General features: G+C 39.8%; 1 protein-coding gene and 4 non-coding genes across 5 annotated transcripts; 4 read left to right on the top strand and 1 right to left on the bottom strand.

The window, feature by feature from the left end:
• Positions 1-35,751: 35,751 nt before the first annotated feature.
• Positions 35,752-35,858, top strand: LOC126004730 (U6 spliceosomal RNA). The gene has a single exon (XR_007493992.1). It is a non-coding gene; the product is annotated as a U6 spliceosomal RNA (small nuclear RNA).
• Positions 35,859-53,705: 17,847 nt separating this feature from the next.
• LOC126005551 (U6 spliceosomal RNA) lies at positions 53,706-53,812 on the bottom strand. The gene has a single exon (XR_007494601.1). It is a non-coding gene; the product is annotated as a U6 spliceosomal RNA (small nuclear RNA).
• Positions 53,813-73,320: 19,508 nt separating this feature from the next.
• On the top strand, positions 73,321-135,932 carry SEL1L (SEL1L adaptor subunit of ERAD E3 ubiquitin ligase). The gene is made up of 21 exons (XM_049770358.1): positions 73,321-73,519; positions 80,832-80,869; positions 82,261-82,495; positions 99,607-99,774; positions 106,737-106,842; positions 108,448-108,610; positions 111,342-111,395; positions 111,482-111,541; positions 113,337-113,418; positions 113,771-113,925; positions 115,387-115,443; positions 118,296-118,364; positions 120,317-120,394; positions 121,244-121,306; positions 123,127-123,214; positions 123,688-123,836; positions 124,908-125,073; positions 125,966-126,040; positions 128,356-128,528; positions 133,552-133,680; positions 135,033-135,932. Exons 1-21 carry the CDS (start codon positions 73,441-73,443, stop codon positions 135,240-135,242), a joined length of 2,397 nt encoding a protein of 798 aa, XP_049626315.1. The 5' UTR covers positions 73,321-73,440; the 3' UTR covers positions 135,243-135,932.
• On the top strand, positions 79,489-79,595 carry LOC126005748 (U6 spliceosomal RNA). The gene has a single exon (XR_007494784.1). It is a non-coding gene; the product is annotated as a U6 spliceosomal RNA (small nuclear RNA).
• Positions 135,933-140,822: 4,890 nt separating the features above from the next.
• LOC126005049 (small Cajal body-specific RNA 23) lies at positions 140,823-140,952 on the top strand. The gene has a single exon (XR_007494232.1). It is a non-coding gene; the product is annotated as a small Cajal body-specific RNA 23 (non-coding RNA).
• The last annotated feature ends 3,227 nt before the right edge of the window (positions 140,953-144,179 follow it).

Raw genomic sequence — 144,179 nt, 5'->3', positions numbered from 1 at the left:
CCAGGTAACATGGTGAGTTTTAGGGAGGTAGAAGAAGAAATACTAGCAGATTTCACTTTGTTGGCCAATATTAAGGGCCACTGCTGATTTCAAGGAAGGCATGATAATCAATGCTGTATTGTTTTAACCACCTCTATAATAGAGACAAAGGGAGAAAGTGGTTAAAATGCAGTTAGTCAATTAATATTATATCTTTCTTCTCTTACCTACAAAGAAAGTCCTAGGGCTATGCAAACAAAAAACTGGGGTGCATGCTTTGCATGTGGGAGGCCCAGGTTAGTGTCCCCAGACTTCATGGTTTCCCCCAAGCACTCTGGGAGCAATATCATGCCAGAAGTAGCCTCTAAACACTGATAGACATGACTCATACTACCCCAAAACAAACAACCAAAAGTCTTAAATTTTGAAGGTTTCTTAAATACTATTATTTATTTATTTATTTATTTTAATCTTTCTCCCCCTATTGTTATTGTAATAACCACAGGTCACACATATGTTTGACTGTGGTGCTTATACATTCTTAGCAGTGGACTCACCAGGGATCTCAAATCAGACTATAAAGCTATACCTAAACTGAAGAACTCACCAAAGACTGCACTTCTTTAGTTGTGGTCATTGCAAATTTGCTCACCAGGGTGTGCACCCTTAAATTAGGCACAAGATTTCATGATTGTGGTGTGCAGTGGGGAAAGGAGGCTCACTGAAGTGTTTTCACACTTGCTAGGGAACATATTTCCTGGGCATGGGTCCCCACATCATTTTAGTTTGCAGAGCATGAAGTTGGTGCATCCATTTGTGTGATATACCAGTGGTGCACTCATTTATTTATGGTTCTCAGCAGTCCAACTGCAATGTCCATGTTCAAGACAACAATTACAGCAATTTTTTTCAACAACTTCTGATTTGTGTTTATATATCTACATATTTCTATTCTCTAGCTCTTTCTGTGGTCTAATTGATTACAAAATGATCAATCAGATAAATAATGACCAGATTGTCTAGAAAAAGATCAATCAGATCACCTGGATAAAGTCCAAGTTGATTTTTTAAGAACTATTCAGATGTTGTAGCTAGAGGCATCTGTCTTCCTCATGATCATGATCATGAATCACAGATAACAGAACTTTCAGGATTGTACTCAATGCCTTCAGGACACTAAAAAACTTGAATTCAAGCCACTATACTATCTATTCTTCTGAGCTTCAAGGTTGGTTTTTTTTTAAAGAAGAAGAAGAGGAAGAAGAGGAAGAAGAAGAACAAGAAGAACAAGAAGAAGAACAAGAAGAAGAACAATAAGAAGAAGAATATGAATAAGAAGAAGAAGAAGAAGAAAAGAAGAAGAAGAAGAAGAAGAAGAAGTAGAAGAAGAAGAAGAAGAAGAAGAAGAAGAAGAAGAAGAAGAAGAAGAAGAAGAAGAAGAATTTCAAGAAATACAGCATATTTTAAATGTGCATAGCTATTTGACTATGTAACAAATGAGTCTCATTTTTTAATGCAGTGGGGAAAAAAAGGTAAAACTTCATTTGGTGATATTAACCTTTGAGAATTCAGGTCAAATAATGTTCCTATCTTTCCATTCTTCTCCTAGTCCTCCATGGTAAGCTCTAGTTCTGGGGCTCAAGTATTATTCTTATGGATGATGAGAGGAACTTGAGCCGCTATCTCTTCAATGTTCTCAACAAAAGTGGTCATCATAGTCTTAAATACACACACTCTCTCTCTCTCTCTCTCTCTCTCTCTCTCTCTCTCTCTCTCTCTCTCTCTCTCTCAAAGGAAAGAGTTTAAAAGCAAAGAAATGGAGTAAGTTACTGGAAACTGTGAAAATTATAAAGTCATCTCAGTTAATCACACTCACAAAACTAGGAAGTAAAACCCTAAATTATATAGGAAGAGTGTGCCTTAGTAATTTGAATAAATCTAAATATTGTGACTTTGTGCCACATCTAACAAACATCTTTTAATATTCATGTAGAGCTATAGAACCTGATATAGTAGCCATGAGTCACATGGTTCTTAAAAATAAGGTGTGCAGAGGCCAGAGCAGTGGCGCAAGTGGTAGGACGTTTGTCTTGCCCACGCTAACCTAGGATGAACAGCAGTTCGATCCCCCCACATCCCATATGGTCCCCCAAGCCAGGAGCGATTTCTGAGTGCATAGCCAGGAGTAACTCCTGAGAGTCACCAGGTATGCCCCCCCAAAAAAATGAGGTATTCAAGAAAGATAAAAAGAATACCACACTTAAAAATCTTGGTTAAAACAAATAGTGTCAAAACTGATTAATAATTTATTAGGGGCCAGAGATATAAGACAATACAGCAGATAAGGAACTTACCTTGCATGCAATCAACCAGAGTTCAATCCTAGTACAGCATATGGTTTACTGACCTAACTGTAAAATAAATCCCCACATTGTGAGATCACCCCATATGCCATATTTCTACCACTAGGCAGATACCTCTGAAGAAGCAGGGTAGCAGAGAAGAATTAATAAGCCAAGCCAGTCAGGAGAGTCATGAAGTCAGTTGCCTCCTAATCTCTCCAAGTGCACTATGCCAGACTGCTTTCTTTATTCTCAGTACAAATTTCAGCTAGGTGGGAGAGGGTATAGTAAGATCCAGGTAGACTTTTACAAAGAGGAAATTGGGGAAACACCTTTGTTTTGGGTTAGTAGTTGGGTGTCATCTTACACCCACCATGAGTGATCCTTAAACACAAAATTGAGAGTAAAACCCCTGCACCCCAGGTGTGATTCCAAACTAAACATTTTAATGTTTCAATAGTTGAACATTGAGTAGAAATAAAAAAATGATCAGATTTAATAAGGACAGGAACCAGATAGGAACAGAACAAATCCAAAGCCAACAACAACAGAATCAACAAGCTAGACACAAAGAAGACCACTTATACTAGCAGCACGGGGACAAAGGAGGGGGATATGGGATGCATGTTGAGAACAGGGGTAGAGGAAGGATAACATTGGTGGTGGGAATGCCCCTGATTCAATATCACTATGTACCTAAAATATTACTGTGAAAGATTTGTAATTCACTTTGATCACAATAAAAATATTTAAAAACAATGTTTCAAGGGCAGGAGCGGTGTCGCCAGAGGTTAGGCATCTGCAAGAGCTAGCCTAGGAGGGACCACAGTTCGATCCCCCAGAGTCCCATATGGTCCCCCAAAGCCAGGAGCAATTTCTGAGCGCATAGCCAGGAGTAACCCCTGAGCATCAATGCGTGTGGCCCAAAAAAACTAATAAAAAAATGTTTCAATAATTGTTTATGTTGAATGTATAATTTAAATTATATTGTAGGCAGAAAATTAAATAAGACATTTGTTACCGTTATTCTTATGTTTCTTTTCAAATTTTCAGTGTGGCTACTAGAAATTTTTAAATAACATCAGTGGCTATCTTTGTGAGTCACACTATGTTTCAGTTTTGCTGCACTGACAAATAACATTTCACAAAAGTCCATCTGTAACAAATGTTAAAACCCCATCCCAAATTCCTTTGATCTATTTCATAGTTCACCATTAGCTCCAAGCATAGCTGACAAGCCTGTCTATAGCTTCCAAATTCCATTCTCAAAAAGTAGTTTCTGCTTCCCTACCTGACGGTCTCTTCAGTATAAAGTACCCAGAATTCTGTATTCCAGGGAACATACTTCCATCAATAGTAGCTCTCCAGTAAATGGTTGTCTTCAGTTGGCCCTCAGTGGGTTCTATGAAAATATGTCCAGCGAGATTAAGCCTCAGTAGTTTTAACAGAAGTGTTATTGATTCTGCTCCCTTCCCTCATTCATGCTTCCTGAGCTAACCTTCCAAACTCCTGCCACTTATTGTGTCTCAGCTTTTCTTCAAGGATTCCAAAATTAGGAGAGCAATGTAGATGCAGAGGATGTAGCCAGCCCAAAGGGTAGGGATAGGTGCAAATACAGTGGTAAATATAGCCCAGTGCTTTGCAAGGACAAGACACCCCCACCGTTTCTGAACACCCCTAGCCCAAAACAAATAAACAACTAAGAAAACAACCAAAACTTTTACACAGTTCCTCATTATTTGGATCCACGGTAAGTAGCCTTTGTCTTTACAACTCATGCTGAGATTTTCTTCCTGGGTTATTATCAGAGTAGATGTCTTTAATTACTATTGTTTTCCATCAGTTCCTTTACAATCTCATTGTCCATAGCTTTAAAAGCAGGAAGAGGAAGAAAAGAGATAGAGAGAGAGACAAAGAGAGAGATTGTGCTCTAATTAAACAAAGAGCGCGTATCATTTCATTTGAAAGAGTTGCATATTTTTTTCCCTCTCCAAGTAATTTGCTTACATTTAAACTGTGCTTATGTAGTGTTGTTTTAATTAACAAGCCATTAAGGGCATTGATAGAGTTCTTTGAAACATTTTGTACTGCTTTGGGGCAGTGGCAATTTTTTACCTGACAAAATCAAAGTCCATAAAACTATTAAATACATTTCTCATCTGATTCGTACCAAAAAAAAGCACAAACAACAGGGTCTCAGAGTTGGTAGGAAACAGCCACCATTTTCCGGACTCTATAAATAAGGATTAAAATAGCAAGTTTATTCATAGAGGATTCTCCCTGACTTGGACATCTTGCCATCTAATGCTACACCTGCCTTGAGAAGATGGTCTGTGATAAGGTTTTAAAAAAGAGGTGAGGGGCCAAAGAGATAGTACAGGGTACTTGCCTTGGATGCAGCAAATGTGGATTCAATCCCCAGCATTCTATATGGTTCCCCAAGCCCACCAGCAATAATTCCTGGGCATAGAACCAGGAGTAACCCCTGAGCACAACATAGTATGTCTCCTCCCCAACAAAGAAGGAGAGCATGAGAAGTTATAGGGGTTGTTGTAAGGGTCCTATAGATTCAGGTTTAAATCTTATATCCAAAACTTACTACAATAACCATCAAATCAGTCCTCTTTAAATCTCGTTTTCCCGCTTGAATAAGAATATCAAAGGAAGTATCACAATACACTTGATATATCTTTGGCCAACATCTAAACATGTAATGTTTATATTTTATTTATAAATAAAATTGTTGTATGTAAATAATATTAAGGAATTTAAAAACACCTGCATTTTTTAATTTATTTTCTGGCATTTCTTGAGACTTTTGTATATGAGCAGTCTAAACCTCTGTAGGCCTATACATGCTAGTAATATCCAAGAGCTTCTTTCATCAATTCACAAGGCACAATAACATGAATAAAAGACAGTGCAAGGGCTGAAGGTCTATCAACTTAGAACTTTTATCTAGCAAGCAGAGGTCACTAGTTGAATCCCTGTTGCTGCCACATAAACCACACAATCCTAGCAGCTCTACTATTTACAATTCCTGCCACTGCAGGTGACTTCTGGCCATACAGCAATCAGTCTTGTTTCAAATCACTGTCCCTTCTTTATTCTTGGCCAGCTTTACATTCCCCTTCCCACCCCGGGTTTTTTTACAGTATGTCTAGTCCTTGGAGCCCCAATATCCTCTCTTTTATCTTGTGTCTGACTCTTAAATTCATATTGACTTCCATCAGAAAAGAAAACTTGGAGTGATTTCAAAATGTTCCCCTCTATGTATTGTCTCCAAGTGGGTTATTGCTGTTCCTATTCTTATATCTATTAGATAATGTATCAAGCAAAGTCACTGGCAAAAGAAGTCACACTCATTCCTCTTCTATCTAACACACTTCTTCTGGTCTGGCTTCTCTGGAAATTGGGACTTTATTCAGTGTTTCACTTAAGATATAATAGTTGGGTCAGGAAGATAGCATGGAGGTAAGGTGTTTGCCTTGCATGCAGAAATATGGTGGTTCAAATCCCAGCATCCTGTATGGTCCCCTGAGCCTGCCAAGAGCAATTTCTGAGCGTAGAGCCAGGAGTAACCCCTGAGCGCTGCCGGGTGTGACCCAAAAACCAAAAAAAAAAAAAAAAAAGATATAATATTTAAGTGCTCAGAGAACAGATTGTAATGCCAGATTCCTCAATAAGGAAAGTGGAAGGCTACAGAGGAAATGTTAATGTGTGGCCCTTTGACCTGCCAGGAAGCTATACTTGAATCTAGTACATTGAAACTCATTAGACACTCTGTAGAAGTTTGTAACATGAATAAAAGACAGTGCAAGGGCTGAAGGACTATCAACTTGGAACTTTTATCTTGCAAGCAGAGGTCACTAGTTGAATCCCTGTTGCTGCCACATAAACCACACAATCCTAGCAGCTCTACTATTTACAATTCCTGCCACTGCAGGTGACTTCTGGCCATACAGCAATGAGGCATGTGAGCACTACAACAAAGGGTTACAAATCCCTACAAACAATCAACTAACTGATATGTGAGTTCCCCAGCCAGGAAGCATGATCCCTCATGCACACCACAGCCCCACCAGAAAGCAATACAATAAGAATGTTCTTGAGTATACTTGACTGTGATCCTTGCTGAGTACTGTGGGAAGTGCACAATCCTAAATGTAAATACTACAGCATCAACAATCACAACAACAAAAGAAAGCACAGAAGGAATAAACAGAAATTTTTTAATTTCATTGCCTTTATAAGCTAAAAACTTACAGGTTTTTTCTTTTTTAACATTTTGAATTTTTTAATATAATTTTTATTTTGATTACAGTTTTTTAATAAAATTTCACTGACTTTCTAAGCTAAATACTTTCAATTTTGAGATTGAAGTAATGTCCTCAGAGGCTTCAAAAGGTATTATTGTTAGACAACTAGAGTTGACCCCTTCCTATTTCTCTTCCACACTGAGTTTCCTCACACAAGGGACAATGACATAGAGAAAAACGGTACTGATTTTATACTACCTGAGACTATGCATTAAATTTCTGTGTAGGGTTGGGTACTTGTGTTCTGTGTAATGGTAAAATAGACTCTGCACTCTTCGTAAATTCAAAACCAAACCTAAGGTCTCTACTGACAAAGGGTATGAACACACTGAGCCCCTCAAAAGAAGATTGAGAGGGTGTAAAGCTGTCAGGACTTGTCAGGGGTTGCCTGTTCAAACATGGTTCCATTACAGAGACCACATAGGGATATAGTCAGTACCTATGTCCGAGGTATTTTACACCACTAAAGAACCAGTCCAGTTCTGACACAGTCCAGTTCATTATCATAAATTTCACTTCTCATCCTCCACCTATGCTGGTTTAAAGCAAGCTCTCACTATATTATCTACCAAAATAAGAAAATGACAGACAGAAAATGAAAATGCTATAATACTCAAGGAGGAAAAATGAAATCACTTTGGGCCAGAATAATGAAAAGATCCTGGGCATTATGTGTTGTTGATGGGAGATTATTAAAGAAATGCTTATGCTTCAAACTTGAAGAATCTCTTCATATCAAGTAAGACCCTTATTTCCCCTGAATCTCCTAGGATGCCAACAAGGGAACCTATTTTGTATTGCTTCTCACCCCTTACAATCTCAACAAATGCTTGTTTGATGAACAACCCAATAGTGCAGTCAATTACCAGCAAGTTCACAAGCTGATCTCTTTTTAAAATATACAGAAGAGAAGGAGCTACTTGGTTGCTTAATGATATTCTTTTCACAACTTCTTTCAGGGTATTTTCCATAATTGAATTGTCTAAAAACAAAACAAGGATTGCTACTTCTAATAGCATATGGCATTTCGAAGACACCTTTGAATGAAATGTAACAGAGCACTTAAAGCAAATGTTCATTAGCTATGTCGTTCTGTTTGAGGGTAGTACATTCTATGTTTCTTAAATAAGAGCGTTCAAACAATCTGAACATATCTTAAAAGTACTGGGTAATGGGGCTGGAGAGATAGCATGGAGGTAAGGCATTTCCCTTGCATGCAGAAGGACGGTGGTTCAAATTCCGGCATCCCATATGGTCCCCCGTGCCTGCCAGGGGTGATTTCTGAGCATAAAGCCAGGAGTAACCCCTGAGCGCTGGCAGGTGTGACCCAAAACGAAAAATAAAAATGTCCTGAGTAGTTTCTTTTATGAATTATTATGGTAAATGCTATCTGTTGACCAAAGTTAAGTTTCTTAATATTTCTCTCAGGAGCAGAGCAATAACACAGCAGGTATGGTGATTGCCCAGTTCAATTTCCGACATTCCATTCTGTCCCCTAAGCTCCTCCAAGAATGATCCCTTAGCACAGAATTAGGAGTCAGCCTCAAGTACCACCAGGTGTGCTCCAAAAGCAAAAAATAAAAAATAGTTCATAATAAAATAAAATGGTTTTATTGTTTCTTTTTCCCTGTCTTTATGTGTGTTCTCCCTGTCATTTTTTTTGGACCATGCACTGTGATGCTCAGGAACTACTCCTGGATGGTACTTGTGGAGCATATGGTGCTGGAGATCAAACCTTAGATTCCTGAAAGAAAAAACATGCTCTCCAGTACTTTGAGCTTCCTCCCATCCGCAAATGTTCTCTCTTTTAGGTCACTGAAACAGTGTATGAAATAGAGGAATGTTATATTTTACAGTTCCAAAGGGAATGACTTAGAAATCAGGCTGATTCCCTTGATTTATCTATGCTATCTCATTCTCTTATCTCCATGTATTTCTACTCTTAGATCAGATATACACAGGTTTTTCCCCTTTATCTCTGCCTTCACATACATGGAAACAGTGATCAATATAATTCAAGTCACAAACCTATTCGGCTTTTTCTTCTCTGCTTCTCTTCATACTATTAATACTATTAATAGTTTTTGGTCTTAATAATTCACATAATATCAAAAACTAATTCATAACATTCAGGGTGAAAAGTCATCTGCACTTAGTATGTATTTAAGCATTTCCATTTTTAATACTGTGCCCTAACTGAGACAAAGAGTGAGGTGGGGATAAAAGAAAACAGTGGAGAAAGGGGAGAGACAGAGGGAGAAAGAAAACAGAGAGACAGGGAGGTGGTTCAAGAGCACATGCTTTGCTTGAGTGAGGTCTTGAGTTTGATCCCCAAAATCACATGTGTCTCCCCCAGCCCAGTTTTAACTGATGTTTTATAACAATGAAAAATAAATAATTTGGGGGAGACTGTTAGGACCATTCCCTATACTCAGGGTATACTCCTGGCTTTGCTCCAATTATGTGGAGCCAGATGTCACACCCAGGTCAGCCACATGCAAGCCATGTGTCCTACCCATTGTCTGATTCCCCACAAATAAAAATTTAAAAAGAAAACAAATGAATAAAATGGGCAATATGCTTTCGGAAAACCAGGATGATCCAGATGATTGCAGATTTCAGTCCTTTCCTGTGAAATTTGGAGAAGTATCTCAAATATATTTGTGTGCTGTATAGTCTTTATATGAAACAGAAATGTGAAGAATATGGTTATTTGAGTATTGGAAGAGCAAAGCATTAAACTTTGATATCCCAAAGCTTCCTTTCAATAGTAGGCAACATTTTGGCAAGAACATATTAAATGAGACTCTAGTCTAGACAAGCCAGAAAAGCAATCAACCAATAAGGGAGTGAATGAGAACTTCCAAATGTTTGCTCCAATATTTAGTTAATTGATGCATACAGTGTACCTCCCCCTGGAGGCACTGAGAGTGGGAAGCTTGAATAGTTTCCCATATTATTTAAGAAAAAAGTAAAACATAAAATAAAAAGATTAAGAGGAGAGGGAGGACACAAACTATTTCAACTCAATAATCCAGATAACCCAAAGTCAGCAATCCCATAGGATTTAACATTTATTTAACATCCCTATAAAGTTATTGTCATATATGTGAAATAACTGGAGATCAACAGCAGATATGATGCTAGAATCTAAGAGTAAAAGATAATGACTTAAAATCTGTACATGATCACAATCTGAAGGAGAACTCTATTTTAAGAAAAAGAGTGGAAAGCATGGAAGAAAGGGGATTGGCAGGGAGGAAGAAGGGGTGGAGTAAGAAAGAAATAAATTGGAGAGTTGGGGAAGGGAAAGAGATTCTACAAGGGAGTGAAAAGAGGGAAAGGGAATTAAGAAGAGATGAGGCAGGGATATACACCAATGTACAACACTTGCCTTGCATGTGAGAATCCCTGGCTTGATGCTTTGCTTCACAAAAATTAACTTAAATAATGAATTTTCAAAATTAAACAAAAGAGGAAAGAAGAAATGACATTTAGTCAGGTTCTAGAATACTGTTAGCATCGCCCAAAAATACGCCAAATAAAAGAATCCTTTATCGTGGGAATACTCGTGTCAGGTGTTTGTGTTTTCTGTTCTGTAAAAATAATTCACTGAATGAATCTACTCTGAGTTTTGTAATGAAGGGGGAAAGACTGCAAACTGAGTACAATCCTGAAACTAAGAACCACAAAATAAAATGGAAGGAACTTGAGGAGATTATGCTAAGTAAAACACATCAGAAAGAGAGACAAATCCTGGATGATTTCATTCCTAAGTGGAAAATAAAGAAGCAAACCAAAACATACTTAACACTCTGACAAGAAAATGAGAGGTGTCAGAGGGGAACAAGAAACAGAGAGTCAACAGTAAGTAACTAGACCTGGTGGAGGAGGAACCTAGGGGCATGTTTCATGCCTCCTTTTATCAAGGTATGAAACTATATTCCTGCATTATAAAGCAACCGTGCAGCAAACATATAAAACACATTTTCCAAATTACCTTTCCTTAAACATTTAAAACTATTGTTCTCAATAGGTGATCTCCAGCCATTAAGATCATCACCTTTTAGATCTTGTTGGAAATACAGATTTTTTTTTTTTCTCTTACCCATGGACTCCAAACTCAGACTGGAGCCGCAAAATATGCTGCAAGATGTTGTCTAGGGGCTCTGATGTTTCGGGAAATGTGAGAACAGCTGCCCCAGGGCAAGCCACTATCAAGCATCCTGTGATGTTTTCTCTGCAACTTGCTGGAGGAAATAACTAAAACTTCCATAAGCCCAATTTAAGAAAAAAAAAAAGAAATAACATTATCAGTTCCTAAGCCATGCATAACATCAGTGTCTAGCTTGACAAAATTTTCCACTGATCTCCAGGAAATGAGATAAAAGAAAGTAACCAAAAGAAAACTGGTGATTTTGCTTTTGTTTTTTCATTCACTGGGTAAATTGACTGGCCCTCTACCTTTTCCCCATTATTGGTCCATTTTTTTATGTAATCATGTCAGAGAAAGGATAATATATTCTTTTTAAATAAACTTAGAGAAATAGATTACAGTCCTATGTTGGTTCTCAATTTTTTGTTATTAGTACTAAAATGCATATATTTGTAAATTACTGAAATTGACAGATCTTTCTTAGCATTCCAGAAAATTATAAAAAAAAAACAACCACTGTGAATATATATTTCCCTCAGAGTCCATATGTTACAGTTTTTCCTGTATTTATATTCCAAAAAAACGTCCAATTTAAACTTGAGATTCATTGGTATGTAAATTTAGTAAATGCACATCATCACTCATAATATTTATTCCAAGATTATCATCTTTTTTTATAAACTGTCATTTGGAAGATTTCTTATTTGTCTTGAAATATATGAAACTATACCTCATATATATGTGGGATATTTTATATGTGGGATTGGGTGAATGTCTGTTGGGTTTTTGAGATCCCCAAGCACCTTGCTGGGAGAAAAGAAAGGGTGAGTAGAGACAGTATCATAAATAAACTATTATTATTTATAATGCACATTCTTCATTCTCATGCACTAATGCACAATGTTATTTATTAGTTTAATCACTGTTGTGAGAATTGTTATTATTATTTTATGACATAAAACCAAAAATGGAAATTGGGAAATAGGAAAGAGAAAAAATATATTCTATCTTGAGGACATGTAAGATTTACTACAGCTAATCTGTACCTAGACAAACTATATTTATTTCCATTACAATAACTTATTTTTCAAGGCATGGAATTACCTCCTACTCTAGTAATCACTAGAGCCTTAACAACCACTGTAATCAAACCTCATTTCTCCCATTTTCTTCCACATTCCTCTTCCCTCCTTCATTTCTAGTTTCACTATAGCCAGGTACCTCAGTTTACTCATTTTACTCCAGGTAGCCTTGGTTTATTACAAAACAGAGCAGCCACTTCCTTTAAGTCTGGTGGTTTCTGGGAATGAAGATTTTCTGTGACAGAAAATGCCTAAATTCTGTTTCCCTCCCATCAGGACCTTGACCTGAGGAGACCTATCTGATGAATTATGAGGTTAACCTTTTCTGGAGCTCAGCAGTTAAATACTCATCATTAAATACTGAGCCTGATCTTTAGCTTTCCCTGCCCTCTAAATGCAAGAGCAAAGAATATTTATACCTAACCAGGCAGAACTTAACCTTCCCAACTCAATTGGCCACTGACCATCCTCATTCCTGAACCAATTTATACTAGGCTCCCAGCAGCTACTCAACTGGTTGTCCTTGTATCACCACTTTTTCTGGGCTTGACCTATTGGATGTGCCAGTCTTTCCCTGGTCTCCATCCCGGTTCACCACTAGGATGATTGCACAAGTACAGAATGCCACGAGCTTGCTTTGTTCCAAGATGGGAGTTTTGCTGCCAGCAGCTGCCTAGAGTCTACTTTTTTTTTTATAACCACTTATGCTCCACCTGGCTCTGGTCAGGCACTCTAGGAAACAGGTGCCAAGACCATGGAAATGATGGCAAAATCCAATGCAGACTGAGCAGTGCTCCCTGCAAGGCTGCTGTGAGTCAGGGAAATGTTGGACTGCAACTGACATGTTAACCCCTTGCATGAGAGCTTTGAAGCTGGAGTGATTCATAAAAATCAGACCATGCTGGGGTTAGAAGATTAGTCCTTGTACCTTCCACCAACCACATCTTGAAGGCAAAGTTCTTCTCCAAGGGAGTGAACAGGCAACACAGCTAGGGACCCTGGGGCAGGGCATGCATCAGAGCATCCCTTCATGCCTGAAGTATCTCTGCATCCCAAGAACCAGAAAGAAGCAGGCAAGAGAGTACAGGAGTTAAGGTATAGGCTTTGCATGCAGTTGACATCAGTGTAATTCTCACCATCGCATGACACCACTCCCAATATAGCTGGGAGCGGTCCTGGAGACCCCTGAGCACTACTGGTTGTAGATGTGGAGACCCTAATCACCCTGCTATGCCCCAAGTAATACTCAGCACTGCTTACACATGCAGCACCACAGCCTTGGGCCATCTCATTGAATTGCTGGCCCACTGGGAGAGAACCCCAAACCCTTTGAATACTGCTTAAGAAGTCCTTTCCCTTCCTCTCCCTCAACAACAATCAAAGAACTAGGATGACACCAATGACACAAATCCCAGGGCTTCCTGGCCTGGCAGCTATTCACTGATCCAGCTACACCTACCATAAATCTTTTTCCTGCCCACCTCAACCAAACCACTCTCTCAAGAGTTCCCTCACAACTAGGGATTTACAACCCCTTGGCCTGGACTTGTCACAGACCTGGAATCCCTACTGTTTCCCCCTCTTCTTTCTCAATTCATCCTCCTTCAGCCCTCTCTCCACCTTGCCCCATCCTGGACTGAAAACAAGGAATTCCCTGCCTTAATCACTCTAGTCTCTAACCACGTGATACTGAGACTATCTGCAGCTGCTTCCACACTCTTTCCTCTCTCCTAACAATTTTAAGCTCTGAAACTTGCTACGATGCAAAATGGAACAGCAAGTGAGTGTGTCTCTAATTCCATTTCTGCATTAAACTAGATTTGTGTCACTGAGTGAACAGCTAAAGAGCTAGAGTGAGGTGCAAAGGATAAGCTGGTTTGGAGTCTTCAAATGAAAGAGGCACCAGTAGGCAGGCCACAGCCTTGACAGACGGGAGAGGGAAGAGAAGATTCTGGAACAGGAGATAAGCAAGAAGAGAAGATTCTGGAGCAAATGCACCAGAGATAAGCAAAATCCAAATCCCAACTTTCCAACCCATTCTTCCCACCATGTTGACTTTATTTGCTCGTCATCCATCAATCGCCCCTAATGCCTGCAATTACTCCAGTTATTCACTTTAATTCAATTCAATTTGGGGTCCCAAAAGCATTCTCCTCCCTCTTCATAAATATGTTTTTTAAAAAATCTAGGAATAAAACAACAATAACAGGCGAAATGGAACACTAAAGTTAATGGAGAAAAGAAAAGGAACTTGGTGAATTTGTTTTTCAATTGGTGCTAGTTCCTTAAGGGGTTAGGAACTGACCACTCTATATTCTTAATTTACTTTAAAACACCAAGACTCTCACAGGTGTCTGTCTCCCACATTCTAAAATTCTGCCCTTTCAATGAACTTTTCCTGGGCTGGGGTAAATAAACATCCCTCTTCTATGAGATCATGTCTCCTTCTCATAAAGTATCTTTGTTCCCTTCTGCTGGAATTTCTACATGTGAGCTTGCTCGATTTTGCAAATGGGAAGACCCAGGAGAGAGGAAGAGCAGAGAGAGAAGAGAAGGGGGAAGATGTGGAGGCTGAAGATAAAAATGTGACAAAAGCACAAATCACAGGCTGGTGTTGTCAGAGCCATGCTGAGGGCTTCATCTCCAAAGAAACACAAATTTCCCAGACACAGACTTAAAGCCCCAGCTGGAGGACTTGCTTCTGACCAGATATGTGAACTGAAGGCTCAAACCTGTGTCCCCACCCCACCCCACCCACCCCACCCCCACACACACACACACTTCCCTTGAACCCCTGAGGCCTCACCCCTTAGGCCCTGCTCAGTTTCATCTTGTTCAAAGTATAAGGAAACAAGTCCTCTGGGTCTGACCTCAATGCTCAGGTAGAGAAACTTCATTTCTGCTTTGCATCTTCTTTGTTTCTGCTGCAGCTCTTCCAACTCCCCCTGAACCACTGGCATCTTGCCTGGGTTCCCCCACTTCTGCATCCATACACTTCCCTAGGGACAATTCTATCTTTGTTTCTCAGTAGAGCATGTTAAGGGGCCTCAGAGTGTCTCGTTTTGATGTCTTCTCTGACCACATCACAAGGAGACAGTCCTTCTCTCCTGGTGAGTTCAAAATCAAAGTCAAAGTTAACAGGTTTATTCTTAAGAGGTGGGATGGATTTTATTACAGCATTGTCACTAACAGGCCCCCTGGAGCTCTGAGCCCAGCCAGGTGTGACCCAAAAACAATTCCAAAAGTACTCAGTCTCCCCCTGGAAATCTACTTTCTTTAAGCAAACAAACTGGAGCAGCTCCCACTTGCATCTGAGGATATGATGGGCCTCCCCATCATTCTAGTAGTCCCACTCTACAGGGTGGTATCGCCCATTTTGAAAAGAGCAAAGAGCTTCTCAGTTTCCATCTGAAAAAAGTTGACTTCCAGCTGAGTTCGAAGCCATTCCTGCCTCCAATCAACACTCTCTGGGCTTCGTAATTGGTTAGGGTGGAAATAAAAAAGAAAACACAGGATGAAATCAAACACTTTGCAAGGTACAGCTCAAAGTCATAGCATTCCCAAAAAGAGGAAGACATTGGCATGTTCGCTAAGATTGGCCCTTCTTATTCCTTCTACCATTTCATTCAAAGCTCTTCAACAAAATCAAGTCCACCAAAGTCAGCCTTGGAATTGCCAAAGGAAGGGAAGCATAGGTAAAAGAAAGAATTTGACTCAAAACTTCACGGTACTTCAACTTCACCAAACTCACCTATCTTGGAGAATCAAAGTCTGACCGCTGTGAATAGGCAGCTAGCTATGTCTAGCCTTACTACTTTTTAAGTCTGACCTATTGTTTGTCAATCCTGTCCTCTTCCTATTAATACAGCAAAATATGCTCTAAGTTTTGGAATAAATCTTTTATGGGTTCACTAGTTTTCATTGACATATTTCTCTCTGTGTGAATGCTTCATAAGTAGAATAAAATTCCATTACAGGGTCAATGAAAAAATTAACACCTATGACTGTTCCTAGACTTTACTAGGTGTGACGCTTCAAGGGGAAAATTGAGTCATGGCATAGTTAAGGATATGCAATGATGAATAGGTCTGACTGTTCTCTTTAAATTTCTATGATTCTCCCAGAGCCTTGACTCCTAGTCCCCAGACACTGTCACTTTTCTACAAGCCCACCCACGAGTGGCGGTGTGGCATGCCAGTCTGCCAGTCTACAGCTTATGATGACAGATCCTACAATCCATTCTGGCCAGCCAGTCCATCTATGAACCTGTCCCTGAATTTCTTAGGCAGCCCATAAATGAGACCAGTGTGATTGCTATTCCATTGGTTAAAAAGAAATTTTCAACTATCTTTTTTATTCCCTCCAAAATTTTTTTGAAGTTAGAAAATAATACATAAAACTACAAAGAAAAAATAGTAATTATCAAGTTTTCATTTCACCAAATAATTAACCCTTGTTATTATTGATTTCCAATTTGGGGACTTTTAAAATAAAACTACCGTCTTAAACATAAAAATGATACAAACCCACTATTATCAAAAAATAAAAAATGTAAGCAATCAGAAACCAAAGTAAAAACAAAAATTCCTCAGTCTGGAGCCAGGGCTATGCTCAGTGGTTAGAACACTTGATTTCATTTATGATGGGAATGTTACATTGGTAAAGGAGTATTCTTTTTATGACTGGAATCTCACTACAATTATGTTTGTAATCATGGTGCTTAAATAAAGATATTATTTTAAAAAATGAAATAAGATTAAAATTAAAAAATTGTCCAAAGGGAATACTTGTTTTGCATAATAAATCCCCACAACCTGAAATAACTGTTTTTATAAAGTTAACATGCCAGTATCTTTCTGTGCACAGAAAAAAATATAAAGTGATATATAAACCTATGAACAGAGAAAGTGAAATGCAATTACTCCAATTTAATTTTATGTTTTCCTTCAAAAATTGATCATTTCAGGTTTGCTTTGATTTTATAAAAATAAAAGCAACAACAAGAAAGTCAAAGGAACTATTTAACATCAAGTGTTTCCTCAATTGTTTAAAAGCTGTGTTTTTAAGCTATCACCTAGATTAAGCAATGAGTTTATGAAAGACATCAGAGGATTCAGTCTTTCAAAGCTGCTCATTTAGTATAGACAGTTTTCTTCATTCTCTGCTATTTTCTGTGAAAGCTGAAGGCTTTCAAATTCCCACATTCTTTCTTATTCTCTCCCCCGCCTTCCAGATGTTAGTTACATTTCCATTTTTATATTGCTCATGTCTATAACATTCACAGTGTTCTTTCCCAATAATTCTCCAGTTGTTCAATATTTAATCTTCATTTACATGAGTTAGTAGTATTCAACACCAGGATCTATTTACCAAGACTTCTGTCTACATACGGTCATCTGAATTTTGAATCATTTGTCTTTAATTTGCACATTCTTTTTTCCTGAGAAGTTCTTAAAGTGCTGCATTGCTGAAGTTCTCTTGTGTTTCAAAATCCTTTTCTGCCTGAATGTGATCTGATACCAAAAGAGTCCAAGATTAGGGACAGGAGTGATAGTCCAATGAGAAGAGTATTTTATCTTGCACACAGCCAACTTGGGTTCAATCCCTAGAATCCCATAGTGGTCCCTTGTGCACCCACCAGGAGTCAATTTGAGCATAAAGCCAGGAGTAACACCTGAGTACCACCAGATGTGCCCGCAAAAAAGATTCAAAGATCAAGACTACTTAATAGGATTGCTCAAAAGCCCCAACTTTAGTCTCTGGCACCACCTGGCACTCCTTCACAGACTACTACTGCCTTAGCGGTATCTCTACCTGTCAGCCTCAGTTGCACCACATCACCAGTCCAAACATTGAACTGAATCATCAGTTGAGTTGAAGACTCAGTTGAGTATTGCAGGCAGTGATTCCCTGTGCTGGTGCTGTTGAGTTGTCTGCTCCCCAAATGATCCCCAGGTCAAATGTTTCCCCTTGTGGAGTTTAGAAGTCTGGTTTCATTTGTTACCAGTCAGTAAGTGCTTGTTGTTGCTTGGGGTTTTTTTTTTTCCTTCTTCTAGAAGATTTTCATAACCTCTTTAGATGCCTACAGAATTTTTCCTTGGATAGAGGAGAAAGTATAGGAAACAGGACATATGACATGTTTGTGCCCTACCCAGTTGGTCCCTAGCACTAGACATTATCCTAAGCATCACTGGGTATGGCTCTGAGACTGCCCAGAAATGCAGACTGGCCTTGGTGATCCCCAATATGGTAAAGTCTGAGTAACATCACATTCTTGGGCCTGAGTACTGAACCAGCAGATCAGTGATTTGTATGTGTGTTACATATTTTATTTTACACTACATGATAGACACAAAACAATCCTCCTTAATAAAGGTGACAATTAGCTTCACTCAGAACATTTTTATTAATGCACATAAAAAAGTCTTCCATCTTACAAATTATTCTGCAATCCAAATGCACAATAGCTTAGAAAAAGACATTTAGAAAACAAAAGCCAATGTATAAAAGACAAATTATACAACTAGAACAAGACAGGCATTATATGGCTCTGATTTTACAGTTTTCTTACTGCACCATCAATGTCAGAAATTTGTTTTCTTCAGCTGGCTCCATTGGTTAGGATTTTTAAAATATACTTTTTCTTCCTGGCTTCATTTTACCTTTTATAACAAGCAAATTTCTTTGTTATTTATTTCCTGAGTACTTCTTCTAAGATATCCAACACTTTTGTAGAATTATTATCTTTTTTTAAAAAATTACATCTTTGGACATTTCTTTAATTTTTGTCCTTTTATCTACATTTATCATGATAGTCTTGATAATCTAGATAGTTTTGAGATAGTCTCTAGAAGCCTATATTAATAATCCAAGTTACAGAAAAATTTGTATTCTGTTTCCAATTATCACTTCCAAAGCAACACCACTTTCTTCTTGAATTTAATTCTAGAAGGTATTCAGAATTCTGGTTTTACTCTTTTATAATACTGTCTTTGAATTCTTGACTTCTGTATTGTATTATTTTTGTTGAATCAAGTTCTACTAGCACATAAAGCAATAGCAAAGAATATTTCCCTCAAGCTGCTTTTCTTTCTAAAGTACTGCCTGTGCAACATACTTCTGGCTGACTTTGGTTTGTGGTCCCTTTGTTCTTTCTTGTGCTACAATAGATTTATCTATGTAAATACATGGATAAATACAATCAGATTTATTCATGTAAATTTTAGTTTTGTTAACAGCTAACTGGATTATGTAAATTTAATAATTTTTTTTACTGTTGCCATGTTATTTACATTTTGCTCAGGCAGAGGTGTCTGGGCTGTCTCAGTAGCTAAAAAGCATTTGCTTTACAGGTGTGAGACCATGACTTCGATCCTTGGAGCTACGCACATGCACAGGAGCACTGCCATCTGGAATCCCCTGCAATCTCCAGTACACAGCTAGCTGTGTGGAAGCATCCCAACAAAAATATGCAACCACTAGCAAGCCTTACAACTAAGGATACCCAAGCTCAGAAGTCAGGCATGAGAGGCCTTCTGAACATGCATGTGAGCACTGCAGTGACCCACCCGCAGAGAGCACAGTCACCCTAATGTGTAGGAGCAACACAACTTAAAAAAGTATGAGTTCCAGTAAGCACATGTGCAAACACCACAGCTGACTTCTGCAACATCCTGTGGGCACCATGGACAAGTAAGTGTATGGGTACCACAAACAGGTGTGCTCAACTTCTACTCACCACAACAATAACAGCCACAAGAGTTAGGTAATGAGGACAATCCTAATAACAGGAATTTTTTAGAAATGAGTCTTTTAACATGAGTCTAAAGAGGAAAAGTTGTTCGTGCTCATCAGCTCTGGATTAACTTTCTATCTGATTTAATACAACAGGCTGACTTCCTTCCTAAGTCTCTTCCCTCAGTATTTCCACTGTTGTTGGTGGGTTTTTTTTTAATAATTTCTTTAAGCACCATGGTTACCAGCATGATCATAATTGGGTTTCAGCCATAAAATGCACATCCTTCTTCACCAGTGCAACTTTCATGCCACCATTGTCACCACCAGTTTCAATTCTGGCCAAGACACAGACCGGAGAACTCTTCTGGATGTTGGGTATATTTAGTTGGGAAATTCAAAACCTGCTTTCTGTTCCCTATCTTTTTTTTTTTATTAAGACCATTGTGAATTACAAGTCTTTCACAGTTATATTTCAGTGACAGTGAATTAGGGCCATTCCCACCACCAATGTTGACCTCCCTCCACCAAAATTCCCAGCATGCATTCCATCCCTTAGCCCCTTGGACTACTAGTGTAACAGGTCCATTTTGTGTTTAGCTTGTTATAGTTTGTTTGGGTCTCTTAATTCTATTGTCATTGACTATGGCTTGGGCTATTCCTTATCTTGACATCTGTGCTGTTCAAGTCCCCCTACCAAATGCACATGGTGACTTAGATAGCTTCCCCAGTGCACAGGTGATCAGTGACCATTGTTAGGTTTCCCTAGCTCCATGCCCAATCGTGGAACTCTGCAGACTCACCTCTTTCTTAAAGTCCCATCCCCACTATTACCTCAACTTGTTTATCTGCAAATTTGGAACTATGAGTTAAAATTCTAAGTAAAAAGCCTTTCTCTAATACAGGCAGGGGTTTGGGGGAAGAAGGGGTATAAGAGGCATTGTTGGTGAGAATGTTGCACTGGTGAAGGGTGGTGTTCTTTTTATAATTGAAACCCAACTATAAACATGTTTGTTATCATAGTGCTTAAATAAAGATATTATTATATTTTTAAAAAAAAAAGAATTCTCCTGTCTCTGCATTCTAGCTTCTGCAAATTTCAGACAAAGCTAGAATCCTACCATGTTCCTGCATCTTCTAGATCTTTCCAAAGCAGAGAGTTTGGATGCTTTTATTTGTGGTCTTAAGACTTGAATCCGGGTTCTGTACCACTTAGCCATGGTGAAGGATTTTTTGTTCTATTTTGTTTTCACACTAATGTACTGCATTTATGTTTCTTTCCTCCTTTGATTATGACTTGGGAAAAACTTTTATTTTTTTCCTTATTTCCTTGCATTTGGGGAGATAGGGAAATATGAATAGATCCTATTAATGCCAAGTCCTCAAATTGTCTAGGGGGTGTTAAATTGTACAGCGTACCTCCACGTCCACCCAAAGGAGGGGACATGGTTCCTTTCTCCTCCTTTATAAAGTACACAAGGAAAGCAAGTGAGAGCCACCCACTGGTTCAGCAAAGCCTGGCTAAGCAACTGTTCTGTGGTCTAAACACTCTGTGCCAAGCACTATAACAAGAAGCACAGGCTCAGTCTGAGTCCTCATGGCACTTGGAGCCCAAAGGAGCAGTCTGACATTAATCCAAGAATCACACAAATCACATAAAGTTAATATGATCTCAGTCTCATAGAATGAGAAGAATTGCATGGCTGGGTGGCAGTGGTGGAAACTCCAAGCAGCAAAAGTACTTCGTGCCTCTGTATTCCAGACTGAAAATGTTTCAACTATGGTATGCTTTTTGTTTTTTGTTTTTCTATTTTTGTTTTTTGGTTTTTTGGTTTTTGGGCCACACCCGGCGGTGCTCAGGGGTTACTCCTGGCTGTCTGCTCAGAAATAGCTCCTGGCAGGCACGGGGGACCATATGGGACACCGGGATTCGAACCAACCACCTTTGGTCCTGGATCGGCTGCTTGCAAGGCAAACGCCGCTGTGCTATCTCTCCGGGCCCCTGAAAATGTTTCAACTATGGTATGTTTTAAGGTTGTCTCAATTTTCTCTGATTTTTTAAATGAGAATAAGTGCCGTGAGAGAGAGATAAATAGTGCTACAAAAGCATAGATAAGTGTAGGTCAAGAAACCCTTCCCTAAGGAAGAAATGATTGAGCTGAAATCCAAAGAAACAATAGGATGAAAGTTATTACAGGGCTAACCTTGAAACCACTTCAATTTATAAAAAAGATAAATCATTCACAAATGTTGGTGCTTTATTACCAGGATGGCAGGATAATATATTTGAAATATTAACCAAGATTTCCCCTTCTGTATTTCCTTTCACCTTTTTCCCCTTCTCCTCCTGTTCAGTCCCAAGAAGACAGGTGAGTTTGCACCTGCTCTGGAGAGTGCACACAGTGAGGAGAGTGCAGGGCATTCTGAATTACACTTTTCCCAAAAGATGAGAAATTTAGGGAACACAAAATATTTGGGGGGCTTAGTTTCATAGAGAACAATCACAAATTAAAGAACAAGGGTCCCTCCCATTCCCAGATTTAAATGGATTCAAAATAATTTATCACTCTTTAGCTAGAAAGTCGAAAGAAAAAAAGAAGAAAGAAAGAAAGAAAGAAAGAAAGAAAGAAAGAAAGAAAGAAAGAAAGAAAGAAAGAAAGAAAGAAAGAAAGAAAGAAAGAAAGGAAGGAAGGAAGGAAGGAAGGAAGGAAGGAAGGAAGGAAGGAAGGAAGGAAGGAAGGAAGGAAGGAAGGAACGAAGGAAGGAACGAAGGAAGGAAGGAAGAGGAAGGAAGAGGAAGGAATAGAGAGAGAGTGGAGAGATGGAACAATGATAGGGAGGGAAGGAGGGAAGGAAAGACAAACAATGGTATCATATAGAAGCTGAGGAGCTGTGGATGGTGGGGAGGAAGTGCTTTGGGGCTTTCCCCAGGAAGATCTTAAAGCCCTGGTGAAGTGTGAGATGAGGCATCTGAGAAAGGGGCTCCTGTTTTTCCAGGAAGTTGTCTGGGAGAAAGTAACAGATGTGGAGAGCAAACTGAAATTCTGGACAGTGAGCTGGGCCACAGCAGCCTACCCAAGAGTGATGTAGGAATCCCAGCAGCCTTCAAGTACAGGAGGCAGTAGACTGAGCTGATAAACCTGAAATGTGTTTTCCTTCCCTTTACTGTCCTGGTGGTTGCAGGTTGCACTTCCAGTTAGTTGTGGCATTTACAAACCTTCACTGCAGTGAGACACAGATCTGAGGTTGCATGTACTCTCAGATCACGAAACAGTACAAGTTGCCCATCCCATGCTGGGTGCATGTGAGCTGGGCAGAGGATCAAACTCTCGGCCTCACACTTGCTAGAGAGACTCTTTGAACACTCAGCCACCCCTGGGCTGATGAGCCTGAAACATGTATGAGGGATGGATGATGTATCTTTGTCAACCTGCATGAACTGATTCCAAGGAAGGATGAGAAATGACCTTCACAGACCCTGTGGCCCCCCAACAGCATCCAGTGTCCCCTCACCACCTTCCTGCTGCATTCCACTGCACTCCAAAATTTGACACAGAAACTGGTGAAAATGGAGTTGGAGCCATCCTGCCAGAAGAGAAAACAAAATAAAACTAGGACAGCTCCTAGGAAAATCAAGAGTGTCTGTTCTCTGGTTTCCAGACTCACATGCTTAGTAACTGCGAGTTTTCCCTTATGATTGCACCTCGTGGCTCTGAGTAATAAATACACTTGCATCATCGCAGGGAAATTGAGAATCATGATACAGTAGCACCAGCTGGGACCTCATGCCGACCATGTCCAGCCCATCGAGTCTGGGCACAGGCCTAATTGAGGCTACTTAAACCCTGCTCTAAGGTTTAGAGCACTGAGCTGTTCTCTTTTTGGTTACTTGCCACTTCTGAATTGGATAAATCTGCAGCGTAGCTTTAGAACCGTGATGATGTACCAAATTTATCTCTTCTTTTTAACCTCCTGCTGCCCACTTAGTTCTTGGTACACTGCAGGCCTTGTATAAGCATTTGCTGAATGAAAGATGGTACCTTTGTCGCCACTTCCTACTGGCATGTCGTACACAGTGTCAAGAATGTATATGGACTCCAACGGCTGCCCAGAAGCATGAGTTTAACAGCTTGGCCAACCATCCGAGAAATTCTGAATAGACCCAAAGACAGCTTGATGCCTCTCCAGAACGTGGCCTAATTTTTAAGACTCGAGAAATCAGATCCAACGGAGTCCTAATTGCAAATGTACTTTCAACATCTGGAATGCAGAATACTTACTGGATCGCTCCTATCGATGCCCCAGTTGAGTTAAAAAACCTGGAGGTTAGAACCTGCCACTTTTAAAATATTATACGAAGCTGGGGAGGCCTTTAAATGTTGTGTTAACACTGTGCTTGGTGCTGGGAGCCATCTGTGAGGCGCGAAAGGCATGTTCCAATGTGTGGCAATGCTGCTCTCTGGTGGTAAAATATGTCTGAAACATTTCACCAGAAGAATTTCCTACAGTGCAAGCAAAGCGAATGCAGGTGTGTTTGCAGCATTCTGTGAGTCTGTAAAATGTACAGGTGTTGTTTACTAAGTATTCATCGCCTCCCTATTTTCTAAAACTGATACACTCTCTCATCATACTAACAGGGACAGTAAGACTCAAACAAGTTAGCGTGCCCACACTCATTCTAGAGACCATTGAAGAGCAGGCATGTCTGATTCCAAAGCCCATATGCTTTCCACTCTATCATCTACATTGTTATTAGCACCAACTTGCTCCTAACCATATCTCCAGGTCTTACATGTTATGGACACTCACTAAATAGTTGTTGAATGGATAAGTGATAATAGATTTCTTGACAAAGCTAGAGCTTAGCAAATATGTGTGCATATGGCTATAGACACATGCATAATACATGACATTTTGTATATGCATGTGTATGTATCTGCATATATACACAGTTATGTGTTGCTTTATGATGAACGCATATGCTTGGTTGTAAAATCTATCAGGTGAATATCAAGTGCAACACACAATCCAGACAATAGAGTCCATGGTATGGTACACCTAGGCTACATGGTATAACATAGTAGAACCACCATAGCATATGTGATCATCACTGACCAAAACTCATCCAGTGATACATAACTGAATATGTAATGAGTACATAATCAATTGATTATGTTCACTCTAAATTCATGTAAGATTTTTCTGATCTATTTTAGCTCATTTAAAATCATTTAAGAACCCTCTTTTTTAATAATTTTTATTGTGACCAAAGTGAATAACAAATTTTTCACAGTAATAGTTAATTACATAATGACAATGAATCAGGGCAATTCTCACCACCAGGGTTGTCTTCCCTCCACCCTGTTCCCAGCATGCGTCCCATACCTCCCTCCTTTGCCCCCCAGAGTGCTAGTGTAACTGTTCCCCTCTGTAAGCATCCTCTTTTTGTAGATCTCATTCAACAAGCATTTATTTAGAAACCTACTATCTGCTGAATATTGCTTCTGCAAAGTTTCAATGGTTTGAGTGATGTACCTAAAGTCTCACAAGCAGTCTACTGATTTTTTTTCTTCACTTCTCTAAGGCCTGGAAATAGAACACAATACAACATCTGTTTGTAGTGTAGTGTTTTAGAGAATAATGCTTGATTATTATTGTTATCCTGGATTATTTAAATCACTAGTTAGTAGCATTGGTTAGAGGGGGGAGGCTTGAGTTGTGTTTTCTAATTGCACACATTAAAACAGTCCTGACAACGAGAAAAGAAACAAAGATAAACAAAATGGGACTACATCAAACGAAGAAGCTTTTGCACTACAATAAAATAATAACAAGATTAGAAGACACCCCATAGACTAGGAGAAAATGCTGCCACTCATCTCACTAAAGAGTAGTATGCATTATACATTTGTAAAACTTAACAACAAGAAAGCAATCCTATCCAACACTGAGGAGAAAAGATGAATAGACATCTTCTAAAAGAGGATGTACAGATGGTCAATGAGTATATAAAAAAAAATCTCACCACTGATCATCAGGGAAATGCAAATCAAAACAACAATAAGATACCTCCTCTTATCAGAGAGACATGCACATGTTACAAAGAACAAAAACAACAGCAATGGCAGGAATGTGACTGTTGAGGTCAATGTGGGGGAAGGAGTCCTCATCAACTACTAGTGAGAATACCAACTGGTCACCCTCTTTGAAAATATGGACTCTTCTCAAATACCTCAAAAAAAATGAGCTTCCAGGGCCAGTGTGGTGGCACAAGCAGTAGGACATCTCTTGCACGTGCTAACCTAGGACGGTCCGTGGTTTGACCCCCCGGCATCCTATATGGTCCCCCAAGCCAGAAGCAACTTCTGAGTGTATAGCCAGGAGTAAGCCCTGAGTGTCACTGGGTGTGACAACTCTCCCAAAAAATGAAATTCCATTTCCAAGCACCTACCCCAATGGTCCAAAAACACTATTTCTAAAAGATATGTATGCCCCTGTGTTCATTGCAGTACTATTCAGAATAGCCAAGGTCTGGGTACAAATATCAAAGACTGGGTGAAAAATAGTAGTATATAATACACAATTTTTCCTTACTCGGCTATAATAAAAAGATGAAATCATGCAATTGTCTGCCACTTGGATAGAACTAGAGGGTAACAGTAAAAAGGAGGAGGACATTATACAGAATGGTCACATATATCATATATGTGTCATATATGTCATAAAATATATGAAACATAATATGAAAACAACAAATGACCAAAGTCAACAGCTCGATGGGAAACTTGTTCAACAGAATTGAGTTTATGGGTGTGGAGGAGGCAGAAGTCCTGAGACATTAATGGAGGGAAGCAGGTGCTCTGGTGGTGGGTATGGCATTAGATTTACATATGCATGAAACTATTATTGATGGGTTGTAAAGCACAACTCACCAATAAATTTGGGACGAGAGGAGACAGTCCTTGTAAAATTTACAGTAGATATGAATTTAAACTTGAGGCATTTTGTGTAAACTCTCAAGAAACCCACCTTCAGAAGTCATAAACCCCTGCTAAGACCCAGAATGAAAGAATAAAGACCCCCAAACCACTGCTCATTCTGCTTACTGAGCTATCCCACTGCCAACACAATGGAAACATGAGCGAGGAAAGGAAATTTGAGGGAGGAGACATTTGCATATCTATTCAGGAGCTATTTCATCAGTTCAAAAATGAAAATATTTGAGTACATGTTATTAACTACAGATGCAGGCGATGGGAAGTACAAGTCATTAAATTCCTATTTGTAGAACAATCAAGATACCAAATAATCACTGAGACCTCTTTCATCTTCAAAATACACTGATTGAAATTAGAGAAAAATTGCTTTTCTGCTTTTTTTTCTTTGTGATCAGAGAAGCAATGTTAAATATGCCCAAAGTGTTCTGAAATCCCAATCTGCTTTTGTTACTGCAAATGTATTAATTCAGAGAATAAGTATCTGTTGACTAATGCAAGTTGCACAGGCTTTGCCTTGTGTTGAGGTTGACTTTGAAATGACAGGCAAACTGACATGGTAACTCTAGATTCCTCCCTTCACACCTGCCCTTTGCTGACACCTCTGGGGGGTTCCTTCTCTGAAAAGAGACACTGAGTTATCAAGTCCTCAAAACATGGCAAACAGAGCATAAGGAGGTAGCTTTGGGAGTGAGTTAAACTCTAGAGAAAATGTTCCTGCCTGAAAAATGACCACAGAAAAAGGAAACCAGCGCAGAAACTAGGATAAATCACAGTCTCAGTTGATCAAGGAGCAGCCTGCACTGATTTTCTCCTTCTCCAAGCTCATGGCCTAATGTGAATCCTTCTTTTCCCTTCCTGTCTCTGCAGACAGCTGGGGGGCCCAGGAGAGGCACATTCATACACGACTGGTCTATCATCCATCACTCATCACCCAAGGGGTTCTCTGAAGGCATCTCCATATGTAGCAAAGGGAACAGGAGATTCACACAAGACTTAGAGAAAAAGTGGGATGTGGAAGTTGAGGAAACACTCAGGAGTGCTGCTGATGAGCATATCACATATATAGGCCTTTCCTCACTTCCAAGGGAATAACAATGTCTGAGAAGCACATCAGAAGTTGAACATTTTCATGGGGCCGGGAAGGTGGCACTAGAGGTAAGGTGTCTGCCTTACAAGCGCTAGCCAAGGAACGGACCACGGTTCGATTCCCCGGCGTCCCATATGGTCCCCCCAAGCCAGGGGCGATTTCTGAGCACATAGCCAGGAGTAACCCCTGAGCGTCAAACGGGTGTGGCCCAAAAACCAAAAAAAAAAAAAAAAAAGAAGTTGAACATTTTCTAACTCAAGGTACTTATACAATATGTAAGTTCTAAAAATCAAAACTTACCCTCAATCACCTTAAACATGCTCAAAACACATTAGTCTGAAATAAAGAAAAATCATATAACACGGTCTATTTTATAATAATAATAATAATATAAACATTTATAAGAAACTCATACATTATCTTCACAATAATTATTGAATGATATACTAAACATGGAATACAAAATAGTTGTTTTCTCTAGACTAGCCCCCACAATGTTATGTGACAAGCTGACTCATTCCTTCTTCCCAACATCAATAAAGAATATTACATTACATGTCCTTCACTGAGAAAAAGAGAAAAGAAATCCAAAGTTTGAAGTGCATTTACAGATAATCCCCTAAGTCATGAATTTTCCATATTCCTAAATTGCTCTGGCCAGAGCACACTTTGGGGTCACTGGAATCCAGATTGAGTTTCATCCCAAAGAATCCCATATGGTCCCCTGAGCTCCACCAGGAGTGATTCCTAAGTGCAGAGCCAGAAGCATCCCCTAAGTATCAGTAGATGTTGCCTCAAGTCAAACAAAAAAAGAAAAGAAAAAAAGAAAACTTGGCAGTCAGAAAAAGGACAGATACAGAATGATCTCACTCATGTGTGGGATATATGTAAGAAAACATAGTAAGGGAATAACAAACGACCAAAGGCAATAGATTCCACAAACTGATGCAGAGAATTAAACTTACCAAGGAGAGACAGGAGTTGGGGATGAAGGTATTGAGGAGGTAACAGTGAGCTAATGATGGAGAGAATTGGACACTTTGTGAGAGGGTGTGCTGTTGGTATGCAAGATGCATGCTACCCAACAATGAAAATAAATATTGTCAATTGTGTTGCCTAAAATTAAAAATTAAAAAATGAACATGATCAGAAATTATGTCAAGGATTCCCTTTTGTCTTCAAAAACCCACACTGCCAAATTTCCAAAAGCATTGCCAAATTCCTACCTACCTGCCCACAAAGTTGTATGAGACACACACATTTTGTGTAATTATCTCCATCTTTTAAGTCCGTAGAGTGTGTTTTTACTGCCTCACCTACTAGAGGCCAGGTGAAAATGGAGATTAAAGCCAAGCTTGGAAAATAAGTCAAAAAGGGTTGGTTGCCCTGTGGTAGCAACACAGACTTCAGCCACTGCCTGGGCCTCTCTTCAGCTCACATGGAGCCTTGTTTTGTGTTCAAATATGTCTTCTACAAACAAATCTGAGAGGCTACTCAAAATACAAAAAAAAAAAAAAACTGGAATTCAGATTTCTTAGGGCTCAAACACATAAAATGCAGTTCTACAGACGGTCTAATCTTCAGGCCTAGCCCCTGAAGTCTGGTTGCATTTTTTTTCTCAAATCAGCTTTTCACTCCACTCCCACTGGAGTACAGCAAGCAGCTAGTTTTCCATTAGCAAAACCTTCAGGTGTGTTACAGGATCCAAAGTTTCTCTATTAGAAGTAAAAGGGCAGATTTATATTTCTTCCTGTCTCACTAAATGCCTCCTGGGCCCAGTGAGGCTCAATTCTTCGTGCCCACAAATTCTCTAAACCTTGTTCAAACTTTGTGTATTTCCTTTCAATGGATATATAATTCCCCACCCCATATGAAGAAGATACACCTATTTACCTTAAACTCACTCTCTTCTTTTTTCCCTAATCCAGTTCAAAGCAACTGACAAAGTTCTCCAAATTTACCAATTCTCCAATTCATCCTTTTAAAAGGAAAAACTGAGATCTCTCCTATAACCCAGGTAAGAATGCCAGCAGGCTCAATATTGCTAGAATCCTGAATGATTGCTCCCAATCTGTTGAGAACCTGTTTGCTGCCTCCACTAATGTTATGTTATGCCCATGTTATGCAGGGTACCTGCTATATCTGATTTTCTGCTCAGAATTGTCTATACAGCACTGCTTTCCTTTTGCTTACAAATCTACTCCAAGCCTGCCACATAGCTTTCTTTTTCCTATTAAAAGACATTGCTATGCGCTCAGAAATCACTCCTGGTTTGGGGACCATAAGGGACTCCAGGATATCGAACCACGGTCCTTCCTAGGTTAGCGCAGGCAAGGCAGACACCTTACCACTTGTGCCACTGCTCTGGCCCCAATGTCTAGAAATGTTTCTAGTATCTCCTGAAGGAAATGGGACATGAGGGATTAGTTTCTTCAAGGTGTGTGTGTGTGTGTGTGTGTGTGTGTGTGTGTGTGTGTGTGTGTGTGTGTGTGTGGTTTTTGGTCTAACCTGGAGATGCTCAGGGCTTGCTCCTGACTTTGTGCTCCAACTTTACTCTTGGTAAGCTCAGAGGATTGAATCCGGGTCAGCTTTGTACAAGGCAAGTTGTCCATCTGCTATACTATCTCAGTCATGAGAAACTGCTGGGACATAATTGAATTTGCAAATAACAAAGGTGTCTCTCTTTCAAATGAGTCATAAACATCAACAGAATTGTTAGAGCAGCCATGTGAGTACTAATGTTGATGTTTTTATCTCTGGCTCCTGTGTCTTACTTCTTAATTGATTCTGGTACATAGAAGATAGAAGATGGGACTTATCTCCCTCAAACCCCAACAAGCAAAGCAAATGCTAAGCAGACAATACATAAAATAAAAATTAACTACAAACTTGGGTAAGTGACATGCAGTATATCAGTGAGAAAAACTACCTATTGATTTTATTCACAAGCTCTTTTCAATTTGCAGATAAATTTTAGAAAGATGTTACATGTGCATTTTGAGTTACAAAATATAGTGAGTATCCTGGAAAAAAATATGTATATATATACATATATAACTATCTCTCCTTTTAAAAAAAATTCACATAATGTTTTAGTGTTTTGTTTTGTTTTTGGGTCACAGCCAGCAGTGCTCAGTGGTTACTCCTGGTTCTGCACTCAGAAATCGCTCCTGGCAGACTCAGAGGACCATATGAGATGCTGAGAATGGAACCCAGATCTATCCCAGGTTGGCCACATGCAAGGCAAATGCCCTACTGCTGTACTATCACTCAGGCTCCTATTTATTTATTTTGATTTGGGGGCCAAACCTGGTGGCACTCAGGGGTTACTCCTGGCTCTGCACTCAGAAATGACTCCTGGCAGGCTCGGGGGACCATATGGGATACCAGGTATCAAACCGAAGTCCCTTCTGTGTTTGTCACTTGCAAGGCAAACACCCTTCTGCTATGCTATTGCTTCAACCCCTAAACTCAGTTTTATATTAAACTTATAATGCTTTATAAAAGGCAAAATGGAGTCTTAATTTTGAATCCTTTTATTAGCCCTAGGCCCTCTGTCTTGGAATGTACATGCACGTACTGAGATCATGATAGCAATAAAACATAATAAAAGTAGAGCTAAAAGAGAAAATAAATAAGAATCAATGAGGTAGCTCAAAGGATAAAGTATATGACTTGCATTTAGAGGCCCCAAATTGGATCCCTATTTACTGAGGAAAATAAATTATATTTACAAAAGAATCAAAGAGTGGAACTAGGGTGGCCCCCCAAATATCCAAATAACACTGAAATACTGACAGAGCATTGAACTTCCAAACCTGCACAGCTCCTAAGTCCTGCTTAGAAGCTCCCCAAATTCAAAGAGAAAATAAACTGTTTTTTAAACAGGTATCTTGGGGCTGGCATGCTAATACAGCAAGTAGGACACTTGCCTTGCATTTAGGGGACCCCAGTTTGATCTCCCACATCGCATATGATCCCCCATGCACTTCCAGGAGTTATTCCTGAGTACAGTGCCGTGAGTAGTAATTGGACACCGTTGGATATGGCCCTAAAACAAACTTCTAAAAGGTTTTTTAAAAAGGCATCTTGCTGGGGCCGGAGAGATAGCATGGAGATAGGGTGTTTGCCTTGCATGCAGAAGGACGGTGGTTCGAATCCCAGCATCCCATATGGTCCCCCAAGCCTGCCAGGAGCGATTTCTGAGCATAGAGCCAGGAGTAATCCCTGAGCGCTGCCGGGTGTGAGCCCTCCACCCCAAAAAAGGCATGTTGCTTAAATGTGATAAAATAGAAAACAAAGAAAATAGGCACATTCTGATCAAACATGACACACATTCCTGACCAAGAATTTGTTTTTATATGCCTCCATATATAATTCTATGTTTTCTATATGTTTTCTATTTCATGATTTAAAAGCTATTTAAAACTTAAAAAGTCTTCTCATCAATTCACCTTCTGGATGAGCTAGATAGATGAGAGCCTACAACCTCATCTTCTATAACAATTGAAGATATAACTTCACATTACCAAACCTAATGAGTACGCAGAAAAAAACAAATGCAATTACCAGAACAGAAAAACAAGATTAACAAAAGCAATCAATAACAGTCGATGGAGAAAGATAAGTAAATGCAAATTGAAAATGTAACTGTGCCTTACTTCATTTTGGAAATGGAAACACATACCCTGCTCATGGATTGGCAGGATTAACATCATCAAAATGTCAATACTCCCCAAGGCATTATACAGATTTAATGCCATCCCTCTAAAGATACCCATGACATTCTTCAAAGAAGTGGATCAGACACTTTTGAAATTCATTTGGAACAATAAACACCCTCGAATAGCTAAAGCAATCATTGGGAAAAAGAATATGGGAGGAATTACTTTTCCCAACTTTAAACTGTACTACAAAGCAACAGTTATCAAAACAGCATGGTATTGGAATAAGGATAGGTCCTCAGATCAGTGGAATAGGCTTGAATACTCAGAAAATGTTCCCCAGACGTACAACCATCTAATTTTTGATAAAGGAGCAGGAAATCCTAAATGGAGCAGGGAAAGCCTCTTCAACAAGTGGTGTTGGCACAATTGGATAGCCACTTGCAAAAAATTAAACTTAGACCCCCAGCTAACATCATGTACAAAGGTAAAATCCAAATGGATTAAAGACCTCGATATCAGCCCCAAAACCATAAGATATATAGAACAGCACATAGGCAAAACACTACAGGACATTACAGGCATCTTCAAGGAGGAAACTGCACTCTCCAAGCAAGTGAAAGCAGAGATTAACAGATGGGAATATATTAAGCTGAGAAGCTTCTGCACCTCAAAGGAAATAGTGCCCAGGATACAAGAGCCACCCACTGAGTGGGAGAAACTATTCACCCAATACCCATCAGATAAGGGGCTAATCTCCAAAATATACAAGGCACTGACAGAACTTTACAAGAAAAAAACATCTAACCCCATCAAAAAATGGGGAGAAGAAATGAACAGACACTTTGACAAAGAAGAAATACGCATGGCCAAAAGACACATGAAAAAATGTTCCACATCACTAATCATCAGGGAGATGCAAATCAAAACAACGATGAGATACCACCTCACACCCCAGAGAATGGCACACATCACAAAGAATGAGAATAAACAGTGTTGGCGGGGATGTGGAGAGAAAGGAACTCTTATCCACTGCTGGTGGGAATGCTGTCTAGTTCAACCTTTATGGAAAGCGATATGGAGATTCCTCCAAAAACTGGAAATCGAGCTCCCATACGATCCAGCTATACCACTCCTAGGAATATACCCTAGGAACACAAAAATACAATACAAAAACCCCTTCCTTACACCTATATTCATTGCAGCTCTATTTACCATAGCAAGACTCTGGAAACAACCAAGATGCCCTTCAACAGATGAATGGCTAAAGAAACTGTGGTACATATACACAATGGAATATTATGCAGCTGTCAGGAGAGATGAAGTCATGAAATTTTCCTATACATGGATGTACATGGAATCTATTATGCTGAGTGAAATAAGTCAGAGAGAGAGAGAAAAACGCAGAATGGTCTCACTCATCTATGGGTTTTAAGAAAAATGAAAGACACCCTTGTAATAATAATTTTCAGACACAAAAGAGAAAAGAGCTGGAAGTTCCAGCTCACCTCAGGAAGCTCACCACAAAGAGTGATGAGTTTAGTTAGAGAAATAACTACATTTTGAACTGTCCTAATATTGAGAATGTATGAGGGAAATGTAGAGCCTGTTTAGGGTACAGGCGGGGGTTGGGTGGGGAGGAGGGTGATTTGGGACTTGGGTGATGGGAATGTTGCACTGGTGATGGGTGGTGTTCCTTTTATGACTGAAACCCAAACACAATCATGTATGTAATCAAGGTGTTTAAATAAAAAAAAATTAAAAAAAAAAAAAAAAAAAAAAAAAAAAAAAAAAGAAAATGTAACTGTGCCTTACTTCATTTTGGAGGGGAGCATCCCAAGCAGAGCCTAGGGGACCGGGGCCCAGCAGTATTGGGAGCCACCAATAGCACCATGGGTACTCAGGACTTTTAGGACTAAACCCAATAGTTCTCAGAAGACCAGGAAGTTCCATGAAAAGAAGAACTTGGATTCTCACACATTTCAGTCATGTGACCCAATCTTTAGAGTCATCTCCTTAGTCCTCATTGTGACTTTCTTAAAGGGTAACATTTGAGTGTTCAAAATATAGGATTATGAGATGACTCAAAGGTCTGGAATACACTCTTTACAATGAGATTTCTAAGATCTTTACACCAGGATCCCCAAGCACTACCAAGAGTGACCTCAGATCACCCCCTGGTATGGCCCAAATGTTAGACAAAAGGATTGCAATGTTGCTTACTTTTGTACCACAAAATGTATTTCCAGATAGTGATAAAAAAAAACATCTAGGAATAGCATACATATATAGTTTTAAACTTTGATATGGAGAAGAACAAAGATATAATAAAGTAAAACAATAAACAAATGATCATTCTGAATATTAGAAAATACTAAGTGAACCCACTAATTTAAGGAGTAGTAAGATGAAGAAAGAATACACACAGAAAATTATATTATTACTCTATTCAACCAGATTTACATATTACATCACATTTAAAATTTATATTGAAAAATTTTGTTGGCCACACACAGGAAGTTCTTTCTCCTTTACCCTCTACTTTCCAGTAAATTTTTTCTATCTACTGGGAAAAAAATCTCCTTCAGCTCAAGCCTTTACATTTTATCTCTGTTTCCAACCTTTGGTGGCCAGAGACAAGGGCCTGCATTATAATAACAGTAGCCACAACCAAGGCAGAAAAAATAACATGGAGGTAGGACATTTGCCTTGCATGCAGAAGGATGGTAGTTTAAATTTTAGTATCCCATATGGTCCCCCGAGCCTGCCAGGAGCAATTTCTGAGCATAGAGCCAGAAGAAACCCCTGAGATCTCCTGGGTTTGATCCAAAAAAATGAAAAAAAAAAAAAAAACCAAATCAAAAGAAAAAAACAGTAACCACAATCAAGAGGGCTATCATTTTCCAACAGGGTCCACTAGGCTGTTGCTGGAAAAGTGAGTGCTTCCTATGGTCAGGGCAGGGACAGCTACACCACCTGGAATGAGGGAACTACCAGCCTCACCAAAGCAGCTCTCAAGTTGCACCTGAGATCCATGTGATCTGCATGGTGTGGGAGCTGGTTCCTATTATTTGCATTTTCAGGGACTGGTTCTGAGATAAAGGGTAGGCCATGATCTTCACAGGAAAAGTCAGTCCCATTCTCCACCTAGATTTTTTGAGCTTCATCTGTCCTTTAGAAAGGAATTTCAGGGGCTGGGAAGGTGGAGCTAGAGGTAAAGTGACTGCCTTGCAAGCGCTAGGGTAGGACAGACGGCGGTTCGATCCCCCGGCGTCCCATATGGTCCCCCCAAGCCAGGGGAGATTTCTGAGAGCATAGCCAGGAGTAACCCCTGAGCGTCAAACGGGTGTGGCCAAAATACAAAAAAAAAAAAAAAGAAAGGAATTTCAGATGCTCACTTCGGCAGCCCATATACTAAAATTGGAACGATACAGAGAAGATTAGCATGGCCCCTGCCCAAGGATGACACACAAATTCGTGAAGCCGTTTCATATTAAAAAAAAAAAAAAAAGGAATTTCATGAAAAGACCAAAAAATAAATAAATAAAGTAGAAATGTTGGTCTAACAACAAGGGAAGAAAAACGTATAGAAAAGAGAAAGTGGGATTCCCAGAGAGAGAGAAAACCTTCATAGAAGATAATAATTTCTCCCCCACCCAGAGTAGGGAATATGGAATGGAGTGGCCTGAGTTACCTGGTTTGCCACAATTTTCTCAGAGACCACCTTCTATGGTATTCAGGGTGCCATGGGTGCTTCATGTGATGCCAGGGAGGGAACCTGGGTCTCCTTCAGGAGTACTAACCCATTGAGCTAGGGAGAAACAAAATGTGTTCTGAAAAAAAGATTCATCTTGTTGCCAGCACAGGACAAAAGCCAGATGCTATCCAGAGCTACTTCACAGGTAAGAACAATACCCTAAGAGTCAAAGAAATAAAGAAACATCCAAAATTTAGCTTTTCTCCTTGATAACTCTAGAAATGTCCCTTAGCCCAAGTTAATGCAGCTTGGAAAATCCCTATCTAATCAACTTTTCAAAGTAGCTCAGGGAACTCCAAAATGGGGTCACCTACACCTTCAGTTTGGGTATGTTATTTCTTTTTAATAACATCTCAATATGGGGTCATCTATGCCTTTTTTAAAAGAGCAGAAACAATCTTACACTTGTGGGGATCTACTCTCTCTCTCCTTTCCACTCTTCCTTCCTTTCTCTCCCTCTGTCTATCTTACTCTATCTTTCTATCTCTCTCCTTTTTTCTCAATTTTCCTGAGAAATGATTTCTTCTTTTTTTATTTTATTTTATTTTATTGAAACAGAGTCCTTCCTATTATGCTGAGTGAAATAAGTCAGAGAGAGAGAAAAACGCAGAATGGTCTCACTCATCTATGGGTTTTAAGAAAAATGAAAGACATTCTTGCAATAATAATTTTCAGACACAAAAGAGAAAAGAGCTGGAAGTTCCAGCTCACCTCAGGAAGCTCACCACAAAGAGTGATGAGTTTAGTAAAAGAAATAACTACATTTTGAACTGCCCTAAAAATGAGAATGTATGAGGGAAATGGAGAGCCTGTTTAGAGTACAGGCGGGGGTCGGGTGGGGAGGAGGGAGACTTGGGACATTGGTGATGGGAATGTTGCACTGGTGATGGGTGGTGTTCTTTACATGACTGAAACCCAAACACAATCATGTATGTAATCAAGGTGTTTAAATAAAAAGAAAAAAGAAAAAAAAGAAAAGAAACAGAGTCCTTCATAGTTTAATAAGATTTTATTATATTATTTATTTTATTATTTTTATTTATTTTATTAATTTATATTATTTTATTTTATTCTTTGGTTTTTGGGCCACACTTGGCGGTGCTCAGAGGTTACTCCTGGCTAACAGCTCAGAAATAGCTCCTGGAAGGCACAGGGGATCATATGGAACGCCGGGATTTGAACCAGCCACCTTAGGTCCTGGATCGGCTGCTTGCAAGACAAACATCGCTGTGCTACTCCGGCCCCTTATTATTTTATTTTATTTACTTTCTGGTTTTGGGGCCAGACCCGGCTGTCAGGGAGCAGTCTGCACTCAGAAATCATTCCTGACAGGCTCGGGAAACCACAAGGGGATGATGAGGCTCAAACCTGGGTGGGCCGCATGCAAGGCTCACGCCCTACCCACTGTGCTATCACTCCCAGCCCTGGTTTCTTCTTTTAATAAAACTATTTTGCTTGATTGCCGTCTCTGGAAGTTATTTTCTGTGATGAAAAACAAGGAACTTGGATCTATATATTTCCACTTGGAAGTTGGAATTGACTTTTTTGTTTCCTGTAAGGAGCATAACATCGCCTTAGCCTGAGAGCCACAGCTCCCTATAGATCTGAATGGCAGGAATGAGCTCCCCACCATGTAGACCAAGAGACTATCAAATGCAGCCAGACAACTACCTTAGTGAGGCTTCTGGGAGTTGAGTCTCATGCTCATGCAAACTTTATCTGTCCTGACCTCCCTGGGCACTCAGTCCACCACCACCAATTTATGTTGCTTGTGGCACACAGTTGGAATTTATTACTGGGGAAATGACTCATCAGCACCAATAACACTGTTATTTTTTGGAACAGTTCACAGACAAAATGCAGCATTTTTCTGGACCTGCTCAAAGATAAGACTATCATGAATGAAGCATGAAATCTGACCGTAGGCCATAATTTGACACACAATAGGAATCCGAACTAAATGCCATCAAAGCAATTAGATTCCACTTACAGGATATCTGAGATGCATTTGAAGAGGTCAATAGTAGAATATCCCTCCAGAAAATGAATAATAATCACATAGAAATACTGAATGTGTGCTATCCATATTTATTTAGTAATATTCATTAATTCATTTTCATTTTCAAATAGCAATGAAACATTTCATTTAAATTCCAAAACTTGTACAACATAAGTATTTTTAACCTTAGGGAATATTTTTTCTAAATGGAAAAAATATATATGCTCATAAAAGTTTGAAGAAAAGAATGATAATATTGGGACTATGGTAGGTCTCTTGCCTTCTATGAGACTGACTCAGGTTTTGATCCCCAGAACCCCATGAAGATCTCTGTGTCCTGCCACAAATGATCTTTGAGTGTAGTACCCTGAAAACTGCTATATGTGGCCCCAAACCAAAAAAATAGAAATAAAGGGCCCGGAGAGATAGCACAGCGGTGTTTGCCTTGCAAGCTGGCGATCCAGGACCAAAAGTGGTTGGTTCAAATCCCGGTGTCCCATATGGTCCCCCGTGCCTGCCAGGAGCTGTTTCTGAGCAGACAGCCACGAGTAACCCCTGAGCATCGCCAGGTGTGGCCCAAAAAACAAAAAACAAAAAACAAAAAAAAAAATAGAAATAAAACAAAGAAATAAAACTGTTTTGACTTTAAAAATTAAGATTGTGCATAAAGGCTTCCAAAATTAATATTATAAATACTATTATCTTCTAGAAAATCAGACAGTAACATATATTAATTCTGTATCTTATTATACTTGAAGTAACATGGTCATAACAGTGTTACCAGTTATGCTAATAACGTACGAAGTTATTACAGCACCAAAGTGCTTAATACCCTTTACCTATGTCCTTCTGCTACTTTTAGTTCTCTTTATTCCCACCCTCTCTCCTACTGAGTAATCTGAGTTTTATAATCCAAAGCCAAGGATCTTTCATTGTTTGGTAATATTTCCACAAGGCATAGTCTTGGGGAGAGGGGTAGGAAGGGTAATCAAAAGGCTGGGATCCCATCTGCAGTTCTCTAATAGCCTGACCAGGGTTCAATACAAAGACCCAAGAGTTTGATAAAGCTCAGACCTTATTGTTCTAGGGCAGGGGTCTCAAACTCAATTTACCTGGGGGCCGCAGGAGGCAAAGTCAGGGTGAGGCAGGGCTGCATAAGGGATTTTACCAAAAAATAAAAGTACTCAAATGTCATTATTAACTGTTTTAATTATTTCTTCTGAACATGAATAGAACATTGAGTGAAGATCATGAACAGTTCTTCTGAACATGGCATCTTTTGCCTATTCCTTGCTGCCAGAGACTTGATAGCGCTTCTTCTCACAAATCTGAACCACATTTGGCTTTAGAGAGAAAGCAGTTGAGACCCTCAGAATGGCTTGAAGATGATCATCATTAAGTCTAGACCTGTACTTTGACTTATTGAAGTTCAATGTGGAGAATAACTTTTCACACAAATATGTGCTCCCAAAAAGGCACATGGTGCACTTGAACATTCAGGAAAGCTCAGGGAAGCTGGGGGGCAATTCTCTCAAATTGCCCATGCGTGTCTGCTTTTCCACTAATCTCCCTGAACTTGGCTTTGAGATCAGAGTTGCATTGCAGGTCAATGAGCTCCATTTGAAGCACAGGAGGGGCATCTTGCACATCAAAGGAAAAGGGGTCCACAAAAATTTGGAAAGTGGCTCTGTGCTTTTTGAAGTCAGCAAATCTGTGGTCAAATTCCTTCTCTAGCTTAAAAATAGCATCAACATATTTCTCACCACTGAATGGTATGCCTGCATCCACAAGCTCCTTGCATGCTGGGAAATGGCAAAGGTTTGTCTGAGAGAGCTGAGATTTTCATCACACAAGTTTTGTGGAGAATGCTCTCACATTGTCATTGGAAGCACTGATAAGCTGCTCCGGGCCTTGTAACATCTTGTTTAGTATATTCAGCTTATGTGTGATGTCAACAAGAAAAGCTAAGTCCATGAGCCATTTGTGATCACTCAACTCAGAAACAGCATTCCCATCCATCTCCATGAAGGCTTTCACTTCTCTCAACTCAAAAAATCTTTTCAGGACATTTCCCCTGCTGAGCCAACGTACCTCGGTGAAATAGAGCACATCTCCATATTCTGACTCCATTTTCTCTAAAAAAAAAAAAAAGCACAGAACCTCCTGTGCTAATTTAAGCCCCTGGATCTGATTTGGTTGATGCATTTCACAACAATAGACATCACATTATCACACGACAGGCATTTACTGCAAAGGGCCTGCTGATGGATAATGCAGTGAAGAGCAATGGCCTTCTCTACACCCTCTTCTTCAAGTTTTTTTTTTTTTTGAACAAATGCCACCAGTCCATTTTTTCTCCCTGTCATCGATGGCACTGCATCGGTTATTATTCCAACAAACCTCTTCCATGGCAAACCTGTATTCTCAATGGCATCACACAGATGCCAAAATATCTCATTAGCGGTGGTCTGGCCATGCATTGGAATTATTGTGAGCAGCTCCTCTGTCAATTCAAAATTGCAATCAACACCACAGACATAAATTGTGAGCTGCACAGTGTCTGTTATATCTGTGCCCTCGTCAAGAGCAACTGAGTATACATCAAAACATTTGGCTTTCTCACACAGTTGATGATAAATGTCACTTGACATGTCAGAAATGCGCTTTGCCACAATGTTGGCAGAAAGGCTGATTTTGCTCAACTGACCTTTCTTTTCCGGACAGATAATATTTACAGCCTGTAACATGCATTTTTTAACAAACTCTCTTTCTGTGAATGGTTTCCCTGCCTTAGCAATCATCTCACTAACCATGTAACTAGCCTCGAGTGATGCAACATTCTCTGGTTGCTTTCTTGAAGAAATCTTGTTGCCTCATTAGACATGTTTTAAGACTGGCAACCTGCTTGGCTCTCTCATTTCCTTGATATTTTGCACATTCCTCAGCATGTTTCGTTGAATAATGGCATTTCAAGTTGTATTCCTTGTGCACTGCAAATAAGACATATGGGGACGCCCCTGTGCTCAACAAAGAAATACTACATCTCCAACTTTTCCTGAAATTGTCTGTGCTTCTGCAAGAATCATATTTATCTATAGACAGATACATCTGATAGTGCTGGGGGGAAAGGACTGGGCTCCAGGGAGACACAGTTATACTCTGGGATCATGTGGTACAAAATAGATCAAACCTAGGAACCAAATTAGTAGCATTTGCTTTAACTACTGTACTACCAACTATTCCTCAAGAGATATTTTTAACTGAAGAGATATTAAAGGCAAGATGCTTATTTTTGATTAAGATGCTTATCTTAAAAATCCCACAGAAGCTCTTTTCTGCTGAGCCAGCCTAAAGACACCAAGGACCATAAATCTCCAGGACCCACACCCGGTAAGATGTCCCCAATGAATGTGGGGCCAATTCCTGCCCTGTGATTGGGCACCCAGAGACTTAAAAAGGATGGAGGCCATGCTCTCTGCCTCTTTTCTGCTGAGCCAGCCTAGAGACACCAAGGATCATAATCTCTCCAGGACCCACACCTGAAAAGCAAAGCTCTGCAGCCACGCTTATCTTTTAAATGTAATTTAATTAAATTTAATTTAATTTCTCTACATTGTAAGAAGCAATCTACAGCCTTACCAATGGAGAAAATTTGCGGTACACCCCATGTGTACAGAAATCAAGATAGCTCCTATAATAATCTAAAAAGTAGGAAACAGCTAGGTATCCTCTCAAATAAGTTCAGAGTAGAATTATGGAAAATGTTCAGGGAGCTAAAAAAAAAAAAAAGCATTGATAGACTTGACTGGAGCACAATTAAGCATCAAGAGGATTTGACGACTGAAATTAGACATTTTCACACTGTACGAACAGGTCAGAAAAACTGAGCTTATGCAACTCTTGCCAGGCATGGGGTTTGGGAAGACCCCATGCCAGAGGCTTTCTCTCTAGCCTGGGGAGTTCTGGGAGGCTTGGCAGGCCCCACAGCCATCCCCCTCTTTTTCTCCTGGACTCCAGACCCTCCCTGTGCCAGGACAGATGGCCAGAAGTGGGTTCATGTGGATTCTTCGAGGTCCTCAGGCTTCCCCCTTCCTTCAGTACTCCAGATGGGAGGTGCATGGGGAGGAGGGTGGGCAGACATTTGACTTCCGGTTTCCTCTTTGATTCTGGAGGCCAGCCATCCTTGTCTTTTTCCCCTGACTCCAGGCCTTCCCTGGGTGCCAGCTCAGATGGCCAGAAGTGGGTTTAGGTGGACACTTAGGGGTCCTCAGGCTTCCCCCCTCCCTCTATACTCAAGGGGGGAGGTGCATGGGGAGGAGGGCGGGCAGATATCTGGCATCCAGTTTCCCCTTTGATTCTGGAAGCCAGCTCTTGCCAGGTATGGGGTTTGGGGAGTCCCCATGCCGGAGGCCTTCTCCCTAGCCTGGGGAGTGCTGGGATGCTTGGCAGGCCCCATCCATCCCCCTATTTCTCTCCTGGACTCCATGCCTTCCCTGGGCGCCAGTCTAGGTGGACTCTATAGGGGTCATCAGGCTTTCCCCCTACCTCTCCCTACACTAATGGGAATGCTTTGGGAGGAGGGCAGGCTGTTCTAGCACTGGTTTATGTTGGGACAGTCACTGGAAATTTTTTCTCCTTGGTTTCCTATTGATAGTATTGTATGCATATATTTTATATATCCATAATATCCATCTTGCATTGTGACCTTGATACTGCCGTACAAAGCTTATTTTTAACCTTTTACTGCCTCAGTCCCAACCCTTATTTCCCCCCATCTTCCCGTGTAGGTGCAGCTCATGATATGAAGCTCACCACATAGAGTGATGAGTGCAGTTAGAGAAATAACTACTCTGAAAACTATCATAACAATGTGAATGAATGAGGGAAAAAGAAAGCCTGTCTCGAGTACAGGTGTGGGTGGGGTGGGAAGTAGTGAGATCTGGGAAATTGTTGGTGGGAATCTTTTTTTTTTTGGGGGGGGGGGGGGCTACACCTGGCTGTCTGCTCAGAAATAGCTCCTGGCAAGCACGGGGGACCATATGGGACACCGAGATTCGAACCAACCACTTTTTGGTCCTGGATCGGCTGCTTGCAAGGCAAATGCCGTTGTGCTATCTCTCTGGGCCCTGTTGGTGGGAATCTTGCACTGGTGAAGGAGGGTGTTGTTTACATGACTGTAATTATACAACTACAATTATATTTGTAATCACTATGTTTAAATAAAGATAATTTTAAAAAATCCCACAGAAGTTAACATTTTGAAAGATTTACAAATGGATATATAAGCTTTCATTTGTACTCATGCCCTGAGCTCTCAATATTAGAAACTGGCATGGTGGTTAGTGGCATTTAAAGCTCAACTTTTCTAAAGAAAACCTTCCTTGATACTTTATATTAACTCAATGTCAAGTATACAGGCTTCTCTTTACAAGGCAAAAACCTTCAGGTTGTTCGGGGAGTAGTTATGCCATGTGTGAGTATTCATGAAATAGTCATATACATGAAAATAAAACCCAAAATTGTGTTGCAGTTCTAATTTGCTTTTTTAAATAATTCATGAATCAGGCAGCATCCACCTACCAATTAGAAAGATGATGTTGCAATGCAGTGCAAAGAAGTAGGTTTTTCTAGTCAAAAAGAAGGTGGAGGGCTGGAGCAATGGTACAGTAGGTAAGGTGTTTGCATTGTACATTATCAACCTGGGTTCAATTCCCACCATCCTATGGTCCCCAGAGCATACCAGAAATAATCCCTGAGTGCAGAGCCAGGAGTAAACACTAAACTGGGTATAGCCCCAAAACAAACAAAGACCTTGGACAGGAACACTATTCAAACAAAACCACCTTCTATTAGAAAAAAAAACTGTGGGGGGGGTGGAGAGATAGCATGGAGGTAGGGCATTTACATGCAGAAGGACGGTGGTTCGAATCCCAGCATCCCATATGGTCCCCAGAGCCTGCGAGGAGCGATTTCTGAGTGTAGAATCAGGAGTAACCCTTGAGCACTGTCGGGTGTGCCCCCCCCCCAAAAAAAAAACTGTATATTAGCTCACTAATTTGATCACAAACTCCCATTTAATTGGTTTTCTTTTTCTTTTTTCTTTTTTTATTTTTTTAATGTATTTTCAGCCAGGGATTGTCTATTGTCAAGAAGCTTCTTACATCTCTCTTTTTTTTTTTTTTTTGGCTTTTGGGTCACACCCAGCAATGCTCAGGGGTTCCTCCTGGCTCTACACTCAGAAATCGCTCCTGGCAAGCTTGGGGGACCATATGGGATGCCAGGATTCGAAACACCGTCCTTCCGCATGCAAGGCAAACACTCTGCCTCCATGCTATCTCTCCGCCCCCCCCCCATTTGATTGGTTTAAGATTCTGCCTCAGACATGCCTGGAGCCTGTGGTTGGTCTTATGACAGTGCAGTATGGTATGCTTCATATACTCAGTGTCTCTTATGTCAAGAGAATTTCCTTTCTAATTTCTCCGACATGTACTGTGCCTATGCAAAAAAAAAAAAAAAAAAAAAAAAAAAAAAAACTTGACACATCTGTTGCCCCCTTTTATTTTTAATTTTATTTATATCTTCTAGATAGTGGTTCCTCCTGCCTTTTTCATAGAACCTTAGAACATGAATCATTTGTTCTGTCTCATATTTCTATGTCTTCCTACAAAATGGGAAAAGATAAAAAAAAGTGGATGGGACCCAGGGGCCAAGTGATCTCAGGAGCATTGAGTGGAAAAAAAATTGGTCAGACTAAATACCCAAGTCAAAGTCAATGACAATAGAATCAAGGGACCCAAACTATAATAAGCTAAACACAAAATGGACCTATTACACTAATAGACCAGAGGGCTAAGGGTGGAGGTATGGAATGCAAGCTGGGAACCATGGTAGAGGGAGGTCACATTGGTGGTGGGCATGGCCCTAATTCACTGTTACTGTACTCCTGAAATACAATTGTGAAAGACTTATATTCACAATAAAAAAATTTTTTAAAGATTCCACTTCAGGATAGGTTTAAGTTACAGTTAGGTAAGGTATTAAGCTTTGTTCAAAATATGGCATAAATTACTTCATTTTGGGTGTGCTGTTTCTTTTTATCACAATTGCCTTTTGAACAGACACTAGCTTAACCAAGAGCTGAACAAACAAGCATGCATTCTTTTGTTGTTGTTGTTGTTGTTGTTGTTGTTGTTTTGGGGGGGTCAACCCCGACAGCGCTCAGGTGTTACTCCTGGCTCTATGCTCAGAAATCGCTCCTGGCAGGCTCAGGGGAACATATGGGATGCCGGGATTCGAACCACCAACCTTATGCATGAAAGGCAAATGCCTTATCTCCATGATATCTCTCGGCCCCACAAGCATGCATTCTTAAAGAACTTTGCACCACAAAAAATAAGTCACTTATGGAATGACTGAGAAAATACACCAGTGCTGAGGCCTAGACTTTTTTCACTTTGATTAGAGAGACCGAACTGAGTTGCACACCGGGAATTTCTTCCTAAGAGGAATCACAAAGAATTGGTAAGAAAATTAACTTTCAAGTGAAAAACGTTGAAAATCATAATCTCTGCCACCTATAGACAACTCACAATGATACTCCATATTGATGATGTGTGTGGCCTGGATACAGTGGGATGAAATGAGCCTTTCACTTCTATAGACGTCCTCACAGAATCTACAATCCAACCTAATCACAAAGAAAACACCACACAAACTCCCAAGTGTGGGACATTCCTCAAATGGCCTCCCAGCACTCCTCAAAACTATCCATGTCATTAACAATAAGATACCTGAAAAACTATCAGAACCCAGAGGAGCTGGTAGAGGGAGGACTGATAAAATTTTATGTTACACCTATGTGAGACCTTGGGACAGAAAAGGATCAGTAGGTAAAATGAGGGAAAGCTGCAGAAAAATGGTCTTGGACTAATCAAGATGTATCACTTCCAGTGTTCTTGGTATGACACATGTACTATGCTAGTAAGTATAACAAGATGGTGCCACAGGAAAAAAGGTTGAGTCTATGAGAGCTAGGGAGTATCTTGGCAACGTTTCTATACATCTAAAACAAACGTATGATAAAAAGTTTAAATGTTAGAGAACCTGTCTGAACAACACCACCAAAAACTGGCTTCAAATGCTGCCTCCTGACAGAAAGATGCTAAGTGAGGGAGAAGGTAGAATTGGACAGACACATCTCAGGGTTCAGCCAGTGCTAGAAAAGACCTAGAGTAGGTACTGCAGGACACTGATTCTGGAACTTCTCTACTTCTTTCATCTTGACACCATGGATATGCTTTCTGGGAAACTATCATGTGTTTGTCGCCATTAGCCATAATCCTGAGAGCCTCTAGACTCTTCCCTAAAAGCTGCCTCTGGCTTTCTCAGACACTGAGAGAAGGAATTTCCTATCTCCCATCCGTACAGAGGCCATACCAAGAAAGGACCACCAGAGGGCGCGCGGCGCCAACCTGAGCAGCAGACCGACCATTTGCAGTTTGAGACTTGAACCGGCAATATTTCTCCAGTTATTGCTCCAGGAAAGGCAGCAGGCAATAGGAGAATCATTATTAGTCTGATTTTCAGGTCACTTTAAGCATCTGTCAGTGACTGAGGTAGACCAGGTGTGTGCTTCCACAGTCATTTCAGTGAATGAAGTGCAATACAAAAGTCATTTTTAGTTCTAAATGTTGTTCCAAATGTCTTTCCAATCGAAGACAATTGAATTTAGTCTTGTAGAAGTGGCATTGTCTTTGGTCTAGAAAAAAATATTGTTGTTACTATTTGTTTGGTTGTTTTTAAAGAAATGTTACTTAAAAGATAAGAAAATTGGGGCCGGGCGGTGGCACTAAAGGTAAGGTGCCTGCCTTGCCTGCACTAGCCTTGGACGGACCGCGGTTCGATCCCCCGGTGTCCCATATGGTCCCCCAAGCCAGGAGCAACTTCTGAGCACATAGCCAGGAGTAACCCCTGAGCGTTACCGGGTGTGGCCCAAAAACAAAAACAAAAAAAGAAATAAAAAGATAAAAGGGAGGTGTGGCAGGCTTTTGTTGTTTTGTTTTGTTTGCACAGACACAGAAAAAGATGGGGAAAATAGAAAGGAAAAACCTTTGGCCTAAAGACAGGCAGACCCTACCCATGAAGCATCCCTTAATACCAACTACAGGCTCCAGGCATACTAAGTTGTCTAACCCCAAAGTCTTTTTCTGTGATCCCAGTAAAAGTTCTTCTCAATTATGGTTGTCGCAGTCAGGTTTCTGTAGTTAGAAATTCTGGTCTCTAAATAGTACCAAGAAAATAAAATAAAATAAAATAAAATAAAGAGATACTGGTCTCCCTGTTTTTAGGTTAAAGTTTTTCTTTTCTATTTCTCCATTTGCTGTACCTATGCAAAAAATTAAATTAAATTAAATAAACCTGCCACACAAGCCCCCTTTTTTTTTCTTTTATATTTCTTATCTTTTAAATAGGGGCTTCTGCCTTTAATATAGAATCTTGGAGCATGGATTACTTTGTTTTACCACATACTTCCACATTTTTCTATAAAACTAAGAAGAAAGGAATAAAGAAAGGGTGGGGGCCAGAGGCAAAGTAGTCTCAGATGCATTGGTGGGGAAAAAATAAGGACAGAACTAAATATAAAAGCCAAAGTCAACAACAAAAGAATCAAGAGATCTTAACTTTAACAATCTAAACTTAAATGGGCCTGGTATACTGGCAGGCCAAGGGGCAAAGGGTGGTGATATAGGATGCACTCTGGGTTCATTGGTGGAAGGAGGTTGACAGCAATGGTTTGAATGGCCCTGACTCACAGTATATCTGAAATTCAACTATGAAGGATTCTGTAGATCACAATTGTTTCAATAAAATAAATTTTTTTTTAAAAAAAAGGAAATGTTACTAATTGATTTATTTTTGTGTTTGGTGCTTGGGGTTACTCTTTGTTCTGTACTCAGAATCACTCCTGGCAAGGCTTAAGAGACTATCTTGAATGTCGGGGATAGAACCTGCAAGCCACATGCAAGACAATGGCTCTATCCACTGTACTGTTTCTGGCCCCACAGGTTTTGATTTTGTAATCTCTACCTTAAAACTGAACTAACTCAAGAACAATTGGTTCCTGGATTGGTTCAAAAAGTAATAATCATTCATCCCCTCAACCCAGCAGGACATCTTCAATCATTCCCTTCACTTTTTCGTCTCCTCAACTGTAGCATGAAATAATTAACGATGGGTCTGGATGGCGATGGATGGAGGCCTTTGTGCTTAGGCCCCAGCCACGTGGCTTCATCCCCCATCCAGCCGCCGAGTTCCAGGCCCAGGTGAAACGCGAAATCACTCACTCACAGGCAGGCGTCAGGAAGCAACAACTTTATTCAGGCCCTAGCCACCACGTGTGTGTGTGGCCTATCTCATAACCTTTCAAGCATTCAGCCATTCCAGGCTACCCTGCATCTAAACTCTTTCAGCCATCTTCCTCAGAGGGCCCAGCAGAGCCAAAAGGCAAAGACTCTTAATCCCCTGGCTTCTGGGTTTATCTACCTATTCCAAGATCCCTCCCAGGAATGGGCCGGGTCTTGGAAGTAAGGTCACACCTATTTTCCGGTTCCCAAGACCCCTCCCAGAAATGGGTGGGTCTCAGGTAGGTACCCTACATTTCCACCTTTTTTGAAATATAAAAAGAGCCTTTTGTAATTTTGAGTCCACCTTTAGCCAAAGGTGGGTAAATATTTTCATGCAGCAACGTAATAAAGTGAAAATTAATATACCAGCCCTTTTCAAAAACATAACATTTTTGCAAAATATACTATACACTTGTAACCTAAAATTCTATTAATGCTTTTTTACCAAGCACTATTTCGGAACTTTCATGTTCCTATACTTTTAAACTATATTGGGGGAACTTCCTGTTCCTATTAACCTTCCCTACACACAAGTACTAAAGCATATATGCATAACATACATTTTAAAAACAGGCTAAGTACATTAAAATACACAGTAAAACATTTTGCAATTGAAAACATTAACTGGAAAACAAAACACATTTAAATTATAAAGAAAATGACTAAGACAAAGATGCAGGTGGTTAGAAATCAGATGTTTTAGTTGGGCCAAGCTGTATTACCTCCCTTTTTTTTTTTTTTTAACCAGTAACTAAAATTTATCCCATCACCAACTATGAGTAAACTATAAGACTACCCGCTTAGTTCCTACACCTAAAATCATAAGTTCAGATGATTAATTTGTTTCACGCTGATCTCACCACGTGGCTTCTGTAAACTTGCTGGTTTGTTCCACGCTGATTTTACCACGTGGCTTCCTTTCAGTTTTAGGCCCCGCAGACGGTTCTGTAGACCATGAGGTTGCAGTTTCCGCTGCCCGCTGCCGGTTCGCTGGAGGGTGGATTCCAGGTTTTTTGCTTTTCCGGGCCAAACTGAGTCCAGCCCAGCCCAGCCGCTTTTCCCCTCTGGGCATCACTTTGGACGGTTTTTCTTGCTCCTGCTGTTTTACCTTTTCAGGCTTGCAGCGGAGCAAAAGCTGAGCTGAGCTGAGCTGAGGCGTTCCTGCTTCTGGGCCGATAGGAGCTTTTTGCCGCTTTTCTGATGCTGGAGGGGCTTCTAAAAACTTCTAACCTAAGCACAGGGTGTCTAAAACCAGAAACATGTATCAAGGAATCAACTACAAGCTCCTGAGAAGATAAATCTAAGACGTACATAGATCTTTCGAAGAGACACCAGAAAGGTTATGTAGCAGGACAGCCCCTGAAGAGGTTGACTGATGGAGGGATGGAGAATGAGGCCCTTTTCTTCCAGCTCGGAGCACGTGTCTGCCACCCTGTCTAGCCCACGGTTCTGAGGTGAAACGGCGGGTAAACAGCTCGCAGACAGTCAGGCTCGTGGAAATATTTGCTTTATTCGGATGGACAAAACTGAAGTCCAAAGACTCCGATTCAGTTCCAGCCAGCAAAAGCCTCTCGCCTTCCACAGACCCTTGCTCTTATAGTCCAGAGTCAGGTCCCACCCAATGGTGGGATCAGATACCAACCAATGGTGGAAGCAGAATCAGGTCCTACCCTAGGGTGGGGGCAGAATGCCAGGTCACACCCTAGGGTAGGGCACAATCACCTAATCAGATTAGGGTGAGCAACATAGTAATCCCCCAAAATATTTACATACACAACACTCAACCTAGTAAGGCATCTTAAAAATCATCTTCAAAACATAAAAGTCACCTCCAGGATAATGCTGAAGATTCTTTAAGACTTTAGTCATATACTTCATGTTTGTCTGCCCTTCCCACTGCCAGCAACGAGTTTACAGGTTCCCTACTCCATTTTCTTCATCCATAGACACAGAGGAATGTTCCAATCTCATTCATGCCCCAATTCACACTCTGGAAACACTGAGTAGATCTGACAGTTTCCAAATTTCATATCTACTCTATGACTGATGATAAAGAGAACATATAGGGCTAATGTTTATCATAAAGGATGCCTCCCCCAAATTTGTTTGGTGCATCCCTAATCCCCTTCATGTGAAAGTATTAGAAAGGAGAGCCACTGGCATTTATCAGAAAAATATGCAAACAATAATTCTAAAAAAAAAACCCATAACTCTGTAGCACAGTACCCAAAACTTAGTGTCAATCAAAATGTCCATCAATAGATAACAAGATAAACTGTATTATAAATCACGGTGGAATTCTGCTCTGACACTATAAAGATAAATTAGAGATCAGAGCAATAGTACAGCAGGAAGGGCAATGGCCTTGCATACTGCTAACATGGGTTTGATCTCCCGCATCCCAAATAGTCATTCAGGTACCACCAGGATTAATTCCTGAGTGCAGAGTCAAGAGTAACCCCTAAGCATCACTAAGTGTGATCCAAAAACAAACAAACCAAAACCCCAAAGATAAATCGTGGTTTTTGGGTGAAAAAGATGAATCTGGAAGCAATTATCTGAAAGGCTAAATAAGTGGTTGGAACTTTTTGGGTCATCATAGTTGCCATCTTCATTCTCTATGCATGGTGTTGGCCTGCACTGTTTCCCTGTTGTCACACTTGTAGTGTGGTGTTTTCTTCATGCTATGCTATGGTTCATTAGCTAGGAGATGTGCCAATCTTAGAAGATTAAGACAATATTTTGGAAGGTCTAGGCAGAAAGTTAATCCCCCAGTTTCTCTAGTCTCAATCCCTCCAATTCAAGGAAGGAATTTTCCTTGTTCATGATGTCTCCCAACACACACACACACACACACACACACACACACACACACATTTGGAAAGAGAGAGCAGGATGATGCAAAATACTCTTCCTGAGCTGGAGCTATAGCACAGCAGTTTGGGTGTTTTCTTTGCATGAGGCTGACCAAAGTTCAATCCCTAGCATCCCATATGGTTCCCCCCCTCCTGAGCCTGCCAGGAGCCTGCCAGGAGTAACTTCTGAGTGTAGAGAAGAAGTAATCCCTATGTGCTGCCAAGTGTGGCCAATACATATATATATATATATATATATATATATATATATATATATATATATATCACTGCAGGTCTTCAACTCTTTGCTACCAATGAAGATTCTTTTACCCTTTTCTCCCTTCCTCTTCCTGAAGTAGAAAAATATTTTATTTCTTCATACTTCATCAAACTCTATCCTGCCACTGATGAGAGCAGTATAAATTAAGATACTAGTGTCTGCTTCATGATAAAAACTATTCTCAAGGCTATAGTTGTTATTTTCTTTGCTAACTAGTGAGGAAGAATGACAGCAATTTGATCAGTTCTGTAAAATATTATCCCCACAACATTGATTTTGAAGAGCACTAGAAGAAGAAAATGACTTTATATTAATGATGCAGGTAAGAGCTTAGAGCCTCTGGATCTTAACCATTTAAGCAAATACCCTTATTTTATACTCCAGATGTTAAAGTCAGACCTCACTTGTCTTTCAGTAGAAGTGACAGAGTTGCACTATTTTGTCAAATTGGTCTCTGTGCTGATGACTATTATAAAATTCTGAGTCACAGAGTAGGTAAGGCTAGAAATGTGACAAAACCAGCCTCTACAACCAATTGTACTTAAAAGCCGGATAGCCACATAGCAAAAAAAAATTTTATATTAGGCCTCTACCTCACACTATTCAAAAATGTTAATTCAAATGTATTAAATCAAATTAAATTGATATCAAATCAGTTTTATAAAATACATGAGAGAACTCTACAGGCTCTACTAACTCAGAGGAGTCTTCAATGATTCTACTCCATTGGCAATAAACAAAAGAATAAATAAATAAGATGAGTCATATCAACTATAATTCCTTCTGCATTGAGAAAGGAATAAGGCATAACATTAAAAATCATCCCAGTGGGGTAGAGAAATAATAGAGCGGGTAAAGTGCTTGCCTTGCCTGTGGTTGACTCAGATTCAATTTCTGGCACTAACATAAGGTCTCTTGAGCACTGTCAGAAGTGATTTCTGAGTATTACTTGGGGTGTCCCCAAAAAATACATCTGCACAAAAGGAGAAAAATTCCACAAATTGGAAGAAAATAATCACACATTAGACAAAGGTTAAATATATGAATCATTCTCTATGCTCAACAGAATAACATAAACATCAAAAAATGGTCAGAGGAAATGAATAATTAGACAATTTCTCTAAGATGAATAAAGATAGCTAACTGACATATGGAAAAAGTTTAGCATCACTGATTATCAGGGAAATGTAAATCAAAAAGACAATTAGACATCACCTCATACCAGCAAGAATGTTTATATTAAAAAATCTGGAGGGGCCGGAGTTATAGTACTGAGGTAGGGCATTTGCCTGTGCAGACTCAGAATAGACCCAGGTTTCATCCCCAGAATCCCATATCACCCGGAGCCTGCCAAGAATAATTTCTGAGTGCAGAGCCAGGAGTACCCCTGAGCGCTGGCAGGTGTGGCCCAAAAACAAAACAAAACATAAAGTCTGGAAATTTAAGTGCTAACTATAATGAAGTGAAAAAGGGAAGTGATAGTCACTGTTGGTGATACTATTGTTTGGTTCAATCTCTTTAGAAAACTGCTTTGTAGGGGCTGGGGAGGAGGGAGATAGAGGAATTGGTAGTGGGAAGGGGGCACTGGTGACGGGGGTGTACTTTTTTTTTTTTTTTTTGGTTTTTTTCGGGCCACACTCGTTTGATGCTCAGGGGTTATTCCTGGCTAAGCGCTCAGAAATTGCCCCTGGCTTGGGGGGGCCATATGGGACAACGGGGGATCAAACCGAGGTCCTTCCTTGGCTAGCGCTTGCAAAGCAGATACCTTACCTCTAGCGCCACCTCGCCGGCCCTAGGGGGTGGGTGTACTTTTTATGACTGAAACCCAACTACAAATATGTTTGTAACCATAGTGCTTAATTTTTCTTTTGGACCACACAGGTGACACTCAGGGGTTACTTCTGGCTATGCGCTCAGAAATTGCACCTGGCTTGGGGACTCTGGGAATCAGACCACGGTCCGTCCTAGGCACTAATGCATGCAAGGCAAATGCCCTACCACTTGTGCCACGCTCCAGCCCCTAAATATATTTTTCCAAGCCAAACTGTATAAAAATATGGAACACTTCACGAATTTGCGTGTCATCCTTGCGCAAGGGCCATGCTAATCTTCTCTGTATCATTCCAATTTTAGTATATGTGCTGCCGAAGCAAGCACTAAATATATTTTTTAACTTTTTTTTTTTTTTTTTTTTTTTTTTTTAGTTTTTCCGTCACACTGGTGACACTCAAGGGTTACTCCTAGCTATGCGCTCAGAAATCGCTCCTGGCTTGGGGGACCATATGGGATGCTGGGGGATCGAGCTGTGGTCCATCTTAGGCTAGCATGCATAAGGCAGATGCCTTATCTCTTGCACCACCACTCCAGTCCCATATTTTTATAAAGAAAACTGTATATATATATATATATATATATATATATACACACACACACACATATGTATATCTGAAAATTTAAGATTATCTGAAATTTAAGAATATCCGAAAATTTCATACACACACACAAACACACACACACACACACACACACACACGAATAAAATAAAGAATATTCGAAAATTTAAGAGTAGAACTTCCCTTTGATCCAATAGTTCTTGGCATATATCGCCATACAAAAGCATTCATCTTATTTGGCGGGGGGGGGGGGGTTTGGTTTTTGAGCCGCACCCAGCGATGCTCAGGGGTTACTCCTGGCTGTCTGCTCAGAAATAGCTCCTGGCAGGCAAAGGGGGATCATATGGGACACCGGGATTTGAACCAATCACCTTTCGTCTTGGATCAGCAGCTTAAGGACATATGCATGCAGTGCTTATCCCAAGATATTGTATCTTAGAGTTTGTATCGAAGCACTCCTGGCTCTGCACTCAGAAATTATTCCTGGCAGGCTCCAGATGATATGGGATCCTGGGGATGAAACCTGGGTCTATTCTGAGTCCGCACAGGCAAATGCCCTAACGCAGTATTATAACTCTGATACAAGTGCCCAACAACAAAGGAGTGTTTTCCACAATGGAAATGCTACTTAGTTATGAGAAAGGATGAAATCATGTAGTTTGCTGTAATTTAAATGGAATTTGGAGGGTAGTCTTCCCAGCAGCATGAGCCAAAAAGAAAAAAGACAAACACCAGATGATTTCACTCATTTTTGGAGAGGAAGGAAACAAAACAAGGGATTAGACAATTCCCAATGGATACAGTCCTGAGGCAGTCAATAAAACTGTGATCTGAGAGTGCCAAGGGAGAATGGATGGGGAGGAGGAAGGGATAGGCGGAAAGATCAAGACACTCTGGTGGTGGTAATATTTACAAATAAAGCCATAGTGGTTCTATTGTTAAAAATAAATCCAAAAAATTTAAATTAATAAAAGATAATGTGGGGCCAGAGCAATAACACAGCAAGTAGGGTGTTTTGCCTTACATATGGTCGAACTGGGTTAGATTCCCAGAATCCCATACAGTCCCACCCCCCTCCCAGCCTGCCAGGAATAATTTCTGAGTGTAGAGCCAGGAGTAATCCCTGAGTACCACTGAGTGTGGCCTAAAATAAATAAATAAATAAATAAATAAATAAATAAATAAATAAAGAATAATAAATTCAGGGAAAGTAAAAGTATTAGTATGAAAAAATATTTGCGAACAGTGAACCTAAAGAATAAAGTCAAAAATACCTGAAACTATTTCATCTTTAATAGTTTGTAAAGTTAGATTTCACTACCATACCATGAATTTCATGCTTTCCTTTAAAAAATAAAATTCAGGGGGGGTCAGAGAGATAGCATGGAGGTAAGGCGTTTGCCTCACATGCAGAAGGTCAGTGGTTCAAATCACAGTATCTCATATGGTCCCCTGAGCCTGTCTGGAGTGATTTCTGAGAATAGAGCCAAGAGTAACCTCTGAGCACTATCGGAAGAAAAAAAATTAAAATTCAGTTATTAGTGTGAACCCTCATCCAACAAGTCTGATATCATCATAGGAAGAGAAAATACACACACACACACACACACACACAGAAACACACAAAAAATGATGTGAAAATACAGTGAGAAGATATCACCTGCAAGCTAAGGAGAGAAACTTCAGAAGAAACTAGTCCTGCCAAGTCAGGAGCTCAGAATGCTAACCTTTAGAACTGCAAGAACAATTATGTTGTATAAGCCACCAAGTCTGTGGACTTTTGTAATGGGAGCTTGAGAATATGAGTAAAATTAGAGTAGGGCTCACAGAAGACAAAGCCATTCTTCAGGAAACTTAGCATGCCCTGAGTTGGAGAGGATGTAGGAGTATTCAAGGAGTATTCTAGAACTGCTGCTTCATTCCAGTGAGACGAAGCAGAAAGAATGTGTATGGGCTGCACAAGGTATGTGATTACTGCTTTCTTTTCATTCTCCAAATCATCCTCACAATGTTTGTCACAGGTGATCTTGGGATTCAGCCACCCAGAAATTCATCAACCCAACTCCACAGACTCACAACTAGTCTGGAAAAAGATGCAAGCAAGCCTCAAAAAAATCTTTGGAGGAGCCAGAGAGATAGCATGGAGGTAGGGCATTTGCCTTACATGCAGAAGGACAGTTATTCAAATCCCAGCATCCCATATGGTCCCTGGTGCCTACCAAGGGGTGATTTTTGAGTGCAGAGCCAGGAGAAAACCCTTAGCGCTGCCAAATGTGACCCAAAAACCAAAAAAAAAAAATCTTTGGCAGGTACACCAATCTTCTGGCTGACAACTCTGTGTTGCTTTCAGGAGGGGGGCAGGTCAAGTCCCTTCCCTGCTGAAGCCCCAGCAGCTGGACCCAGACCTCTCAACTGCCACCATGTGCCACCATGCCAACAAGTCAGATTCATGACCAATCTCTACAGAAACATCTAATCAAAAACACCCCCAGATACACCAGTTTGGGGGGCTGAAACCTCAAGATCTTCCCAAATGGGGACAATCTTCCACCACCCCTTGTACTTCTCTAAGCTGCAGTAGCCAAAACCCCATCCCACACCTGCTGACACATAAGCTCATAGACTCAGTTTTACAGATCCTGGGGTTCTGGAGTGTACAACCACATATGCAGCCACATGACACCTCCAAATTCCTCAACACTGACACCTCAGTAGAAACACATTAAATCAGAAAAGAAGCACAGAAGCCAACTAATTTCAATTTTAGTATATGTGCTATAAAAGCAAGCACAAAGCCAACTAATTTTTCAATAAACAAAAAAAAAACACAAAATGCTCAACTTGCAACAAATATCTTAGTGAACCCTCAGAAAATGATAGAATGATCCTATTGTGTAACAATTTTCACAAATTTTCTTTTACTGAAGATCTTGTTTTCAATAATTCTAGTAGACAGTTTTAACAAGCAAAATAAATAATTTTGTGCCTGCCAAGAGGACAGGCTTGAATGGGCAGGGTGGGACAATAGTGGAAGAAATATTAAATATGATATTGGTAGTGGGAATGGTGTTGGAACATTGAATGCCAGAAACAACTGTATTAGGAACAACTTTGTAAAACCACTGTGTTTAAATAAAATAATAAAAAAAATTTCATCACCTACCCTAATTATAAAATATCAGAAAAAGGAATTCTAGGGAAGATTAGGAGAGTTGGTATCATACAAAGATGGTATTATTACCCAACACAAAACTATATCCTTTATACCCAATTCCTTTTAAAAAATATTGGTCCTTAATTAGAGTCAGGTTTGTCCTTGTGAGATAGTATAAAACATTCTGAGCGAGATGTCATTGTCATCCTCTGACTGATAGAAGAAACCATTATCGTGTAGTGATTAGAGGTCAAAGATGCCATTAAACACTCATCAATACACTAAGAATTATCCAGTCCCCAAATGTCTTCTACTTTTCCATACTGAGTGAAAATTTTAGGAAAGAAATACATCTTTGCAGGGGGACATATGTAAAAACCCTTTAAAAAATGCCAAATAATTAAATATTATATTTATTGAATATGCTGTAAGACTCTTTTTAAAGTATGAAAAAAGAATCCAAGGGCACTATGAAAAGCATCAGTAACAAATTATTAGAAAGAATATATCAATAGGAGGGTATTTTGATGCAGGAACCAAATAAGTGAACTACTTCCACTTACCCAAAAAAGCACAGGAACATCTGAATAGAAAAGGGGGCTTTACTGACATAAAGACAACATTTAATTGGGAAGGATGTCCACCAGCACAGCATGAAAGAGACAGAATTTGGTTTAGTTTTAAGCTAGCAGAAATGTGGTGACATAATAGTTTATACATATTCTAGTAGTTTCTCGGGAATCTCAGACATATTCATGAGGAAGCAGGGTTAGAATGTACAATTTAGGATCAGACAATGAACATACATTGCACATACAGAAAGTTGAGGACAAATGTTTATTTTATTTTATTGATTTTAAGGCCACACCTGGCAGTGCTCAGGACTTACTCCTGATTCTGTATTCAGGAATCACTCCTGGCAAGGCTCAGGGGACCATATGTGATGTTGGGAATTGAACCCAGGTCAGCCTCATATGAGGCAAGCATCCGGCCCACTGTAGTATCTCTTTGACCCAGAGGTAAAGAAAGATCTAGAAAGACTCCACTCTGCAATCTCTATTGACCAGTACAGTCAGGTCAGAGGTCTAGAATCCTCATCGGTAAAAATATGTTCTGAAAGTTCTGTGCTGTCTCATAAGAAACTCTGAAAGTTCTGTGTTGTTCCAATCAGAACTTCTGAAAGTTCTGAGTTGGCTCAATCAGAATCTCTGAATGTTCTGTGTTGGTCCAATCAGAACCAAGAGAATGTAATACTGGAACAGCTTCTCCCAGACAGGTGTCATACCTTTCAAAATACAAGTCTCTGGCCAATCTGTTTTAGCTCTCTGTAACCCCAGATAGTTCATCTAGATTAGAAGGGAACTAAGAAGGAGCAAAATTAAAAGAGCTTTGACACCCTGTTGTCACTTTCCTGGTTGTTAGAAATCAGCACAATATGCCTTGCCCTGAATATTCTCCTGTCCCATTATATGGGGGCATAGGCATCCAATCTGATGGATACCATGCTCGTGGTTAGGTTATGCTGCATGGCAAATGTGAAGAGGTTTTTGCAAATCTAAGGTTCCTAAATCAGAAAGCTTTGAGGTCATCAAAAGGCAGATTATCCTGGGAAGCCTGCCATTATCAAACTCATCCTTTGAAAGAAAGTTTATAATCCAAAGATTAACGCAATGAATCTCTCTATTGCTAGACTTAAAGTTGTAATAAATGTACTACCATGAGATTTATAGATGCAAGGAAGTGAGTTCTGGTAACTAATTCATGTATTTGCACAAAAGAACAGCTCAAATCCAGTCTGTGAATAGAGGACCTAGCTCAGCCACGTCAGGCTGCTGCATGATGATTCCGAGAGGTTAAATATGTTGGAAGCTGATAAGTTTGTGGCAATTTGCTTAGCAGCAATAGAAAATAAGAACAGCCTACTAAGCTTCTAATTTTAAAATGTATTTTAATAAGTGTTACCTTCTCTGAGAGATCTGGACCTATATTGTCACATTGAATGAGCTATATGTGTTTGAACAAGTCACTTTTGGAGGCTGGAAAAATTATACAACAGGTAAATCTCTTTTCCTTGCTTACAGTCAATGAGGCAATATATGAGCATCGAACCAGAAATCTGAGTACTGCCAAGTGTAGATCTGCCACCTCCAAAAGTGACTTCTTAATTAATTTTTAAAAATTAAAAAAATATATTTTTTAAAACTAAAAAAATTTAAAAATTTAAAGTATGAATTTTTAAAATAAATATATAATACTGGGGCTGGAGAGATAGCATGGAGGTAGGGTGTTTGCCTTGCATGCAGAAGGACAGTGGTTCAAATCCTGGCATTCCATATAGTCCCCTGAGCCTGCCAGGGGCTGCCGGGTATGACCCAAAAACCAATATATATATATATGATACAAGAAAGACTTGAAAATTTTTCAACTCTAAATCTTGTCACAGCAAGTTCTTGGTTACTGTGCTTTTTCTGCCCTCTTGATCTTAATGGACAACATTTTTTTAATGCTAAAGAGAAGTAGCCCAGTAACTATCTTATGATTTTTTATAGTAGATTCTCTTAATAGCAGCATTTGTTCTGCAAGACATGGCACTTGCCTCACTGCAACCCAATTAGAATTTGAAATAAAATCTGTAGGAAAATACTTAAGCTCAACTACATACAAATTAAAGTAGCACAAGGGAGTATTTTCAGAAAAGGGAGAAACTTCAATAGTAAAAGGATTAAGCTGGTGTCTGCTTCTTAGAATTAAATTCTAAGTTGGGTTTTAAAAAGAAAAATTAACAGGAAATAAAGGCAAGAGACAAGCTGGAAGAAAGACATAAGAAAGGGCATGATTATATGCAGGAACGTCTTCTAAAGTCCAAGGTATGGACCTGCATTGGATTGTGTCCACCCCCAAATTCATATGCTGATGCTTCAATCTCCAATATTTTTAAAGAAGAAATTGTCAAAAGGTGATTAGAGTTAGAGGAGGTTGTGAACCTGGGGCCTGGTGTTGGGATTAAAGCTCTAAGGAACACCAGAATCAGAGTTTGTTCATGTCTATTCCTGTCAGATGAGGCAGCTGTCAGCACAGGGACTCTCACTAAATCCTCACCATGTTGACACACTCTGATCTCTGTTTTCTGGCCTTCCAAACTTCACAGGTATAGTTCTATTGCTTATGCCTTCCGGTCTATGCCTTTTATGTTATGACAGCCTAAGTGGACTAATACATATGTTTTAAAGGGAAAAGGAAAGATATGATTAGAGATGTCTGAGGAGAAAAGGAGAAAGAGATGTTTGGTGCTTATTTATGCAAAAAAATTTGAATTCCTTCCCATTAAGTCCCATCCTTCATGCTCTCTGGATAAGCTGCCATGATTTTCTAGAGAATCCACAAGAAAAGAAATCGTTTTTGATACCTTGAGAAAGATTGCTCATGGACAGAATATTGGCCATGACAAATGACAGATTGCCACTTCCTTAGTCATCAACTAATCAATACTTTAAAATTTTCTAAGAATGCTTTGTTTCCAGAATGATACAGTTTCTCTCTCCTATCAATCATTCTCTATTTTTATTACTTTTGCTACTGTCATGATCCATTATAGAAATATATCACAGCTCTTTCTCTATTTTCTTGAAGAGGAACACCATAAGCTGTTCCAAGATTGTCACTAGTAATATTTTTGTACAAGGTATTTTGTGGATATAAGATTTTATTATTGAATTTTTTATGTGTTGGCATGTAATGTAAAAGCAATAATTAAATATATATTAATTCTAAATAATTGTACTTAAGTCTTTGAATCCTTCTACTCTCCTAACAATCACAGGCAAAAGTTCTAGATGTATCAAATCCTCCTTTTCAATATATATATATGTATATATATACATATATGTGTATATATATATATATACATACACACACATATATTTTTTTTGGTTCTGGGTCACACCCAGTGGCACTCAGATGTTACTCCTGGCTCTGCATTCAAAGATCACTCCTGGCAGGCTCGGGAAAGCCAGAGATTGAACTGAACCGGATCTGTCTGTGGTCACTCAGATGTGGCACTCAGATGTTACTCCTGGCTCTGCATTCAAAGATCACTCCTGGCAGGCTCGGGAAAGCCAGAGATTGAACTGAACCGGATCTGTCTGTGGTCAGACACTCAGATGTGGCACTCAGATGTTACTCCTGGCTCTGCATTCAAAGATCACTCCTGGCAGGCTCGGGAAAGCCAGAGATTGAACTGAACCGGATCTGTCTGTGGTCAGCCACATGCAAGGCAAACACCTTACCATGATGCTATCTCTCTGGCTATCACTCTGGCCCAAATTTTGATATTTTATCATTCCTATAGGATTAAATAACATTTTGCCATGGTTTTAATTTATATTTTATAATGAATAAGTTTTAATATATTTCCGTAGGTTTTTCATAGGTTTAATATATCTCCATAAGTTTTTCATACACATTTTTCATAGGTTTTCACACAATTCCTTTGTAAAGGCTTATTAAAATTGTTTTATGTTCATTTATTTATTTTTTTAATTCATACAGCTAGTTTTATTTTAATTTTTATTTTGACCAAAGTGAATTACAAATCTTTCACAGTAATTTTTTAGGTGCATAGTGACATTGAATCAGGAGCATTCCCACCACCAATATTGTCCTCTCTCCACCCCTGTTCCCAGCATGCATCCCATATCCCCCTCTTTTACCCCCCAGGTTGCTAGTATAAGTGGTCCCCTCTGTTTCTAGCATGTTGTAGATTGAGTGTTGATTCTGTTGTCGTTAGCTTTGGATTTGATGTTTAAGTCTAACCTTTTTTTTTATTTCTATTTAATGTTCATATGACTATCTGGTCTTGGTACCCTCTATTATTTCCCCCTCAGTTTGTGGGATGGAACAAGATGGTTCAAATTATGTGGTTCTGGGGCCCGGAGAGATAGCACAGCGGTGTTTGCCTTGCAAGCAGCCAATCCAGGACCAAAGGTGGTTGGTTCGAATCCCGGTGTCCCATATGGTCCCCCGTGCCTGCCAGGAGCTATTTCTGAGCAGACAGCCAGGAGTAACCCCTGAGCACCGCCGGGTGTGGCCCAAAAACCAAAAAAAAAAAAAAAAAAAAAAAATTATGTGGTTCTGGGGCCGGAGAGATAGCATAAAGGTAAGGCGATTGCCTTTCATGCAGAGGGACAGTGATTCAAATTCCTGCATTCCATATGATCCCCCGTGCCTGCCAGGGGCGATTTCTGAGCATAGAGCCAAGAGTAACCCCTGAGTGCTGTCTGGTGTGACCCCCCTCCCAAAAAAATTATATGATTATGTTTGAAGGAAAGAAAAATAAAATAAAATAAAATAAAATAAAATAAAATAAAATGGGGCAAAAATCAAACAAGCAAAAAATGGAAGAAGTCCTTCTAGAGGCTATAAATATCAATTTAAGAGAAGAAAGGGAAAAAGGAAGAAAAATATAACAATATTATATTAAATTGGTTACATATGCAAATATTAAATCAGTTATACTATTTATATTATTTAATTCATATGTACTTTATATATTTATTTCTGACATACAATGAACTAAAATGTTTGTACTGTGAAAAAAACTATTACCAAAATAAGAAGGCATATTACTGAATGGGAGAAAATATTGACATACCATACATCTGATAAAGGGCTATTAGATAAAATATATAAATCACTCCCAAATCTTACAAAATTAACAAACAACCCCCTCAAAAAATGGGGAGTGTGCTGAACAGGCACACAGATGGCAAACATGCACATAAAAATGTTCATCACTGATTATCAAGGAAATTCAAATAAAAATAATGACATGAATTCAAACTGGTGAGAATGACAGTATAAAAACAAAGAAAAGAAAAACAAGTGCTGGCAGGTATGTGAAAAAATCAGAATCTTCACTTATTGGTAGGAATATAAACTGCTTTAGTCTATGAAAGAAAGTTTGGAAGTTTCTCAAAAAGTTAAAGATACAAGTATCATGATCTGGGCCCAGAGAGATAGCACAGCGGTGTTTGCCTTGCAAGCAGCCGATCCAGGACCAAAGGTGGTTGGTTCGAATCCCGGTGTCCCATATGGTCCCCTGTGCCTGCCAGGAGCTATTTCTGAGCATGGCTGGGTGTGCACCCCCCCAAAAAAAGAAACCAAGTATCATGATCTCCAATAATCCCATTCCTAAGTAGTTATCTAAAGAACAAAATCTGAGATCTGAGAAATAGCACAGCAGGTAGGGCATTTGCCTTGCACACAGGTGACCTGGTTTGATCCCCTACATCCTGTATGGTCCTCGAGCACCACCAGAAGTGATTTCTGAGCATAGAGCCAGGAGTAACCCCTGAACACCGCTTGGATGTGGCCCAAAAGTAAAAAAAAAAAAAAAATCTATCTTGAAAAGATATATACACACACACACACACACACACACACACACACACATACCTATGTTCATTAGTATTATGTACAACAGTCAAGATCTAGAAACAAAACAACTATACAACTACACAATGACAGATTGTTGGATAAAGAAATTGAGGTATAGCTACATGATGAAATGTCTATAGCTATTAGGAAAAACTAAATCTTGCCTTCTTATGCAACATGGATGGAACTGTAGAGGGATTGTAGTAAGCAAAATAAATTGGAAGGTAAAGGATAAATGTCAGATAAAATTAGTCATGTGTGATATATAAAGAAACCAAGCATAGGAATAGACAATGTCCAAAGAAAAATAATCCTTATATTCTGGCCACAGAACTGAGGTTACTAACTGCAGAAATTGTGAGAAACTAAAAAAAAAAAAAAGTTAAATGGTGGTAGGCACTAATATTATAATCCAATGTTATTTTAAACAAAAAAGAGATGGGAGGCAGAGTTAGAGCCACACTTAGCTGGGCATAGAGTTCTCTTCTAGCTGTGCTGAGGGGACTAGATGGGAAGCTGGGGATTGAATCTGGGTCAGCAGTGCATAAGGCAAGCACCTTTCTATTAGAAAACAGAAAATCAAAAAAAAAAAAAAAAAGAGAGAGAGAGAAAGAAAACAGAAAATCATTTACGAATCCTCATACTAATAAATGAGTTCAAGCAAGAACTGTGAATATTCATGATAAAACTAGCGGATGAAATTTAAAGCTATGATAAGAGACGGACATAAACTCAATGTTCCTTCTACAAGATACATATTAATTGCAAATGTTGAGTAGAGAGGAAACACTTCCTTAACCAATTGATCAAAATTCTCATAGGCAGGGCTGGGACTAGCCAACAGCAGTTGACTCCTGGTAGCCCTTAGAAGAAACTAGCAACAACTTCTATGTGCAAAGCCTGAATCTAATCAGAACACAAGCTGATGAGGTCAGGACATAGTGCACAAAATAAACAATTTATACACTTAAAAACTGTCCATGTCAGCAAGGGACACAGCTCAAGGGATAAAACATACATCAAGCATGTGGGGGGGTCTTGATATTTGATTGTTGACTCCATGTGTGCCCCCCAGCACCACCTGCTGAAATCCTGGTGGTGAGCACTGCCAAGCACCACAGTGTTCACAAGCACAGTTCACAAGCACTGAACTGTCAGACTTGGTAGCCCTTGCTCCCCCCACCCACTTGAGCACCCCTGGAGGTGGTCCCTATTTTAAAAGATCAGTTGGATGATACTCAGAAGCACATACACACAGAAACATATACACATTCCCTCAGGAATGGTTTTAGGTTAAAACACACCCCAATAGACTTCACAAACTAGATGTACTTCATGTTGTTGTGGTTTCTATTGCTCAGACATTGTATACAATTTTAGGAAGTCTAAAGAAGCTAAGATGATAGTACTGAATCAGTGATAGGTTTGTAACTTTGACCACAGTTTTGCTGCTTATGATAGGGAATTCATGGTTGTATGTTCATATAGTTAGAGATAAGGAGTATCACGTCTAAAATTTATTCTCAGGGCTAGAGAGATAGAACAGGGGATAAGGTGCTTTCCTGGCAAACAGCCAATCCAGGTTTGTTTCTCAGCATTTCCTATGATCTCTGACCAATGCCAGAAGTGTTTACTGAGCATAGAGCCAGGAGAAATTTCTCAGCACAGCTGGTTGTGCTCCCCACACAAAAATAAGCAAATAACAACAAAATATTATTCTCATTTGTTTTCACCGAGTCTGCCCGAGTATGAATGTGCCTGTGTATACAGATATTTTTCAGGTAAATATAAAATATATATTCATTAATGAAGTGATTTCTGAGCACAGAGCCAGGAATAATACCTGAGTGCTTCTGGATGTGGCCCCAAAACCAAAACAAGCAAACAAAAACCTGTTTTGCATCATAAAAGCTTCCTAAATTTATTGCAAGGATACTTACATTTATCAAAAATATCTGATTTTTTTAAGAACTTTATTTTAAAGTGCTTGCATTGATAATAACTATTTTGCATTCATCACATCTCAATTACCAACCAACTTCTGAATCAAACTTTTGAGTACAGGGATTAGGGACATAGCTCAAACAGCCAGAGTACACATCTGTAGGCAGAAACACTTTGTTCCCTCCGTAGTACCACAAGGGCCTCCAAGTATGGCTAAGAGCAACTCCTAAAAACTGCCTGGAGTAGCTACCAAGCACTGCTGGATGTGGGCCAAAAAAAAACTTTTTTTATTTTTTAGTATAACTGTTTCAATTGGTGACTTTACTATTATATTCAAGTCATTTATAAAAGTTCAATCAATTTCATCATTCCTAGGCAGGAGAGAGGAACCTCTAGCAGTGGTCGGCAACCTTTTTTTTTTTCAACTGAGCCAAATCTCGCCAAAACCACGATGGAAATTTATTTTGAGAGCCACACAGGGCGCGCACTGACAGAGGCTAGGAGCAGAGTCCTGACTCCTGGAGCGGCCACCCGGCACACAGAAGAGCCAAATTAAAAGTATAAAGAGCCACATGTGGCTCGCTAGCCGCAGGTTGCCGACCACTGCCTAGGGCATTATTCTAAACACCATTCAAGATAGTTTCAAAGTCATAAAAAAAAAAATAGCATAATAGCCCACTAATAATGGCCTAGAAATCCTACAGCATCTGTTCCTATCATTTGTGATCTCATCTCCTGCTACCCTCTTCCCTCCAATTTCTGCAACTACAAAGCTCCTTGCAATTCTTGAAGGATAAGAGATAAGCTCTAGTCTTGAAAGTTTTCCTAGGGCTGACCCTTCTTCCTAGATGGATCTTTCCCCTACACCTTTGAGCCTCACTCAATCCACTTGACATGTTTACACATTTTGGTTTTCACAGGAAACCTTCCTTAACTTCCCTACTTTACATTTAAAGGGTCCTGGGGCCAGAGAGATAGCATGGAGGTAAGGCGTTTGCCTTGCATGCAGAAGGTTGGTGGTTCAAATCCCAGCATTCCATATGATCCCCTGAGCCTGCCAGGAGCGATTTCTGAGCATAGAGCCAGGAGTAATCCCTGGGTGCTGCCGGGTGTGACCCAAAAACAAAACAAAACAAAACAAAAACATTTAAAGGGTTCCAGGTTTCCCTAGTATCTTTATTCCCCAGATTAGCATTATGTTCCCTCTCCTCCCCAGTAGCACTTACCTATCACCTTCAATTATATTATAATTTGGTTATTTTTCTTCTTCTCATCCCACCTAGAATATAGATTTCATGACTTAATTCCCCAGCACCAAGAACTAGATGTACTCATGGGCGGTGCACAGGCAGATAAACAAAGCAATCACTGATATTGAGAACCAAGCTTGGTACTTACTCAGTGCTTTGCCCTTCCCCTATCAGACATAAGAAATTCCAGAGAAAATCAATCAAAGACAGATGGCTCAGAAACAAGGGGGAAAAAAACTTTGAGAAAGCAAGGTCACTTTATAATTTTATACAAGAAAAGACTAGTAAGTTTGTCTGCAATTTTGGTTTTGGAGCCCACTCATTGAGAGTATTGGCCAGTGGAGCTCCATGCAGTGGAGCCTTTCATTCCCTCCATTCACCTTCCCCCTTCATTGCCATATTAAAAAATACAAACCTGGGCCGGAGAGATAGCACAGCGGTGTTTGCCTTGCAAGCAGCTGATCCAGGACCTAAGGTGGTTGGTTCAAATCCCGGTGTCCCATATGGTCCTCCGTGCCTGCCAGGAGCTATTTCTGAGCAGACAGCCAGGAGTAACCCCTGAGCACTGCCGGGTGTGGCCCAAACAAAAAACAAAACAACAACAACAAAAAAATACAAACCTGACAATGGTTTTCTGCAATTTTCTGTACATGTGATGCATGTTCATTGTATGTTCTACAATTCATTTTTCTCCCTCATATATCTGCATGATATCTGAAAAACTACTACAATACATATAAGTTATTACTTTATCCTATCTTTGCTGGAAATTAAAACCAGATCTCTCCTCCCTCTCTTTGTGACTTTTTTTTTTTTTAATCACTCATGGCAATGCTCAGGGGTTACTCCTGGCTCTCTGCACTCGGGAATCACTGATGGCAGTGCGTAAAGGACCATCTGGGATTCTGGGAATAAAACCTGGTTGATTGCATACAAGACAATTACCCTACCATCAGTAATATTGTTCCAGTCCCAATTTAGTATATCTTTACTTGTACTATTCTTAGAAGTTTATTATTAGGGGCCGGGCGGTGGCGCTAAAGGTAAGGTGCCTGCCTTGCCTGCGCTAGCCTTGGACGGACCGCGGTTCGATCCCCCGGTGTCCCATACGGTCCCCCAAGCCAGGAGCAACTTCTGAGCACATAGCCAGGAGTAACCCCTGAGCGTTACCGGGTGTGGCCCAAAAACCAAAAAAAAAAAAAACAAACAAAAAAAAAAAGAAGTTTATTATTAGTTGGCAATAAACACTGGTGCCAACACGTATAACATATCTGCCAGCATAGGATTATGGACCAGGAAGCAAGAAACAGGACATTTCCCTCTGGGTTTGGAGAATAAACTTTCTTTGATATAGAAGTGAGATAAAATTATTATTTTTGTGATTATTTTCCCTGGTTAAATGAAAATATAATCTTCACCTAATATTGTAAGTTGGAACCTGATATCAAGTCATACTTTCTGACTTTCTTGAGTAAATATGTAATAAATTTATATCTCACGGTATTCCCACATGATTTCAAGATTGTACATAGTGGTACAACATACGTTATTAAATTAAATAATCTAAGTGTGTTTGTGTCATTTTCTCTGCTTATAATTATTGTCATGAAGATAAGAGTGTATAGTCCAGATTGTGGTTTTATCATTTGCTACACCTAAGGTTTAAAGCTGGTAGATGAAATAAATACCATGTGTAAGATTAGCATGTATATTTGTATGTATATTTGTATGTAAGTGAATGGACTGAGCACATATTCTCCAGATCACCACCAGGAGCAACACCCAAGGGCAGAAGTTTATATAAGCCCTGTGTACCACTGCAGCCCAACAAAAAAGAAAAACGTTCCGTTTCCAAATTTCATTTTGAAGTGACATTTACTTTGGTGGTATGTAATTTTTTTCAGAGCATTTTTTAAATACCAGATAGAGAAAAGCCAGGCTAACTTTACAGCCTGAACAGATATTTTATGGACAGTTTTCTCCCATGGATTTAATTATGCATTTCATCATGGATTCTTTCATTTATGCAACAAATACACACCTGTATGTGCATAGGCATATGCATACATATGTAAGACATACACATAACAGCTAGTTATTTTTATTGATTTCAGTTAAATTAATTCACATCAATGTCAGCTACACAAAACAGATAATCTATGCATCTCCATTGTGTTCTATGCAAAAAACAAACAATCAAAAAAACAACAACAACCAGGTTTTCTGCAAGTTGGAAATCTATGACACTGTCCCAGAATACTTGTGTGAACAAAAGGAATGGAATACAGACAGCTGAGCAAATATTATCATAATATAGATATAGCCTACTTTTGCTTAAAGATGGTGACATAAATCCCAGTACCTAGAATGGGCAACAACTATTTCCTTATCAGAAAAAGCTCCAAAAGGAATGGAGTATAGACAGCTGAGCAAATATTAATTTAATATTAACACCGTCTACAGATAGATGAGGATACAGTATAACTAGGAATGTTGGCAAGAAAACTTGAAGACATATGGATAAAGCCAAGGAATTGAAGAATCCATAAACTTCACAACAATTAATCACCATGTAATGTGGCTAGTTGATAAAATTCATTTGGCTTTCTCAAGTCATATTCTAGATCTGCTGTGGGTACTTGGAGTTCCAACTAGAAAGTCTCAAAACATATAACTTTTTCATTGCTTGGTAATAACAGATCTCTACCCTTTTTTAATTCTAGAGGAAAATAAATGGAGGAATTAAATATTTTCTTTATTTATTTTATCTACTTTATTTCATTGTAATAAAAACTAAGTTTTCTTTCTCCCTTACTTTACTTCTTTGCTTAATCAAGCAATTGTTAAGAAAAAATATTTGGGGAAATTTTAAAATAAAGAAAGCACTTTTATTTTCCTCATGTATTTTGAACCTCACAACAGAGTTGGTGAAGGAGTTATGAATATACCTATTTTTACAGATGAGGCACAGAGGAATAAAGTTCTTGAATAACAAAAATAAAAATGTCTGTTAATATTTAAGATAGCCTGGGGCCCCGGCATCCCATATGGTCCTCCGTGCCTGCCAGGAGCAATTTCTGAGCATGAAGCCAGGAGTAATTCCTGAGCACTGCCGGGTGTGACCCAAAAACCACAAAAAAGAAAGAAAGAAAGAAAGAAAGAAAGAAAGAAAGAAAGAAAGAAAGAAAGAAAGAAAGAAAGAAAGAAAGAAAGAAAGAAAGAAAGAAAGAAAGAAAGAAAGAAAGAAAGAAAGAAAGAAAGAAAGAAAGAAAGAAAGAAAGAAAGAAAGAAAGAAAGAAAGAAAGAAAGAAAGAAACAAAGAAAGAAAGAAAGAAAGAAAGAAAGAAAGAAAGAAAGAAAAAATATTTAAGATAGCCTGAGTTAAAATTCACAACAGGTAGCAAGTACAATGGAAATCTTATTAAGAAACTTTATACAAACCTAATCACAATCATATATGTAATCAAGATGTTTAAATAAAAAAATTTTTCAAAAAAAAGAAATTATTTAAAAAAAATAACAAACTTTATACATGAACTGTATATATTAATCAATATTCCAGTAGGTGGCAGATTCAAGTGATAGACTGCTAGCAAAATACTGTCATTGATTTGGCTTCAGCAAACTTACAACCAATTCAAAAGGCAAGGCTGTAAATGTTCTGTAGATGTTTAGAGATGAAGACAACAGAGAATTTATTCTTCAGGGCTCATTAATTAGACAAATCTCAGGTATAATGAAATGATATAGGGAAAGATACCAGGACTGGGATTAAGAAGTGAGTACAGGGTGGGTGGGGGAGTGAGTACAGAAGAGTAAGAGAAGAGATCTGAGGAGGCAAATTTATGTCTATGTGGAAACATGGGCATGAAAAAAGGAGAAAAGAAAATTTTGCTATTCAGCACCAATCACCAAATCTTACAGATAAATATAAAATATATATTTTTCTATATTTTATATTTATAAATATAAAAATCACTCAATACAGAAATATAAAAAGAAGTTGAGTTTCAGTGAAGTAGAGAACTTCCCTAATTTTATCAAACAGATGATCATTGCTTCTGTGAAAGGTTGAAGACATTTCTTCTCCAAAGCCCTCATAAGTGGAACTGTCAGACAGGCTACTGCTTTTTTTTTGTTTTTGTTTTTGCTTTTTTATTGAATAGGAATAGTATAGCAGAGTTTATAGGAAATTTATCTGGATGTGTATAGTTTATATTATAGAAAATAGAATGACTATGGCTAGAAGCCAAGGATATTCAAAAAGAAAAATTGAGTCTTACAGGGAAATTTTCACTGAGAAAGGGAGGGATAAAAAGTGTGACATTGGGGCCAGAGAGATGGTACTGAAGGTAGAGGAATTGACTTGTACGCAGCCAGCCTGGGTATAATGCCCAGAATCTTATATAGTCTACTGCACTCTGTCAGGAGTCATTTCTGAAAGTAGAGCCAGTAATAACCATGAGTATTGCCAGATGTTACTCAAAAACAAATAAATCAAAAAAAATAGGGTGTCATTAGATTTAGAGTTGCAATCGCTAGACTTGATGGTTAATAAAAGGAAAATACATCACATTTCAATCTATGATTTAAAATCAGAGCAACTCTGAGGCATCATCTCTAGTGACAAGTGTCAGAGAGGTAGTAGTGGAACCATATTTTTCTTTTAATTCCTCCAATAGTAAGTGTGACACTCTCTTGTTAAAAAAAATTTTAGCCTCTTCCTGGAAGAGAACTCTATCAAAGAAGATAAAAGACAAACATACAAAATCATTAAGATATGTGGTCAGTGTGAACTTTTCCAAACACCCAAGATTAGGATATTGAAGCCACAGGTGAGCTAACAGCAAGCGGTTCTACAGACAGAAGAACAACTTGGAGTTCAGGAACTCCAAGCTCCTGTCCTGCTGTCCCCCAGCCATCAATATTCAGTAAGAGGGTGTCTTCACTTGGAACTTAATACACAAAACTCCATTTCGACACAGCAGTCACTGTTACCTTTCTTTTCCAAAACATCAACCTTGCCTCCTAAACCAGTAGTTCTAGACCATATTGCTCCATGTAACCCCAGGAGTTACATCCAAGTGGGGTCACAAGTGAAAATTAATGAGAATAGCCCACATCCAACAAACATAGGATAAATAGGCTTACTGGGAAACAAGGTGAGAAGGGGGCAATGGTGAAAAAAGACTGAGAAACACTGGGCTAGATAATGAAGAAAAGAATAATAGAATTTACAAAAAAAAAAAAAAAAGAGATGAACACAGGTGTTCAAAAGGGTTGATTTTGTTTGTTTGTTTGTTTGTTTGTTTTTGCCAGATAGCTGTAGGTAGGTTTTCCAGTTGAGTATCAAATGGCCGTGAAAGGGACCGGAGAGATTGCTTGGAAGTAAGGCGTTTGTCTTGGCCGCAGAAGGTCGGTGGTTTGAATTCCTGCATCCCATATGGTCCCCTAAGCCTGCCAGGAGTGATTTCTGAGCGTAGAGCCAGGAGTAACCCCTGAGCGCTGCCAGGTGCGACCCCAAAACAAAAACAAAACAAAACAAAACAAAAACAAAAAAATGGCAGTGAAAAAAATTAAAGTCAGCACTGAAATGATCTGGATGGAGCTTATTTTCTTCTGTTTGGTGGAGCAAAAGAAATGATAATGAATTACATCTTGATTTCCATACATATAGTAGTATTAATAAAATGTTTTTATTTTGTATTTTGGAGCAACACTTGGAGGTGCTTAGGACTAAATCCTGGCATATACTCCTATTGGGGATCACTCCTAGTGGTGCCTGGGGGACCAAACCCAAGTCAGCCTACTTGCAAGGCAAGCCTCCTGCCCAAGGTACTTTCTCCAGCCTAATGTATAGTATCTGTTTAACTATCTTAAATTCAATCTAGCTGTTCTATTTTTCCCCAATGCTCCTATCACTGCATTCAATAAAAAATATCTAAATGAAACAAAGAGGAATGACACATGACAAGCTCATAACCTTAAAGCCTTAAAGCATGTGCTTATTGATATTTAGCATGTCTTTAAAATCACACACACACACACACACACACACACACACGCATGTGATACACGGCCTTGAGCCCAGATGTTGTCAGTTCATTAACTCCACCCCAGCACCTGGAAAACTCCCCAGCCTGAACTAAGGTTTCCCAACAGCGCAAGCCAAAAAAAAAAAAAAAAGGAATTGCGCAATGCATTGTAGGAATTGTAGTCCTGGGCGACTTTTCAACTCCCACAGCACTGCCGGAATGGTTGAACTCCCAAGAAATCTACCAATGAGCTGGGGCCATGTCGGTGACGCCGTGGTCCAATCGAGAGAGCTGATGTGGGAATCTCACGTCGTCATTGGCTAATAACGTGACCCGAAGGCGGAGCCAGAAGGTGGGACGTGCAGAGAGCGGGGATTGGTCCAGGACCCCAGGACGGCAGGTGCGGATTGGCTGGAGGCCTGGGAAGGGGCGGAGCCAGGAGAGAGACCGGAGCAGGAAGAGCAACGGCGAGGCGGCGGCGGCGGCGGCGGTGGTGGCGGCTGCTGAGTCGGTGGTGGCGGCGGCAGAGGCGAAAGTGGCAGCTCCAGGGGGTGGCAGCGACCCCGAGAGCAGGATGCAGCGGGTGCGGGTCGGACTGACGCTGCTGCTGCTGCTCTGCGCCGCCTTGCTGGGTTCGGCCTCGGCGTCCTCGGGTCAGTATCCGCCCCCTCGGGCCGAGGCCCGGAACCGACGCCTCCTCCTCCCCCCCCACCCTTGGCTTCTGTCCCAGGGCCAGGCCTTGGGGGGCGCAAACCATATGTTGGGGTACACTCTGCAGACTGATCTGTCACTCGCTTGTCTTCTTGGCACTTGGGTGCCATTTGGCTCCAAAAGAGGGTGTTGAGGAGCTAGAGAGAGGAAGAAGAAGGAAAGGAAGAGCTGGTCACCCTGCCCACACACTTCTCTGCACCCCAAACTTGGCCGGGGGACTCCCCGCAGATGGGGAACCGGCTCCAAGGCTGCTGGCTTAGACTCAGCAGTGGCCCAAGAGCCCTCTCTCTGCCGGCGCCCTCGACTCTTCTATATGCTGCACAGGGGTCTGACACTCTGGTACAAGGATGTGCTGCACAGGTTCTGACACTTGTATGTGCACAACAGGGGTCTGACACTCTGGTACATGTATGTGTTGCACAGGGGTCTGACACCCTGGCACTTGCATATGCTGCACAGGGTTCTGACATTCTGGCACTTAATTGCACTTGGAGAAATTGCCAAGCCTGGTTTTTTTGTCACCAGGCAGAGCCGGTGACATCCCCAGCAGGATGTTGACAGATTCGGTCCATTTGCACAGCACCCCGAGCACACAGTCCCACAGCTCCTTGGATTCCAACTGTGCACTTGGTGTCCTCATCCCTAGAGTGTCCCCCAACCCTTTTTTTAAGAAATAGTTCTTGGGGCCGGGCGGTGGCGCTAGAGGTAAGGTGCCTGCTTTGCCTGCGCTAGCCTTGGACGGACCGCGGTTCGATCCCCCGGCGTCCCATATGGTCCCCCGAGCCAGGAGCAACTTCTGAGAGCATAGCCAGAAGTAACCCCTGAGCGTTACCGGGTGTGGCCCAAAAAAAAAAAAAAAAAAAAAAAGAAATAGTTCTTTCTGAGAGTTGTGGTGACTTTGTCAGCGTCGTTTTCCATCTGTGTCATGTTTATTGACTATTATTTTTATAGGGTTTCTTTTAGGAGTTTGGGTTTCTGTAGATTTTAAGTGGCTTGCAGCTAGCTTTAAGTTTTTTTTTGTTTGTTTTTTGCTAGAGTTGAAAAAACATAGGTGATTTTTGAATGGATTTTCTAAGTTGTTGATAAATGATGCTGGTTTTGAGGATTGTTTCCTTTTATTTTTTTTTTAAGGTACTTACCTTGGCCTGAAAGTGGCTGTTTAAATTAAGAGTATGTTATTAGAAAAACAACATCAAACTTTTGCATTTTTTGTTAGTTCAATTAGGGAGACAGCTGTCTGTGGCTTTAAGTTTTGTAGAACAATGCAGGGAATAAATGTCATCTCTCTCTCTCTTTTTTTTTTTCTCCAACAGTTATTTCCCAGATGGTTATTTAAATCCCCAGATTATCTGTCCTAGTTGTAAGTCAGTGCCATAATGTCATTCTGCTTCTAAAATAAGGGGACCAAACCTAAAATTCTATCCATAATGTGGTTTGAGATATTCTTTGAAAAACAAGAAGCAGATGCCTTAACATCATGCTTTGAGATTTGTTCTCTCCCTCTTTTAAGTGGTGGTCTGTATTTATGAGCAAATTCTTTAAAAACTCTGCCTAATTCTTAAAGAACTCCTAGCAGTTATTACTCAACAGAAGCAGGAACTGCATGAAACTCTTGAATGTAATGGGTAGGATACCTGGTGGATCATGGATCATCCGCATCCGATTTCCTCATTAAGATTTGTTTCTAATGGCAGTTTTAGATCCAGAAGAGTAGGGATAATCTGTAGCTTAGCAAACTCAATATTTGGTTCTTTATATGAAAGTACCAGAAAAGAAAGACTAAGAAATAGTCCTTTTGTTTTCAGCTGTAGATGTAAAGAAAATTCAAGCATGCAGACATTTTCCTGAATCGTTCTTTGCCTAGATTTAGTGTATTTTGTACTCTCTGTCAGTGGTGCTGATACTTGGAGAAATCATTTAATCAATGGTTGGGATTCTCTATATTTTGTTACTTATTACTGAATCCAAAGTGTTAAATCCTTGGGTTATATTCATGCAAGTTAAAAAGCATTGGGTTCAAGAACAGCCTGCTTAGTTATATTCTGCCCACGTATTTTCTTTTGGGATTTTTAGACCACATCTGGCAGTGTTCAAAAATTACTCAACTCTCTACAAAGGTACTGAGCCCAGATTAACTGCTTACAAGACAAACACTATAACCTAGAATTATGGACACCCCACCCTGAACTATAACATTTCTTTGGCAGAGACAGAAAACTTGTATGATAAAACAATATAGATGTGCACATTACAGGTAATAAAGGCAATATTGGCTTGTGTGAAGCTTAAGTATCATAAAACTTAATAGGAGTTTTAAAAATTGAGTACATGTTTATTCAGTTGGCTTTTTTTGTTTTTATTTTTGTTTGTCGGGGCACACCTGGTGGTGCTCAGGGTTTACTCCTGGCTCTATTCAGTGATCTCTTCAGGCAGTGTTCAGGGAACCACATGGGGTGCTGAGGCTCGAACCCACGTTGACCACGTGCAAAGCAGGCACCCTACAGTGCTCTACTATCTCTTCAGCTGCACAGGTGACTCATATTTATTCATTATATAAGCTGCTAGCCTCTAATTGTTTCAGTTTAGATTTAATTATTTGCTCCTATTTAAAGATCAAGTTTTAATCATAATTTTATGTTGACTCAGTATAAATGCTTGTGGTTTTCAAGTCAAATTGTATTTCTTGTGGGGGGAGGGTCTTCCCATAGTCCCAGGGACCACTCTTCATGAGGCTCAACCAGTTGGGCTAGACAAGAAAAGACCCAAGGATGTGCTCTTTGGGCCCTGTGGTGCCAGGGGGCAAAGGAGCTACCCCAGGGCTGCATCCTGGGCTGGGGGGACATGCAGTATTGGGGCTCAAATTAGATTTTCTTCATGGAAACATGAGCCCTTAAACCCTGTACAAGTCTCCCCAGCAGTTTCAGTTGCATTTGTTTTGTTTTGTTTTGCCTGGGTTTGTGATGGGTCACTTCAGCAATGCCCAACTCAGTGCTTAGGTACTTTGTGGTGCCAGCAAGCTCTTCAGCCCAGTGAAGTTTCTGTCCGACCTGCAAATTATATTTCTTACTGGGCATAGTTGGCCATGAAAGTGATCTTGATCCTATCACTCTTAGCAGCTGTTATTTAATATCTTAGATATTAGTTTAAGAGGCATACAAACATTCACTTTTATTAGAAATTTTTGTTTTTATAAGAATTTTTTTCCCCCGTGAAGAAAATTAAGGAAGAGATTTAAGACATTTCTTAGGACCATCAAGATAATACAGTAGGCAGGGCACTTGCCTTTCATATACCCAACCCAGGCTTTATGCCTGGCACCATTTAGATTCTCCTGAGCCACTACAAGAATTGATCCCTGAGCACAGAGGCAGAAGTAGCCCTGGCCACTGCTGGATGTGCCCCCCCCTCAAAAAAAATTTAGGGGGGTTGGACATAACCTGGCTGTGCTCAGGGGTTACTCCTAGCTCTCTGCTCAGAAACTACTTTTTGCAGTCTGAGGGAACCGTGTGGGATACTAGGGATCAAAGCCAGTTCAGTTGCATGCAAGACAAACTTTCTACCCACTGTGCTGTGCTATAGCTCTGGCCCCTGCAAACCAAAAAAATTTTAAAACATTTTGTTTTTGTTTTTGTAACCCGGCAGTAACCCGGCAGTGCTCAGGGGTTACTCCTGGCTCTACGCTCAGCCATCGCTCCTGGCAGGCTCAGGGGACCAGATGGGATGCCGGAATTCGAACCACCGTCTTTCTGCATCCAAGGCAAATGCCCTGCCTTCATGCTCTCTCTCCGGCCCCAAAACATTTTTGTTTTCATAAAATAATACTTTTAAAAACTAAGCCATTTCTCACATTGAGTAAGAAGTGACAAATGATTTGCTTTTTCTCTTTGTGAGAGACAGTGTTAGAACCTTTTAACTCTCTTTTAGGAATTTCAAATGGTAGTTATGTTGATACCATAGGTAGGTTCAGAGGCTTCTTTTCAAGTGACATGGGGTGTTGAATATAATTGTTTTTGAGTCTTTTAAACTGTGACCTAGCATATACTTTTTAAAAACGTGTTTTAAAATACATTTATGATTTATTGCCAACAAATACTTAATTTTATCTACTTATGCCCAGAGTCATATAAACTTTCTCTGGTGTAAAGGGGCAGTAATGGGAAAAGACTAAGGAGACTTAAAGCACGGAGTCAGCAGACAGATGGTGTTACCTTACCCCCTTTGGACAAATTGAGAAAATAGTAACTGAGCAAGTATGTATATTGAACCCCTTTGTCAAGTTATTTTTATTTTTTTATTTGTATTTTGGGCCACAGCTGGCAGTGCTTGGGACTACTTCTGACTCTGTCTGGGGACCATACAGTGCCAGGAATTGAATGTGTGAAGTTTGTATTCATTGAACGATCTCTGGCCTGGATTATCCTAATTCTTCAGACCTCACATTTGAAAGAATCAAGCACAGGAATAATCAGCAGTAGTTTAGGATTTAAACAGATTTCACTGGCAAAATAATAGACAGAATTTCTGGTCTCTTGGTCTTTGGTACTTGACAGGGGCATGCACAAGTAATTCCACCTTGGTGTTTAGGGGATCATGTAACCCCTGAATATCCCAGGTACTCTGACTCTTTGAGCTATCTCCCTGGTCTCTAGAATATCTCACCTCTTTTTAACTAAACTGAGGTTTTGAGGGGCTGAGAATCCATAGTGTTGTGCTAAGAGTGACTGGTGTTGGAGTTTCTCTGGACAGTGCTTAGGTGACTGTAATGTTCCAAGATAGAGTTGAGGCCCCCATCATATGCAAATCGGGCCCATGTTCCAGCCCTCTGAGATGCTCCTTAGCCCTCACCACTTCAGACTGTGTTTGAAGTTTCATCAGTGTTTTTCATTTGCATGGCAAGTGGGAAAAGGAATCTGTAATGATCACTTAGCTCAGAAGAGCATATCTGACCCCTTACCAGTTTCTCAATTAATAATAATAAAAATGAAAATTGGTCTTTTTTTTTTCCAAAGAAAAGTATACAGTAGGAAAGTAATGTTAGTCAAGTTAAGGAGCAGATGCTGTTGAGTGAAAAACTTTATAGAATCTTTTTTGCCTATTTTTTCTTTTTTCTATTTTTGTTGCTAAATATCTGTGTTCTGATAAAAGCATCACTCTTTGCTTTTTATTCTGCATGATTTTATTGTCTTACCTCTCTATTGGATATCAGAAGTTACTAAGTTACAAGCAGCTACTCCAAAAGTCCTATATCTAAAAGGTTACATATAAAAGTGCATGCGGTATCCATGTAAATGGTTGTATCAGTCTGATAAAGAGAAGCTAGTTTATGCTTTAAGACTGCCTTCTGGATTAGGTCTTATCAGTTAAGTAAATGAGATTAAATTCCTTATTTGTCAATACTCTTTTTATGTGATGTTGGTTTGTGAAGAAAGGAGAGAGATGCATGATGCAATTCATATGAAATAACCCTGATGCCACAAGTTTCCATGTCTCTTGGAGTTCAAAAACACATTTTGCCAGTGCCTAACTGCTTATTGTGTCTCAAATATACATATATTTTTCTTTCTTGATAGACATCGATATTATTTATAAACCTGAAGTTAAAAAATTGGGAATACACATTATGCATTTACACATTTAATGTCTACTCTTAATAAATTAATGTTTGTGAATATATCACAGCTGTCATATTTAAAAGAGATATTTACTCCTTTATGCAGAAATTTATGAAGAGTGAAATTTAAACTATGTGTTAGAAATTGGGCTTGGGTGATATTTGTGAAGAAATTAGCAGGAAAATGATTTTTAATTGAAGTCATGACCTAAATGTCATGGACACTGTGAAATTGATATTGCTGTACTCTTCTCACCACATCAGAAATAAAATATGTTTTGGATAACAAGAAATAGAGGAGTGCTCGCTTCGGCAGCACATATACTAAAATTGGAACGATACAGAGAAGATTAGCGTGGTCCCTGCGCAAGGATGACATGCAAATTTGTGAAGCGTTCCATATTTAAAAAAAAAAAAGAAAGAAAGAAAGAAATAGAGGAGGCCAGGTAGGGGTGCTTCCCTTGCTTGTAGCCAATGCAAATTGATCCCCACTGAGTACAGAGCCAGGAGTAAGCCCTGATTACCCTTGGGTGTGGCCCCAAAACAAGCAAACCAAAAAAAAAAGAAGTTGCCGCTGGTGACCAGCAAGAAGTAATAACAGGAAAAAAAAGAAGTATTAGGAAAGTACAGAAAGATTAACTTGTTTAGGGGCCAGAGTAGTGGCGCAAGGAGTAAGGTGTCTGCCTTGCCAGTGCTAGCCTAGGACGGACCACGGTTCAATCCCCCGGAGTCCCATATGGTCCCCCAAGCCAGGAGCGATTTCTGAGCGCATAGCCAGGAGTAAACCCTGGGTGACACCGGGTGTGGTTCAAAAATCAAAAAAAAAAAAAAAAAAAAAAAAGATTAACTGGCTTAATAGAAGCAGATCAAAGTAACATTAATATGGAAAACATGTATAAAGGTTCAATTTAAGTTATTGCTTAATAAGTAGATCTCGTGTAAATGAGAGTACAGGAGCCTGTGATCACTTTTTACCTGATTCTATCTTTTCAGTAAAATAAAACATTCAAAATATTTTACTCCAGCAACTTTGCTATCAGTTGTTAGTGAACAGTAAAGGAGCAGTAAGTACTTACTCCACATTCTGAGTAGAGAAGAGTTGTGTTTTGCATTTGTAAAATCACTTTTATAAAAATGGCTCACTTTGTGAGCTATAAACCAGTATATAACCACAGGGATAAGATGTTTTCTAAAGTCTCCCTTTTTTGGTCCATGGTGGTTGGTCTTTCTTCCTGTGTAGCAGATGAAAGTTAATGTGCTTCCTGGTGAAAGACAACAACTATCTCCAAACTGCTTTTAATTTTTTCTAAATAGTTGCTGAAATCACTTTTTAGGTCATTCTAGATTTGCTATCTAGTGTGTGTTTGTTATTTGTTCTACTTATCAGCTGCTTTCTTTTATTACCTGTCACTGGAGCTGGAGAGAAAATACAGCAGCCAGGTTCCTTGCACACCCGGACTTGCTTTTGATCCCAGGAACCTTAGCACTCTGCCAGGAGTGATCCCTGAACACAGAGCTAGGAACAGTTCCTGAGCACCACTGCATGTAGCCCCCAATCCAGTAATAATAATAATAAATATAAGAATATCAAGTGTTTTAACATTAACAAGAAAGATGACTAAATTTTTAAAATTTATTTACAGATGAAGAAGGTGGCCAGGATGAATCCTTAGATTCCAAGGTATGTAGAAAGCTTTGAATTGAATTTTTATTCAGTCTATGTAAAAGCATAAATGATGTTTGTTAGAAAGAATATAAGAGCTGCTGGGAGTTTAGTTTTGTTTGTTTTGGGGCAACACCCTGCGGCACTCAGGGTTTACTCCTGGTTCTATGCTCAGAAGTTGCTCCTGCCAGGCTCCGGGGACCTTATGGGATACCGGGATTCGAACTGGGTCCGTCCTGGGTTGGCCGCATGCAAGGCAAATGTCCTACCGCTGTGCTATCACTCCGGCCCCAAGAGCTGCTGTTTTTAGCAATTGTTTTTAGAATTAAATTTAAAAAAAAAGATGGCTATTGTCCATATTTCTGGTTCTTCTACTAGAAGACTATTACTAAACTAAGGAAAATAATTTTTTTGTTTGTTTTTACTTCACTCCTATGGTGCTTGGTTTACTTCTAGCTCTGCACTCAAAAATCCCTCCTAGCAGGTTCAGGGGACCATATGGATGCCAGGGATTGAACCCAGGTTGGCTGTGTGCAGAGCGAACACCCTTTTGCTGTGCTATTATTCCAGCCACAGGAAAATAAATATTTTCAAGTGTTAAGTTTAATTTCAACTTTATGTATGTACTGTGTATATGTAAGAGCTTTAGTATGGTCATATTTTTATTGCCTATTGAGAATCTATATTAATCCTCTTTTTTGTAAGTATTTTTGTAAGCATCATTTATTTCTATTATCTTCTCCCTGTTCAAACCAAAAAAAATGAGTTAATACAGTTAAACTGGTTGAGTAGGTGAGTAAGGTTTATTATTAGGTGTTCAAGGGAAAGGACAGTTATAATCCTCCTGATCTCTGGATTAGAGGGAATGTAGATAAGAAGCAGGAAGTTATAATACAGGATTGCGTTAGGAAATATAAAACATACTGTGAGAATGAAAGGAAAAACAATGCAGACTTTGGGAATTAAGGAAGATCTCTTGGCAGCTATAATATCTAAGTGAAATTAAAAGTTAGACTAATTTATAAATCCCCAAGTTCAATCCCTGGCATGGAAAAAATTTTTTTCTAAAGTCTTGGTTGGTGATGAAAGCATGTGACAGGTATAAAGAGCTGCAGAGCTGAGTTCATGTGGATGCAGTCCCTTCTGGAGTGGCCGCCACCCTACTCCATGGTTTCACTTACTTTATGGGACCTTTTCCTCTAAATAATCCCATATTCTCCTTAGAATTGGCATCCCCCCCCTTAGTAAAATTATTTTATTCACTAAATGGAAAGAAAATGTGAGTATGGTGCATTCAGGAAGCTGAAAAATATGTATGTGGTGACATATATGGATAAATAGAATTAAAGATCAAATTAGGTTGAAGTGAGCCTTGGTACTATTGAATATAAAATGTTCTATATTCTCAGACTTCTTTGCCATCAGACGAGACCGTAAAAGACCACAGCACAGCAGGCAGAGTAGTTGCTGGTCAGATATTTCTTGACTCAGAAGAATCAGAATTGGATTCATCCATTCAGGAAGACGACAGCCTTAGAATCCAAGACGGAGAAACTGTCACGGAAGAAATCAGTTTTCTGGAGTCTCCAACCCCAGAAAACAAAGAAGAAAACTATGAAGAATTAACAGAAGTACAGAAACCAGGTAGTCTGGGTATTTCTTGTCTTTTGTTTGTTGCAGGATGGAAATAACTTAAGTCTTAAAACTAGTGTAGAATAATAATGCTGAAGAGGTCTGATTTTACCTACTAACTGCATATGATTCAAAGAGTAGTTTTACAGGATATTCTAGACCTATAATAACCTTTCAGTCATCCTAGGTAATTGGATTCAGGCATTAGTCTCACCTTTTGAAACTTACATAAACTGTAATCCTCTTTTCATGTTCACTTAACATCCTTTACTTTTGCATTTAAAAGTAGATTTTTTTTATCAGAAAGTGTGCTAAATACCTTCCCTTTTTTTTTTTTTTTTCTAAAGATTGTCCCTGTTTTCACTTAGTATTGCCTTATTAACCACTTTTGGGAATTTATCCACACTTAAAATTTTTGTTTGTTTTTATGTGTGATGGTGGGGAATAAATTCAGAGCCTTACATGTACAAAAGCAAATGCCCTTAATGCTGAGTTTTATACTTGGCCCCGGATTTGAATTTCTAAAATATTTTTTTTTTTTTTCTTTTTTTTTTTGGTTTTTGGGTCACACCCGGCATTGCTCAGGGGTTACTCCTGCTGTCTGCTCAGAAATAGCTCCTGGCAGGCACGGGGGACCATATGGGACACCGGGATTCGAACCAACCACCTTTGGTCCTGGATCGGCCGTTTGCAAGGCAAACACGCTGTGCTATCTCTCCGGGCCCCTAAAATATTTTTTATTCCAGATATTTTGTATTCATAAATAATCTTTTAAAGAGAGTCATTTTTAAGTGAGTTAATCCCATTAATAGTAGTACCTTTAAGAAGTCTTAAGAAGACTAAATTGTGTTTAGGAGGGCCAGAGTGATAGTACAGAAGGCAGGGCACTTGCCTTGCACATGGACAGCTCATGTTAGTTTCCCAATACCCCATATGGTCCCCTAAGCCTAGCAGGAGTAATCCCTGAACACCTCTAGATATGATCCAAAAGCAAACAACAACAAATTGTGTTTAGAGAAATACAATAAGGTTATAGAAAATAATGCTGCTAACATACTCTGAGTACAGTGAACAGATTGAGGCTGGGTAAATGAGAAGTATCTCAGAGAGGGTCGGGTCAGAGGAATGGAGGATAGATGCAGGGAACAATGTCATGAGCACTTGGTGGTGTCAGGAACTGTCCACAAAGACTGTAAATTTTAACACTTATAAGCACGACCTAAGTTATAATATACATGTGTGCATTTTTTTTAATCTTTCTTATAAAAAACTAAATTGTCAAATGTTTGTATCAGAGGAGGAAAATAATTCAAGCCTTAGAACTTCACACCTAGGCTTTGTAAGGTCTTGAATTCAGTGCAGCCTGCATTTCCTGCATTTTGTGTTTCACATTTTATTAGGAACATGTTTTTGTATTAGGTAATAAGTCTTTACAGTATGGTGCTCGGTGACGATAAAAAATGTTACAAGTGGGCCAGAGCCATGGCGCAAGCAGTAGGGTGTTTGCCTTGCATGCACTAACCTAGGACGAACCACGGTTTGATCCCCTGGTGTTCCATATGGTCCCCCAAGCCAGGAGTGATTTCTTTTTTTTTTTTTTTTTTTTTTTTTTTTTTTGGTTTTTGGGCCACACCCGGCGGTGCTCAGGGGTTACTCCTGGCTGTCTGCTCAGTAATAGCTCCTGGCAAGCACGGGGGACCATATGGGACACCAGGATTCGAACCAACCACCTTTGGTCCTGGATCGGCTGCTTGCAAGGCAAATACCGCTGTGCTATCTCTCCGGGCCCAGGAGTGATTTCTGAGCGCATATTCAGGAGTAACCCCTGAGTGTCAATGGGTGTAGCCAAAAACCAAAAATAAATATGTTTATAATAGTATTACAAATTTTAAAACTTTAAGAGATTGTTTTAGTTGTACCAGAGGACTTGAATGTGTGCTTTGTATGCAGAAGCTTCAGAATTAATTTCCCAATTCTCAGTGTGCAGGTTCCCCCAAGCTCTGCAGAATCCCCCACCTCACAAAGGTTTATTTGCCAGATGTGGTCCTAAATCAAAACCCAGAAATTACATTTAGATCCTATTGGCATTAGGGAAATGCATTATAACTGAGTTGACATCACTAATAGACCTTTTTGGTAGACAGGACTAGGAACCATGTCATTCATTCTGATACTTCTGATCAAATTGAATATGGCAGGCGAGAATATAGAGTTGAGGGCTGAAACAGTGACACAGCAGGAAGGGTGTTTGCCTTGCATGCTACTGACCCGGGTTCAATCCTTTGCATCTCATATGGTCCCCCGAGCACTGCCATGAGTAATTCCTGAGTTGAGAGCCAGGAATAACTCCTGAGGATTGCTGGTTTTGCTCCAAAAAACAAGCTAAATAAACAATAATAAAATAAGAAATACAGAGTTGGAATGGACAATTTAAAGTAAAAGGAATCAGAGGTCTTACCCACCCAATATGGAACCTGGTTAATATTTTCAGAGGTTCAATTTTCACGAGACTTAGGCCACGGGCAAAGAACCCAAAACAGCTGTCCTAGTTCCTCTCTTATCTCAGCTGGGACTGGCTGTTGCCCATAGTGTGACATATGAGGGCTCCAAGTGAAGCATATGGAGTGTCACTTCTACAAAACAAGCTATTTGGATTGTGGGAAATTTCTAGCATATTCTTTGGGAACTGCAGTTTGTGTCATTTCCCCCCTTCCCTACCCCCAGATGTCATGCCTTGTGAAATACATGAATCTCAGCATAGTAAATAATCTAAACGAGGGTTATTAAGACTTTTTCTATTCATGAGCCCTTGTTACCAGAAAAAATTAACTCAAATGAGCACTGCCAGAAACTCTTTGAATTCATTTCACATTTGCTTTTGAATTGCACATTCAGAAATCTTGTACTGTTGGCCAGGTTTTTTCAAGACTCACCACCACCACCACCACTACTGCCACCCCATGTTTAGTTTCATAAGGGATTACAACCAACAGTTTAAGTAAGATACTAGGGTCTAGATAGATTAGTCGATCCTGCTAAAGCATTCTATGAGCAAAGACTCCCAGGAGGAAATACCATTAGATTGTTTGCCGGGTTTCTTATTAGTATGTTTCTAAGGTCATTTGATCACATTACCGGTGTTTGTTGCTTGGGTGATAGAACAGTTTGCAGGCCTGCTGCTAGCTCGACTTTCTCCTTAAGAAAGAAGATGCTGGGGCCGGGAAGGTGGCGCTACAGGTTAGGTGTCTGCCTTGCAAGCGGATGGACCGCGGTTCGATCCCCCGGTGTCCCATATGGTCCTCCCAAGCCAGGGGTGATTTCTGAGCACATAGCCAGGAGTAACCCCTGAGCGTCAAACGGGTGTGGCCCAAAAACCAAAAAAAAAAAAAAAAGAAAGAAGATGCTGCTTTTATATTTGTACCTCCTTCTGATTCTGGAAAATCTTAATACTTATTCTGATAACATGTATATGTAATTTCAGGTTGATACTGAGGACTTTGACCACTAATCGTAGAACTGCTAAGTGCAGTCAAAACTACTTTATGATTTTAATATATGTTTTGCTAGGGATTGTAATACAGTGTTTTGAAATAATTGAATAAACCTTTGATAATTCCAGCAACTTTATAAACATCCAGATTCACTTACCTTGTTTTAGGTTGGGGGTGGGGGGTATTGAAGCATGACCAGTAGTGTTCAGAGGCTATACCCTGGCTCTTAGGAGTGACCTTGCTTCGGAGTAACCCCTGATAGACTGTTGGGGGACCGTCAGTGCTACTGGATCCAAAGCAGGATCAGCAAGATGCAAGTCAGACTCCTTAACTCTTGTAACAATCTCTTCAGACCCTCATTTCAGTTTTTTGTTTTGTTTGTTGCCTATCATCACCTGTCAGTGCTCAGGAGCTATCCCTTGTTCGCTGCTCCTAAATCAGTTACTCCTAGCAGTATACAGGGAACCATAGGAGTGCCAGGGATTGAACTTGGAACTCCCATATGCAAAGTATATACTTTAGCCCATTGAGCACTCTCCCTCACCTAGCTTGTTTTATCTTTTGATTATTTTTATTTTGTTTAGATGTATTTTTAAACTCATTAGTTATGGAAAATGCTTTATTATGTAGTGTATAACATAAATTGGATATGAACTATTTTATGTGTATTTTTGTTGTCCCACTACAAACCAAGTTATGTAGCAATTGCTTCTGGACTTTGTTCCAGCATGTCACCGTCCTATTGATCTTAACGAAACCCACACTTGGTCCCGTAGTTTCCCTTATGTACAGCCCTTCCTCTCTTTCCCACCTGTCTGTAAGATGAAATGTCTCTTTTGAGTGTGATGCCCAAAGCCCTCTGTCTGAAGATCCTTTAGCTTCTATAACTTGAGCTTCCTGAGCTCTCCCCAACATCCTTTCAAACATTACTAAAGCCAGTTCCTTAAATGCACTGTCAGTTTATGCTGTTGGGCCTCTATACATGCTCTACCTCCCAACCCCCACGGCCTTGTCAAATTTTCACTCATTCTTAAGAATTAAGGTTTCTCCTTTCTGAAGTAGATTAAATCGTGAACTACCCAAGGATGATTGAAAGAGTTCACTATATATATGAAAGCACATCCATTCTGGCCTTGTTCTCACCCTTTCCCTGTAAAATCACTTTCCTGATAGCAGTCAAACTGATTTCTCCTGTTCAAAAGTTTCCAGTGACTTCTGGCACAGTCATAATAAAATCCAAACATGACCTTTCACACTCCTCTCACTAATTTCATCTTTTTGGGGGGTTGGAGGGTATAGTGTTTAGGTATTTCTGCTCTGCATTCAAGGATCTCTCCTTACCAAAGATATATGGAGTGTTGGATATCAAACCTGACTCAGTCACATGCAAGGCAAATAGCTTACTCATTATACTATTGCTCTGGCTCTTTGGGTTTAATTTTTTGCCACTTTTCCTCACTCTTTACTCTAGCAGGCTTTCATTCTTAATGTTTCTTAAATGTTTTAAACTAACCCTCTTCTTTATTGGGGATTCCCAGAAACACTTCTCAACTCAGGGAGTCACAGTACATGTTTTGTTCCCAGCAACAAATTGTAACAATATGAATGAAATGTTGTCTACCAGGCAAACTCATTAAAGAAGTAGGACTCAACTTGTTTGTATTAGTGGCCATTAAGCTAAGAGTGCTCTGCCTATCACATATAAAAATGTGGAATCCCTGAAGGAGAGAGATATTCAGTATAAACTAGGTTGTAGAGTTGACTGGAGCTATTCTTAACAGGGTGTTGGGAAATTATTTCAAAATCTAAATTCCCAGTTGCCAGCCAAGTATGTCTTTTTAAGAGTAGAAATTTAGATGGTTTATATTAAAATTTTGTGATTTATCTCCTTGATCACTGGCCAAGTCCTCTTTACAGCAGTTGTTATTAATAAGACCTAGATAATAGAGTGAAGCTAACCACAGTATTGGTTTTAATTGTGCCCTTCAGGGTTACGGGCTTTGCAGGGGTGAATGCTTCAGAGCGATAGTACAGCTGAGAGGGAGCTTGTCTTGTATATTTGGGGGTGAAGGTGTTGGGCTATACTTAGCCCCACCCATATTCAATTCCCAGTGTCCCATCTGATCCTCTGAACACATCAGGAGTGATCCTTTAGCATAGAGCCACGAATAACTTACCTCTGAGTACTGCGGGGATGACTCAAGAACAAAAACAATACAGTTGGTCTCGGCCAGATACCTAATAGCTAGTTAGTAGCGTAATTGCACATGGCCCCTTCAAAAACCAACCCTTTTTCCTGTGTGCATTTGTATGTTACCAACAGTCCAGCCGAGCATTCAGGAAACTGATTTTCTTCCAGTTTAGGGCCTCACAGAGAGGTGTTGGAACTGCAGAGAGATCCCAGATCTCTTCATCGAGCATGCAGCTGCTCTCAGCTCAGAACAAATAAATAGCAGATAGTATCAGGCTTTAACTTGGAATGAAGTCCATGTAAAAGTGGTCTTTGAATCCAAGATTCTTACGAAGCCAGAGGAAGGGTTTTCTTCGGTTGACGGGAGCAAAGTGCTGCAGGGGCCAGAAAGGAAAGTCTAAGTGAAAGAGGAAGATGGCCCTATGCCTGTATGTTTTGTCTCTCGAGTCCAAATTGAGTTCAGTCACCAAAATGCACATCAGAGACTGGATTAATAGTAAAGGGGGAGGGCACTTACCGTGCATGTAACTGACCAGGGTTTGATCCCCAGCATCACCTATGGTTCCCTGAGCACTACCAGGAGTGATTCCTGAAAACAGACTACATGTAAGCTCTGAATACCACTAAGTATAGCCCAACACCTTCACCCCCAAATATACAAGTCTAAAAAGTCAGGCACTAAGGATTAGACCTGTGCTTTTGCAGCACTCTTGCAGTAAATTCATGCCTGCTCTTTTAGACTATAGCTTCGACTGCTGTTCTTCTCTCCTATCTGGTCCCATTTTCCAGAGGTTTCAGCGAAATCCTAATCGTCCAGGTGCCGGGAGTACAGCAGTTCAGGCGCATGCTCCCAACCTGGGTTTAATTCTTGACACCACATGCTTTCATAAGCATTTCTGAGTGCATTGTTAGAGACCACTGCCAGCACCAAGAGGGCAGCCCCAGTATTCCTGGCACTACAGGGCTTGACCAGCACCTATGTCCTTAGCTCTAGCACTGAACTGAGCCCCCGCTGGCTAAGAATCACTGGTTGAGCTCATAGACCTCCTGAGCACTTCTTGAAGGCCTCCCCACAAAAAAAGAAAAATTCCCTTCTCCTTTGTAAAAAGCCATCAGCTACAGATAACTCTTCTGCTTCTAACCTACCCACTGGCCACAAGAAGCTAGGATGTGATGGAGCCTGGCATGCACGTCTTGCAGTTGGAGACTGTAGGTTCAATTCTTTACCCCCTAAACACTGCTGGGTTAATCCTGGTAGCCCTGAGCCACCTCAAGGGTGGCCCTAGTGGCCCCTGGAAATATATCATGACATCCTCACAGAAGGTCAAGTGTCACTTGGAATGACCCCTAAACACATTCATCCCCACCTGTACCCCATACAAACACATTCAAAAGGTAGGAAATCATGTGCTACCAAAGACATTTCTCTTTTGAAGTCTCCCCTGATTGGAATGATACCTCTGGCATGTAAGGAATTGGAAGCATTTTTTGTATTGTTTTGTTTTGTTTTGTTGGTTTTTGGGTTACACCCGGCATCACCCAGAGGTTACTCCTGGCTCTATGCTCAGAAATTGCTCATGGCAGGCTCAGGGGACCATATGGGATGCCGGGATTTGAACCACCGTCCTTCTACATACAAGGCAAATTACCTCCATGCTATCTCTCTGTCCCCAGGAATTGGAAGCATTTTAACAGTAACATTTTATTTCTGGGTTTACCATATACCTAGATTACTAGTCACCAAGTACAAAGTCACTAATCATTTTTTTTCTTTTTTGGTGGTGGTGGGGGGCATTGCAACCACACCCAGTTTGCTAAGGACTTATTCCAGGTTCTATACTTTTTAGTCAAAGACCTCAAAGAACCTTCTGTGATTCTAGGGATCAAACCTGGGTCAGCTGTGTCTAAGGCAAGCACCCTGCCCTCTACTATCACTCCAGCCCTAGTGTTTTCCTTTTTTCCTTACTGCAAATTTATTCAATCTTCCAGCAATAAAGTTGGCATTTTCAGGGTTAACATCCAGCTACTTGGGAAGATCTACAAGAGGAAGGAAAGGTTAAAGAGTCAGCGGGAGGGAAGTATGAACAAGTGACCGCCCTCTTTTTTTTTTTTTTTTACTTGTTTGAAATTTTGCTTTGCCTTGATTTATAACTTCATCCTGTCACTTGAAGGTGCAACACAATGCAAACTTTCTAATATTTAGGTAGAGATTTGAGACTCTTTCTCCTCCATCTGGAAAAAAAAAAACCCAAAGGGGTCACTTGAACCTGCATGGCCTCAAGTATCTGGGAGATCCATTGAGCCCCTTCTTCTAGTATTGGATCTGTCATTTCCAAATTCCATGAGCAAATTTTTTCTCTCATAGCAGAGAGGGACTCAGCTACTGTCACAGCAGTGAATTTCCACTTCTGATTATCAGCTGATGTTGGGAAATCCCAAAGAACATTCCTTTGTTTTCTGATTTGTTGGGAGAATTGTGTGTATTAGTTGTTCTCACAACTGTGATTTTACAGTGAGCAAAGGGATGCATAACAAAGTTCATTTGGGGCAGAGTCCAAAGGAAGCAAGTGCTAGTCTCTTAATCCCTCCAGCAACAAACCATCAGTACATACTACCTACCAGGGAAGCTCAGAAGGAACCCAGTGGCTGGAGTTTTTACTGGGGACTAGTCATGTAATCACTCTCTGCCAAACATGTACCAAAACCATGGTCCCCCACCAGGAAAGCAAACATTGAGTACAACCACATTGTTGGGACAGAGAGTTCAAGCACAGTGAGTCAGTTTGTCAACTTGGGTGATGGGAACTCTCCAAAATCTGGTTTCCTCCATTTCAGCCAAAGGCACACCTTTCCAAGGGTAATAACCAGGCCTTCTGTTTCAACTTTTTTCTACATAGCATCTTTATTAAAATGCCGCTGAAAATTAATAACTGAAAGGTCCTAAGGAAGAAATGAGTGAGTGCACTGTGATAGTCTCTAACACTGAGTGTTCATAATCATTTTGAAAAGAAGTATTTTGGGGCCGGGAAGGTGGCACTAGAGATAAGGTGTCTGCCTTGCAAGTGCTAGCGTAGGACAGACTGCTGTTCGATCCCCCGGTGTCCCATATGGTTCCCCCCAAGCCAGGGGCGATTTCTGAGCACATAGCCAGGAGTAACCCCTGAGCGTCAAACGGGTGTGGCCCAAAAACCAAAAACAAAATAAAAAAAGTATTTTATTGCAAATAAGATCCTTCCAGGGGCCAGAGAGATAGCAAGGAGGTAAGGCGTTTGCCTTTCATGCAGAAGGAAGGTGGTTCGAATCCTGGCATCCCATATGGTCCCCCAAGCCTGCCAGCAGTGACTTCTGAGCCTAGAGCCAGGAGTAACCCCTGAGCCCTGCCAGGTGTGACCCCCCCCCCCCAAAATAAAGATCCTTCCAGCAATGGGAGAAGCAGATGTTTATTTGACTGACTAAAACCAAACAACTTCTAGCTGCCATCCAGTGCTCAGCTCAGCAGCCTCCTAAGTAAATTAATTTTTTTCTCATATTGATTTCATGTGAGTCACATTTGGTGGTGGCTGCACATGGTTTTTGATGGATTTTGGGGGGGTTTTGTTTCTTTTTTTTTTTTTTTTCAATTGAAATTAAGGTAGCATGGTTATAGTGGTGTTAGTGTTTATGTTTTTGATGTAAAAAGTTCCTTCAGTATCACCAAAGCCTTCATTACTCTTGTCCAGCCTTTCTTCCAGCACCCTCCCACCCCGACTCCCACTCTTTGGTAGCATTAATTCTGTAGTCAAAGGGTTGGCCATCATTTGATAGTGTCTATTGCCTTTTGTTTCTGTATCTTATATATATGAGTGAGGTGATCTCTGGCATTTGTTCATCTCCCTTTAACTTCCTTAAGTTGATACCCTCTAGCTCCATTTACGTGATGGATACCATCTTTTCTTAGAGCTCTGGAGTATTTCGGTGTGTATATTCCAGTAGTGAAATTGCTGGGTGCTGTGATAGTTCTATGATTTGTCTACATACCGCCTCCATTTATCACTCATTGGATTTTTGGGTTGTTTCTGTATCTGAGCTTACTGTACTAAGTGCTGCCATGTAGGTGCACACTATGTTTTTGAGTTAATGTTCTTATGTTCTTGGACTAGATGCCAAGGAGTGAAATTGCTGGGTACTATAATAGTTCTGTGATACTTATGTTTTAAATTTCTTGAGAAGTCCCCTGCTGTTTTTACATAGAGGCTAAACCAGAAATAACTGCAGCAAGCTGATCTTCACAGATACAGGGTGAGGAACAAAGATTGCCTTTCCTAGTACCCACTCTGAGAGATCTGCTGTGAGGAGGAAGCTCACCTCCAGATGGTCTGCTCCCATTTATGTCCTGGGGCAGTAGTAGCACAGTGGCATGTTCTTTCCTACCAGCTTCCAGCCTTTCCAGCTCAGTGGGTGCAAACACACAGCTGAAGCCCACTCAAAGATTTTGCTCTGTGCCCCCCAACTTAGGTTAGAGAATTAAGTCTGGTTCTCCACACTAGGGAAAGTTTGCTTAGTTCTCACCTGGCCTCAGCAGGTCCTGGGTGCAGGGACTGGGTACATCTCAGGAACAGCTTCACCCTGCCACGGCCTGGGGTCATCGCACAGCACCTTGAGTACTGGGTCCCTCTGCTTCCCAGCCTTTCCAGCTCTACAGGTGCAGGTACAGAAGAACTCGACCTCTCCTTTGGATTGAGGGTTAAGTCTGATGCAAACAACTTGAGGAGGAGACTATACGTCCTTCAGATCCAGCCTTGGCTGCCAACCTATCTGGCAGAGATCCCTCCAGAATGTCTGCTTGAAGTCAGGGTCGATCCCAGCTGCACCCTCTCTTCAGGATCGAGTTTCAATACCTGTCTCATTCGTCCTCAGTGAGACTGGCACAAAGCTGAGTCTTGGTAAAACCTTTGCACTCAGTACACCCCTTGCCCCCACCTTGAATAATGTGACATTGTAAGTCCAGTACTAGCTTGTTGATTCCTGTCCATTTCTGCTTTGCTCCTTTCCCCCATCCCGGAGACACTTTCCTTATCTCTAAACGTGTCAGAGTTTCATACTTTGCAGCAACAGACTATTCTGTAAGATCCCCTCACTGGAGGCTTTGCTTACTTTCATTTTTATGCATTCTTTGTGCTCCCCAAACCCTGGGTTTTCAGGAAGCCTGTATCAGAACAGGAGCCTTCCCAGCAGCAGGAGAATGACTAAAGCGGTCACCTGACCGTCCCTTACTCTAGAGAAAGTGAGGAAAGGGGTAAGAATGGTCAGAGCCACTCTGCACCACCTCGCCTGAGATAATGCCATTGTTCAGAGAAATTGGTACTACAGTGATCCTGCCTGGTCAGAAACAAGCAAGACAAATGTCTGCAGGCAGGTCTGCCCATGCTCTGGATGCCAGTCCCCACAATGAGGATCTTCAGCTGGTTGGATGAAGCTGACTGATAGTAAGATCTTCTTCACCCACTGTCCATAGATGTAAATACTCCTCTCCCTAAATCAGCCAGTTCACAGAAATATGCAGAATAGTACTTGACCGATTTTCTGGGAATTAAGGCTCCAATATCTTATGTGAAAAGTTTCTATGAGTGTTTTATGTTTTTGTTTTATTTTTAATGTTTACAAGTGAAAGCAAAAAGAAACTTTTTCCTACTTACAGTTATTTCTTTAGGGGAAAAAAGAATTTGTAGTAGTAGGTACAAATGACAGATTTTCTTTAAATTTGTGCATATTTTTATTACTTGAAACTTTTCCTGTAATAATCATGTTATTCATGAGTCTTAACAGTAAATAAAGCCACAATCTTTTTCTGTTTCAAAAGGCATAAAAGGACAGACTACATGCTTAAAATTGGATTCTGATTAAAGCATTTGAATAATAGGATGGCATTTCTACATCAGGAATAAAACAGCCCTTTCTTTAGTAATCCAAATGATTAAGGGATCACAGCTGTTGCCTACAACAGGTTCTGCTCTTAATGAAAACATTTTTTATTTATCTCTCTTCATTGTAATTTCATTTACTTTGTCTGGATATACACAGAATTACGTATTTCCACAAGAAAGCTTGTTTAGGCACCATCTTCAGGGAAAAAACACTATCAGGACTTCAGAAACTCTTGATGATTTCTTTTAACATCATTATTGAAGACAACTTAGTCTTAGTAACTAAGAGTCTTTCACGGTGGATTTTTCATTGTCAAGAAGTTCATTGCTCTGCCAGGTTCAGGGATCTGCCTTCTTTTTCTGCTTTCAAGTCATAATTTATTTCTCAGAGAGAAATGAGATGTGTGTGAATTCTGATCTTACTGTTTTGTTCATTGTCCATATGAACTCTCATTTTTCTGGAACATACACTTTACAGCCTGGGGAGCCTCCCGAATTCGCACCATTTATGCCAGTGTTCACTGTGTGATGCTGAGAGGGTTCTGTGGAGCCATCAAGCACCAGGTCCACCCTGGTGGTCCTTAGAGAACCTTAAGATCCCAGCGTCAAATGTACCTGAAGCCCTGGTACCGTTGAGAAAATTTTAATTCTTAAAGCATTGCCTATTTAGGATAGTCAGCTATGTCTTTCCCTTTTTTTGGGGGGGTGGGGATGGGGTTTACAGCACACCCAGCAGTGTTCAGGGCTAACTCTTGGCTTTGCACTGTGGCAAACTCAGGATCATTAGGGACACTAGATATCAAACCCAGGGCAAGCATCCTACCCTCTGTATTATTGTTCTGACCCAGACTTGTCTTTCTTTCCCTCTTTTTGTCAACCTAAGTTCTTCTCAGCCTTGGATCAGAGAGGTCTGCATGCAACAAATCACACACATGCCTTGTTCCTTAAAAGATGACTAGCATTTTTTCTAACATACAGTCAAGACATTTTTATTTGGCCTGTACCTTTTTTTTTTTTTTTTTTTTTTTTGGTTTTTGGGCCATACCTGGCGGTGCTCAGGGGCTACTCCTGGCTACCTGCTCAGAAATAGCTCCTGGCAGGCACGGGGGACCATATGGGACACCGGGATTTGAACCAACCACCTTTCGTCCTGGATCTGCTGCTTGCAAGGCAAACGCCGCTGTGCTATCTCTGCAGACCCGCCTGTACCATTTGTTCTATCTCAAATGTTTAAGTCGCCTACAATACAGCTTTGTTTTTAGTATTCTGAGATTTGGGATGATTGCTTGACTGATTTCTTCTTTTATCTGAGTTTTGACTGAAATTCATGAACGCTACATAATGGTTTTCTGATTCCAACTCCTTAAGAAGTTTGTTTGTGGGACCGGAGCAATAGCACAGTGGTAGGGTGTTTGCCTTGCCTTGCTCGCGGATGACCCAGGCAGGATAGGCCTGGGTTCTATCTCTGGCATCCCATATGGTCCCCCAAGCCAGGAGTGATTTCTCAGTTTGTAGCCAGGAATAACTCCTGAGTGTCACCAGGTGTGGCCCAAAAACAAACAAAAAAAAGTTTGTTTGATTTTGGTGCCGGTGAGGTGGTTTGATCCCCCGGCGTCCCATATGGTCCCCCCCCCAAACCAGGGGCAATTTCTGAGCCCTTAGCCAGGAGTAACCCCTGAGCATCAAATGGGTGTGGCCCGAAAAACCAAAAAAAAAAGTTTGTTTGATTTTATGGGTTCTTTTTGTTTTGTTTGGGGGATAAACCCAACTGTGTTCAGGTCTTAACTCCTGGTTCTTCTGTACTCAGGGATCTTTCCTAGTAGGGCCTACAGAACCAAAAGGGGTGCCGGGGTTGAACCCAGGTTGGCTGCGTGCAAAGCCAAGTGTCTTATCTACTTTACTATCTCCTCGATCTTTTTTTTATTATTTTATTGTTGAAAGTGAACAAAAGATGTATTTGTATTTCCAGTAAATTTGATTTCACACATAAAGCAACTTCAAATCCCTTTTATGTTTTCCTTAGGTTCTTTTTGTTTATTCTGTAGTCACACCTAGTGGTGCTTAGGGCTCTAACTCTGCACTAAAAGGTCACTCTTGGTAGGGCTATCAAGGACTGTTTGGGTTTTAGGGAATGAAACAAGGTCATCCAACTGCTGATTACTCAGTGTACTTACCTATTGTATTTATTTAACACCTTACCCATTATACTCTCTCTTCTGATCCTTTCTTGGATTCTTCCTGAGACTGACTGAATCTAGTTGGTCAAAGGCATGGCAAGCACCACTGTATTACCTTTGACCCTCTAATCACTTTATTTTTGGAGAGGGGGAACACATACCCTGTGGTACTTCTGTGTGCAGGGCAGACACGCTACCTACTCTGCTATCCCTCTCATCCCTGATTACCATATTTTAAAAGGATATTGTATAGCCTAGATTGCTTAAATTCTTGCAAAATAATTTGAAATTTTGCAAAATTTTTCTATGAAAAGAAAATTATGTTTTCATTATCGCTATAATCAGAGAATTAACTTAAAACTAGGAAGACTTTATAACTATTTAAAAGATAATAAATCTCCCTATTGTGATTTTGCTTGAAGAAGATAACTTAGGGGCTGGAGAGATAGCATGAAGGTAAGGCATTTGTCTTGCATGCAGAAGGATGGTGGTTCAAATCCCGGCATCCCATATGGGAGCCAGGATTAACCCCTGAGCACCGCTGGATGTGACCCAAAAACCAAAAAAAAAAAAAAAAAGAAGATAACTGAGAGATAAAATGTCCCTAGTAATTTACTGATAAATACACAAATATATTTAACACCCAGTTTTATTTAAATTGAAGTAGGTGTACCTTGGTTATTTTTTTTTTCTTCTGAAGTTAGTGCTAAATTAGCAGTTAGTTATAACTTGTTCCTCCAAAAAAAAACACGTTGGGTCTTTCTAGTTCCTCTTCTGCCAGCAGTTCAATCACATGAAAGAGAGTGCATTCCTATGTTTGAATTACTTAGAAAATGACCCCTCTGAAATTGTTAAATGGAAGCTCTGTTTATACACTGACTTAAAGATCTCTTTTTAAAAATGTGAATAGAATTGTTTGCCTCAGATGTATATACATGGTGATAAACCACTTGAAATGTGCTTTTTTTCATATCTTGATTATTCAAGAAGCTGTTCTTTACTACATCAGAAGAAAACTCTACTAGCATCTTGAAGCAGGAGTGTCAGTCATTGCCACCTTGGACCTTTCCTTGAATTGCAATCTCATGTATTATTTGTTTCAGATAACCTATATGAGTAACTGCATCAAGGACTATTATCCCTTGTAGACAAGGAAGTTATCTCCAAATACTTACATGCTGAAGAAAAGGGGTTCAGTAATTTTCTCTTAAGTGTACAGCTAATAAGTAATATCATTTACTAGGTTCAGATCAGATGTTGTGACTCCATCTCCTACCTTCTTTTTTGGAGGGAAGGGTTGGCCACATCCAGTGGTGCTAGGGCTTACTCCTGGCTCTGTGTTTAGGGGGTCACTCCTAGTGGGTTTGAGGTACTGGGGGTCAAACCCTAGTCAACTTCATGCAAGGTACTATAGGACTATTGCTCCAGTTTCTGAACCTACATACTTCAACACTTAGCTCTGCTGCCTAATCAAATTTTGTGTTCATTAGTGGAACTTAACAGTATTCATGCTTATGCCATATGTGGCTCTAGATCAGTGGTCCTCAAACTATGGCCCGCAGGCCACATATTGTATTTGTATCTGTTTTGTTTCTTCATTGCAAAATAAGATATATGCAGTGTGCATAAGAATTCGTTCATAAATTTCGTTTTTACTATAGTCAGACCCTCCAATGGTCTGAGGGACAGTGAACTGGCCCCCTGTTTAAAAATTTTGAGGACCCCTGTTCTAGATCATCTGGTCTTCTAGATTACATCTTACTCTACCTTTGGTTTCAAGTTTAGCTTTGTACTGGAGAACTTTTTCTTTGGCAGCTGAAATGCTGTTTAAAACATCTTCATTTGTTTTGTTTGTTTCAGTAGTTACTTTGTATTAAATCTTAGTTTGTCTCTCTTGATTCACTTCATCCCTACCCATTAACCTACTACTTTCATTGCCTTAATATGTTCACTTTGGCAACCATCTACTTACTTCCTGATACCTAATTTCTGGAGACCTTGCTTAGTTCCTCCTCTCTTCTCTCTTCCCTTCTCCTCTCACGTGTACATCCTCTCAATAAGTAGCACTATAAATGCTTCCCCAGCAGTTCCTCAATGTGTCTGCTTCTTCACTCCATCATCCTCTTCAGGTCCCTGTAGCTTCTTGATTCAGCAGTTATCATAACTTTTAAACTGGTCACCTTGCATAAAACTTTGCTTCCCTCTATGCCATTATCTACTCTCTTACTAACATGTATATGTGGCCATGTCATTCCTGCTTAAAACTCTGAGGGGAGCTTTCAACGCCCAGGCTCTTTAATCAGCCAGAATCTCCCATATGTCATTTCATGCTTCTTCAGTCTTTTCTCTTGGCAGTCAGTCACTTTGGCCTGCACACTGCCTGTTCTGCTGGGCTGAGCCCTAATCTCTGATAATGCAGTGCTTTCTTTCATTTTATTCTCAATTACATTGTTCCTTTTGTCTTCAGTGCTTCTACCCCACCCTGTGCCGACTCTTCTATTTGTGGTTCACTGTGATCTTTAGTTTCTCCTTGGAGTTTGTGTTCCTTCCCATAACATTGACTACACTTTTCATGAATTCTTCCTTGCCAAGCTGTTGGTTTTGTATAGCAGAGACCATCACATTATCTCTTTTCCAGCACCTGTGGTAGTTCCCAGAAATAATTGTACAGAACAAATTGGAGATGATGGTCTCTGTAGGCTCAGTGTCTGCTGGGTACTACAGTAAGGTAAAGAAAGAAATTTGGGGCTGAGAAGAGAACTCAGGTCTGGAGCACATATTTTGCTCCTGGGAACCCCATATTTGATCCTCAGCACCTCATGGTCCCTCGGGATACCACTAAATAGACCCCTTAGCACTGAACCAGGTGTGCATTCTGAGCACTTTTAGGTGTAAGCCAGGAAAAAAAGGAACCAAACAGTACCTCAGTTATGTATGATGAGTTCTTAATAAAATGCTGTGAGAGCGCCAAGGTTCAAGTGAAATTTGCCTAGGGAACATTTTTCCTGTTTGTCTGTGATTGTAGAAATTGATATATTGTGTTCAGATTGGATAAAGGAATGTTGTGTGAATGTAGAAATGATTCAGACTCATTTGCCTTATTTTTTTGCTCTGGGCAGGAGTGTTACCATAGATATAACATGTGGATATTCTAACTTAAGACCTTTAGAAATTCTATTCTAGTTATAGATGTTGGTCATAGTTATTAAATTAGTTCATACTCAAATCATCTTTAAAATATAACCATTGCTAATGCTTTCTGTATCTTCACTTTCAAATTCTAAGTTTTGAAATTGACACTGCTAAATCCCTGAATACCGGGATTGTGGTCATAGTTAGATGTTTTTCTTTATCTTTTCAGTTTTGACTGCCATTGAAGGCACAGCACATGGGGAGCCCTGTCACTTTCCTTTTCTTTTCATGAATAAGGAGTATGATGAGTGCACATCAGATGGGCGGGACGACGGAAGATTGTGGTGCGCTACCACCTACGACTACAAGGCAGATGAAAAGTGGGGCTTTTGTGAAAGTAAGTATTATTCAATGAAGGGCATGTCTGCGTATCTTGGCTATCCTAGTTAAGATCTTTTCTAGCTATCCTTTTCCACCTTGATTAGAAGTGGTCAGTGTTGATTACATGGTTATGGCGAACTCTACAAATAGGCTTAAGTGCAGGCAGCATGCAACACATGTATTGATTCTAGAATCAGTGTAAGCAACTTCTTACACATGTGGGTTTTTTTAGAGTTTTCTGTTAGTCTGCAGGGTATTTTTGTAAACATTCAATAGACTGTTTTAATGACATATTTTAGCAATAATGGAAACATGGTGAGGATTAATAATTATAAGAAAAGACAAAAATTCTTAGAGCAGGACCACAGTCATTGGAACTATTGCCTTGCACTTAGCGGCCTAAGTTAAATCCCCAGCATCCCATATATTTCCCTAGGCATTGCCAAAACTAATCCAGTAAGCCTTGAGCACTGTTAGGTGTGGCCTGAAAAAAAGATTCTTGGAGAAAAATACACCATGTACTTGAGAAACCAATGGTAGAACACATCTTTTGTTTGTATGAGACTCTTAAGTTGAGTCCTTGGTTTTCCCTTTTCTCCAAAGAGAGTTAACATTTGTCAAATGTATTTAACTGTCATAAGTTTTTAAAGTCATATAAAAGACCTAACCTCTATAAGAAGTTATGTTTTCAGGTAAAGTTTTTTTGGGTTTTTTTTGTTGTTTTTTTTGTTGTTTTTTTTTTTTTTTTGGTTTTGATTTTTGGGTCATACCCAGCAATGCTCAGGGGTTACTCCTGGCTCTCTGCTCAGAAATCACTCCTGACAGGCTCAGGGAACCATATGGGATGCCGGGATTCAAACCACCGACCTTCTGCATGCAAGGCAAACGCACTACCTTCATGCTATCTCTCAGGCCCCAAACTTTTATAATTCTAAAGGAAATACAAAATATTGAAAATTTTTTGTTAATATCAAAAAAAAAACATAATCACTCTGATAGAATATTTATATATATTCCAGAAACTTTCAGTGATGGTATTGCACTGAACTTTAGCATGGTTAGTTCACCTGCAATTATGTAATATCCTAAGTAATAATAAAGTAATAAAAAATAATAAAAAGGGGAGAGAAAATATACAGGCATTCCTAGATGACCAAATTCAGTCCACCTTGGATGCAGACCATTATGATTGGCACTCCTGTTTAATATTGTCAGATTTTGTTTTTATGTTATAAGAACTCAGATGTATCCTGTAAATATTGGTCCTGACAACTTAATCAAATGTTCCTGGAATTCTATATTTCTGTTAAAATGTTTTATTATAATGAACTGGGTGTTTTTTTTTGTTTTTGGTTTTTGGGTCACACCCGGCAGCACTCAGGGGTTACTCCTGGCTCTCTATGCTCAGAAATCACTCCTGGCAGGCTCGGGGGACCATATGGGTGCAGGGATTCGAACCGAGGACCTTCTGCATGAAAGGCAAATGCCTTACCTCCATGCTATCTCTCCGGCCCCATGATCTGGGTTTTTTTATTATTGCGGTTACATGCTTTATGATCAGACTAATGTTCGTGCTTTGATAAATCTCTACCTCAACCATTGTTGAAGACCTTTTACCACTATGCCAATATCACTTCTAGTCCACTACATTTCCCCTTCTCTTGCCTTAGTAAACCCTAGTTTTGTTGGATGCTATTTATTCCCTTTATCTTTTTTTATACCAGACCATCTGGTATTGTACTTTCTATGACATTTAGATGGCAGAATAATTCTTGAGGATTGGGGAGGGGGTGGTCACACCAGGTGGTGCTCAGGTTACTCCTGGTTCTACCCTCAGAAATTGCTCCTGGCTGGCTCGAGGGTTTATTATGGGATGCCAGGATTCGAACCACCATTCGTCCTGGGTTGCTGCATGCAAGACAAACGCCCTATTGCTGTGCTATCTCTTCAGCCCCAATTTCAAAGTTGTGTCAGAACATAGGGGGAAAGTAGATAATTTGAACACATTCAGATCAAATCTAATTCTTCCTTAATAAATTTTAATTACTTTCTCCTTTAAAGACACATGATATTTCAGATGAGGCAAAGGTGTCTTTTCCCTAAAACAGTTTTTTTTTTTTTAAATTGGGGCCACACTGGGCAGTGCTGGGGTTCAAGACCCTTCTTGTAAAGTGCTGCTTGGTGCCACCCAGTGGTGGTACTTGGGCTGGCGGTGCTCTCACAGGCCACCAAAGTACCCGGGAGGCCCTCAGACATAAGATCAGACTTGGGGCATATGCTCTAATACCTCAGCCCTTTCTATTGTTCTGAATGGGTTCTTTTTTTTTCTTTTCTTCCTTTTTTTTTTTTTTTTTTTTTTGTCTTTCTAATATAGATGATGTTAGCCTATCTTCAGAGGTTTCCCCCCCCACTTTTTTTTTTTTTGTTTTTTTTTGGGGTCATACCTGGCCGCGCTCAGGAGTTACTCTTGGCTCTATACTCAGAAATCACTCCTGGCAGGCTCAGGGGACCATATGGGATGCCGGGATTTAAACTACTGTCCTTCTGCATGCAAGGCAAACGCTTTACCTCCATGCTATTTCTCCAGCACTGGTTTCCCCTTTTTAATTGAATTTTATACATTTTAAGATTTCTAGTACCATATAACCCCCTTAACCCTTTTTTTAAAGGAAAATTATTTTAGAATAACAAATAGTGAAAGTTATTGGAAATGAAGATTTCCCACAGAAATGAGGCTATCTAGAGTGGTGGAGGAACTGGGATAGGTCTTGGGAGGGGCCCTTGTTACTCTGGTAAAAGGAAGTAGCTATCTGGTGAAGGATGTGGTGGTATAATGATGTATGCATGAAAAGTAGATTTCATCATGTTCTAAATCCTAGGACTTCAATAAAAATGGTTAAAAATAATAAGAAAAAAGATGCACCCCCCCCAAAATTTTTATTTTAGTGAGTTTTACCTTTTATTTATTCATTTTAATTTTGGAACCACACCGGGCAGTGGTCAGGGCTTAACTCCTGGCAGTGGTTGAGGGCCCATATGAGATGCCAGATAAGCATTATACCTCTGTACTCTCTAGTACCAACAAGTCTTACTTTTAAAATTAGTCTGTTTTAATGGGAGAAATTATTCACCCAATACTCAGATAAGGGGATAATATCTAAGATATACAAGGTACTGACAGAACTTAACAAGAAAAAAAATCTAACCCGGGCCCGGAGAGATAGCACAGCGGCGTTTGCCTTGCAAGCAGCCGATCCAGGACCAAAGGTGGTTGGTTCGAATCCCGGTGTCCCATATGGTCCCCCGTGCCTGCCAGGAGCTGTTTCTGAGCAGACAGCCAGGAGTAACCCCTGAGCACCGCCGGGTGTGACCCAAAAAAAAATCTAACCCATGAAAAAATTGGGAGAAGAAATGAACAGACACTTCCTCAAAGAGGAAATACAAATGGCCAAAAGACACATGAAAAAATACTAATCATCACGTCACTAATCATCAGGGAGATGCAAATCAGTACAACAATGAGGTATCATCTCATACCACAAAAACTAGCACACATCACAGAGCACAAGAACAACCACTGCTGGCGTGGATGTGGGGAGAAAGGAACTTTCATTTACTTGTGGAATGCCTTAAAAAAAAAATACCCGGAGCAAGGGGCCGGAATGGTGGTGCAAGTCTTAAGGCATCTGCCTTGTGCAAGCTAGCCTAGGACGGACCGTGGTTTAAACCCCCGGCTTCCATATGGTCCCCCATGCCAGGAGCAATTTCTGAGCACATAGCCAGGAGTAACCCCTGAGTGTCACCAGGTGTGGCCCAAAAACAAACAAACAAAAAAACTGGACATTCAACTTGAGCGGTAACTCAGTGGTAGGGCATTTGCCTTGCATGCGGCCTACCCAGGACAGATCCTGGTTTGATCCCGACATCCCATATGAACCCCCAAGCCTGCTAGAAATGATTTCTGAGTGCAGAGCCAGGAGTAACCCCTGACTGCCACCGGATGTGCCCCCTCCAAAAAAAAACCCTAAAACAAAAACTGGGCATTGAGCTCCTATATAATCTACTTCCAGGGATATACCCTAGTACCACAAAAACACAATACGGTAATGCCCTGTGCACTCTTATAATCATAGCAGCACTATTTACAATAACCAGAATCTGGAAACAACCCACATGGAAACAACAGATAAGTGGCTAAAGAAACTGTGGTGGGCCCGGAGAGATAGCACAGCGGCGTTTGCCTTGCAAGCAGCCGATCCAGGACCAAAGGTGGTTGGTTCGAATCCCGGTGTCCCATATGGTCCCCCGTGCCTGCCAGGAGCTATTTCTGAGCAGACAGCCAGGAGTAACCCCTGAGCACTGCAGGGTGTGGCCCAAAAACCAAAAAAAAAAAAAAAAAGAAACTGTGGTCCATCTATGAAATGAAATACTACACAGCTGTTAGAAAAGATGAAGTCTCAAAATTTGCCTATACATGGATGGACATGGAAACTATTATGCTGAGTGGAATAAGTCAGGGAGAGAGACACAGAATAGTCTCACTCATGAGATTTAAGAATAATAAAAGTGGGTCAGAGAGATAGCATGAAGATAGTGTGTTTGCCTTGCCTGCAGAAGGTCATTGGTTTGAATCCTGGCATCCATATGGTCCCCCGCGCCTGCCAGGAGCGATTTCTGATCTTAGAGCCAGGAGTAACCCCTGAGCGCTGCCGGGTGTGACCCAAACACCAAAAAGAGAAATGTATGATAAAAGTATGCTAAAATATTTAGAATAGTAATAATACCCAGTGTGGTAATAATAATAATATAGTATAGTAATATATTATAATATACTAATAGTATAATACAGTAATAATACCCAGAGACTGTATAAATGAGGACCAGAAGGGCCAACCCATGATATGAAACTTATCACAAAAAGTAGTGAGTGAAGTTATAGAAATATCTACACTAACAACTACCATGACAATGATAGAGAAATATAATACCTGTCTTGACAGGCAGGGGATGGGGGAGGAGGGAAATGGGAAACATTGGTGGTGGGAAAGTTGCACTGGTAAAGAGGGTGTGTGCATTTTATGGCTGAAACCCAATTATAAACATGTTTCTAACCCAAAAAAGAACTTTTTTAAATTATAAAAATAAAGTATTTATGAAGTCAAATATTATATATAAGTCCAGATAGTTCAAAGACTTTAAAAAAATGAATTTTAAAGACTCAAGAGTTTACTGAACAGAGCAAACAAGACTAAATAACGCTATAAGCCTATTTTTTTTCTTCAAGTAATTCTGTTTATATGCTCATATTTATCAATCCTAACTGTTTTTCTCAGAATAAAAGGGGATGAGTCATAAAACTTTTCCAACAAGTTTTATAATAAAATGAGGTGGGGGGGACCTACAAACTTCAATACTTATTTCAATAAATGATGAACATCAATCACATTTGCTTAATAATGTATTTAGATTTTGTATGAAACATGTGGGTTTTATTATAAAACTTTGACTTTTCATATTCACAAAAGTATTATAAGCTCAAAAATCAAGTTGGGGACTAGAAAGATATTCTGCAGTTATGATACTTAGCATGTTGCTGACTGGGTTTTTTCTGGAACCCTCTATGGTCCCCTGAACTTACCAGGAGCGCTCCCTGATCATAGAGCCAAAAGTAAACCCTGAGCACCACCAGGTATAGTTAAATAAATTTCCAGAAAACAAAATAAAACTAAACAAAAACAAAATCAAGCACTACAGAATACTTGTAGAAAGTTAAACTTTTATTGAAGGGTACATTGTTAACTAGAGGAATAATGTATTCAGTAAACACAGTTTTCTACTAGCTAATACATATTACTATGTAAATTCTCCCACAAATTGTTACAGAGTTCCTAAAACCATATTAATCATATAATACTGTTTTGCGCATTGTATCTTTCATTTAATATTTCTTTCTTCCTTCCTTTTTTTTTTTTTTTTTTTTTTTTTTGCTTTTTGGGTCATACCCAGCAGCACTCAGGGGTTACTCCTGGCTCTGTGCTCAAAAGTCATTCCTGGCAGGCTTGGGGGACCATATGGGATGCCGGGGTTTGAACCACCATCCTTCCTGGGTTGGCACTTGCAAGGCGTCCAGCCCCTCATTTAATATTTTTACAATATTATTCCATGTTAATACCTATGCTTCAGATTTTTTTTGTCTAAATAGCTTTTCATGATATAAATATGCCTAAATGTGTATAGGGACTGGAGAAAGTCTCTTGCATCCAACCAATCCCAGTTTTAAGTCCCTGGTACCACAAATGGTTCCCAATCACTACTGAGTACAGAGTCAGGAATAGCCAGCTCCTAAGTAAGATGGTGTGGCCAAAAACAACAACAACAAAAATTGTTTTTACTTAGACTCACAGTGTTGAAGACAGGAGTTGTTCTGAATTGACTTTATGTGTTGGTTGGTTTTCTTTTTTACTGTACCAGTGTTACAGCGAATGTCTTTGTATATATTCTATATATACTTGGAATGTAATCCTTCAAATCATTAAAAACTGTCATGGAATATAAATAACTAAATGAAATTAGTCTGTTTTCTAAGTAAAATAGATAAAATGCAGATAAATACATTGTCAGTATAGAAAAAAATCATGTCTTTGAGATATGGAAATAGGGAAATTTCATTATAAGTTTACATGAATTCCCATGAAAGAATTCATGTTTGGGGCCCGGAGAGATAGCATAGCGTCATTTGACTTGCAAGCAGCCGATCCAGGACCAAAGGTGGTTGGTTTGAATCCCGGCGTCCCATATGGTCCCCCGTGCCTGCCAGGAGCTATTTCTGAGCAGACAGCAAGGAGTAACCCCTGAGCACCGCCGGGTGTGACCCAAAAACCAAAAAAAAAAAAAAAAAAAAAAGAATTCATGTTTGATAATTTTAGTGTAGAATTTAAGTCCACTTAAATGCTAAATGCATGTGACATTTGTTTTCAGCTGAAGTAGAGGCTGTGAGAAGACGACAGTTGAAGGAAGCAGAAGTGTTATTCCAATCTGGAATGAAAATCTTCAATGGAAGCAATAAGAAAAGCCACAAAAAAGAGTAAGTTGCACCTTCCTTACATAATAAATCCATATAATTGAAATAATTTGTTTTGCAAAGTGTAAAAGAAGCGTTCTTAAGTAGCATTACAAGAAAACTGCTATGTGGACATAAGTGACTTTTTTTTTTCATCAGAGTTTGGCTTATCAGGAAAAAAAGATTGTAAATAATGAGTCAAGATTTGGGGCCAGTGCAGTGGCACAAGCGGTAAGGCATCCACCTTGCCTGCACTAGCCTAGGACAGACCGCGGGTCGATCCCTCGGCGTCCCATATGGTCCCCCAAGCCAGGAGCTATTTCTGAGTGCATAACCAGGAGTAACCCCTGAGTGTCACAGGGTGTGGCCAAAAAAAAAAAAAGATTAAACAATGAGTGAACTAAAACTAGAGAATCAAGAATACATGGATTGCTCAGAACTTAAAATGTTATACAACATTGTTGTATATAGGAATGTGATTATTCTTCTTTATAGGGTCTGCCCAGGTCCACTCTATTTCACACTTTGCCCAGTGCTTCTGGCCCAAGGCTTTGTGCTATATCAAGTAGTACTTGGAGCTCACCAGGACCTGCCTGGCAGTGACAGTGCTGAAGGGAGGAGGCCATCCATTGTTGGGGATTGAATTTAAGGTCCCACTAAGGCCAGGCATTGAGCAATATCCCATTTCTTCTGTTGTTTAGGTCTGGATTTTGCTTTGTAATTTTCTTGTAGAAAAACACAAGAATTTTCCCAGGACCAAAGGTGGTTGGTTCAAATCCTGGTGTCCCATATGTCCCCCGTGCCTGCCAGGAGCTATTTCTGAGCAGACAGCCAGGAGTAACCCCTGAGCAACGCCGGGTATGGTCCGAAAACAAAAAAAGAAAAAAGAAAAACACAAGAATTTTCAAAATTGTACTGGGACAGATTGTAAAGCAAATGCTGTCCTTGCATGTTAATTGTATGCCTTTTCATTACAGCTGGCTTTTTTTTTAAGTCAGTGCAAAGATTTAAAAAGAAAATAGTAATTAACATTGAGTTATTTACTGGGTACCATATTATTAACATTTATTGAAAAACATAACATTTGAGCGATGGTGAGATAATACAGCATGTAAAGTGCTTGCCTCATACTTGCCCTACCTACCTGGATTCAATCCCTGGCTCCATGAATGGTCCCTGAGCCCTATCAGGAGAAATCCTGAGCACAGAGTTAGGAGTAAGCCCTGAGCATTGCCAAGTATGGCCCCAAGATTACTCCTCAGATTCACCTCTGGCAGTTCTCAGGGGACCATATGTGATGTCAGGAATCAAACCTGAGTCAGCTGTGTGCAAGGCAAACACCCTATCCTCTGTGCTATTGCTCCAGCCCCAAGAATCAAGTTTTTTTTAATATAATCAGGTTATTTTAAGGTATTAGGTTAGAGAGAACAACTGGCACCTTATGTCAAAACAAAATAGTGAGGATGGTTTTTACATTGAAAAGTAACACAACTTGGTAGAGATATCTACCAAAATTCAGGGATTCTGTAGGATAAGGACATTATTTACATTGCATTTTAGAAGTCTATAAAGATACTTAATAGAAGTACAAAATATTGCTAATTTGTTTTTAACTGTTTGCTTTCAAAGGGCTTATCGATATCTTCAGAAAGCAGCTGTCTTGAACCATGTCAAGGCCCAGGAGAGAGTGTCTTATGCTCTTTTGTTTGGGGATTACTTACCACAGAATATCCAGGCAGCTAAAGAGATGCTTGAGAAACTGACAGAGGAAGGTTCTCCCAAGGGACAAACTGTAAGTTTATTTTCAGTGGGGAATCTTTCCAAGCACCATACCTGTTAATTATAGCAGCAGAATCTCTGTATCCAGGCAAATAAAATTGCAAGGTAGATTTCTCAGACTATTACTTTTGTGGCAGGATATCTGAGAATTCAAGTGAAATATTTTTGATTTGTCTTCCTTATAACAGATATTCTGTACGATGTTGCATCACCTCACTTGATACATATATGCTTGATTCCCTATTAGAAATGTTAAGGTTGATACAGATTTAGAGAGCCATCACATTTGTTCATTAAAATGCCTATGTAGGGGCCAGAGAGATTGCACAGCGGTGTTTGCCTTGCCTAGCTGACCCAGGACCTAAGGTGGTTGGTTCGAATTCCGGTATCCCATATGGTCCCCCGTGCCTGCCAGGGGCTATTCCTGAGCAGATAGCCAGGAGTAACCCCTGAGCACCGCTGGGTGTGGCCCAAAAACCAAAAAAATTTAAAAAATGCTTATGTAATTTGGGTTTTTTTGAAGGGTTGGGATTTGCTTATAGATTTACAGATTTCCTGTGAAAGAAACATTAGCAAGAGTGATAACCGATGTTTTTTGTAGGAATTTTGCAACTTTTCTGTGCTCTTATCTTTAGTTCTCAATAGATCCATCTTAATTGATCTTCCTTTTTTTACCAGATTTTCCTTTGCATAAATTCACTTATAAAACTCATCCTTATTTTATTACTTTTTAATAGAACCTTTTTAACTTAATTTTATTTTGGTCTTATGGGCTACACCCAGTGACACTCAGGAGTTACTCCTGGCTCTGTGCTCAGAAAGTACTCATGAGAGGCTGTGGGGGACCATATGAAATGCTGGGGATCGAACTTGGATCAGTCGCAAGCAAATGTGCTACCTGCTATGCTATCACTCTGGCCCCATCTTACCCTTATTTTATGTTCTGATGCATTCTGGATATACTGATGCTCTAAGGAGCATGACTTTTAAAGCACTCTTTCCTTGAAATAGAAGAACCTTACAACGCTACAATGTTTTATACATTGCAAAGCAGTCAGCACAGTAATTATAGGGGATGAAACGAGCAAAGCCCAAAATCATCACAGTGGTTTAACTCTAGTCCTTTTTTTGGGTGAAGCCAGGGAAGGCACACCAGACAGTACTTAGGGCTTTCTACTGACTCTACTCAGGGATCATTATTGACAGTGCTCAGGGAACTACATGTGGTTCCAAAGATTGAACTACCCCCTATTATTAGTCATCCATCCCCTACAGTTACTTCTTATTCCAGCCAGGTTCAGCATGGTTCTCCTCGACTGGAGTTCTTTTCCCAAACTTATGACTCGATCACCACATGTTTCTATCACACAATGCATCATGTGGAATACAACTATCTAGGCTTTTATGAAAGGAAGAGAGTACTCTGAAGGATTCTTCGGACTGTTTTTTAGGGTTTGGCCTCCAAATGGCTTACGTTCCATCCAGCTCCATCCCTGTGTATGTCCCTGCCCAGCTTTATGAGGGAGGCAGAAAGTTTAGAAGAGTTCATGAATTCTGATGAAAATAGCTCCTCTCACACCTACCTTTATCACTTTAGTTTGTACTTTCATGCCATCAGGAATTATTCTTAGAAGATAAAGTATAGAACTTTAGCAATACATTGGTTGGTTGGAATTGAATGATTGTTTTTGATTTTTCTTAAGCATGTTGTGTGTGCACTGAATTATACATATGTAATTATATATAAATATGTATACACACATACATATGCATACATTTTGTTTGTTTTTGAGCCAGCAGTACTCAGGGTTACTCATGGCTCTGCACTCAGGATTTATTCTTGGGGGCTGGAGATAGCATGGAGGTAAGGCATTTGCCTTTCATGCAGAAGGACGGTGGTTCGAATCCCGGCATCCCATGTGGTCCCCTGTGCCTTCCAGGGGCAATTTCTGAGCATGGAGCCAGGAGTAACCCCTGAGTGCAGCCAGGTGTGACCCAAAAAAAAACAAAAAAAAAAAAGAAGGATTTATTCTTGATCAATTTGGGGGACCTTATGGAATGCCAGGGATGGAAACTGGGTAGACATGAACAAGACATATGCCCTACCCTCTGTACTATCTCTCTAGCCCCTGTGTTCTGTGCCCTTCCTCCCTTGATCCATTCAACTTAATTTCTTCTGGATTTGGTTTTGGGGTCATACCCAGCAATGTTCAGGACTTACCCCTGGCTTGGCGGTCCTGGATTACTCATGACAGTACTCAGGACACCATGTGGGATGCCAAGGATCAAACTCCAGTGAGCCACGTGCAAGGCAAACACACTATCTGCTGTCCTATTTCTATGGCCCATTTATCTTGGTATAATCTCCATTTTCTTTGTGTTCCCCCTGCCTCCCTTTGACCATGTAGTTATGTAAAAATTGAATGATTCAGTAGTTGTTTGTTCTCATAGTTGCTCATTACAGAGTAAAATCCATGTGTGTGTTCAGCTTTATTTCTCAAATTGACCCATGATTAAATTGTCCTGATATTTGAGGTAAACGTTGCAGCCTGTTTAAGTTATATTTTTATTACATAATGTATAAAATTTTGAATGCATTCTGGAGTCTTTTAATTCTACATTTTGCATACTTCATACTCCAAATCTGGTAACATTTAAAAATTCTTGTGTCTCTTCAGTGTTCATAAGGTCATGTCTGGCTTAGATGAATCTGCAACAAATAATCTCTTGTCATTTTATTGCAGGCTCTTGGCTTTCTCTATGCCTCTGGAATTGGGGTTAATTCAAGTCAGGCAAAGGTAATACTATTAAACTTTATATTGTTTAGTACAAATTGTATTGAGTACATCTATGCCGTGGTTAAGCATCTTTCATTCTTTCACAGGCCCTCGTATATTATACTTTTGGAGCTCTTGGAGGCAATCTAATAGCCCACATGATTTTGGTAAGTAAGATATAAGTTGAAGATGAACAACATTGAGTAGCAGAAAAAAATGTTGATGTATTAGTGGTTTTAACTTTTTTAATCTTAATGATTGGGATCTGATAAATGACTCTTAAATTTTTCTGTTACATTGGACTAGTCAGAATCATGTTTTAGATTGGACAATTGAAGATTTTACATTTAAATTAACAAAGGACTAAAATACCTAGAGCCATGCCCTTTGAAGTTTAGTATAGACTATCTTTTATATGATAATCTTGGTTACTCTTATGTCTCAGTGGTAAATATTGTATCTTTACATCAAACTACTTTTTGTTTGTTTTGATTTTTTGGGCCACACCTGGCAGTGCTCAGGGGTTACTCTGGGCTCTGTGCTCAGAAATCGCTCCCGGCAGGCTCAGGGGACCATATGGGATGCTGGGGATTGAACCTGGATCCGTTCCAGGTCGGCCTCGTGCAAGGCAAATGCCTTACCACTGTGCTATCACTCCTGCCCCTACATCAAACTACTTTGTGTGTTTTTATTGAATAAAACTTATTTTGTGGATTGGGTTTTTTTTGTTTTGTTTTGTTTTTTGTTTGTTTTGGGTCACACCCAGCAGCGCTCAGGGATTACTCCTGGCTCCATGCTCAGAAATCGCTCCTGGCAGGTTCGGGGGACCATATGGGATGCCGGGATTCGAACCAGTGACCTTCTGCACGAAAGGCAAACGCCTTACCCCCATGCTATCTTTCTGACCCCAATGAAACTTATTTTAAAAATTGTGAAATGAGAGAAAGAGAGGAAGCACATGTTCAAGAAAGAACAGTGGGACCATATCCATTATTAATGACCAAGCCTAAGTCAGCCATGGGCAAGGGAAGCACTATACCAGCTGGACTATTGCTCCATCCTCTTTTAAGACGAATTTTCAAGAAATAAGAAACATTCTTTTGTAAAGCAAAAGCATGCTAAATATTGTTGACAGATGACAAGTTTATATTTGCCCATTTTCTTAAATAGTGACTACAGAATAAGAACATTTGTGGGGCCTGGAGAGATAGCACAGCGGCGTTTGCCTTGCAAGCAGCCGATCCAGGACCAAAGGTGGTTGGTTCGAATCCCGGTGTCCCATATGGTCCCCCATGCCTGCCAGGAGCAATTTCTGAGCAGACAGCCAGGAGTAACCCCTGAGCACCGCCGAGTGTGACCCAAAAACCAAAAAAAAAAAAAAAAAAAACATTTGTGTTACATTTATTTCTATACAGTAGTGGCTTAAGAATTGTTAAGTTCAGGGCCAGAGAGATAGCATGGAGGTAAGGTGTTTGCCTTTCATGCAGAAGGTCATTGGTTTGAATCCCGGCATCCCATATGGTCCCCTGAGCCTGCCAGGAGCAATTTCTGAGCAAAGAGCCAGGAGTGACCCCTGAGCACTGCTGGGTCTGACCCAAAAACCAAAAAAAAAAAAAAGTTCATTTGAGTTTATCTTAAATGACTCCATAGAGCTTCTGTTTTCTGCTCTTTAGTTTTCTGCTGATTAGTTTAGCAGTAAAGTTTATACCCTTGTTATATACTGTTTCATAGAATCTATTTTGATTTTTCTAAAAACTATTTTTATTTACTATTTTAAACTAGAGTCTGGTCATTGAAGTTGCTGAATAAATTGTCCCAGAACTTCCAAGTCAGGTTAAATGATACAGCGTGATAATTTGGATCTAAGAACCAAAGATTGATATCCTACACTTAGTTTGCTTGGAAAGGGGTTCCGGGAAGCATGTGAAACTACAACCTTCTCATCTCAGGCTTGTCTTGCAGGGTTACCGGTACTGGGCTGGCATCGGAGTCCTCCAGAGCTGTGAATCTGCACTTACCCATTACCGTCTTGTTGCCAACCATGGTACCTTTTTTTTTTTTTTTTTTTGCCTTTCACCTTACAATACTATGGAATTAATTTTAAATGCGTCCATTTATTATTATGCTACTCAAAATAGTATAAAGAATTAAAATGTTGAGTGGGACCATCTTTCTTTGTACTAGTTGATATGTAAGTACCTTTCCTAAAATTTTGATTTGGGTTTTAATTCTTAAGTATTTTATGGAATAAACTTCTGATTACTACTTTGAGTCCATAGCTATATAAAAGTTTTCCTTTTAATGTGGCTTCTCACCATCATTGGTAACAAAATAGTCTGCATCTTTGGGAAGCAGTCCTGACTTTTTTTCATGTTCTTACTTTGTCCTGGTTTTAGTGGCTAGTGACATATCTCTGACTGGAGGCTCAGTAGTACAAAGAATACGACTGCCTGACGAGGTGGAAAATCCAGGAATGAACAGTGGAATGCTAGAAGAAGATTTGATTCAGTATTACCAGTTCCTAGCTGAAAAAGGTGATGTGCAAGCACAGGTATGTGTTTCATGGTCTCATGGGATATCTTAAGGCTCAAATTTGTGTTATTTATATTGCAGTCTCAGGAAAAAGCACATTTTTAAGTAACATTTTTTTTTTTTTTTTTGGTTTTTGGTTTTTGGGTCACACCCGGCAGTGCTCAGGGGTTACTCCTGGCTGTCTGCTCAGAAATAGCTCCTGGCAGGCACGGGGGACCATATGGGACACCGGGATTCGAACCAACCAACCACCTTTAGTCCTGTGCTATCTCTCCGGGCCCTTAAATAACATTGTCTAACTACATGTTAGAATTACCCAGTGAGCCTTTAGAAATTACCAAATCCCGGGGCCGGGCGGTGGCGCTCGAGGTAAGGTGCCTGCCTTACCTGCGCTAGCCTAGGAGACGGACCGCGGTTCGATCCCCCGGCATCCCATATGGTCCCCCAAGCCAGGAGCGACTTCTGAGCGCATAGCCAGGAGTAACCCCTGAGCGTCACCGGGTGTGGCCCAAAAAACCAAAAAAAAAAAAAAAAAAAAAAAAAAAGAAATTACCAAATCCCATACTCAAGACGTTCCATTTGGATTCTTCTGGAATATGATTCCGGCAGTGTTCGTTGCTTTAAAATGCCCAAGTAACTATATGAAAATGCTGCTCCTTTCTCAAAACAAAAAGACTTGTAAATTATAAACATTTTGGATTTCAGATGCTCCTCAGAACTTAGTGATCCTGTTTTCATTCTTCATCTGAGACCCTAACTTCCTCAAGGTCAGGCCATAGAAGTAGACTTGTTTAGTGCAAATTGTATGGTGTCCAGCAAATTACTATGCAAAATTCATTGTCCCAGAACTGAGATTATCAAGCCTGGTGGGAGGATGGTGAACAGAAGGGAGAAAAGGATGGTCAAGCCAGGAGGAACATAGGGAGGAACTTGTGCACTTAAATGGTGGTGGAAGTACAATGATTTAATACACCAAAAACAAACATTGATACTGTTGTCAACCGCATGACTCAGTAAAGTTTTCAGAAACAAAATGTTAATGAAAAATTTTATAAAACTTGGAAAAATGAAATAACTGAAATTTATTCTTTTATGGATTATTTTGTGATATTCTTGTCAGTCTTTTCCTTCTTGTTGCTCCTGTGGGGGCCATATCGAGAGTACCACATTTCACTTTCCCAGATTTGAATCACTACAAATAAAGCTGTGTGTGTTCTCACACATGCCTTGAGCCAATATTCTCACAAATTTTTAAAGCTTTATATATAATCTATTATCTAGTACAAAATATTTTTCCACTGCATATTTTCATTGCATTGAGCTCTGAATTATCACTGTGATTTTTTAACCTTGATGTAATATAGAAGTTATTGTCTTCAGTGAGCAGAAACCTTTGTATGGCCGAACAGTTCCATGCTGATCTAATCTAATGCATGCTGAATACTATTGTTGACCCTCCCTCACTTCTGTTCACATTCAGGTTGGTCTGGGGCAACTGCACCTGCATGGAGGTCGAGGAGTGGAGCAGAACCACCAGGTAACTTTCTTCTTCCTGGGCTTTGGTCTTCCTGTTGTAATAGACAGTGTACAAGCACTAGTATGTGTTTGTACATTGGAAAATGATGATCCAGTCAGAGGCCATTGGCCATTGTTAACAATAAAAATGATCATCACAAACTTGCAAGATCAAATTAACCACTGAGGAGTAGCTAAAGAATCAAAGTGTTATTATGCTTTACATGAAGGGAAAGGTGTTTTAGTTCTCAATACGGCCAAATACAGATACGCAGTATCTTGATTTTTTGTTTTTTTTTTTAAGTGTATCTTAAAACTTGTATTAGAAGATACTTTGATTAAGAATGAAGACTAGGGGGCTGGAGAGATAGCATGAAGGTAAGGCATTTGCCTTGCATGCAGAAGGACAGTGGTTTGAATCCCAGTATCCCATATGGTCCCCTGAGCCTGCCAGGAGCGATTTCTGAGCATAGAGCAGGAGTAACCCCTGAGCACTGCCGGATGTGACCCAAAAACCAAAAAAAAGAAAAAGAATGGAGACTAGCAATCAGAGTCCGGTCCCATGGTCTGCCCATTTCCTGAATACTACTCTTCTCTTCCCTTTCTTCAGTGCAGCTTACCCTGTGTGAATACAATGCTGCTTTCATTTTCAAAGCAGCAGCCTTTATAAACCATCTGATCGTGAAGTTTCTTTGGTTTAAGCTTTTTGAATGGTCTGTGCTTTCCAGTGACTTAAAATCAAAACCTTTACTATGGTCTCTAAGGCCGTGAATCTGTTTCTTTCTTTACCTGACAACCAACATGCTGCTTTCAATCAAAGGCACACAGACCTTTCCCAAGGTCTTTGAAAACATCAAGAGCCTTTCTATCTAAGGACTTCTGGCAGTCCAGTCCCTCTCTAAAGTTACTATTACCACCACTTCCCTTCTTTTTTCTCTTCTAATTTCTAATAGTGCTGTAATATTCCACCCCCTTATCTTCCTCTATCTGTCTTTTTTTCATCCTCAGTCTCATTCTAGGAATATGTCATTCACCATATTAATGATTTTTGAAAACTGGCATTTTTTTAAGCTCTTGCCATAGTTAATTATGTAATATCATTTATTCTGCTAGAACACAGGCAACAAGTGCCTTGCTTGTCACTTCATTCCTTGTACATAATGGTGCCTGGCACATAACGTGTTTGTTCTCAATAAATATGTATTAGGTGATTAAAGCTTTTTCAATGAAGCCAGCTAAGTATTATAGCTAAAGTTATTTCACCTACCTATTTCTTTAGCTTTAAGAGTTAGATCATAACATTAACACTAAAACTATACTGGTACCTAAATTTTTTAAATATGTAATATTCACCCCAAGGCGTTGAGGACTGCATCCCTTTGAGTTGTAAATACTGAACTCTTTGGAGATGGAAAAACTAAGGCACCACCCAGATGCATAAACTTGGAGGCACAAACCATTTGCATTAATTAGGGCACGACCCAGAAAAGGGTGAAGCCCCTCAAAAAGAGTAAGCTACAATTGACTCTAAAATCAAAATAGAAAGAAATTGTGCTGGAGAAGTAGCACAATGGTAGGGGCCTTGCACACCAGCTGAGCCAGGGCGGACCTGGGTTCTATTCCTGGCATCCCATATGGTCCCCCGAGCCTGCCAGGAGCGATTTTTGAGCACAGAACCAGAAATAACTTCTGAGCACTGCTGGGTGTGGCCCAAAAATAAATAAAGGAGGGACTGGAGTAATAGTACATTGGGTAGAAAGGCATTTGCCTTGCATGCCTCCAACACAGGTATGATGCCCAGTAGTCCAGATGATCCCCCACACCAGCCAGGACTAATTCCTGAGTATAGAGCTAGGACCAACCAGCTGTGGCCTTGAATGAAAATAGAATATGAAAGAACCATCATGAGTCTAAATCTTTCCCTGGGTGACAATACCCAGATTAGCATTTTTGTGTGCAGAGAACTCTAGAGAACTCTAGGCCAAGATCATGTGGAGAAATTGTATATAACCTCCCAAAAGCCATTCCCTGTATTTTCCACTCTGCTATGTATAAAGCAACAACTGAGTGCTGGTTTTACCAACTTCACAGAAGAATGAAAAGGAGCTCCCAGTATGCCTTGCATAATTCAATATGTATTTGAGTACCTATTCTGTGCTACTACTATAAGCATTCACGATACAGTGCCAGGGTACACTTCGTACTTGAACTTTATTGAATTTCAAATTTACTGGTGCCAATTTCCATTTTTTAAATGGTCAACCCCAAAAATGATACTTGTTACCCAAGGAGAATTAGTGTCCTGCATAGTTAACAAGTGGGAAGTTGAAGTTGTCAGGTAGAACTTAAACTATGAAATGGATAACATGTTCTGTGAGCCTGGAGGTGAAATCACTTGAAGCCCCCAAAATGGTAGTAGATATGTATTCCTGACTTAAGAAGGAGCAAATCTTACTAATTTAGAGTTCTGGGAGCAAAATGCAGCCATGCTAAAGTAATCAGTGTCATTGACATCAGTCCATTCCTCACAACACTCCCAGGAGCAATAAAGACCAGCATGTTTCCAGCTATCACTTTGGATAAAATATAAGTATAAAATAATAGTCAGGGGAATATACTCCCAAAAGGTGAAGAAGAATGTAGCATAAACTAGAACTGTGATCAAGATGGTTTGGTGGAAACAGGACTTATAGTTCAGATGTGAGTGAAATGGGGGCAGCTATTTGTGGGAACCAATAGTTAGTTATCACCATGTATTTTAACCACGATGTTGGAATATAATGAGAGTTTAAATGTTCCTGACATCATTACTTTGAATAAAAGTCAGAGATTGAGTCTGTTAGAAGGTGATTGTTTTTCATTCTTTTCTCACAGAGAGCATTTGACTACTTCAGTCTAGCAGCGAATGCTGGCAATTCACATGCACTGGCTTTCTTGGGAAAGGTACTGTCTCTCCTGTAATCATAATTTATAATAGCAAGGGTATTAGCATAGTAAGCAAATACTATATATTCAGGTCCTACAACTTACAAAAACAAACTGGAAATATTTTTAATATATTGTATCATAATAATAATAATATGCTATTGTATCATAATGTAAATGCTTTGATGCTTTTTTCCTAAATAATTAACATTTGCTCAGCCATATAATACTCCCCATTAAAATGAGCTATCTGGGCTACTTTTTATATATTCTGTGCAGTAATAAGAATTTATCCCTCACATTGTATAGCTTTTATGAAATCTCTCAATTATTTCTTCCCACAACTGAGTACAGGCCATTAGAATTTGCTGGAGTTTGATTTAAGATCTTTCGGTGAGTGTAGGGTTATATCCCAAGTAATACTTATGGGATTTAGAGGCTACTCCTGGATATTGTGGTACCAGTTAGCTATGTTCCAGGGTCTTCCGTGCCACACCAGGTGGTGCTCAAGGCATCTAGGGCTATGTTAAGCAGTGCTTGAGTGGCCATGTGGTACATGGAATTGAAACTCAAATTATCATACATGTACCTAACCCCTGTACTATCTCCCTAGCTTCAAGCTGCACTTTTGTCTCAAATATTCAAGCCAGTCATGCACCCTTCTATCCCATTATTTTCTCAAGCAAGAAAATGTTTACCTCGACAGACTATTATATTATGGAAATTGGTTTAATGTCATGAAACAGTCTCAAAATTCCTTTTGCATTATTTTGAAAACAGAGATAGTGGAAGTCAATGATTATTTTCAGCTATACCCAAATTATGAGGTTTGGAGGCTCAGAATATATGGAGCTCAGGGTTTCCCCAAGGAGAAAAACCAAATCATTATAATTCTTTCATTGGGACTGGAAAACTTTGTATACATTCAGACATGTCTACCATTACAACATAGAAATTGGCATGCCTTGTCCAGTTTTTATAAGAATTTTATTCTGGAGGACCAGAGGAATAGTACAGCAAGTAGGGCGCTTACCTTGCACACAGTCAATCTGGGTTCAGTCACTGGCATCCCATATGGTCCCCTGAGCATTACTGGGTGTAGCTAAAAAAAAAAAGGTATTTTTTAATTTCAGGCTTTGTGATTTTTCTTGTCATTTTGTTTTTGATTTTTGGCTCACACCAAGTGGTGCTCAGGGAAGTGGACATTATTTTAGTAGTCTATTAATTACTAACGACTGCATCCAAAATTTTCTCTAACTTTCTTTTATATGTAAAAGATAAATAATGCTAATTTTGTTTTCCTTCTCTTTTAGCAATTTTCATATCTAATATTTAATAATTTAGTATTTGAAACCTTTTTTAATAGTTTCTAGTTTTTCATTTTGCTAAACTTTTAAGACACTGGAGCTGTAATACAGTGGGTAGGGTTCTTACCATAACCAGGTGATGGACCCAGGTTTGATCACCAGAACCCTGCATAGTTCCTCATTGACTACTAATAATCCCTAAGCACAGAGCCAGGAGTAAGCCCTGACTACCACTGAGTGTGCCACCCCTCAAGAAAATTATTTGTATGATTTGTTGGGGGAAAAAAGCCTGCCTTTTTTCTGATCCTGAGGAAAGTAGTATAGAGGAGAAAAAACATTGCCTTTCTCCTTTTCCTCATTTTAATCACCAGTTCCGTAGCAATGTATCAAACCTATCCTGGGATAAAGGGATGGGGGAAACGTTGCTTGAGATTGACCTATATACCAACTTTATATACTTGTGTTAAGTATATAACACAAGTGACCATAGATAATTATGACTTAGATAAGTCATAATATGACATGATGGTAATTTTATTTTAAAATCTTGAATTCTAAACTGTGTTGCAAGATTTCATTACATTGAAAAATCAGAATGGAGTGAGGTGAAATGTAACTGGAGAGAGGATTACACTTTCAGTGAAATTAAGGTCTCTTTTCTAGATGTATTCAGAAGGAAGTGACATTGTACCTCAGAGCAATGAGACAGCTCTTGTCTACTTTAGGAAAGCTGCTGACATGGTAAGACTTTATGTCTCAGGTATATAAACCAGTGTATCAGTGTTTGGTACATTTAGGTGTACCATATAATTCTCCTTTTAATAAGTACTTTAGTTTTTTTGAAGAAATGCTGATAAACATGCCATAAATAAGCAATTTTATGACTGATTCAAGTGAGTGCCAATAAAAAGCATAACTGAAATGAAAATATTCTTATGAACCAGATTATTGTCTCTATTCAGTTAATTGAAAAGTTCCCTGATTGTGGAAGTACTGATTTTCTAATGAAATTAGAATTATATAATTTACTTTATTGGATATTTTTTATAACTCACATATAATTTAGGCTTTCTTTGACCTGAAGAAAATTCCAGGTGAATATTTAAGAACATATATATATATGAGTGAATGCCACCTGGAGCTGAAGCCTGAGTGCAGGGGAGAACAATATCTAAAAACTGTGTGTGTCTTATGGTCAGGTATATTTTAGAGCAAAAAAAAAAAAAATGGTAATTCCTGAGCCTTGCTGGGTCTGGCCCAAAAACAAACCCAAAAAAGCCACCTTTTTTATTTTAAAGAGATGAAATGTGTTAGTCACATTTTGTATTACAAATTTACAGAACAGATGTTCATAAGGCTAGTCACCAAAATGTAATTCTAAATGAATGTACTATTTACCCTTTTTTAGCAAATCAGTGAAAGCCTGCAAATGTCTCATAGTCAAGACTAGATTTAATCTGGTGGGAAGGAAAACGTTTGTTGCATTGAAAAGACCAAGACATTTTGAACTTAGAGAGTATTTATTGTGCAGCCGCTTATGAATTTCTATTTTCTAATGAATCCTTTCACTCTTTTGTCTCTGGTGTTCAGGGCAATCCGGTTGGACAGAGTGGCCTTGGAATGGCTTACCTCTATGGAAGAGGGGTTCAAGTGGTACGTTTCCAACCTGACATTCTGACTTTAATGAGCAGTGCACTGGGGAGGCAGGATGTGTTCCTTAACTAGAGCCCAGTCAGCCCCGCAAGGCTGTTCCATCAGAACCAAAGCCGAACTTGTTTACATTTGAACTTGGGTCCCTGCCACCTCAGAACCACCACGACAGTCTCCTCCTTAGCTTGGCTGTCTTTCTGGTTCTTGTATGCTTCTCTTTATTCTATATATATTCTCTCCCTCATTGAGTGTTCTGAAGATCAGGGTTGAAACACTTCCCTTGTGACTCAAGCGCCTTCTCTCTTTTCACTAGCCCTTCCCTGATTTCTCAAAACAATAAACTCTATCAGATGCTCCTCTTGTCGCTTTTTAGTCTTAGCCATCAGTAACTGCTTAAGTACCTGCTCCGTAAGGTCACCAGTAACCTAAATGTCAAATCCAGTTGACCATCTTTTTTCTTCTACTTCACTTGATCTCTCTCTTCCCTGGAATTCTGTGCCCAGAACTCTCTTGGTTTTCTTGGACCATTACCTATCATTCTCCTCTGCTATTTTCTCATGCTGGATTCTTATTAGTAATATTCTTTTCTGATTTCTGCAAGAAGTGTAGTTCTTTTACTAATTTTCCTTATTTAGACTAGGGAAAAGATTAAACTTTACAAAGGATTCCTTAGGAGGCCAGAGCAATAGTATAGCAGGCACAACACTTGCCTTACATGGTGCCAATCTGAGTGATTGCCATCATACCAGGAGTGATCCTTGAGTACATAGCCAGAAGTAAATCCTGAGTACTACCAGGTGTGGTCCAAAAGCAAACACATAAAGATATGAAATAAAAAGGAATTCATTGATTAATACAAACAATACCTGTTTCAGAATTTTTTTGAAACCAAACACAAATGCTTTTTATGTATGGATTATCAGTTTACAACAATTCCATTAAAAACTAAAACCAGTTTGCTGTACTCAAGTTAGGTGGCATAACAGTATTTTAGTTAAGATGGGAGTCACGAGGGGGACCGGAAATAAAAGAAAGGATGGAGTCACAGGACGCTCATGTTTATGAATGTATTGCAAATACTGATGACACAAAGCATTCACAGTTATAGATTAGCTGCTCTTCCTAACAGTGACTACCCAAAAGTAATAATTTTATGAAAAAAGTAATGTACATTTTGGTTTCACTTACAGACATCTAACATTTTAGTCAATGAATTCTATTCATTTATTATACAACATATGAAAGAATAAAAGATAAGGCTTGGGGCCGGGCGGTGGCGCTGGAGGTAAGGTGCCTGCCTTACCTGTGCTAGCCTAGGACGGACCGCGGTTCGATCCCCCGGCGTCCCATATGGTCCCCCAAGAAGCCAGGAGCAACTTCTGAGCGCATAGCCAGGAGTAACCCCTGAGCGTCACAGGGTGTGGCCCAAAAACAAAACAAACAAAAAAAAAAGATAAGGCTTACAGAAGTATTTAGCAGTTGTACGAAGAAAACTGAGGGCACAAACTAACTTGTTAAGCTTTTCTGTCTAAACTTCAAAAGCACTGTTAAAATGGCTTAGTGTTTGATTATTTTATGCTTTCTGAGAAGTATGATGTTGCTTTATAAGACAAATTTGCTTTCCTTTACCTTGTTAACCAATAGTCCCCTATGACAAACTATATCATCATCTGTATATTATTTAAAATATTAAAAAGTAGTTCTTTTAGTGGCTTCTTAAAGAGTAGCTTTTGTGTGCTTTGTTATTTTCAATAAATAAATCATTTAACTTTTAAGAAGTCAGCCTTTGGAGTTTTCTCAGGATGTGCCTCTTTTTTCCACAGAATTATGATCTGGCACTGAAGTATTTCCAGAAGGCTGCTGAGCAAGGCTGGGTGGATGGACAACTACAGCTCGGCTCTATGTACTACAGTAAGTAACACAGGGATTGGTAAAAGCCATTATTCACACAGTGACTGATGCCCCTGTGATATTTAATTCAAGCTAATGTTCTCCTAGTTTAGTGATTTGTATGTCATGGTTTGAGGTATATTATATTCATCTGTATTAATATGTAAATCTCTCTGGGGCCGGCGAGGTGGCGCTAGAGGTAAGGTGTCTGCCTTGCAAGCGCTAGCCAAGGAAGGACCGCAGTTCGATCTCTGGCATCCCATATGGTACCCCCAAGCCAGGGGCAATTTCTGAAGCTTAGCCAGGAGTAACCGCTGAGCATCTAACGGGTGTGGCCCGAAAAAAAAAATGTGAATCTCTACTAGATTCACATCTTTTCTTAGAAAGAATTCCAAATTTTTTTTTAGTTCTTCTCCTCTGAGAAACTAATACTTCCACCAAATTTGAATTTAGACGATTACTGACCTTTGGTCTGATTTTTTTTTTCCTTACAGATGGCATTGGAGTCAAGAGAGATTATAAACAGGCCTTGAAGTATTTTAACTTAGCTTCTCAGGGAGGCCACATCTTGGCTTTCTATAACCTGGCACAGATGCACGCCAGCGGCACAGGAGTGATGCGATCATGTCACACTGCAGTGGAGGTGCGGACTTTCTACCAACTTGAAAGACAGGAGATTGATTTGCCCAGTTAGGAAAAGCTCTACTTGTAACTCTTATTTCCTCATATGATTTCTTTCCTCTGAATAGAAATAGACTCAGCCTTCTTAGAACACTGAGTGGAGACTGAGACTTTTTATGACTATTATGTGTATTTATTCCTTTTGGAGTTCATGGATATTGTTATCTATATCCTTTAACACCAAGAACAGTGTTTGAGACATAGCTTTTAAAGAGTGTATGTTGGAAGCCAAAGAAATAGCACCAGTAGATGGGGTGCTTACCTTGTAGGCACCCGTCCCAGGTTCGGTCACCAGTACCACATGTAGTCCCCCAAGCTCTTCCAGGAGTGATGCCGGGAGTAAGAGCCAGAAGTAAGCCCTGAGCACCTCCAAATATGGCACAGGAACATTGCAAATGAAAATGGTAGTAGTTGTCCCTACTTCAAAATAAGTTTTTCGGGACCGGGGATATAGCATGGAGGTAAGGCGTTTTTGCCTTGCACGCAGAAGGTCGGTGGTTCAAATCCGGCATCCCATATTGTCCCCCGAGCCTGCCAAGAGCAATTTCTGAGTGTAGAGCCAGGAGTAACCACTGAGCTCAGCCGGGTGTGACCCAAAAAAACAAAAATAATAATAATAATAATTTTTTTGCTCTTTCGTAACTGGAAAAATTTGAGTAATGAGTTATGCATAAGAAAGATTATAAATCTATATGCTTTCATTTCCTCACTTGTAGAATGGGGCTCTTGATAGATTGACCTCATATAGTAGTCCCTTTATCAGCACACAAATATCCCCATGAAATGCAGGAACAGTGCCTAGGCAGAATAGATTATATGTAATTACTTGCTACTATTTTTATCAACCTGTACTAAAAACAAAGTGAATGCTTTAAATAAATATCTGAACCTTTTGTATATATGCCACAGAATTGCCAGATTCAAAATGGCCAACTCAGTAATCATTTGTAATCAAAGTAGAAAAACAGTTTTCTGGCATGTCTTTCCTTCTTATTTTTAAACTGAAATATTTTTTCTTTTCCTGTTGTTGCAGCTGTTTAAGAATGTATGTGAACGAGGCCGCTGGTCTGAAAGGCTGATGATCGCTTATAACAATTACAAAGATGGAAACTATAATGAAGCAGTGATCCAATATCTGTTGCTGGCAGAACAGGGCTACGAAGTGGCACAAAGCAATGCAGCTTTCATTCTTGATCAGAGTACGGTTTATTTTACTTCTTTCTTTGCTTTAGAATGCATATTTATATTAGGCTAACCTGTCTAAAAGTAACACATTGAAATTTCCTTATTGTTGTAAATAGATTAATAACACATCAACCTATGTTATTTTAATTCAGCATCTCAGTCACCAAAACATGCTTTATCATTAGTGTTAACATTTGTCATAAAATTGAGTTGTCAGGCCAGAAAGATAGAACAGTAGTAGGACATTTGCCTTGCATGCAGCCAACCCAGGACAGACGGTGGTTCGAATCTGAGCATCCCATATGGTCCCCGAGCCAGCCAGCAGAGCTTTCTGAGCGTAGAGCCAGGAGTAACCCCTGCCCACCAGTTGTGACCCAAAAAACAACAACAAAAATTTGAGTTGTCGTGTTTTTATTAAATTCAGATGCAAAAACAATGTTTTCGAGCAATACATAAATCCCTAGGAGTGGCTCAATCAGTAATCAAGCTCATTATTGGTTTCTCAGATAAAACTAGTTTCAGGATGTAGTATGCTCTGGCTGCAGTTATTCCATTGAACTGAACATTTTATTCCAGCAGTCATTTAATGTTTATACCCAAATTTTTTTTTTTTTTTTTTTTTTTTTTTTGTGGTTTTTGGGTCACACCCGGCAGTGCTCAGGGGTTACTCCTGGCTCCATGCTCAGAAATTGCTCCTGGCAGGCACAGGGGACCATATGGGACGCCGGGATTCGAACCGATGACCTTCTGCATGAAAGGCAAACACCTTACCTCCATGCTATCTCTCCGGCCCCCCAAATTATTTTTTTAATTATACCCCATATATCCTCTAAAGTTTGCAAATCAAACCTTAAAGTTTAGTCTCTTTCCTTAAGTGCCTTATTTGTATTTCACTTTTTCCTTCAGGAGAAGCAACCATTGTGGGAGAGAATGAAACTTACCCCAGAGCTCTGCTGCACTGGAATAGGGCTGCCTCACAAGGTGAGAGGTTTAACTCTGATTTTTCCCTGAAATTGTGCGTGCGTGCCTGTGTGTTTCTCCCAGACGATCATGTGCACTCACATATGTTTATGTTTTACTCTTCCATAGACAATGAATTGTTATCAATTGTTATCACTTTAAAATTAAGCAGAGGTCTTTTTTTTTTTTTTTTTTTTTTTTTTTTTTGGTTTTTGGTTTTTGGGTTATACCCGGCATTGCTCAGGGGTTACTCCTGGCTGTCTGCTCAGAAATAGCTCCTGGCAGGCACGGGGGACCATATGGGACACCGGGATTCAAACCAACCACCTTTGGTCCTGGATCGGCTGCTTGCAAGGCAAACGCTGCTGTGCTTTCTCTCCGGGCCCCCTAAGCAGAGATCTTAACCAATACTTTAACTTATTTGCATCATGAGTGTTACCTATTCTTTTTTTTTTTTTTTTTTTTTTTTTGGTTTTTCGGGCCACACTCATTTGATGCTCAGGGGTTACTCCTGGCTAAGCGCTCAGAAATTGCCCCTGGCTTGGGGGGACCATATGAGACGCCACGGGATCGAACCATGGTCTTTTCCTTGGCTAGCGCTTGCAAGGCAGACATCTTACCTCTAACGCCACCTCACCTGCGACCCCCGGGGACCCCGGCCCGCAGGGTGGATGAGGGTCACGAAGTTCTTCATGAGTCACGAAGAGAATTCCGACCTGGAAAATAAGAGGGCTGGGAAAATTGATGAACTCAAGACGAAATCCGATCAAGAGTCCAAGTTTATTGAAAAGGGGGCTAGTTTTTATAGCAAGCATGAGAACGTTTTCAGACAAAAGAGGGGAAGGGGTGGTTCAGTACTTTTCCATCATAACATTCCCATACATCACATATTTTCAGGGGGGTTATTAGTGAGTTATACATTTACTAGCAGTGTCCCTACTTTTACTATACCTCTACTATAAGTGAACTTGTTATACATTAACTATAAGTGATCCTGGGATGCTCTGTTCTGTTAACAATGCTACAGATCTAATCTCAACTTGTAGCCTTTACATAGCATGTTTGTTCTTTATCCAATTACCTCTGGTAAAAGCTTTTTTTATGGTCAGCTTTTTCTTTTTAGGTTCATGGGGGAAGCACTACCAGTAACCTGTTACGTACACAGACTTTTTGTCTTCTCAGGCATCAGAGACTCCATTTTGCTCTCTAGTTAAAGGGCCTCCAACACTCACCACCCCTAGTGTTACTTATTCTTAAAATAGAGTTTGGCTCTAGACTCAGAGTTACTCAGTTGAATACCATCAGTTTCTTTCCATTTGACGTTTATATCATGCTATGATTCACTTTGGTTTTCTAGTTTGAGTCTACTATGTTGTAGAAAATGAGAATTGAATAGATTGTATACTAGAATATTAACCTAAAGCCCAAAGAATGTTACCCTTTTTTTTTTTTTTTTTTTTTTTTTGGTTTTTTGGGCCACACCCGTTTGACGCTCAGGGGTTACTCCTGGCTATATGCTCAGAAATTGCCCCTGGCTTGGGGGGACCATATGGGACGCCGGGGGATCGAACCGCGGTCCTTCCTTGGCTAGCACTTGCAAGGCAGACACCTTACCTCCAGCGCCACCTACCCGGCCCCAGAATGTTACCCTTTCGCCAGTCTTTTTCATTTGAATTTTAATTTCTCAACCATACTCCACTCACATTTGTCTGCCATCCCTTTCTCTGGGTCTAAACAGTGGTCAGATTAAATCATTTCATTTTTTTCCCCCAAGGTTTTGATTTTTGGGTGCTTTTTGTTTTGTTTTGTTTTGTTTTTGTGGCACTAGTGGTGAATTGAGCTATTTTAAACTGTAAATGGCATGGGTATAATAGAGCACAATCATTTGAAGAGTATTACAAGTGAAATGAGGAATATTACACATCTTGTTGTACTTCTCTTTTTTTTATAGTCTTCTTTAAGATGCTACCTTAATTTTATATTGAATTTAGAATTTAGGATTTTTTTTTTTTTTTTTTTTTTTTTTTGGTTTTTGGGCCACACCCTGTGACGCTCAGGGGTTACTCCTGGCTATGCGCTCAGAAGTTGCTCCTGGCTTGGGGGACCATATGGGACACCGGGGGATCGAACCGCGGTCCGTCCTAGGTTAGCGCAGGCAAGGCAGGCACCTTACCTCCAGCGCCACAGCCCGGCCCCGAATTTAGGATTTTTTTGTTACTACTATAGATTGAAACTCTTGGTTTTAGAAGTAACCATGTTAACAAGAGGAAAAAATATCAATTTGTTCTGTTTTAAACATGCTGTTTAGACAGTTTTACATTAAATTTTTATTGAAGGTTACACTGTGGCAAGAATTAAGCTTGGCGACTACCATTTCTATGGATTTGGCACTGACGTAGATTACGAGACTGCATTTATTCACTATCGTCTAGCGTCTGAGCAACAACACAGCGCACAAGCTATGTTTAATCTGGGGTATATGCATGAGAAAGGACTAGGCATTAAACAGGTGAGTGAGTCTTTAAGATGACTATTTGAATAATTAACTGATTTCATGGAAACTTGTACATTTTTCTAGCAAATAGCCTTTCTTTGGGATACGGGCAAATTTTAGATAATAAGTTATGAAGCCATTTTATAATACTTCAGTTGACTGTCTTTGTTCCACTTAGCTCTGATTACACACTCATAGTAGTATCATGCTATTATTAGAATATTAAGCCACAGATATATTTGTAGAAACTGAATGAAATACTGCCTTTTTTGATAAGTCCTTGTCTGAAAAACTATCTCTAGCCAATTATTTCTAAATGTATTTTCAAATGAAATCAGATACTTGCTACTGATAATACATGATTTCTAATTCTTATGTCTTCCTGATTATTCTTTTGTTTTGTTTTGTTTTTTTCTTTGTTTTTTTTTTTTTGTTTTTGTTTTTGGGTCATACCCGGTGGTGCTCAGGGGTTACTCCTGGCTGTCTGCTCAGAAATATCTTCTGGCAGGCACGGACAGGGGACCATATGGGACACTGGGATTCGAACCAACCACCTTTGGTTCCTGGTTACCTGAGTCATTCAACTTCCTCAGTTTCTGGAAAGAATGCCTAAAAGACTTTTTCACGGCTTATCAAGTAACAAGGCAGACCCTTTAACTCTTCACATTTTAAACCACTTGATTTGCCTCCTTTGCTTAAGGTTTAAAAGAAAACTGGTCATATCATTTATTTTGCTTTTGTTTTCTTGGGTCATACCTAGCAGTGGTCAGGGCCTACTCCCAACTCTGCACTGAGATTACTCCTGATAGGCTCAGGGGACCCCAAGGGGTGCCAACTGAATCTGGGTCAGCTGCTTGCAGTGCAAGTGCCCTACAGGCTCTGACCTCATTTTGTTCTAGCATGCAATATTTCTGTGTTTTTTAAATCACATTTGTTATTTTGTAAATTTTAGTATAATCATTTTTATGTCCCACATTTTTTTATGTTGATATTAGATCCCTGAGTATTGTTCTGTTAAGACTTGGAGCTACAAGCTAAGTGTAAATTCAGTTTGTGAGCAGTCGCTGACATGTAACATAAGTCATAGAGAGCCAGTTGTCAGATCCACCTAAATTTCAATCTTACAGTCTCTGTATTTTCTAATTAAGATAAATGAATATGCTTGATTAACAGAAAGGCCACTTTCTAAGTTACAGTTTTCTTAATATTTATAAAAATATACTTAGTTTTGGGACCAATAAAAAAGCCCTAGTCTAGGGCTTGAGCTAAGACCTGCACAATAGGGGCCTGGCAGTGGCGCTAGAGGTAAGGTGCCTGCCTTGCCAGCGCTAGCCTAGGACAGACCGCGGTTCGATCCCCCGGTGTCCCATATGGTCCCCCAAGCCAGGAGCGACTTCTGAGCGCATAGCCAGGAGTAACCCCTGAGCGTCACTGGGTGTGGCCCAAAAACCAAAAAAAGACCTGCACAATAAGCATGATCCCCAGTTCCAAAGGTCCGGCAGAGACAATTGTAACGGAAAGGGGCTTCTGGAAGCACAAAGAAAGACGCTATTCTAGATGCCATCCTAGGTTCAGTGCAAAGACCAAGACCACCAACCACAGAAGATGGATTAAAATGGCACTGAGGTGGGGCCGGGCGGTGGCGCTAAAAAGGTAAGGTGCACCTGCCTTGCTTGCGCTAGCCTTGGACGGACCGCGGTTCGATCCCCCGGTGTCCCATATGGTCCCCCAACCCAGGAGCAACTTCTGAGCGCATAGCCAGAAGTAACCCCTGAGCGTTACCGGGTGTGGCCCAAAAAACAAAAAACAAAAAACAAAAACAAAAAAAATGGCACTGAGGTAACAGAACCTCTAGATTCACAAAGACTGACTTCACCATAAGTCCCACCTCAGGATCTGTACAGATACTGAGACCTCTAAACACAGAGCTCTGATTGTATCACCCTGGACAGAGCAGAAGTCTTCCACACACCAAAAAAAAAAAAAAAAAAAAAAAAAAAAAAGCCACCGGATGAGTAATGATCCTGAGCAAAGAGCTGATCCCATGACACTATATACTCCAAGGACGGAGAAACCCCATATCGCATAGGGCAAGTGAATTCCTTTTCGAATGACCCCAATATTTACTGTGCCAGGGCAGGAGGGAAAAAAACAAAAATACAAAAAACACAAAACCTTGGACATTTATATATATATATATATATATATATATATATATATATATATATATATATATATATATATATATATATATCTTACCTTCATTTATTATCATTATTATTATTTTTATTTACCTAGCTATTTTGGTCGATTTCTCTGTTTGGATGTGATTATTGAAATTGTTGTCCCCAATTATTCTTATTTTTTTTTTCTCTCTTCCTTTCTCTTCTTTCGTTTTGTGCTACGCCATGTTTCTTATTTCAAGACCACGGCGTGTTTTTTTTTGTTTGTTTGTTTTTTATTATTTTTTATTTTTTTTAATCTGTTTTTTGTGGTGCCTATCGATATAACCGGAGTCCTCACTGGATATTTGACACTTCTTTTGGTACTGGTGAAGTGTTTTACCTTCTTGTTCTCATGCACTTCCCAAATCGATGATGAGAACCTCTAGAAGGATTCTGCCCATTTTCGGGGTATTAGACTCTTACCCCAGTTTATTTACTTTCTCTTTTTCAGGCAAAACCACGCAACTTGAACTAGCTAGCCCTGCCCCCACTTACAGGGGGAAATAAGGGAGGCATCAAGACCAAACTGATGCAAGACTACTAAGTAGTAGGTTAGATACAGAGGGGACCACATATTCTAGCCGCCCTGAGGGTGAGGGAAGAGGAAATGGGAGGTAGGACAAAAACGGAGGGGTAGGGAGGACAATTTGGGGATGGGAAGCCCCCCTGATTTTATGTAAATATGTACCTAAAATATTATTGTCAACAATATGTAAGCCACTATGATCAAAATAAAAATATTAAAAAAAGAAAAAAATATATATACTTAGTTTATGGGGACAGAGAGATAGCACAGCAGTAGGGCATTTGCCTTAAACTCAGCTGATCCAGGACAGACGGTGGTTCTAATCCCGGCTTCCCATATGGTCCCCCAAGCTGGCCAGGTGCAATTTCTGAGTGCAGAGCCAGGAGTAACCACTGAGTGCCACTGGGTGTGGCCCAAAAACCAAAAAAAAAATATATATATACTTAGTTTACTAAAAGCAAGATGAAATGACATAACTAAATAATGTGCCCTATTCTGCTTGTGTTTGCAGTTTACTCTTAGAACTTCTCAGGCACTACTCTCAATTCAGTGCTCAGGGATTAGTGTAGTGCCAAGAATTGAACCCAGCCTTCTGCATGCAAAGCCTGTGTTCCAGCTTCTTGGGCAATAGCTCACCATGCCCCTCTCATTTTACATTTTTGTTGCTGTTGTTTCCACCGTGTTCTTCTCATTTTATAGTTGTTTGTTTGGGGCCACACACAGCAGTGCTCATGCCTTACTCCTGACTCAGCATTCAGGAATTATTCCTGATGGTGTTTGTATGTGATGTTGGGGATCAAACCCAGCCTCACACATACAAGGCACTGTATGTCTCCCCAGTCCCATTTTATAATTATCAGTGTCACACAGTGCATGAATTGTATACAGAGATTATGACCGGAGACATGGTAGGAAGTACTTTGAAAGAACTCTGGGGGGCCGGAAAGGTGGCGCTAGAGGTAAGGTGTCTGCCTTGCAAGCGCTAGCATAGGACGGACCTTGGTTCGATCCCCCAGTGTCCCATATGGTCCCCCCAGGCCAGGGGCGATTTCTGAGCGCATAGCCAGGAGTAACCCCTGAGCGTCAAACGGGTGTGGCCCAAAAAAAAAAACAAAAAAAAAAAAAACAAAGAACTCTGGGTTTCACTTTAAGAATAAGCAGTTATAGGGGCCGGTGAGGTGGCGCTAGAAGTAAGGTGTCTGCCTTGCAAGCGCTAGCCAAGGAAGGACCGCGGTTCGATCCCCGGCGTCCCATATGGTCCCCCCAAGCCAGCGGCGATTTCTGAGTGCTTAGCCAGGAGTAACCCCTGAGCATCAAACGGGTATGGCTGAAAAAAAAAAAAAATGAATAAGCAGTTATTCATAAAAATAAGAATAGCTTTTCATAAGAATCATGATCATCTTGATCTATTTTCTGGTTTTAAATGAAATATATTTTGAGTTATTCTTAACTAATCAGTATAACTAGAAAACATTAAAAAATTATGAGAATTTATTATAATTGAAGTAATTGAGGGTATGTATTAGTCCATACCACCAAATAGCCCTACCCCCAAAAACTAAAATCAACCAGCTTTATCTACCATATATGCTCCGCAAATAGGTTATCAGGTGGGGAAATTAAGCCTTAAATTTTTTCAGCTCATATTTCTGAAATTAAGCATCAACAGCAAAGGAGTTAAAACACCTTTGAAATGTTGGTAGCGGAGGTCTGTTTTTATTTGAATTACCCTGTAATACGCAGTTACAAAGTTGTTCGTGATTGAGTTTCAGTCATATAGTGTTCCAGCACCCATCCCTTCACCAGTGTCCACACATGCATCCCATCCTGGCTCTGTTGCAGTTTTCTTCTCCCCGACCTTCCTTTTTTTGCATTTTAGGAGCTGGTTTGCCATACTGTAACTGAAAGGGATCACATGTGTCATTTTACCTCCTTTCAGCACCTAGTTCTTAACCAGAGTCTCATTTCATAGTGGTCCATTGTCATCATGGTCCCCCTCTGCCTTAACTACACTCCCCCAGTCTTTGTGGTAATCTTTCTACCGTGGACCAGCTCTCTTGGCCTGCATCTTTATTATCTTTGGGTATTATTCTCATACTTGTGTGAGATATACATATATATATATATATACATTATACATATATATACATATGATGTATATATACACATATTATTATCTTAAGGGAAATTCTTAAATGACAGCTTAAGGTAAAATTAAATTTTCCTATTATATAAAGTAAATATTACTTTAATAAGAAATGAATTGTAGTTTATTCTTTTATTTTAGGATATTCATCTTGCTAAACGTTTTTATGACATGGCAGCCGAAGCCAGCCCAGACGCACAAGTACCGGTCTTCCTGGCACTCTGCAAGTTGGGCGTTGTGTATTTCTTACAGTACATACGGGAAACGAACGTAAGTGGCCCCTGCCTCTCTTAATTAAAGACAAATGACAAACCTCCCCAATCTGGAGGTTTTTTTCCCCAGTGGATTCATCAGTTGAGGAGTGAATTTTGCCACAAAATAGTTAGTTTTCAGCTAGCATTTAACTATGAGTCTCATGGATATTTTTCATGAACTCCTCCATTTCCTAGTTGAAAGAAAACTTGAGACAATTTGAAGCCATAGTTAACTAACTCATTTAACTCAAAATGCTGTCTATGACTGCCTGTCAGTGTTCAGGGTCCCAACCCCTCCCCTAAAAAGAGGAGGAAAGAGGGTAGGGTGAGGGAGGAAGAAAAAAAGCCCTAGAACCTGCCGGATTATTATGCTCCACATTTTTCTGGTAGTGGAACATCAGTTAAAAACTACCAGAATTGGGCTGGAGAGATAGCATGGAGGTAGTGAGTTTGCCTTGCATGCGGAAGAACGGTGTTTCGAATCCCGGCATCCCATATGGTCCCCCGAGCCTACCAGGAGCGATTTCTGAGTATAGAGCCCAGGAGTAACCCCCAGAGCACTGCCGGGTATGACCCAAAAAAAAAAAAAAAAAAAACTACCAAACTACCAGAATTTGGGGCTGGAGAGATAGCACAGTGGTAGGGCATTTGCCTTGCACACAGCCAATTCAGGACAACGATGGTTCTAATCCCCACATTTCATATGGTTCCCCAAGCCTGCCAGGAGCAATTTCTGAGCGCAGAACCAAGAGTAACCCCTGAGTGCTGCCTGCTATGACCCAAAAACAAACAAACAAACAAACAAAAACTACCAGAATTTTGTTTCCTAAAAATACCTTGAACTATTTAAATAAGCTGGTAGTAAATCTTAGATGGGAGATGGGCTTCCTGTCCTCCAGAACAGCCACCTTAATTACCAGTGCTCATCTGCTTGTACTCTTATGTCCTTCAGCTTTACATTTCATCTGTAATAGGTGTGGCTTTTTTTTTATCAGGGATTATCTTGTGCATCTAAAGTCCTAAAATGTATGCAGAAATTAGCCCCTATCATCCTTTCTGATATTCTCTGAAAAGTGATTGAAATTAGTGCACTGGATTACTGGTGGAGAGGATATCCTGTAACATACTTTGTTTTCAAGTATTAAGACTTAATAGCTTTACACCTGACACATTATTTTGAACTTCAGTTAAAAACTTGAAAAAAAATTGTAAGATATGATTCTCCTAATCTGGTGCTTCAAAACATGTTTTTAAACATCATTTTGCAAACCAGTTGTTTTAGTAATATCTATAGCTCTAATTTATATTGTAACATCCTTCGCCAACACTTCCGTGATTGTGATTTTATTTTTTTAAATTTCTCATAAGATTCGAGATGTGTTTACCCAACTTGATATGGACCAGCTTTTGGGACCTGAGTGGGACCTTTACCTCATGACCATCATTGCTTTGCTGCTGGGAACAGTTATAGCTTACCGACAGAGGCAACACCAAGACATGCCTATGCCCAGGCCTCCAGGGCCACGGCCAGCGCCACCCCCCCAGGAGGGGCCAGCCGAGCAGCAGCCACCACAGTAACAGCCACCGGGTCCAGCCTTGATCAGTGACAGCCAAGGAACTTATTTGCTGAGAACATTTGCATTGATTCAAGACTTGGGATCAGCGGCCACCTCCCGGAAGAGGCACAAGGAAGCGTTGAATTCCTCAAGCTGCTTAGAATCTGATGCCTTTATTTTCAGGGATAAGTAACTCTTACCTAAACGGGGTTGAATGTTTGTTTCAGTGCTGAATGGAATAACAACTCTCAGTGACTTTTTTTTTTTTCTGGAAACGTGAGACACTCAAAGCAATGTTCACTTGCTCACTGTCTGTCACCTCTCTCTCACTCACTCTTTCTTTACACTCTCTCCCTCTCCTCCTTCTCTCTCATGGGTTCTCTGTTCATTCTCTCAATGTGCAGATATTCTTTTGTCAGCCACCTTTAAGGTCTTATACATCGACACTAAAAACTGATCAGTGCAAAAGAGGAAAACCCAGTCGTTGCAAGTTTGACATCTTTGAAAGTCAGAAAATAGAACTTGTCTTTTAAGGGTTGAGGGAGATCTTTAAAGTGTTTAGAACTGCAATAACTGAGAAGCTTTACCAGCCCATGTCAAGTATACCAGTTCAACATCTTTGTTATTTTAAAAGGGAAGGTTGGGAGGTTTCTTACTGGTGGTTGTCACACTTCATAACATGCTTCTCTCCTTCAGAGATTGAAAGGTTTAAGGAGTTCTGTGTGAACTTTGCTTTTTTTTGGAATGGAACATATATATACATATATATATTTATATATTACCGTGTGAACTGACACCCTGAGTTAACATGTGAATCTGCCCTACCTACTCACTGTCGTTTGCTTGTTTGTTTGAGTAGACATCGATGAGCTGGAAGCCAGAGGATGGACCGAATGAGAGACCTTAGAAAGCATATTAAGGGCTTGGGGAACTACTCAGATCACATACTTTCCCGAAAGTTGAAGCATTTGTTCCCAGGATATATTTTTCTTTGCATTTCTTACTGCAAAAGAACAGAGCACCCTTCCAAATTCTTTCCATCTGAAGTATCATTGCCAGAGCATGGCAGACCCTGACTACCATTGCAAGACTGCCACTCAGAAAATCAAATAGGCATTCATCTCAGTGGCTGAGGAAAGTCAATGCCTGTTGCAACTGTACCTTGCCATTGGGTTGATTTTGGTTTTTCCTGCAATTTTATATTCGTAATAGAAAGGCAGCTGCTTATCATAGTCACCATTATCTGGGAACATTCAGGACATCAAGACTACTACACTTTGAGGTTTTCCTGGTTAAATAATCTGGAAAGCAAGAGCTACAAGAAAGAAAATGGAGACTTGCATATCTTACAAGTGAAAGGATGAAAACTTACCCTGAATACCTGTTGCTTTTTGTTGGCGGTGGCGTTCACCTGCCCCATGTCTCGCCCCAGATGACATAAGTGTCTGAGGCTGTACAGGTGTCTGTCTGCTCTGCACAGTCTGTTTCTGGTCCCCTTTGTGCCCTTTCCCCCACAGTCCCTCATCTTCCAGGGAATATTTGAAGACTTGCTGTTTGTAAAGTGACAGGATTTTAATTTCTCAAGCTGAGATTTGTAATTTAGAACTAGCTTTAATGAATTTCTAATGGCCAGGAAAGCTTTAAATGTGAAGTCATTTTTTAAAATGTTTAGGCATTCTGAGAAATCCTGGTAGGCAGACTTTTCTCCTGCTCAGATAATTATTTCCAATTCAAAGAGGTGGTCACAGAAAGGACCATATGAGTAAAAGCACATCTGAGTGGTAGGAAATTTCCCCCTCAAAAGTAGAATATCGCTGTAGGCAGCTGTTGTAAATATTACAACATGTTTGATATCTTAGAGATTTGAGGGCAGTTGGTAGAACATGTTGGTGTCCTCACCACAGCCTCTTCTCCCCAATGTTCAAAATAAGTACAACCCACAGTAGCAACCACACTTCATTTTGCAGTTTACTTAACGGTTTGTTTTTTAAAAACCTTTAAAATGACTAGCCTTCCTTTGTTTCCCTTCTGCCATCCATCTAACTTCCACTTCTGTGACTTTTTCATCTCAACTGCACTCAACTCGTAAAAGCATTTCTTAGAACATTGTGCATTACCTGAAGCTTGATGGGACAGGTTACCTAGCTTTATTCTTCGTGCAGTAACAAGCCTACTTTCTATCATTGATATTCCAGAAATTTTTTCTTTCCAGAAATCTTTTCTTTTTCCACCTCCTATTGACTGTCCTGGGTCATTTGCTATCAGGCATTGGCACAGTGTCATTCCTTTGGCTTCATATAAAGACTATCTGAAATACTTTGCTCCTTTTCTTTTCTTTTTGTTCGGGGGACATGGCACCTAAGCAAATAAGAACTGGGTTCGGTGTTTCTCCTATAATGCTCAATAACTTAACCTAATCAAATGGCATCCATTTGACTAAAATGACAGTAACTAAAGCTAGTTAATGTCAGTGACATTAAACTAACTCCAGGATTCAGGAGTTTTAATGTTAGAATTTAGAGTTAGCGCTAGGAGTGTGGCTTCATTTGTCCATGGTAGCCTATCTCTCCAACCCTCTCAACACCTCTGCCTGCCTTTATGGTGATGACAGTAGAACTCTGTCCAGTCTTGTGTTCACCTTCACATTTCCTGTGTTGGGTCATCGACTGAGTCTTGAGACTGTTTTGCTTCTATTTTGATGTCACAAAGGTAACATCATTTGGATTTTTCTTTTTCTTTTTTCTTTTATTTTTTGAGGAGTTCTTGTTTTCTGAACAAGATTTCCCTTATGTTTGATTAACATCTATCTAATGACACAGAAAAGGATAGCACCTTTATTTTCAAAATTTATTATTTTGCACTTATATGACTTTACCTGGGGCTAGAGTGATATTACAGTAGGTAGGGCTCTTGTCTTGCATGCAGCAGACCTAGGTTCAGTCCCTAACATCTCATAGTCCTCCAAGCATCACCAGGAGTAAATGCTGAGTGCAGAATCTGGAGTAACTCCTGAGTATCACCAGGTGTGATTCCCCCCCCCCCCCCCACAAAAAAAAAAAAAAAAAAAAAACAAGTATGTGAGTTGACTTTATGGATCAGTAATCTTAATACTCATGAAGATTTTTTTTACCCTTCTTCATAGCAAATTCATTGATGAGGTGTTGCTGCCAATCTGTTTTATTCTGTGCCATTGGAAAGTTTAGAACTTTCTACAGGTGATCTGGCAATAATCCGATGATGCTTTATTTAATGAGCTGCTGTTGCCTCCAAGAAACCTAAGTACTTTATAAAGACCTTTTTGTTTGGGCCTATGTTTTCCTTCTCCCTCCTTTGTTTCTCATGTTTGTTCTTGAAACCAGTGTTTTGAAATATGCATGCAAGCCTATAAGTGAAGACCACAACTTTTCATGTGTTGTAGCATGTGTATTACTGTCTAGCTACATCTGGGGAAAAAAAACACACACACAAAACCTTCCTTTACAGAGGTTTGGACTAACATTTCACATGCTCATTTCTAAACCAAGTGCTTCAGATAAACAACATTTGACCCACCAAGAGGAGTAGTGCGGGCTACATTTGCCCTGATGACAGTTGGTCTTTGAGGGTAAATGTATGTTGTATAATATTATGACTAGAAAGGTATAAGAAATAAAGCAAAAGATTTTCTTGAAAATATTTTTCATCTGTCATTGTTCTCTACCATAAGTGAAAACATAGAATTTCTGAATATTGTGTTGTCTGAGGCACTGCTTGATTTTTAAATGCATAGTAGTCATTGAAAATAATCTAAATTTCTTCTTCCATGTGGTATTTTAGCAAAATTTGAAACAATCCCAAGAAAGCCACTTTGTATTTTTTTAATTTTTTGCTATTTTTATTTTCATTTGTTTGGGGGCCAGACCCGGCAGTGCTCAGGGATTACTCCTGTCTCTGTGCTTAGGAATTACTCCTGGTGGTGCTCCAGGAACCATATGGTATGCCAGGGATCACTCCCCTACCACAGTTCTGCCAGCCCCCACACTTTGTATTTTTAAAGTGACTATTTGCACAAGTAAAAATCTCATTTTGTATGCCTGAAAAGGATGTCTTGATTATGTGCAAGGAATCTCACATAAACTGCTTTTCCTATTCAGAGTGGTAAGCAAGCTGACACTAATATTTTTGATTAAAAAAAATTTTTAATGTTGCTATGATCAAGGTAAAACCACTATCAATATTTAGAAGTTTAAAAAGACCTTAAACTGGCATTGGAAGGAACAACATGGTAGATAGACATTTTTGTAAATTTATTTTGTATTTAATTAAATGCAGTATAAAGGCTGGTGAAATGTAATATAATTGTGTAAACAAATCCTGTTAATAGAGAGATGTACAGATTCGTTTTGTACTGTATCTTGAAACTTGTGAAATAAAAAAATCCGCCTCTGATTAACTCGTATGCTATAATAATGTGTCAGGACTACACACTTTTGCAGTCAGATTTTGTTTTAAAGCTGAATAATTCCTTTTTTTTTTTTTTAAATGAACCTTTGTAGAATTTCAAAGACTCCTGAGAACCATTCATTTGGAGAAGTTTGACCATCTTTTATTTACTTTTAACTTTTGAAATTTGGATTTCTATAGGCCTGCTCTAGAGGTTTTATAAGTTTGCTAGAGATTTATTTCTAATCTTTGACCCAGTTCAGTCCATGCTGTCAAGTGATAACGTGATTTAAGCTTGATTGTAGTAAAAAATACAAAATTTATTTATGCATTGCCTTGCCACGGAAAGTTTTCAAAAGTCTTAGAGAGCTATATTATACAAACGCTGCATGTTCAGATTTGTATGAAGTCAAAAATTTCAAGTAAAGGGGAACAGGGTGGGGGACAACATTAGACCAGGAAAGGGCTTTGCTTACAAAAGTGTGCATTGGAAGAGGACAGTAAATTTGTCCATGGTTAGTATGTTGCTCAGAAAGGTAGTTGAGCCACTGTTCCAGGTTACAATCATCAGATCTTGGCTTGCATAAGCCTTGGATGCTACAAGTCTAGAAATTGGATCCTAGTAGCTAGAAAGATAGTAAAGCAGGTAAGGCTCGCTCTTTGCTTCCAGCCAACTCAGGCTCCATTCCCAGCACCCCATGAGGTTCACTAAGACTCTCAGGAATAATCTGTGAAGACAGAGCTAGAAGTAAACTTAGCATTAGATGTGATACCCTCCCCCCAAATTAATCTTTCTTCTGGGAATCTCAAGTTAATTATCCAGAGACCTCCAGCTAAACAGTTGTGGAAAAGGCAGATGTCAGAATTATCATTTCAAGTGTTTCATCCCTCAACCCTAAATTGGGTGTGAAGCCTTTTTTACCACTTAGCCCTGCTTTGACCAGTAATTATGAGTGTTTAGTCTTCGTCATATGCAGCTCTCCTTTTAACTTTGTTTATAGCACAAATCTGGACTCTGTATGCTAGCCTTGAAATGTGCTTGTAATATATTGTAGCATATATATACATGCCAAACAAAAATGAGAAATAATTTCCTTGTGGAAACTTAAGGGGTAGTGGCAGGGAAAGAATAGAAGGTGAAGTTTTTTTATTTGGGGGTTATTTTCCAAGGTACAAAAAAACGCTCACCAGGGTTTGGTCCTTCCGTTCCATGTGGTCCTGACCTGCCCTTTATGAGCAAGAGAAATTGAACTGATTTTGGGGGTACCCCATCTAAGTGGATATGGGAGACCACGGTTTTCAGTACAACAACCAAAAAAAGAAGGAAAAAAAGAAAAAATGCTAGAATCTTCTAGTAAAGAAGGGGGTGCTACTATACAAATAGCAATGGATCTTATGTTTGTCTTGCTGGATTTTTTGTTTGTGTTTTTATTTGGGGACCATACCCAGCAGTGCTCAGGGATTAGTCCTGACTGCACTTGGGGACACTCTTAACTGTGCTTGGGAGACCATATAAATTGCCTGAGATTGAACTCTGATTGGCTGTATGCAAAGTAAGTACCTTACCCGCTATCCTGTTGCTCCAGCCCCTTCCAATTTGACTTTGATTACATTTTAGAAAGCCACCCAATCTAAGCAGCCTTGTAATTGGAACCTGAAAATGCTGCCAACCTTGTCATTTATTTTTAGCATTATATTTTGGCCAAAACTGATTTTCCTGGTGACCATATATTTCTACTTTGGCATAATTTCTTTTAAGTATAACCTAATGTTAAGGCACACTGTACATTGAAATCATACTTCTAAACACCCACATAATTTTTTTCTCATGCAAGTTGAGTGGAATGTGGTCAGATAATTGACCAGAACAGTCATGTAAATATTTCTTCTTGTTACTCAATATAAACATTTGCCTTCTCTCTACCTCCACTCTGTTCCTTAACCTCTCCTGTTTAAAAAAAAAAAATTAAGTCTTTAGATTTGAAATTCAAATATCCTAAAGGAGGATTCTCATTTTGAAAATAAACCTATCACTGAGTTTCTGAATTTAAATGTTCTCAACAGAAACTCTCATTCTTGCGAACAGGTTTATTTTAAGATAAGATACACAGCTGTGGTTTTCAGGGCCTGCACATCTGGGTTTCCCCACTCTCCTCCCTTCTTGCCTCCCAACTTTGTCTATCATGTTTTTCCTTAGGGGAATTTGATTATATTTTGTTGTTGCTCTAAATGAAAATCATTAACAAATAGAAACTTAGCTCTAGTTGTGTAATAGGAAGGACATGAAGGGAAGGACTGTCAGCTATCCATTTGGCCTTGTTTGCCTGAGGTACTAGTGAATTGTTTCCCCAATCTATGTAGGCTTTTTTCCCCATATATTTAGATGACTGCATTTGACTTTGACTACTATTTTTGTGTAATTACAGAGAAACATACAGCCAGGACAGAGCTGGTATAGTCCTGTAGTACCTACTGTAACTCAGATGATAAAAGTTTCCTACTGTTTATACTGGACTACAGTCTTGAATAATTTCAGAGGCTAGAAAACATGTCATTGAATAAAGCTTAAGTGTGCTTAATCAGTGTCTTTATTTCATTACTCATTTGAGATTTAAAAACAATCAAAATTGTACAATTGATATTTTCTGGAGTTGGATCCCTAATCCAAGGAAGAATCTTGTAGAGCTCACCAAAAAGCAAGCAAATCAGGAACAGATTTATTTAGCTTTAGAGTATTTTTAACTTTGAGAATTGAAGTAGCTTAATTTGATTTTTAATCATTTAAAAAGTATTTTTAATTGAGGTCCTGTGACTTACAGTACACATAAATGACTCATAGTCCACATGAGTGATTTCCCATTCACATAATTCTAACACCACAACTATCATGATTGAGTGGTCTACACAACCCAACCCTCCTCTCCAGAGGGCCAGAATGATGTTAGTACTTCGGGTAGGTCTCTCTTTGCATGAGGCCAACCCAGGTTCAATGCTTTAGCACCACATATATGGTCCCCCAAGCACTGCTAGAAGTGGCCCCTTGAGTGCAGAGCCAAGAGAAAGCCCTGAGCACCATTGAGTGTGGCCCCAAATGAAATTAAAAAAAAAACCTCTTCTACAGCTTTTGGAAATTCTGCCAAAAATTATTGAATGGACTTATTTCTTTCACTGATACCAGTTCTAGGATTCCACAATGTGAACATTTCCCACTATCCTTTTTTTGTTTGTTTGTTTGTTTGTTTACAAAGTTGCTTTTGAGGGGTTGGAGTGGTGTCACAGGCAGTAGGGCATTTACCTTACACTCGGTAACCTAAAACAGACCTCGATTTGATTCCCCGGGGTCCCATATAGTACCCCAAGCCAGGGGCTATTTCTGAACACATAGCCAGGAATAATCCCTGAGCATCACCGGGTGTGGCCCCCTCCCAAAAAAAAAAAAAAAGTTGCCCTTGAAAAAAGAAATTTAATAGTTAACAAGTTCTCATTTTGTTGTTCTCTCAATACATCCCTTAATAATTACCTGACACTCAGAAGTCACAAAGAATAGCCCCAATTATTATTCCCACTGCATTTTACTGGTCAATAAGTCATATGAACCAGCCCAGAGTTGAGGCACAGAGATAATAGATTTCTCCTAACTATGGGAGATTGTCACGAAGGCCAGGGAAGGAATATGACAGCGACTATCTTGGGAAAAGGCTGCCACTGATACAGCTTCATTTTCTTTCCTGGTGTTAGCACCCTGTGAAGTTCATAAAGTTACGGGAATCACTGGCATATGATTTCCTCTCAGTCCTCAGTACTCAACTCACATTAGCAGTGGGAAGACAAGGGTGATGCAATGATTAGACATCAGCCTCTTCTTGACCTTAGGAGCTGCTCACCACCAAAGCTGTCTTCCTGATTTCAGTTTCAGGTTTCAATTAAGACCTAATTTAAACCCGATTAAGACAACCTAATTTGTCTATAAATTTAGAACAAGGCCTCCCGCACTCAGTCTCCTGAAATAGCTCAGTGAATGAAAAGATGATAGAGCTAGTCGGGGGTTGAATGGCTCTGGACAACGTTAATTGTGCTTTGACTGTCCACTGCATCAGGCTGCCTTCCTTGCCTCCCTTTGCCTATGGCTCTCTTTCACTCTGCTGCCTCTGCTCCGGCTTGTCACAGTGGAATATGATAAATCGAGTACACCTGTAATGCTGTGCTGTTCCTTTAAAGCAGTCCAAAGCATTATTTGTTTAATCTTGGTCTCCCTATGAGTAAATCCCAGGAGGACAAACACCATTGCTCTCTTACTCATGAGGTGTATGTCCAGAACTGGGCACAGTGCCCCAAAGAATCTAATGTTGAGAAGAGTGGATGGACTTAGAAACAACATGATCAATGATTAATCTCTTTAGAAAACCTCCCTGAGGGGCTGGAGAGATAGCATGGAGGTAAGGCGTTTGCCTTTCATGCAGGAGGTCATCTGTTCGAATCCCAGCATCCCATATGGTCCCCCGTGCCTGCCTGGAGCAATTTCTGAGCCTGGAGCCAG

This window comes from Suncus etruscus, chromosome 3 (assembly GCF_024139225.1).
Source record: "Suncus etruscus isolate mSunEtr1 chromosome 3, mSunEtr1.pri.cur, whole genome shotgun sequence".
Lineage (NCBI taxonomy): Eukaryota > Metazoa > Chordata > Mammalia > Eulipotyphla > Soricidae > Suncus > Suncus etruscus.
Note: the sequence above shows the minus strand (reverse complement) of the source record. Positions and strands in the feature narration are given on the sequence as shown.

What these genes read in the sequence shown, in the direction of transcription:
- SEL1L (XM_049770358.1), top strand. Translation starts at nt 73,441, where the DNA reads ATGCAGCGGGTGCGGGTCGGACTGACGCTGCTGCTGCTGCTCTGCGCC. An exon ending in TTAATTCAAGTCAGGCAAAG is followed by an intron (nt 111,396 to 111,481) that starts GTAATACTATTA and finishes ATTCTTTCACAG; the next exon opens with GCCCTCGTATATTATACTTT. An exon ending in TTAGGAAAGCTGCTGACATG is followed by an intron (nt 120,395 to 121,243) that starts GTAAGACTTTAT and finishes TCTGGTGTTCAG; the next exon opens with GGCAATCCGGTTGGACAGAG.